Consider the following 144,179-nt stretch of genomic DNA (forward strand, 5'->3'; position numbering starts at 1 on the left):
GTGTTTGGGGTCGTTATGTTGGAATACTGCCCTGCGGCTCAGTCTCTGAAGGGAGGGGATCATGCTCGACTTCAGTATGTGACAGTACATTTTGGCATTCATGGTTCCCTCAATGAACTGTAGCTCCCCAGTGCTGGCAGTACTCATGCAGCCCCAGATCATGACACTCCCACCACCATGCTTGACTGTAGGCAAAAAACACTTGTCTTTGTACTCCCCACCTGGTACCGCCACACAGGCTTGACACCATCTGAACCAAGTAAGTTTATTTTGGTCTCATCCCCAAAAATGGGGATATTTATTACAGCAAAAAGTACAAAATATTGTTTTTTTTTCAAAATTGTCGCTCTTTTTTTGTTTATAGCGCAAAAAATAAAAACCGCAGAGGTGATCAAATACCACCAAAAGAAAGCTCTATTTGTGGGGAAAAAAGGACGTCAATTTTGTTTGGGTGCAACGTCGCACGACCGCGCAATTGTCAATTAAAATGACGCAGTGCCGAATCGCAAAAAATGGCCTGGTCATTCAGCAGCCAAATCTTCCAGGGCTGAAGTGGTTAACCACTTGTTTACTGGGCACTTAAACCCCCCTCCAGACCAATTTTCAGCTTTCAGCGCTGTCGCACTTTGAATGACCATTGCGCGGTCATACAACACTGTACCCAAATTAAATTTTTATCATTTTTTCCCACAAATAGAGGTTTCTTTTGGTGGCATTCGATCACCTCTGCGGTTTTTATTTTTTGTTAAAAAAATTTAAAAAGACTGAATTTAAAAAAATATATATATTTTTTTTATATTTTGTTATAAAATGTTGCAAACAGGTCATTTTTCTCCTTCATTGATGTACGCTGATGAGGCTGCACTGATGGTCACCAATAGGCTGCACTGATAGGCACCGATGGGCTGCACTGATGGGCACCGATAGGGCGGCACTGGTGGGCACTGAGAGTTGACACTGAGAGGTGGCACTGAAGGGCATTGATAGGTGGCATTGGTGGGCACTGAGAAGTGGCACTGATAGGTGGCACTGATAACTGGCAGTGATGGGCACTGATAGGTTACACTGAAAGGCAGCACTGCTAGGTGGCACTGATTGGCACCACTGGTGGGCATTGATAGGTGGCACTTGTGGGAATTGACAGGTGGCACTGGCAGGTGGCACTGGCAAGCACAGAGGAGGAGGCAGATGTGCCTCCTTCCTCTTCGGGACCGATGTCCCTTGAACATAAGCCGGTGATCAGCTTTTTTTTCTCCTCACACTGTCAGCGTGAGGAGAAAAAAAAACAATTACCGAGCTTTTGTTTACACACGTGATCAGATGTCATTGGCTGACAGCTGATTACGTGGTAAGGGGCCGCGATCGGCCCCTTACTCAGATCGGTGATCACCCGAGTCTCGGTTAATCACGCCGCGCGTGCCCTGCAGGGGGAGCGCTGGGAGCGCGCAAAGGGGAGGACGTCCTATGATGGCCTCCCGGAAATTCAGGTCCACGCTGGGGCCATCATTCGGCTACAGCACGGACTTCAAGTGGTTAAAGTATAACTAAAGGCAAAACTTTTGTTTTTTGTTTTTTTTTTTTTAGATAGAGGGCAGAGAGATTAGAACACCTGTCAATTTTGATTGCTGTCTCTGCCCCCATTATGGAGATTCTCCCTCTGTTTGTCCTGTTTACCATTATCATTGAAAAGGAAAAAAAAAAGGAGATCCCACATTTTTGGATTGTCCCCTGAAAAGTAATAGAGGGGGAAATCTTCCAATGGGGCATGAGTTCTGGTGACCTGGGGGTCCCCAAGGGATTCCCCTCATTTTCTGGTATTTCCTCTCACTTCCTTTTTTGGCTATGGGACAGGAAGTGAAGGGAAGTCTCCCTGCATTGGGACACAAATGGTGAAAAAAAAAAAAATCTGACAGGGGTTATCATAGTTGCCAAGATTGTAAAAAAAAAAAGAAAAGTGGAACACTTTTGTGGCTGTAGGCGGAGCCGTACAATAATTAGGGGGAGAGGGGGAAAGGGGAAGAGGGAAATGACGCGACAGCAGCCCCAGATCCTACACAATAAAAATATGTGTATTCTAGAAAGTTTAACAATCAGCAGATAAAGTCACTCCAAAGACATGCTGGTAGGTTAATTGGATCCTGTCTAAAATTGTCCCTAGTATGTATGAATGTGAGTTAGGGACCTTAGATTGTAAGCTCCTTGAGGGTAGGGACTGATGTGAATGTACAATGTATATGTAAAGCGCTGCGTAAATTGACGGCGCTATATAAGTACCTGAAATAAAATAAATAAATAAATAAATAAAGTTACTCCAAACACCTGGTGTTAGCACTTCAATCATCCCGGCACCATGGTTGTTATGGTGTCAGGATGATTAAAGAGCCCCCCCCTCACACCAGGAGTCCCCAGCGGAGCCCCCCCTCACACCAGAAGTCCCCGGCGGAGCCCCCCCTCACACCAGGAGTCCCCGGCGGAGCCCCCCCTCACACCAGAAGTCCCCGGCGGAGCCCCCCCTCACACCAGGAGTCCACGGTGGAGCTCCCCCTCGCATCAGGAGTCCTCGGCGGAGCCCCCCCTCGCATCAGGAGTCCCCGGCGGAGCTCCCCCTCGCATCAGGAGTCCCCAGGGAAGCCCCCCCTCGCATCAGGAGTCCCCGGCGGAGCTCCCCCTCGCATCAGGAGTCCCCGGTGGAGGCCCCCCCTCGCATCAGGAGTCCCCGGCGGAGCCCCCCCTCGCATCAGGAGTCCCCGGCGGAGCTCCACCTCACATCAGGAGTCCCCGGCGAAGCCCCCCCTCGCATCAGGAGTCCCCGGCGGAGCCCCCCTCGCATCAGGAGTCCCCGGCGGAGCCACCCCTCGCATCAGAAATCTCCGGCGGAGCCCCCCCTCGCATCAGGAGTCCCCGGCGGAGCCCCCCCTCGCATCAGGAGTCCCCGGCGGAGCCCCCCCTCGCATCAGAAGTCTCCGGCGGAGCCCCCCCTCGCATCAGGAGTCCCCGGCGGAGCCCCCCCTCGCATCAGGAGTCCCTGGCGGAGCCCCCCCTCGCATCAGGAGTCCCCGGCGGAGCTCCCCCTCGCATCAGGAGTCCCCAGGGAAGCCCCCCCTCGCATCAGGAGTCCCCGGCGGAGCTCCCCCTCGCATCAGGAGTCCCCGGCGGAGGCCCCCCTCGCATCAGGAGTCCCCGGCGGAGCCCCCCCTCGCATCAGGAGTCCCCGGCGGAGCCCCCCTCGCATCAGGAGTCCCCGGCGGAGCCCCCCCTCGCATCAGGAGTCCCCGGCGGAGCCCCCCTCGCATCAGGAGTCCCCGGCGGAGGCCCCCCCTCGCATCAGGAGTCCCCGGCGGAGCCCCCCCTCGCATCAGGAGTCCCCGGCGGAGCCCCCCTCGCATCAGGAGTCCCTGGCGGAGCCCCCCCTCGCATCAGAAGTCTCCGGCGGAGCCCCCCTCGCATCAGGAGTCCCCGGCGGAGCCCCCCCTCGCATCAGGAGTCCCCGGCGGAGCCCCCCCTCGCATCAGGAGTCCCCGGCGGAGCCCCCGCTCGCATCAGGTGTCCCCAGTGGAGCCCCCCTTACGATTCCCAGAGCTTTTCTTCCAATAATAATAATCCAAAAAGTGACAAAAAAAAACAAACGAAACTCCATATTAAGTGTAACTAATGAATTCATAGAACCACTGTGCAAATAGAATATAAAAAAGCAATAAATACGGCACTCTAAAATAAGTAATGGTAGTGCAACTATGTGATCTGTGCAATAATAATATAGAATAAATATATATAAATAATGACAGATAAAAATCCACACAAGTGCAATAAATAATAATTAAGTCCAATGGTATCAAAAAGGTGCTTAGATCAGTGAAGAAACGTGCCCTTGGTAAAAAGGTCCCATAGACGATACAATCAAAATTGATAAAACAGCTCCACGATCCTCCTCAAAATGACTCTCCTAGGGATCTCTCGTCCTAACACCGCATAGGATTTTCCCTATAGAACCTCCATTCACGTGGTTGTTTTACATTTCTATTATATTCATTTTTTTGAGCAATATTTATTATACTTTTTTGAGCGTCACTTAATCATCAGTTTTTTACACCATTTATATTTTAATTTGATTGAGCGCTACATTCATTTAATATTTTGTTACCTACATTTACTAGCGCCTGGGTTGTCCACTATTTGCACCTGAATTATGCCTACTCTACATGAATGGGTGCCCGGATTGCGCCTACTTGACCCCTATTAGCGGCTCAGTTGCTGCTGCTCTGTACCAGCCGATTTAGATAGCTACAGCTTGTGCGCAAGTGTGGTAGAGCAGAGAGCGCCCCTTCAAGCCCAGCAGCGTGCGGGTGTGATTTCCAATGCTGCCTATCAGTGCCGGGACAAGGTCACCCAGTGCCCAGGGCGAACATACCAGATTGCGCCCCCCCCCCCCATTTACAGTGCAAGGGTTCAGTAGCAAGTGATGCAGAGCTCAGGAATGGAAAAAAAAAACATATTAAGGATTGTGGAAATAGGGTTCGGAAGACTGGTATAAAACCCAATATGTTATATATTGCAGTTTAACAATCATTAGATGTGGTGGCTGCATTAGTTTTATTTTAGGCTTTTCCCCTCTGTTTTCACCTGGCGATCTGGCCAGTGGCATATGTCCTGTATTAGAGTGCCCCCAATCTGGATAAAGGAGCACAGAAGGCACAGCTGATAGCAGCATAGTCAGTCTGGGAAGGAGGGTAGTGTTAGATGTACTAGCAGATTTAGCCAAACTCAATAGCCTATGAAAAACAGGATCACACATTCTCCACACTTCAGCACACTGGACTCCTCTACTTTCTGCTCTGCTGTCTAAAGTCAACATGGGAAAGAGAATGAGGAGGACACGCTCTGACACACAGGGGGGCTCTGACACACAGGGGGCTCTGACACACAGGGGGGCTCTGACACACAGGGGGCTCTGACACACAGGGGGGCTCTGACACACAGGGGGGCTCTGACACACAGGGGGCTCTGACACACAGGGGGCTCTGACACACAGGGGGGCTCTGACACACAGGGGGGCTCTGACACACAGGGGGCTCTGACACACAGGGGGGCTCTGACACACAGGGGGGCTCTGACACACAGGGGGGCTCTGACACACAGGGGGCTCTGACACACAGGGGGGCTCTGACACACAGGGGGGCTCTGACACACAGGGGGCTCTGACACACAGGGGGGCTCTGACACACAGGGGGGCTCTAACACACAGGGGGCTCTGACACACAGGGGGGCTCTGACACACAGGGGGGCTCTGACACACAGGGGGCTCTGACACACAGGGGGCTCTGACACACAGGGGGGCTCTGACACACAGGGGGCTCTGACACACAGGGGGGCTCTGACACACAGGGGGGCTCTGACACACAGGGGGCTCTTACACACAGGGGGGCTCTGACACACAGGGGGGCTCTGACACACAGGGGGGCTCTGACACACAGGGGGCTCTGACACACAGGGGGCTCTAACACACAGGGGGGCTCTGACACACAGGGGGGCTCTGACACACAGGGGGCTCTAACACACAGGGGGGCTCTGACACACAGGGGGCTCTGACACACAGGGGGGCTCTGACACACAGGGGGGCTCTGACACACAGGGGGCTCTGACACACAGGGGGGCTCTGACACACAGGGGGGCTCTGACACACAGGGGGCTCTGACACACAGGGGGCTCTGACACACAGGGGGGCTCTGACACACAGGGGGGCTCTGACACACAGGGGGCTCTGATTCCCAACAACATCGATGGCATTTGCAGCTTGCTGAAATAATGTTTCCCCAGCCTTTATCCCCAGTCTGCACATGTACAGAGCTCTATGCTAACACCTCAGCTCTTTTCTGGGAATGTGGGGCTGACAGAGCAGGGGAGGGCTCAATAGACTGACAGGAGACTGAGCTAATAGGGACAGGTATTTATTTTTTCATTGCACCCAGCTTATATCAGGCAAATAATATAGTAAGTACACATAGTTGCCAACATTGTAAAAAAAAAAATGTGGGACACTTTTGTGGCTGTAGGCGGAGCCGCACAATAATTCGTTTGTAGGCGTGGCTTAGAAAAATATACAAGTGCGGCGCAGCGAAAAATGGGCGTGGTTTACGCGGCATTGTGGGTGTGGCTTAAATGGGCGTGGCTCAAGAGGGTGTGGTTAGAGTCTGAGATGAATGAGGGATGGAGAGGGAAAGGGGGAGAGGGGGAGAGGGAAACGACGGGACAGCAGCCCCAGATCCTACACAATAAAAATATGTGTATTCTAGAAAGTTTAACAATCAGCAGATAAAGATACTCCAAACACCTGGTGTTAGCACTTCAATAATCCCGGCACCATGGTTGTTATGGTGTCAGGATGATTGAAGTGCATTATTTCTATTATTACATTGTAATATAAAATGAAATCATTCAACTCACCATAATGCAGAATTAGTGGGAGCCCCGAGTGTGTCACCTGCCACGTCGCCTGCCACCAGCTGTCCGTCCTTGCATCAGGTGCCCCCAGCAGAGTCCGTCCTTGCATCAGGTGTCCCCAGCAGAGCCCCCCCTCACACCAGGTGCCACCAGCGGAGCCCCCACTCACACCAGGTGGCCCCAGCGGAGCCCCCCCTCACACCAGGTGCCCCCAGCGGAGCCCCCCCTCACACCAGGTGCCCCCAGCGGAGCCCCCCCTTACATCAGGTGTCCCCGACAGAGCCCCCCCTTACATCAGGTGTCCCCAGCGGAGCCTCCCCTCACACCAGGTGCCCCCCCTTACATCAGGTGCCCCCAGCGGAGCCCCCCCTCACATCAGGTGTCCCCGGCAGAGCCCCCTCTCACATCAGGTGTCCCGGCAGAGCCCCCCTCACATCAGGTGTCCCCGGCAGAGCCCCCCCTCACATCAGGTGTCCCTGGCAGAGCCCCCCCTCGCATCAGGTGTCCCTGGCAGAGCCCCCCCTCACATCAGGTGTCCCTGGCAGAGCCCCCCCTCACATCAGGTGTCCCTGACAGAGCCCCCCTCACATCAGGTGTCCCTGGCAGAGCCCCCCTCACATCAGGTGTCCCTGGCAGAGCCCCCCCTCACATCAGGTGTCCCTGGCAGAGCCCCCCCCCACATCAGGTGTCCCTGGCAGAGCCCCCCTCACATCAGGTATCCCTGGCAGAGCCCCCCTCACATCAGGTGTCCCTGGCAGAGCCCCCCTCACATCAGGTGTCCCTGGCAGAGCCCCCCTCACATCAGGTGTCCCCAGTGGAGCTCCCCTTACATCAGGTGTGTCCCCAGTGGAGCCCCCATTACAAATTCCCACAGCGGTGCGCCCCCCTCCCCTACCTCAGAGGTGTCCGCCAGTGTCTTCTCGAATACCGCATGGCAAAATCCCCGCCCCTTTCCATAACAGACTGTCAGCGGGGCGGGGGTAGGCGGAGTGAGGCGGGGCGGAGCGGAGGGTGGGCGGCGACGGAGGAGCTCCGTCTAGCCCCCCCCCCAGCCGTCTTCCTGAGCTTCTTCAAGATGGCTGACCTCTAGCGGCAGCGGGCGGCGGCGGGGAAAATCAAAAACCGGATTTTTCTGGACATTTCCCGGGACACAAAAAATTTGGGAATGGAGTGTAAGTCCCGGGAATGTCCCGAGAAATCCGGGACAGTTGGCAACTATGTTAATGTAATGCACCTTAACACATTAAAAAACACTTTGCTATTGTGTGACCCTATTGAAGTGTCTTGAAGGCCATTCTTGACTCCCTCTATAAATTTCAAGTTGACCACCACTGGTTTTGGAGGTTTAGCATGTGAAGTGTATCTGAACTCTGCAGGCCGCACTATTTGTGAATCCTAAAACATTAAAACGTTGCTTGATTAGGTATGTATGTATTGGGTGTTCAGAGCTGTGAGAAAAACACGCACAGCATGCCCCAAGCGCTTCCTCTCCTGTGTATTCTGGTCCAAATGCAGTGAAACCAGGCCCGGACTGGGACAAAAAATAGGCCCAGGCCTGGGCATTCTAAGCTGAGCAGGCCAATTTTTTTTTTAAACCAAATTACAAATAATGACAACCTGTTTCTCGATGTAATTTAGCTATATTTAGCCTGCTTCAGTCACTGTAATTTGCATATATTTACGTCAGACGATATCTGTGCAGTGGTTTTTCAAATCCAAATTTTTTGGGAAAAAATACACTTTAATGGTTTTTAGTGCACAAAGACACAATATAATACCCAATTGTTTGGTAAATTATAAAAGATGATGTTACGCTGAGTAAATAGATACCAAACATGTCACACTTTAAAATTGCGTCCGCCCATGGAACAGGGCCAAATTACATTACATAAAAACACCCATGGGCATTGCTTTAAAAGTCTTTACAAGTTATCAGTTTAGAGTTACCCAGGAGGTCTGGTATTAGAATGATTGCTCTCACTCTGATGTTTGCGGCGATACCTCACATGTGTGCGATCGCCGTTTACATATGTATGAGGGACCTACATGTGCATTTAAACGTGAGCATGGGGGAACTTTAAATTCTTTTTTTTTTTTTTTTTTCATTTTGTAATTTTTTTTTATTTAAAACACACAGAGGTCGGCGGCGGGTGAGCAGGGCTGGTCTAAGCAGCTGCCTATGGAGTCAGAGCCGGGACACAAAATGAAATGCGATCTGGCAGCCCAGGACCATCGGGCATATGGCCAATCCGGGCCTGAGTGAAACCATTCCATGTGCCAAGGCTTGCTGAGATTTGTAGTTCCATTGCCTCTATGGGGCTTCAACGTTGCCTAAGCATTTCTCAGGAGCTATCCCGTGACTATGTACAAATCCTGTGAAATTTGTAGAAAATAATAGTTTGGAGAAGTGAATGATTTTGGGCACGTTGCAGATATTGGATTGTTTCTATGGTGGCCTGAGTTAACCTGTCACGGTTGGGAGGTCACCCACCTATTTACACAGCCACCAGCTGGTGTCTTCCCGTGCCCTTCTGTCCTGGGAGTTTCCAGCTGCTGGACAACCCCTCCTTCCTACTCCTGTCTGTCTCATTGTCAGGTGTAGGACAGGATCTGCTCTCACCATGTGGACTCTTGGCCGGTCTCTGCATCTCAGGTCTTCCCTGGTCCCCCTTCCATCCTGGACTCTGTCATTGACCTGTATAGGAAGGTCTTGTCACAAAGCGCCAGCTCAAGGGGCGAGCTCCACGCTGAATTTTTCTGATGGAAGGGTCTTCAGACTGAAGAGCCGCTGGGAAGTGATGAGGGGGCTTCTTATATTTCGGATGTGCTCCTTCCCCAGCCTGGTGAAGAATTCTGAGAAGGTAGGTCACTTTTTGTGGAAGAACTACAGACACCATGAAGAAATGAAGCTCCTATATCACTGCGGTAACTTTCATTTGAATCTGCAAAATTCATTCTGTTTAGCTACGCTCTACAGAGAAAGGGAAGCAAGCCAAGCAAGTTTGTAAAGAGGCTTCAATATGGAACTCTCAGTGGTATAGATACAAAATGTATTAATTGAGAAAAGGCAAAACAAATAACATATGGCTAATAGCCAAAAAACTGTTAAAACCTTCACCTACATTGTTAAAATATCATGACAATGTTGTCCCAATAAAAGAATGGAGATAAAACAACCCGGGCTAACTTTTATACACACAAACACTCTTCACACATACTGGGGGAGGGGTGGATGTTAGACTTGATGTTGAAACAAATATGAAGTTCTTACATTGGTGATCAGTGGGAATAATGTCCCTTACTTTAGTGATCAGTGGGAAGAATGTCCTTACATTGGTGGTCAGTGGAACAAATGCTCCTTACATTGGTGGTCAGTGTAAAGAATGATCCTTACATTGGTGGTCAGTGTAAAGAATGATCCTTATATTCTTTCCCTGGAAGTGGGAAAAATGTCCCTTACATTGGTGGTCAGTGGGAAGGAGGAGGAGGAGGACACACCCAAGGAGCTCTTTGTGAGAACCAGCCTTTTTCAAGCCTGGGCCTTGCCTGCTAGCTTGGCCCAGGAATAATGCCTGATCCTGGGGGAGGCCCTTGGAGGGATTCCCCTGATGATACAGGGCCTAGTGAGGAGAAGGAGGTGGAGGATTGGCTGTGGGTCCAGGCCCTGGTGAGAATGTGGATAGTTACAGACAGAAGATCATTGACCATTTTCGGGCAACTGGAAGGGCTGAGGAGAAACTTAAATGTTTAAAAGATGAACATAAAAACTTCAGGGCCAAGTATTTCCAGGCCTGGAGTAAGAATCGTTTGGCCATGAAGCCAGAGTTACAGCAGATGGAGGAGAAGGTAAAGAAACCATCTTTATTTTTGGAGAAATTGAAAGATAAAAGTGGAGCTTTTGCAGAAAAGTTTAAAAATGACAGAAGATTTGCCAGCCAGACATTGGTGAGTTCTGTGGATCAGCAGCTGCAGGTAACAGACATCCCGGCTTCATCTGCCTCTGCACCTCTCCCCCCATGTCAGGCTGGGGAATCGCCAGCGGCAACCAGCCAGGGGGTTGAGAGTTAACATGGCACCCTAAAGTTCATCCAACAGATGGAGTCACCCCTAAGGGCAGACAGGTCTGTTGGTGAACCATCGGAAGTCCCTGAGGATGAGCAGAGGGGTTACAGATCAGCAGAGCCAGCACTGGTGGAAAAATCCCAGTGCGCTGTGCTGCCTTCTTCCCACATGTCTGCCCCACTGGCTGTGGTGGATGGTGTCCCGGCTGAGGAACAGAAAGAGAAGGAGCTCTGCAAACAGCTGCCTGTTGGAGTCTCTGCTGTGGAGAAACCTTCTGCAGACATAGAGGGAAAACCCCTGACAGAGGTGTCATCAGACCAACAGAGTAATGTGGATGGATCTGCATTATGCACCCCGGACATGGATTTTGCTGCTCCTGCTGAGACCTGTAGTTCTACAAGCAAGATGGCTGCCAGCTCCAAAGAGCCTATTTCACCTTCACCTGGGCTGATTGATGCAGGTGGGGGAGGGGAGCAGCGCGTGGAGACAGCCATGGAAGTCTCCTGCAATGATTCACCTGTTGCTGTATTAGAACCTTCACTCTGCTCATCTAAAAGTCCTGTCCTGATGGAGGAGAAAAGTCTGCCTGGAGGTGATGTGTGTATGGGGACAGCAGTAGGGTGCTCATGTGTCCCGGATTGCCCGGGATTGTCCCTTAATGCATATTTGTGTCCCGGGCACCTTCATTCCGGCACAATACAGTGTCCCGGAATGGAAAAAAAAAAAAAACATTCCGCCACCCTGATAAACATTGCCTCGCTCAGCTGAACTAACTGATTGCTAGGGCCGCCCCGCCTCACGTCTAGCAACCAGTGACGTCTGCAGAGCGAGGCTTACCCAGTGCTGCCCTGCGCTGAGCAGCGCGCCTCCACCGCGCTTTTGCCGATCCTCGGTCCACCTCAGCCCCGCCCCCTAATTCTGGCTCCCTCAGTTCCTCTCTCTGCATGCAGAGCAAAGCAGCGGCCGCCCTGAACCCCTCGCACCTGTCAATGCAGCGCTCTTGCAGGAGCCCAGCAGAAGGAGCAGCCAGTTTACAGGGAGCAAGTGCAACCCACAGAGTATAGAACGGGACAGCAGGAGAGAGGTATGTACAGTCCATTACTGTCCCCCTGTCCATGCCTCCGTCCCCCTGTCCATTTCACTGTCCCCCTGTCCATCCCACTGTCCGTCCATCTCTGTCCGTCCCCCTGTCCATCCATCTCTGTCCGTTCCACTGTCCCTCTGTCCGTTCCACTGTCCCCCTGTCCATGCCACTGTCCCCCTGTCCATGCCACTGTCCCCCTGTCCATGCCACTGTCCCCCTGTCCATGCCACTGTCCCCCTGTCCATGCCACTGTCCCCCTGTCCATGCCACTGTCCCCCTGTCCATGCCACTGTCCCCCTGTCCGTTCATCTCTGTCTGTCCCCCTGTCCGTTCATCTCTGTCTGTCCCCCTGTCCGTTCATCTCTGTCTGTCCCCCTGTCCGTTCATCTCTGTCTGTCCCCCTGTCCGTTCATCTCTGTCTGTCCCCCTGTCCGTTCATCTCTGTCTGTCCCCCTGTCCGTTCATCTCTGTCTGTCCCCCTGTCCGTTCATCTCTGTCTGTCCCCCTGTCCGTTCATCTCTGTCTGTCCCCCTGTCCGTTCATCTCTGTCTGTCCCCCTGTCCGTTCATCTCTGTCTGTCCCCCTGTCCGTTCATCTCTGTCTGTCCCCCTGTCCGTTCATCTCTGTCTGTCCCCCTGTCCGTTCATCTCTGTCTGTCCCCCTGTCCGTCCATCTCTGTCTGTCCCCCTGTCCGTCCATCTCTGTCTGTCCCCCTGTCCGTCCATCTCTGTCTGTCCCCCTGTCCGTCCATCTCTGTCTGTCCCCCTGTCCGTCCATCTCTGTCTGTCCCCCTGTCCGTCCATCTCTGTCTGTCCCCCTGTCCGTCCATCTCTGTCTGTCCCCCTGTCCGTCCATCTCTGTCTGTCCCCCTGTCCGTCCATCTCTGTCTGTCCCCCTGTCCGTCCATCTCTGTCTGTCCCCCTGTCCGTCCATCTCTGTCTGTCCCCCTGTCCGTCCATCTCTGTCTGTCCCCCTGTCCGTCCATCTCTGTCTGTCCCCCTGTCCGTCCATCTCTGTCTGTCCCCCTGTCCGTCCATCTCTGTCTGTCCCCCTGTCCGTCCATCTCTGTCTGTCCCCCTGTCCGTCCATCTCTGTCTGTCCCCCTGTCCGTCCATCTCTGTCTGTCCCCCTGTCCGTCCATCTCTGTCCGTCCATCTCTGTCTGTCCCCCTGTCCGTCCATCTCTGTCTGTCCCCCTGTCCGTCCATCTCTGTCTGTCCCCCTGTCCGTCCATCTCTGTCCGTCCCCCTGTCCGTCCATCTCTGTCCGTCCCCCTGTCCGTCCATCTCTGTCCGTCCCCCTGTCCGTCCATCTCTGTCCGTCCCCCTGTCCGTCCATCTCTGTCCGTCCCCCTGTCCGTCCATCTCTGTCCGTCCCCCTGTCCGTCCATCTCTGTCCGTCCCCCTGTCCGTCCATCTCTGTCCGTCCCCCTGTCCGTCCATCTCTGTCCGTCCCCCTGTCCGTCCATCTCTGTCCGTCCCCCTGTCCGTCCATCTCTGTCCGTCCCCCTGTCCGTCCATCTCTGTCCGTCCCCCTGTCCGTCCATCTCTGTCCGTCCCCCTGTCCGTCCATCTCTGTCCGTCCCCCTGTCCGTCCATCTCTGTCCGTCCCCCCTGTCCGTCCATCTCTGTCCGTCCCCCCTGTCCGTCCATCTCTGTCCGTCCCCCCTGTCCGTCCATCTCTGTCCGTCCCCCCTGTCCGTCCATCTCTGTCCGTCCCCCCTGTCCGTCCATCTCTGTCCGTCCCCCCTGTCCGTCCATCTCTGTCCGTCCCCCCTGTCCGTCCATCTCTGTCCGTCCCCCCTGTCCGTCCATCTCTGTCTGTCCCCCCTGTCCGCCCCCCTGTCCATTCCACTATCCCCCTGTCCATCCATCTCTGTCCGTCCCCCTGTCCATCCCACTGTCATCCTGTCCCCCTGTCCGTCCCACTGTACCCCTGTCCGTCCCACTGTCCATTCCACTATCCCCCTGTCCATCCCACTGTCATCCTGTCACACCCCCGTCCCTCCCACTGTCCGTCCCCCTGTCCCCTCGTCCGTCCCCCCCGTCCGTCCCGCTGTCGTTCACCCCCCCGTCCGTCCCGCTGTCGTTCACCCCCCCCCGTCCGTCCCGCTGTCCTCCCCCCATCCGTCCCACTGTTCCCCCGTCCGTCCATCCCACAGTCCCCCTGTCCATCCCACAGTCCCCCTGTCCGTCCATCTCTGTCTGTCCCCCTGTCCATTCCACCGTCCGTCCCACAGTCATCCCGTCCCCCTGTCCGTCCCACAGTCATCCCGTCCCCCTGTCCGTCCCACAGTCATCCCGTCCCCCTGTCCGTCCCACAGTCATCCCGTCCCCCTGTCCGTCCCACAGTCATCCCGTCCCCCTGTCCGTCCCACAGTCATCCCGTCCCCCTGTCCGTCCCACAGTCATCCCGTCCCCCTGTCCGTCCCACAGTCATCCCGTCCCCCTGTCCGTCCCACAGTCCCCCCCGTCCGTCCGTCCCCCTGTCCATTCCGACGTCCCCCTGTCCGTCCCACCGCCCCCCGTCCATCCCACCGCCCCCCGTCCATCCCACCGTCATCCTGTCCCCCTGTCCATCCCACAGTCCCCCTGTCCGTCCATCTCTGTCTGTCCCCCTGTCCATTCCACCGTCCATCCCACATCTATCCTGTCCCCCTGTCCATCCCACAGTCATTCCGTCCCCCTGTCCATCCCACTGTCCCCCTGTCCGTCCCCCTGTCCATCTCACTGTCATCCTGTCCCCCTGTCTGTCCCCCTGTCCATCTCACTGTCATCCTGTCCCACTGTCCGTCCCACTGTGCCCCCGTCCGTCCCACTGTGCCCCCGTCCGTCCCACTGTGCCCCCCGTCCGTCCGTCCCACTGTGCCCCCCGTCCGTCCGTCCCACTGTGCCCCCCGTCCGTCCGTCCCACTGTGCCCCCCGTCCGTCCGTCCCACTGTGCCCCCGTCCGTCCGTCCCACTGTGCCCCCGTCCGTCCATCCCACAGTCCGTCCGTCCCCCTGTCCATCCCACCGTTCACCGCCCCCCCTGTCCATCCCACTGCCCCCCCTGTCCATCCCACTGCCCCCCCTGTCCATCCCACCGCCCCCCCTGTCCATCCCACCGCCCCCCCTGTCCATCCCACCGCCCCCCTGTCCGTCCATCTCTGTCTGTCCCCCTGTCCATTCCACCGTCCGTCCCACAGTCATCCTGTCCCCCTGTCCGTCCCACAGTCATCCTGTCCCCCTGTCCGTCCCACAGTCATCCTGTCCCCCTGTCCGTCCCACAGTCATCCTGTCCCCCTGTCCGTCCCACAGTCATCCTGTCCCCCTGTCCGTCCCACAGTCATCCTGTCCCCCTGTCCGTCCCACAGTCATCCTGTCCCCCTGTCCGTCCCACAGTCATCCTGTCCCCCTGTCCGTCCCACAGTCATCCTGTCCCCCTGTCCGTCCCACAGTCATCCTGTCCCCCTGTCCGTCCCACAGTCATCCTGTCCCCCTGTCCGTCCCACAGTCATCCTGTCCCCCTGTCCGTCCCACAGTCATCCTGTCCCCCTGTCCGTCCCACAGTCATCCTGTCCCCCTGTCCGTCCCACAGTCATCCTGTCCCCCTGTCCGTCCCACAGTCATCCTGTCCCCCTGTCCGTCCCACAGTCATCCTGTCCCCCTGTCCGTCCCACAGTCATCCTGTCCCCCTGTCCGTCCCACAGTCATCCTGTCCCCCTGTCCGTCCCACAGTCATCCTGTCCCCCTGTCCGTCCCACAGTCATCCTGTTTCCCTGTCCGTCCCACAGTCATCCTGTTTCCCTGTCCGTCCCACAGTCATCCTGTCCCCCCGTCCGTCCGTCCCACTGTCCCCCCGTCCGTCCGTCCCACTGTCCCCCCGTCCGTCCGTCCGTCCCACTGTCCCCCCGTCCGTCCGTCCGTCCCACTGTCCCCCCGTCCGTCCGTCCCACTGTCCCCCCGTCCGTCCGTCCATCCCACTGTCCCCCCGTCCGTCCGTCCATCCCACTGTCCCCCCGTCCGTCCGTCCATCCCACTGTCGTCCCCCCGTCCGTCCGTCCATCCCACGGTCGTCCCCCCGTCCGTCCGTCCATCCCACGGTCGTCCCCCCGTCCGTCCGTCCATCCCACGGTCGTCCCCCCGTCCGTCCGTCCATCCCACGGTCGTCCCCCCGTCCGTCCGTCCATCCCACGGTCGTCCCCCCGTCCGTCCGTCCATCCCACGGTCCCCCCCCCGTCCGTCCGTCCATCCCACGGTCGTCCCCCCGTCCGTCCGTCCATCCCACGGTCGTCCCCCCGTCCGTCCGTCCATCCCACGGTCGTCCCCCCGTCCGTCCGTCCATCCCACGGTCGTCCCCCCGTCCGTCCGTCCATCCATCCCACGGTCGTCCCCCCGTCCGTCCGTCCATCCCACGGTCGTCCCCCCGTCCGTCCCTCCATCCCACGGTCGTCCCCCCGTCCGTCCCTCCATCCCACGGTCGTCCCCCCGTCCGTCCCTCCATCCCACGGTCGTCCCCCCGTCCGTCCCTCCATCCCACGGTCCCCCCCCCCCCGTCCGTCCATCCCACGGTCCCCTCCCGTCCGTCCGTCCCCCTGTCCATCCCACCGTCCCCCGTCCATTCCACAGTCATCCTGTCCATTCCACTGTCTTCCTGTCCCCCTGTCCGTCCATCCCACAGTCCCACTGTCATCCTGTCATCCTGTCCCCCTGTCCGTCCATCCCACTGTCATCCTGTCCCCCTGTCCATCCCACTGTCATTCCGTCCCACTGTCCATCCCACTGTCATCCTGTCCCACTGTCCGTCCCCCTGTCCATCCCACTGTCCCCCTGTCCATCTCACTGTCATCCTGTCCCACTGTCCCCCCGTCCGTCCCACTGTCCCCCGTCCGTCCCACTGTCCCCCCGTCCGTCCCACTGTCCCCCCGTCCGTCCCACTGTCCCCCCGTCCGTCCCACTGTCCCCCCGTCCGTCCCACTGTCCCCCCGTCCGTCCGTCCGTCCCACTGTCCCCCCGTCCGTCCGTCCGTCCCACTGTCCCCCCGTCCGTCCCCCCGTCCCCCCGTCCGTCCCCCCGTCCGTCCCCCCGTCCGTCCCCCCGTCCGTCCCCCCGTCCGTCCCCCCGTCCCCCCGTCCGTCCCCCCGTCCCCCCGTCCGTCCCCCCGTCCCCCCGTCCGTCCCCCCGTCCCCCCGTCCGTCCGTCCGTCCCACTGTCCCCCCCGTCCGTCCGTCCCCCCGTCCGTCCCCCCGTCCGTCCCCCCGTCCGTCCGTCCGTCTGTCCGTCTGTCCCACTGTCCCCCCGTCCGTCCGTCCCACTGTCCCCCCGTCCGTCCGTCCGTCCCACTGTCCCCCCGTCCGTCCGTCCCACTGTCCCCCCGTCCGTCCGTCCGTCCGTCCCACTGTCCCCCCGTCCGTCCGTCCGTCCGTCCGTCCGTCCCACTGTCCCCCCGTCCGTCCCCCCGTCCGTCCGTCCGTCCCCCCGTCCGTCCGTCCCACTGTCCCCCCGTCCGTCCGTCCCACTGTCCCCCCGTCCATCCGTCCCACTGTCCCCCGTCCGTCCGTCCGTCCCACTGTCCCCCCGTCCGTCCGTCCGTCCCACTGTCCCCCCGTCCGTCCGTCCGTCCCACTGTCCCCCCGTCCGTCCGTCCGTCCCACTGTCCCCCCGTCCGTCCGTCCGTCCCACTGTCCCCCCGTCCGTCCGTCCCACTGTCCCCCCGTCCGTCCGTCCGTCCCACTGTCCCCCCGTCCGTCCGTCCGTCCCACTGTCCCCCCGTCCGTCCGTCCCACTGTCCCCCCGTCCGTCCGTCCGTCCGTCCCACTGTCCCCCCGTCCGTCCGTCCGTCCGTCCCACTGTCCCCCCGTCCGTCCGTCCGTCCCACTGTCCCCCCGTCCGTCCCACTGTCCCCCCGTCCGTCCCACTGTCCCCCCGTCCGTCCCACTGTCCCCCCGTCCGTCCCACTGTCCCCCCGTCCGTCCCACTGTCCCCCCGTCCGTCCCACTGTCCCCCCGTCCGTCCCACTGTCCCCCCGTCCGTCCCACTGTCCCCCCGTCCGTCCGTCCGTCCCACTGTCCGTCCGTCCGTCCCACTGTCCGTCCGTCCGTCCCACTGTCCCCCCGTCCGTCCGTCCGTCCCACTGTCCCCCCGTCCGTCCGTCCGTCCCACTGTCCCCCCGTCCGTCCGTCCGTCCCACTGTCCCCCCGTCCGTCCGTCCGTCCCACTGTCCCCCCGTCCGTCCGTCCGTCCCACTGTCCCCCCGTCCGTCCGTCCGTCCCACTGTCCCCCCGTCCGTCCGTCCCACTGTCCCCCCGTCCGTCCGTCCCACTGTCCCCCCGTCCGTCCGTCCCACTGTCCCCCCGTCCGTCCGTCCCACTGTCCCCCCGTCCGTCCGTCCGTCCCACTGTCCCCCCGTCCGTCCGTCCGTCCCACTGTCCCCCCGTCCGTCCGTCCGTCCCACTGTCCCCCCGTCCGTCCGTCCGTCCCACTGTCCCCCCGTCCGTCCGTCCGTCCCACTGTCCCCCCGTCCGTCCGTCCGTCCCACTGTCCCCCCGTCCGTCCGTCCGTCCCACTGTCCCCCCGTCCGTCCGTCCGTCCCACTGTCCCCCCGTCCGTCCGTCCGTCCCACTGTCCCCCCGTCCGTCCGTCCGTCCCACTGTCCCCCCGTCCGTCCGTCCGTCCCACTGTCCCCCCGTCCGTCCGTCCGTCCCACTGTCCCCCCGTCCGTCCGTCCGTCCCACTGTCCCCCCGTCCGTCCGTCCGTCCCACTGTCCCCCCGTCCGTCCGTCCGTCCCACTGTCCCCCCGTCCGTCCGTCCGTCCCACTGTCCCCCCGTCCGTCCGTCCGTCCCACTGTCCCCCCGTCCGTCCGTCCGTCCCACTGTCCCCCCGTCCGTCCGTCCGTCCCACTGTCCCCCCGTCCGTCCGTCCGTCCCACTGTCCCCCCGTCCGTCCGTCCGTCCCACTGTCCCCCCGTCCGTCCGTCCGTCCCACTGTCCCCCCCGTCCGTCCGTCCGTCCCACTGTCCCCCCGTCCGTCCGTCCGTCCCACTGTCCCCCCGTCCGTCCGTCCGTCCCACTGTCCCCCCGTCCGTCCGTCCCACTGTCCCCCCGTCCGTTCGTCCGTCCGTCCCACTGTCCCCCCGTCCGTCCCACTGTCCCCCCGTCCGTCCCACTGTCCCCCCGTCCGTCCCACTGTCCCACTGTCCCCCCGTCCGTCCCACTGTCCCACTGTCCCCCCGTCCGTCCCACTGTCCCCCCGTCCGTCCGTCCGTCCGTCCCACTGTCCCCCCGTCCGTCCCACTGTCCCCCCGTCCGTCCGTCCGTCCGTCCCACTGTCCCCCCGTCCGTCCGTCCGTCCCACTGTCCCCCCGTCCGTCCGTCCATCCCACTGTCCCCCCGTCCGTCCGTCCGTCCCACTGTCCCCCCGTCCGTCCGTCCGTCCCACTGTCCCCCCGTCCGTCCGTCCGTCCCACTGTCCGTCCGTCCGTCCCACTGTCCCCCCGTCCGTCCCACTGTCCCCCCGTCCGTCCGTCCGTCCCACTGTCCCCCCGTCCGTCCGTCCCACTGTCCCCCGCGTCCGTCCGTCCGTCCCACAGTCCCCCATGTCCGTCCGTCCGTCCCACTGTCCCCCCGTCCGTCCGTCCCACTGTCCCCCCGTCCGTCCCACTGTCCCCCCGTCCGTCCCACTGTCCCCCCGTCCGTCCGTCCGTCCGTCCCACTGTCCGTCCGTCCGTCCCACTGTCCCCCCGTCCGTCCCACTGTCCCCCCGTCCGTCCGTCCGTCCCACTGTCCCCCGCGTCCGTCCGTCCGTCCCACAGTCCCCCGCGTCCATCCGTCCGTCCCACAGTCCCCCATGTCCGTCCGTCCGTCCCACTGTCCCCCCGTCCGTCCGTCCCACTGTCCCCCCGTCCGTCCCACTGTCCCCCCGTCCGTCCCACTGTCCCCCCGTCCGTCCGTCCGTCCGTCCCACTGTCCGTCCGTCCGTCCCACTGTCCCCCCGTCTGTCCGTCCGTCCCACTGTCCCCCCGTCCCCCCGTCCGTCCGTCCCACTGTCCCCCCGTCTGTCCCACTGTCCCCCCGTCCGTCCCACTGTCCCCCCGTCCGTCCGTCCCACTGTCCCCCCGTCCGTCCGTCCGTCCGTCCCACTGTCCCCCCGTCCGTCCGTCCGTCCGTCCCACTGTCCCCCCGTCCGTCCGTCCGTCCCACTGTCCCCCCGTCCGTCCGTCCGTCCCACTGTCCCCCCGTCCGTCCGTCCGTCCCACTGTCCCCCCGTCCGTCCGTCCGTCCCACTGTCCCCCCGTCCGTCCGTCCGTCCCACTGTCCCCCCGTCCGTCCGTCCGTCCCACTGTCCCCCCGTCCGTCCGTCCGTCCCACTGTCCCCCCGTCCGTCCGTCCGTCCCACTGTCCCCCCGTCCGTCCGTCCGTCCCACTGTCCCCCATGTCCGTCCGTCCGTCCCACAGTCCCCCATGTCCGTCCGTCCGTCCCACAGTCCCCCATGTCCGTCCGTCCGTCCCACAGTCCCCCATGTCCGTCCGTCCCACAGTCCCCCATGTCCGTCCGTCCGTCCCACAGTCCCCCTGTCCATCCCACTCTCATCCTGTCCCCCTGTCCATCCCAGGAGGAAAGATTTATCAGGTGTGCAATCCAATCTCAAATCTGTGCAATCATCTGCCAAAGTTGTTTTTGATGTTTCTAATCGCACAGATGGATCCTCTGCAAGGAGGAATATGGGGAGTTATGCGTCTGTTCTGGGGAGTCGCACCAAGGAGGGTGGAGGGAATTTTGTAAATACTAGTCACAATTTGGGGAGGTTTGGTGGTGGGATGGTTGGTGGGTACAGGAGGAGGAATGTGGTTCAGTTGAAGTGGGAGGGGACCCCACCAGTAAGGGGGAGGGTGGCTGAGTTGGTTTTAGAAATGGGGTTTAAAGCCTTGGATATATTTGCTTAGATTTGCCCAGTGGGGAGTTATGAGTATGATTTGTCCTTTTGTAAAGCCTGAGGGTCTGGATTTATTTTGGGAGAGGTATAGTAGGTGCAAGGGCCTTCCTCAGTGGAGTGGTTTGGTGCCAAAGGTGATTTTGAGGCAGCCTCTGATAAAATCGGTGACGATCCTGATGTGTAATGAATCCATACCAGAGGCTGATTTGATAGTATGGCTACGCCGATATGGCGAGGTCCTCGCTGCACTGCAGAAGGTCCTTGATCAGCATGGGATATGGACAGGGGCCTCGACAGTGTCAATAAAATTGGGGGTGCTGGGCAATGTAGTTCAACACCTGCCCTGTTCAGCTTTTCTGGGGAGGGATAGGCTGACCATTTTTTACCAGGGTCAGCCTAAGGTCTGTAATAAATGTGGTGACAAAGGCCATTTTGCATCTACCTGTACTCGCAAGAAATGCTCACTATGCCAGGATTTGGGCCATTTTGGCCAAAGATTGTACAGAGATTCAATGTAATTTGTGCCAGAAGCTTGGTCATGCTTATAGTCAGTGCCCGGAGGCATTACATACCTCGCCAGGATTGGCAGCTGAGCTGCAGAGGCTCGATAAAGAGGATGAGGCCGCTAAAGTTAGGGAGGAAACTGTTATTGCCCCTCCTGTGTCTGTTACATCTGTTCCAGATTCTGTTTGCCCCAGTGATGTGGTCCCTGAGTCTGTCCCTCTTGTGTCTGTTACATCTGTTGTTTCGGATTCTGTTTCCCCTAGTAATGTGGTCCCTGAGTCTGTCCCCCATGTGGTGGTCCCTAATCCTTCTGTATGTAGATCCTCCAGACTAGCAGAAGCTGCTGGGGGGGGCAGGTTTAGCGAATCTTCCCTCTCAGCCTCCAGTCCCTGTCCCTCAACAGCGCAAACATGGTCAGGGGAGTGTGGGGGTGTTGGATGGGGGAGGGGTTGAGGGAAAGGTGTCCATATCCCATGTCTCACCCTCTGTTGAGGGGGATTCGGATGATGAGGGGTGGGAGACGTTTAGGAGGAAGAAAAAGAAGAAGAGGAAGACAAGTAAAGTGGTAATTTCTTCCTCAGAGTCGGACCCAGGAGGGGTTCCTCTTGGTAATACTTTTCAAGTGTTGTCGGATGATGAGATGTCTGATCTATCTTTCTCTTTATCATCCATGGATGACGGGGAGTCAAGTAGTCTAAAGAGAGCTGTTTCTGGTGATGAGAGTGTGGTAAAGGTTAAGAAACGACTACCCCAATTATCCTGATGGCAGTTCCCACGCTGATAAAGGTGGCGACCATTAATGTCGCCAGCATTAAATCTGTAAGAGCTCGTGATATTACCTAAATTTTTGCTCAGCGAGTTTGATGCTGAGATTTTATTTTTGCAAGAGACCTGGCTCAATACTTTGGCCAATGTCCATCTAGCAAAAAGGAAGTGGAGATGCGGTCCCTCCTTTTGGTCTCTTGCGGCTGAGCCCTGCAGCGGAGTTGCAGTCCTTTTTAAAACCGATATGGTAACATGCCGGCGGGTAATTGAGGTAGAAATGGGGAGATGCATGGTTTTAGACGTCTCTGTTAGGGGGCAGGACCTGCGCCTGATCAATATCTATGGACCGCAGTCAAAATGGGGCAGGAAATGCCTCCTCACAGAGGTCAAGCCCTTCCTTTTTATGTCCCAGCAGGTTGTCTTTGGAGGTGATTTTAACACCATAATTAGGCCTGAAGACAGGAGAGGCTCTGTAGACAGGCTGGGTTACGATAGCGTTTTTCTTAGAGATATGGTTAGACAAGCAGGCCTGGTAGATGTGCATTTCAGAGAGGGAATAGTCAGGGTAGGATAGATAGGTTTTTTTTTTTAAAGGAGAACTCTGCTTTCCTGAGTTGAGGGCGGTGGAGTTCTCTGACCACTGTATGCTGTCTGTGACTCTGAATGCCTCAGACACTCCACCCAGGGGAAGGGTTACCTGGAAACTGAATTCAGCTCTCCTGGAAGGGAAGATGTAGAGGTAAGACAATCCTTTGAGGATTTTTTTCAGGCACAGGTTTCTATTCTGGACTTTTGGTTCAGTACATGAGCAGCGCCCACATATGAAAACGGTGAAAACCAGACATGTGAGGTATTGCCGCAATCAGAAGAGCGAGAGCAATAATTCTAACCCTAGACCTCCTCTGTAACTCAAAACATGCAACTTGTAAACATTTTTAAACATCGCCTATGGAGATTTGTCGCCATTCCACGAGCGGGCGCAATTTTGAAGCGTGACATGTTGGGTATCAATTTACTCGGCGTAACATTATCTTTCACAATATAAAAAAAAAATTGGGCTAACTTTACTGCTGTCTTATTTTTTAATTCAAAAAAGTGTATTTTTACCAAAAAAAGTGCGCTTGTAAAACCGCTGTGCAAATACGGTGTGACATAAAGTATTGCAACGACCATTTTATTCTCTAGGGTGTTAGAAAAAAAATGTGTAATGTTTGGGGGTTCTAAGTAATTTTCTAGCAAAAAAACTTGTTTTTAACTTGTGAACAACACATCTCAGAAAGAGGCTCGGCCCTTAAGTGGTTAACTGATATGACATGTCACAGGAAGCACCCTCATGGCTAACAGAGGACAGAATTAGAAATAGACTTGAAAAACTTAACATTAATAAGTCACCGGGACCAGATGGCTTGCTCCCAAGGGTCCTTAAGGAACTCAGTCAAGTAATTGCCAGACCATTTGTTCCTATTTTTTTTTTAGTCTACTGACTGGAATGGTACCAGCTGATTGGAGAAAAGCCAATGAAGCACCAATATTTAAAAAAGGGTCAAAATACATCCCTGGGAATTACAGACCAGTTAGCCTAACATCAATAGTATGCAAGCTCTTGGAGGGGATGATAAGGGACTATATACAAGATTTTAGCAATAAGAACGATATCATTAGTAGTAATCAGCATGGATTCATGAAGAATCGTTCTTGCCAAACCAATCTATTAACCTTCTATGAGGAGGTGAGTTGCCATCTAGATAAAGGAAGGCCCGTAGACGTGGTGTATCTGGATTTTGCAAAAGCATTTGACACAGTTCCCCATAAATGTTTACTGTACAAAATAAGGTCCGTTGGCATGGACCATACAGTACATGATGAGTACATGGATTGAAAACTGGCTACAACGGCGAGTTCAGAGGGTGGTGAAAAATGGGGAGTACTCGGAATGGTCAGGGGTGGGTAGTGGGGTCCCCCAGGGTTCTGTGCTGGAACCCATACTATTTAATTTGTTCATAAACTACCTGGAGGATGGGGTAAACAGTTCAATCTCTGTATTTGCAGACAATACTAAGCTAAGCAGGGCAATAACTTCTCCGCAGGATGTGGAAACCTTGCAAGAAGATCTGAACAAATTAATGGTGTGGGCAACTACATGGCAAATGAGGTTTAATCTAAAAAAAAATTAAAATAATGCATTTGGGTGGCAAAAATATGAATGCAATCTATACACTGGGGGGAGAACCTCTGGGGGAATCTAGGATGGAAAAACACCTGGGGGTCCTAGTAGATATAGGCTCAGCAATGGCATGCAATGCCAGGCTGCTGCAAACAAAGCAAACAGAATATTGGCATGCATTAAAAAGGGAATCAACTCCAGAGATAAAACGATAATTCTCCTGCTCTACAAGACTCTGGTCCGGCCGCACCTAGAGTATGCTGTCCAGTTCTGGGCAACAAAGCTAATAAAGGGTCTGGAGGATCTTAGTTATGAGGAAGGATTACAAGCACTGAACTTGTTCTCTCTGGAGAAGAGACACTTGAGAGGGGATATGATTTCAATGTACAAATACCGTACTGGTGACCCCACAATAGGGATAAAACTTTTCCCACAAAAGGGATTTTAATAAGACATGCGGCCATTTACTAAAATTAGAAGAAAAGCGGTTTAACCTTAAACTGCGTAGAGGGTTCTTCACTGTAAAAGCGGTAAGGATGTGGAATTCTCTTCCGTAGGCGGTGGTCTCAGCGGGGAGCATCGATAATTAAAAAAAAAAAAAAAAGATAAGCACCTGAACGACCTCAACACGCAGGAATATACAATGTAATACTGACATAAAATCACACACATAGGTTGGACTTGATGGACTTGTGTCTTTTTTTCAACCTCGCCTAACTATGTAAATATATTGGTGACCAGTGGGAAGACTGCCCCTTACATTGGTGATCAGTGGGAAGAATACCATTGCTATCAGTGGTTACTTATCTAAGAGGCAGAAATTGCAATGGGTCTCTAGCAACCTCTGGAGGTACCATAGATGAAAAAGTCTGATGTTAACATATTTTACATGAAAAACTTTTGAAACTTATGTAATTTTTAAGGTTTTACTTTTTGCTCTTCATATATATTATGTCGTAATGTAAGACTTAACTGTCATTTAAAAAGCTGTATGTTGGAATGTGTACTGTATAACTGACCCATTTTACTATCTCTCCAGCTCATGACAGTCTCCCGCAGGCTTATGGGTCGCCGCGTCTTCGAATGGGGTATGAGAGGCACCGTGTACGGACAGTTGTTTGCTGGGGAGAACCTTACGGAAATTCAGGCGTGTATGGAAAGGTTGAGAAAATTAGGTATTCGGCCCATGTTGGCTGTGCCCATTGAGGAAGACCTGGGAGAGGGCAAAACTGGGTAAGCAGCAATTTTCAAGCTGATAGCCAAGTAGACAACTAAATACACTATTGAAATGCAGATACAGTAACTGTTGTGCCTGCCAAAAGTTGGAATTCTTGTGATCAAGGCCCATTGGCCCCGCTCGGGACCAGGCCAATGTCATGGCAGAAAATCTGGTCACCTTGGGTGCTTCAGCAGGACTTGCAACCAAGACGTTCATAGTTCATGGCGGAAGGGGAACATTTGGTCCTTTTTTGCCTTGGGTCCTTGTCCCAGCACTGGCCATACTACATTATTATTATTATTATTATTATTATTATTATTATTATTATTATAATACAGGATTTATATTGGGTCAACAGTTTGTGCAGCACTTTACAACATGAGGGGAGACAGTACAGTTAAAATTCAATTTAAAACAGAAGGATTTAGAGGTCCCTGTTCGTTAGAGCTTACAATCTAGGATAATTTGCAGTTCCCACTTTTCTTTACTGCAGTTTGCTGGTCATCACCCTGTCCTCAAGCTGTTATTGACAAATGTAAGAGAAGCAGCACACTCATAAGGTCAACATTCTACTCTTTCCCCTAGATTAGTTTGGAGTGCTGCCTATAGAATCCTAATATAAAGGCCAGACTGAAGCCAAACTTTTTTTTTTTTTTTCCAGTTTCATAAAGAGTACACAAGTATTAGAAGCTCTGCCAAGTTTTCATTGCTGTCATTGGAGATATTACCCCCTTATTTTCTGTCTTGGTGACCACACAGGAAGAGAGGGTAATCAGATCAATGGGGGAGGTTCTACTTATCCTCACTGTACTGAACAAATGTATTTTGTTTAAGGCAATTGAGGATAGGTAGAACTTCAACTGTATAGAAAGTAGGGATGCACCGATACCATTTTTTTTTTTCCAATGAATACGAGTACCACCGATACATATTTTTTTTTTTTTTGTACTCGCCGATACCTACCGCACCTGTTTTGTTTTCACTTCAGCTGTCAGCAATGGTACAAAGCATTGAAAGTTATTTACAAATGAAATAAATAGATTTTTTTTTTTTTTTTATTTTACGCTTTTTCAATGTGAAATGTGTAAATATATGTTAATATATATGTGTAAAATATTCACTAACAAAGCAAACAAAATAAAGTTGTAACTGTTTATCGTTTATAAAATAGATGTGAAAAAAAAAAAAAAAGCAGGAAACAAATTAAATGGAGGAGAATAGGGAGTTAATTAAGGCTAATTAGAGAAAATTAAGGTTTAATAAGGGGTTAAACAGAGGAACATTTGTTCATCCCTTTGATCTGCAGATGAAGAAACAGATTCAAAAAGAAACATGGTTTCTTTTTTATTTTAATGTTTCAGCAGCTGAGCAATGTTGTTAATAAACATTCCTGGCTGCTTTTTTTTTTTTTTTTTTTTTTTTTTTTGACAGCTCCAATTACCAGACTTCTTTAACACTTCAGCTGTCAACAGGGGAGACCCACTGACAGCTCAAAGAACCAAGCCTGAAAGTATTGGTTTCAGGTATTGGTGCATTTTGCAGGCGTACCGATACTTGCGCAAATACTCGGTATTGGCACCGATACTAGTATCGGCGCAACCCTAAAAGAAAGTAAATGAATCGGCCGTAGCAAATAAATCCCTTTCTCCAAGTGCACACAAAGTACAAACATATGCAATTATACTATTCAAGAGAAAAAAGAGTTAATTGCACAATCAGCGGCTGCTATAAATCATTCATAATATATGCTTCAAAATTGAAAATCACAGCATTAGCAGTGCTCCTCAGGTATAGTTCACCCTATGAGTCTTTAAAAGTCCAAAATAAAACCATAAAATGTCCTAAAATAGTTCATAGGGATTAAACACCAGATTCCATCCAAGAGTCCCATCACTGCACCTCGTGAGAACCTCTCCCTTTGGATATTGAGCTCACCAGATCTCTGTATATAATGAGCCGGAAAAGTAGTTCCTTTCTGCCTTTGGGGTCCTCTATGTGCGAGATGTTCCTCCCATCTAGATGTCTCCATTATCAAAGAAAACATGCTCATAGCGTAATTCCATCTTAAAATTACTTTAATTGTTGTTTGTGACTCCATTCAGAGAGATCCCTCCCACTTCCTGTCCAGCCCCAGTGGGGGTCACAGGTGCCAATAAAAATCTGATATAGGTTCTAACCTTTTCGCACACTATCGGAAACTTAAAAATGAAAGGAAAAACTTTTTAGCCAGGAGTTGGCTTTTAAGACTCATATTCTAGTGCTAAGAAAAAATCAATTCTTTTAATTTTTAATGAGTACATAAGTGGGTTAAGAAATGTTTATATATCTGCTGGGTGTTCCTCTTAAATGTCTTCGAAAAATGATAACATTTCTTATTAGATTTTGTGTAACATTATAACTTTGTATATTTTCCAATGTTATATAATACAAAGAGAATTATAAAGTAAAACTTAATTTGTTGCACTCTCCTGTAGAGGTCGCTGTTGCTGGCAGACTCCATTGCCACCTCTTGGTGATAAGGAGTACTGCACTCTATTTATAGTGCCTAAAACAAATAGACGTTCACTATGATATGCCAAAGTCTTCAGCTTGCTTAATATGTATATTGGTACATTTTATCCATATCTTTTCTGACTGGCAGGGAGCACTGGTACAAGCAGAATGAAGATGTCATGCTGAACTGCGTGGATCTCTCGTCCTTGGGTGGTGATCGCCCCATGATGCAGTTGAAGATCACGGCGCTCATGAGTGCTGATCTGTGTGTGAGTGAGAGACTGATGATGGGCAGTAGGAGGATAAGTGGGAGGAAATAGATGGAGAGCCTAAAGTGAGAGCACGATGGCAGAGGCGGGACAGGATCTTCTAGCACCCAAGGTGAAAAGTGCGCCTCCTCCCTTCATGAGCTGATAACTACATCAGCAGTACGGATTGCAGGCCTTGCCCTTTTTGCGCCAACCTCATACGGAAGTGTTCAAGGCTGTCACTTATACAGCCTACCCCTAGGGCCCAACCCTGCATAAGAGCCAGTGGTGGGTTACAATAATGGGCTACAATAAGGGCAAAATGGGCTGCTGCCCAGGACTCCAGACTCCAAATCAACCCTTAGGTTGAAGACTGTTTTAGTACGTAAGATTTTTATTCAGAAGGAGGTCAGCAATCACAGACTTAGCACCTAGTAACAGGGTCCTATTCAAAATGAATGATTCCAGTAAACCCATGAACTGAGTGCAGCCCGGGGACCGAAGGACAAGTAATCCACAGCTGATAAAGGCTCCCTTTCTGTCTAAAGTTGATGTAAACTCAAACAACTTAAAACTCCTATAATCTTTATAGTTATAAAAAAAAAAAAAAAAAAAGTTACAAAAACTTAGTCTAAAGTTAAAAACATTTTTAACACATTTAATTTGATCTGCTTAAGTTATAATATTGAGCCTTCGTTCACACTGAACAAGACTTTAGGTCCATGCGACTTCGGGTGCCACCTCCCAACTATGTCAAAGAATACCAAGTATAAATCAATGGACTTTAAAAGGTACACAGGGACTACGTCTGAAAAAAAGTAAAACTTTTTATTATTTCTATATCATATAAAATCAACATATATACTTATTCCAATGCATAACAAAAACCCTTCTTCATGATGGATCCCCTTCAAGTATATATGTAGCACCCTCTCAGTTAGGCCACTAGACAAATTTAGTTTTTGCCCATTTCTGTAATCAGGGGAGCAGTGGTTTGGTCTGGTCTGTTTAGGGCTTCACAGGCTGAGAGTTTGATTGTTCCCCCCTGATTCTACAAGGAGATTCTGGAGCTTTGGGAAGGAGAATTCAGACAACCAGCCTGAATATTGAGCAGGGTCCATCCCGAGATGGAGGGGGGTGCCCATATGGTGGCTGGTACAAATATAGTCTGGAGCCCTGGAGAGATTGTCTTTTTTTTCCCTCCTGAGCGAATTTATTGGTGACCTGAGAAGGGGGGGGGGGGGGGTGCTGCTTGCTCCTGGAGCCCTTTGGATGTTGGAATACTTCACAAAAGGCTGTACCTATGGACTGATTTTGTGCCAGGATCCTGTGAGTAGAGTCTCATACTTGTGCTCAAGCCACTGTACTTCATGGTCCCCAGCCATGACCCGTAGACCTTTCCAGTCTGCCTTTACCTGTGCTAAAACTACTTAGTGGTCCCCAGCTATGAACTGTAGACTGTTCTAATCTGACTTTACCTGTAAAGCTACTTCGTGGTGCCCAGCCATGAATCATAGACTGTTCTAGTCTGCCTTTACCTGTGCTCAAGCTACTTCACCGTTCCCAGCCGTGAACCGTAAGACTGCTCCAGTCTGCCTTTACCTGTGCTATAGCTACTTCATGGTTCCCAGCCATGATCTGTGGACTGTTCCAGTCTGACTTTATCTGTGCTAAAGCTACTTCATGGTCCCCAGCCGTGATCCATTCATTGTTGCAGTCTGTCTTTACCTGTACTCAAGCTACTTCATGGTCCCCAGACATGAATCGTAGACTGTTTTAGTGTGCCCTCACCTGTGCTCAAGCTACTTCATGGTCCCCACCATGAACCGTAGATTGTTCCAGTCTGCCTTTACCTATGCTAAGAAGACTTCGTGGTCCCCAGCCATGAACCATAGACTGTTCCAGTCTGCCTTTACCTGTGCTCAGGCTACTTCATGGTCCCCAGCCATGAATCGTAGACTGTTTTAGTCTGCCTTTACCTGTGCTCAAGCTACTTCACGGTCCCCAGCTGTGATTGATAGACTGTTTCAGTGTGCCTATACATGTGCACAAGCTACTTCATGGTCCCCAGCCATGAACTATGGACTGTCCCAGTCTGCCTTTACCTGTGCTCAAGCTACTTCATGGTCCTCAGCTGTAAACCTGTAGACAGTTCCAAATATACCTGTACTTGTGCTACTGTTACTGAGTGAGAAGTGTCCTCTGCCAGGTATACCTCATGTTTTGAAGTATCACATACCACCCTAAACCTCCTCCTGTTACCAGTTCTACAAGTAAATAAACTTTAAAAAGGCAACCCCTAGACTGTTTACTGAATTAGATGATTGGACTGTTGCTGTGTGCCTGGCTGCCTCTGCACTGCTTGGGAAAGAACCTGTTTAATCCACAGCGGCCCCTACAGGGAGTAGTACTACATATATATGTTGATTTTATGTGATATACGTAAAAAAAAAAAAAAAGCTTTGTAAAAAAAAAAAAAACAATGTTTAGGTGTAACCCCTGGTTACCTTAAAAGTCCATTGATTTAAACTTGGTATTTTGATCTGCAGTTTTCATTTAATGAAAACTTGGTGATCTTGCTATGAAGGTCCCTGTGCTGGCACTTCTTGTTTAGAAGATGGGTTATGTACCAAAGGGTTCTAGGCTTTTGGCCCATCTGGATGGGAAAATGCAGCTTGCTCCCAAAGTATTCCATTCCATAATTGCATTTGCATCAGTTTGAGATGCAGATGTGATGATCCATTGACAGGTGCATTTTAACTGCTTCTAAGTCTCATCAATCTGCTTCAAGCTGCTTTTGTATTCCCGTTGATTTATATGGGAAAAGCAACAGTTCTGATGCAAATAAGAAGCAGCACATTCCTTTCAATCAATATAGCGCTTTCCTTTGGTGGTATTTAATCACCACTGGGTTTTTTATTTTTTGCTAAACAAACGAAAAAAGACCAAAAATTTTGATTAAAAAAAAACAAAACATTTTTCATAGTTTGTTATAAAATTTTGAAAACGGGTCATTTTTCTCCTTCACTGATGGGTGCTGATGAGGCAGCACTGATGGACACTGATAAGCTGCACTGATGATGAGGCACTGATGAGAGTGCACTGATAGGTGGCACTGATAGTCAGCACCGATGGGCACTGGTAAGTGGCACGGATAGGTGACACTGATGGTGGTGTTGGACTCTTCCACTGTTCCATCTGGTGCTCCTCTCGTCCTTCACGCACTACTTGGTGTAGGACAGGTTCACTTGAATAGATACATACTGGATGAGAAAATGCCACTGATTATGATATTTTCCATTCATTTAGAAAGTTCTGTCTGTGTGTTTGTCTGATCCATCTCGGAGGAAGGAGCTTAGTCCACACAGGATATTGTCCATCATGGAGGGCGAGGTGAGTGTCTATGACCCGGAGAGAATAGCACACTTGTACATCGGTGGTCAGTAGCTCTGATACAACCAAACACTTCCACACCTTTCCCATCTTTGCTGCAGGACTCCACTTTCTCCTTTCTGTCGGAGCAACAGAACCGCCACCTACAGAACTCCGTTCGCAGGCTCAGCCGGGTTGGAAAGGTAGATACAATACTATGTTATTATTATTATTTATTATAAGTGTAATAGTAGGGATTTGCTTTAAAGTCCAGAGACAATCTACAAAGTCACTTTGTCAGAGCAGCAATGCACAATTCATCTTCCACTGCTTGGCATAACTGGGAACTTGACCTTTTTTTGCTTCTATTGCTGGCTTGTTACTGGCCTGACTCCACAATTCTCCACATAAAAGAATACATTCTAAACTTGTGTCACCACTGCTGCCTAGAAAATTACTAGCAAATGATCAATGACAATGTAAACATAATAAGTGCTGCAAGGTAGCAATGGTGGTGTGCATGGCCACCATGGTGGACTTCATACACTCCGCCTCTACAGTGGTGGACTCCATACACTCCGCCTCTACAGTGGTGGACTCCAACACCACCCCCCCCCCCACAGTGCCACAGTTGTGGACTCCCTACACCCCTCCAACAGTGAGTGGTGGATTCCAACATTCACCCCACAGTTCCACTATGGTGGACTCCATACACCCCCCACCCGCCCTACAGTAATGGACTCCAACACCCCCGACAGAGCCACAGTGGTGGACTCCTTACATCCTCACACCCTGTCCTATGGTAGTGGACTCTAAAACCCTCCCCAACAGCGCCACAGTGGTGGAATCCATACACCTCAATCCTAAAGTAGTGGACTCCAACATTTCCAACAACAGTACCATGGTGATGGACCTTATACACCTCCCCCTACAGTGGTGGACTCCAACCGCCCTGCCCCCCCCCCCCCAACCTCCCAGAGTGGCCAACTTCCACAGCCTAGGCAGGCTGCTTTTGGCCTGCCAACGTTCCTAGGTAACACCCATATGCGATGATGAGCCTCTATGATTGAAAATGAGATTCAGTCAACGAAAGAGGCAGGGCAGGGAAAATCAGGCTGGGGAGTGCCACATGATGCTGTTCTCCAGCCAGGAAATTAGGTGGGTTCTATCCGACTTGCTGGAGCTTCTAACTGTTTAGTAATAGGGGAGGTATAACACAGCCCCAAATCATCTCCTGTTTTCTTTCCCAGCATGCCAAGCAGAAACAAGTGCGTGTCTTGGTGGACGCGGAGTATACGTACATCAACCCCGCTCTCAGTCTGATCACCATGGCCATGATGGCTCAGTGCAACCGCCAGGAGCCGTGGATCTGGAACACCTACCAATGCTATTTGAAGGTACTTCCTGTGAATTATAGCCTAGACATGTATAAACTGAGGTTGCCTCGTGCAAATTTAGATAAAAATTAAAAAAGTTATCAAGCTTGATAAGTAAGGATACATTTTTGGGCTTCTTTGGTAATAAGCCATTAAAGAGAACCAGCCTCTAATCGGTATTCATACTTATCTCCACTCATGTATTTTTATATACAAAATAAACAATCTGTGTTAGGCTATCAAAATAAATATTAATTCATATCAAGTGCTCATCACAAACAAAATAAATACTTAAAAATAATGTGCATATATAAACACATAAATAATGAAAGAATAGCAAGTGAAAGTATTCTACTCACTTATCGTAAAAAGCGTGATCATCTCTGTGGCCCCCGTCACGATGTCCGTTCAGACGAAACGCATAGAGCGGAGCTACATCCTCTTTTATATGGTATATGTGTGTTGATCGATGGAATGGTGGTCAGACACTATAGCTGGCTACTGTGTTCTTCTCCTATAGCAGCCCCCCTCCCCATAAGGGAAGCAGGCCTACAGGTACTTGTTTGCCCCCAGGTCTTATACACAATGCTGTAGTGCCTGGCCACCATGCCAGGGCAAGCACGAACTGAGCAAAGCAAACAGGTACTTGCGGTTGGCAGATAGGCAAAGTGGTTCTATGACAGTCCAGGTAAAAGACAGGCTGAGTTTAGGGAATAGTCCAATATCCGGTCCAAGGTCATACACAGGGAAATCCAAACTAACAGAGCAGGGCAGACAGACAGGGGGGGCTTGATCACTAATTACACACGTATCACTCTCTATCGCAAGCATGCGAGTGAGTGTTTGGCTGGCTTATAGTTTTGGTTTCCACCCAGAGACTGACCACATCAATCACCTTGCAGGTGAATAAAGACAGGGAGAATGCCATAGCCAAAAGCAGGATGCTGGAACGAGGAGCAGGAGCGCTAGACGCTCCTGACACATACGTGTTTCGTCTGAACGGACGTAGCCACAGGGGCCACGGAGATCATCTTGCTTTTTCCTGATATGTGAGTAGGATACTTGCACTTGATGCTTTTTCATTATTCATGTTCATATATGCACATTATTTTTAAGTATTCATTTAGTTTGTGATATGCACTAAAAAACTGGTCAGCCTTCATTGGGTCCTTACAGCTCAACACTGGGTTGGCATTGCTGACAAGGAGAGAATGTAGGTGAATAAAAGAACACACAGCTGTCCCTAAGAGGTAACAAACACAGTCCACAAAAAAGCATGCTCTACCGTGGATTACCTGGGTCACTGGGAACCGGTACTCTGGCCCAAATGCCTTTGGAATCTAGCAACAATCCTAAATACAATGAAGCCGGTTACTCAGTAACATCCATTTGAACAATTCCTTATTGGTTACATAGCAGGGTGTAGCAGTAATATGCTAACGCATTTTGGCCAAAGCCTTAGTCATAGGGGGAACTGCAGCTTAACCACTGCCGGACAGTCCACCGTCGTTATACGTCGGTACTTTGAATAGGGGTATCATTGTTATGGCAGCAGCTAGCTGCCATAACCCCGGTATTCTCTTCTTCAGCGGGCTGTCCGCTTCAAGATAAGTGGTCTCTGCGGCGGATTCGCTGTGCGATCACTTTTATCAGTGGCAGGGGAGGTAGGGCCCCCCCTTCTGCGCGCTCCGGTGAGGGAGGGTCCCCCTTCTGCGCGCTCCGGTGCCCTCCACCACTTACCGGAGCCGTCGGCAGCGGCGGAGGCGATCGGATCCTTCTCCTGACATGGGAACGAGTGACGGGAAGATGGCCCCCACCCGTCTCCATATCATTGCAGGGCGGAAGGGACTTTTTTTTTTTTTCTTTTTTTTTTTAAATGACATTTTTTTTTTTTTTTATTGCATTTTAGTGTAAATATCAGATCTGAGGTCTTTTTGGCCCCAGATCTCATATTTAAGAGGTCCTGTCATGCTTTTTTTCTGTTACAAGGGATGTTTATATTCCTTGTAATAGGAATAAAAGTGACAATTTTTTTTAAAATAACAGTGTAAAAAAAAATTATTTTTTTAAAAGCGCCCCGTCCCGCCGAGCTTGCATGCAAAAGCGAATGCATACGTGAGTAGCGCCCGCATATAAAAACGGTGTTCAAACCACACATGTGAGGTATCGCCGCAATTGGTAGAGTGAGAGCAATAATTCTAGCACTAGACCTTCTCTGTAACTCAAAACATGCAACCTGTAGAATTTTTTAAACGTCGCCCATGGAGATTTTTAAGGGTAAAAGTTTGTCGCCATTCCACAAGCGGGCGCAATTTTGAAGCGTGACATGTTGGGTATCAATTTACTCGGCGTAACATTATCTTTCACAATCTAAAAAAAAAATTGGGCTAACTTTACTGTTGTCTTATTTGTTAATTCAAAAAAGTGTATTATTTCCCAAAAAAGTGCGCTTGTAAGACCGCTGCACAAATACGGTGTGACAGAAAGTATTGGAACGACCGCCATTTTATTCTCTAGGGCAGTGATGGTGAACCTTGGCACCCCAGATGTTTTGGAACTACATTTCCCATGATGCTCATGCACTCTGCAGTGTAGTAGAGCATCATGGGAAATGTAGTTCCAAAACATCTGGAGTGCCAAGGTTCGCCATCGCTGCTCTAGGGTGTTAGAAAAAATATATATATAATGTTTGAGGGCGCTAAGTAATTTTGTAGCAAAAAAAAAAAACTGTTAACTTGTAAACAACAAATCTCAGAAAGAGGCTTGGTCCTTAAAGAGGAGGGCCCATTAAAAAAAAAAAAAAATTAAAAGTCAGCAGCTACAAATACTGCAGCTGCTGACTTTTAATTGGACACTTACCTGTCCCAGAGTCCAGCGATGCGGGGGATCGAAGCCCCGCTCATCTCCCTCCTCCGTTTGGCGGTGCCGGCATTGCAACTGTGGGCGCCGGGCTGTGGTTTCACAGCCGGGCACCCACAGCGCATGCGCGAGCGGCGCCGTGATTGGCCGCTCAGTCACCTGGGTCCTGTAATGGGTCCCAGATGATTGACAGGAGGGAGGGAGCAGAGCTGAGCCCTTCCTGTGCCGAGGGGGAAGTGATGTCACCAGCCCAGGCACTGAAAAAGGCAGACTACGAGGGACCTCCTAGCAACAGGCATTTAGAGGTGAGTAAAAAAAAAAAAATTCCAAATATTTTTTTTTTTTAGGAATTTTTTTTTTCTTTTGGGTGGAACACCACTTTAAGTGGTTAAGCTGAATTTTTGTAAGCTGCAGGCGGTGCCATTTTTGATTAAAAAAAGAGCCCGGGGTTAAGATCTAATGACTCAGTACAAGCTTTGCCCCTGTAGGATTCAATACGGAACCTGTCCCAGGATTTGGACACGGCGGTGGGTTTGGGACTGTGTTTCGGGGTGAAGTTGGTGCGTGGGGCGTACATGGACAAGGAGAGGAAGTTGGCTAAAGTAAAGGGGTACCCCGACCCCATACAGCCAGACTGGGAAGCCACTAACAGAAGGTATGCTTACTTCATATTCTCTGTCTTCTATGGCAATGCCTCTTTTCCATAATCCATTTTCTCGTGACTTTTAACCTTTTTATATTTTTTAGTTACAACGGCTCCCTGGATAAGTTGCTGGATCTGATTGGACGGGAGGGGCAGCGTTATAATCTCATCATCGCCAGTCACAACGAGGAGTCCGTTCTTCACGCAGTACGCAGGTAAGTACAAGCGGCAAAATTCTGACAATTCTTCACTGACAGTGATTCTTCCACTCTGGACTACAGAACTGCTCCGCCTCATGTTATGGAGAACAGTGGATGGGAGGGGGGTGGGGGTTCTGTAGTCCAGCAGAGGAGAACTCAGGCAGGGCTGAAAACACTGTTTGAGATTTCAGTGTTGTCGGCTCAAACAAGAAGTTAGGAACTCATTGGCTTTCTGGCAAATCAACAAATATTTTTGGTTTTATGTGTCAGATTGTTTGGTAGAGCTGCACGATTAATCGTTTAGAATCGTTATCGTGGATTTTTTTTTCCCCGTTGCGATCTTGAAAAAAGTATTTCCCGATTCTTTCTATGCAAAGAATTCTCTCTGCTCTGCTAAAGCCGTCATAAGAAAGGAAAAAAAAAAAACGGGCAGTCTGCCAAGAATCACAACATTCTTTAGCAGTGGAACTTAAGTATAAACATTGTAACAATTTGTCCTTTAGAACAAAGGAATACACTTTGGTGTGAAAATGAGGGAAGTTTAACCACTTAAACACTAAACCTTTTTCTGACATTTGTTGGTTTCATTTCATTGGATTGGATTTTTTTTTTTGCTAGAAAATTATAAAACCCCCAAACATTATATATATATATATTTTAGTAGAGACCCTAGAGAATAAAATGGTGGTTGTTGCAACATTTTATGTCACACTGTATTTGCGCAGCGGTCATTCAAATGCAATTTTTTGGGAGAAAATTACACTTTAACCACTTGAGCCCCGGACCATTATGCTGCCTAAGGACCAGAGGTCTTTTTCCAATTTGGCACTGCGTCGCTTTAACTGCTAATTGCGCGGTCATGCAATGCTGTACCCAAACAAAATTTGCGTCCTTTTCTTCCCACAAATAGAGCTTTCTTTTGATGGTATTTGATCACCTCTGCGGTTTTTATTTTTTGCGCTATAAACGGAAAAAGACCGAAAATTTTGAAAAAAAATGATATTTTCTACTTTTTGTTATAAAAAAAATCCAATAAACTCAATTTTAGTCATACATTTAGGCCAAAATGTATTCGGCCACATGTCTTTGGTAAAAAAAATGTCAATAAGCGTATATTTATTGGTTTACGCAAAAGTTATAGCATCTACAAACTAGGGTACATTTTCTGTAATTTACACAGCTTTTAGTTTATGACTGCCTATGTCATTTCTTGAGGTGCTAAAATGGCAGGGCAGTACAAAACCCCCCCAAGTGACCCCATTTTGGAAAGTAGACACCCCAAGGAAATTGCTGAGAGGCATGTTGAACACATTGAATATTTATTTTTTTTGTCCCAAGTGATTAAATAATGACAAAAAAAAAAAAATATTTACAAAAAGTTGTCACTAAATGATATATTGCTCACACAGGCCATGGGCCTATGTGGAATTGCACCCCAAAATACATTCAGCTACTTCTCCTGAGTATGGGGATACCACATGTGTGGGACTTTTTGGGAGCCTAGCCGCGTACGGGGCCCCGAAAACCAATCACCACCTTTAGGATTTCTAAGGGTGTAAATTTTTGATTTTACTCCTCACTACCTATCACAGTTTCGGAGGCCATGGAATGCCCAGGTGGCACAAAACCCCCCAAAATGACCCCATTTTGGAAAGTAGACACCCCAAGCTATTTGCTGAGAGGCATATTGAGTCCATGGAATATTTTATATTTTGACACAAGTTGTGGGAAAGTGACACTTTTTTTTTTTTTTTTTTTGCATAAAGTTGTCACTAAATGATATATTGCTCACACAGGCCATGGGCATATGTGGAATTGCACCCCAAAATACATTTAGCTACTTCTCCTGAGTATGGGGATACCACATGTGTGGGACTTTTTGGGAGCCTAGCCGCGTACGGGACCCCGAAAACCAATCACCGCCTTCAGGATTTCTAAGGGTGAAAATTTTTGATTTCACTCTTCACTGCCTATCACAGTTTCGGAGGCCATGGAATGCCCAGGTGGCACAAAACCCCCCCAAATGACCCCATTTTGGAAAGTAGACACCCCAAGCTATTTGCTGAGAGGCATGGTGAGTATTTTGCAGCTCTCATTTGTTTTTGAAAATGAAGAAAGACAAGAAAAAACATTTTTTTTTTCTTTTTTCAATTTTCAAAACTTTGTGACAAAAAGTGAGGTCTGCAAAATACTCACTATACCTCTCAGCAAATAGCTTGGGGTGTCTACTTTCCAAAATGGGGTCATTTGGGGGGGTTTGTGCCACCTGGGCTTTCCATGGCCTCCGAAACTGTGATAGGCAGTGAAGAGTGAAATCAAAAATTCACGCCCTTAGAAAGCCTGAAGGCGGTGCTTGGTTTTCGGGGTCCCGTACGTGGCTAGGCTCCCAAAAAGTCTCACACATGTGGTATCCCCGTACTCAGGAGAAGCAGCAGAATGTATTTTGGGGTGTAATTTCACATATTCCCATGGCATGTTTGAGCAATATAACATTTAGTGACAACTTTGTGCAAAAAAAAAAAAATGTGTCTCTTTCCCGCAACTTGTGTCACAATATAAAATATTCCATGGACTCGACATGCCTCTCAGCAAATAGCTTGGGGTGTCTACTTTCCAAAATGGGGTCATTTGGGGGGGTTTTGAACTGTCCTGGCATTTTATGCACAACATTTAGAAGCTTATGTCACACATCACCCACTCTTCTAACCACTTGAAGACAAAGCCCTTTCTGACACTTATTGTTTACATGAAAAAGTTTTTTTTTTTTTTGCAAAAAAATTACTTTGAACCCCCAAACATTATATATTTTTTTAAAGCAAATGCCCTACAGATTAAAATGGTGGGTGTTTCATTTTTTTTTTTCACACAGTATTTGCGCAGCGATTTTTCAAACGCATTTTTTGGGGAAAAAACACACTTTTTTAAATTTAAATTAAACTAAAACACACTATATTGCCCAAATGTTTGATGAAATAAAAAAGATGATCTTAGGCCGAGTACATGGATACCAAACATGACATGCTTTAAAATTGCGCACAAACGTGCAGTGGCAACAAAATAAATACATTTTTAAAAGCCTTTACAGGTTACCACTTTAGATCTACAGAGGAGGTCTACTGCAAAAATTACTGCCCTCGATCTGACCTTCGCGGTGATACCTCACATGCATGGTGCAATTGCTGTTTACGTTTGACGACAGACCGCCGATTGCGTTCGCCTTAGCGCGAGAGCAGGGGGCGACAGGGGTGCTTTTTTTTTTTTTTTTTTTTTTTCTTTATTATTTTTCTGCTTTTTTTATCTTATTTTTAAACTGTTCCTTTCATATTTTTTTTTTTTAATCATTTTTATTGTTATCTCGGGGAATGTAAATATCCCCTATGATAGCAATAGGTAGTGACAGGTACTCTTTTTTGAAAAAATTGGGGTCTATTAGACCCTAGATCTCTCCTCTGCCCTCAAAGCATCTGACCACACCAAGATCGGTGTGATAAAATGCTTCCCCAATTTCCCAATGGCGCTATTTACATCCGGCGAAATCTAAGTCATAAAATGCTCGTAGCTTCCGGTTTCTTAGGCCATAGAGATGTTTGGAGCCACTCTGGTCTCTGATCAGCTCTATGGTCAGCTGGCTGAATCACCGGCTGCATTCTCAGGTTCCCTGTTGAGACAGGAGAGCCAGAGAAAAACACGGAAGACGGTGGGGGGGGGGGGCATTCCCTCCCACGGCTTGTAAAAGCAGTCTAGAGGCTAATTAGCCGCTAGGATTGCTTTTACATGAAAGCCGACCGCTGGCTGAAAAGAATGATACCAAGATGATACCTAAACCTGCAGGCATCATTCTGGTATAACCACTCAAAGTCGTGAATAGCGTACCTGAAGACAAAAAAATGGTTAACAATAAAGCACAGTAAACGGTAAAGTATAAAAAATTGCATATCTGAAAAGCAAACATGATAAAACATAACAACAATAAAACATTGCAGAATAGAATACAGTAAAAAAGAGCAGAACAATAGAGAGAATAGAGAGAGAGAGATCAATAAAACGACAGCTATTTTTTTTAATTTTATATATATATTTTTTTTTTGACACTTTTTTTGTAACTAACTTTTGTAACTGTAACCGGTTCCAGGTTCGGGTCTCTCAAAATGCGATGGCATCTTGGGAGACCCTGTGAAAGTGTGCCTAGTCTGTGCAATGCTGTACCCTACGCTAATACTTAACTAGTGAATGGTAGCGTTCAAAACATTCACCAATGCAAAGACCAGGATTGTCAGGACAGGAGGGACAATAATAGCGGGTGTCACGCCTATATCCGCGCTTCCTGCAGACACAACATCTTTTTTGGGGGCGTTCGTTGGGTAGGGGTACTCGGGAGGACATAAAGAAAATGCCTCTCATGCAGCCGACTGCATTTGATTGGGGATGTGAATGGGGGAAGTACGGGCGCTGCAGAAGCGGTGGGTTCCCAATTAGGATTGGCGAATGCAGCAGGAAGGGCATTATGGGCACGACGGGCCTGTGTTTGTCTTCTTGGTGGCAGCGGACACTACTTGTGCTTGCCACCTCACCAGCTTGAACTGCACTTATGGGACTGGCCACGTCACCAAGTGTTGCTGCAGTGCTGGTTTGACTATGACCGGGGTGTACTAGGGCGCTGGTGCTTGCCAGTTCACCAAAACGCTACCAAAAAAACTGTTAGCGATCGCAGGGATCAGGCCTGACTCTGCGAACGCTGCAGTTATGTGTTTAGTGTTTTGTAAGTGTCAGTGATCGATCGATACTGCACTTGGGTGGGCTGGGCTGGGCCGGGCGGAGGGGCAAAACGCAGGTGCTAGCAGGTATCTGGGCTGATCCCGCTAACACTGCGTTTTTGGGAACCCTAAACTGCTGGGGACGCTAGTATAGATCTGATCGGATCAGATATTGATCAGTTCAGATACTATACCACTAAGGGAGGCGTATGGTGCGTGCGTGGGTGTTAGCGGTACTGGCGCTAACCTGACGCTGCCTGGGGCTGGTGCTTGCCAGTTCACCAAAACGCTACCAAAAAAACTGTTAGCGATCGCAGGGATCAGGCCTGACTCTGCGAACGCTGCAGTTATGCGTTTAGTGTTTTGTAAGGGACAGTGATCGATCGATACTGCACTTGGGTGGGCCGGGCCGGGCGGAGGGGCAAAACGCAGGTGCTAGCAGGTATCTGGGCTGATCCCGCTAACACTGCGTTTTTGGGAACCCTAAACTGCTGGGGACGCTAGTATAGATCTGATCGGATCACATATTGATCCGATCAGATACTATACCACTAAGGGAGGTGTACGGTGCGTGCGTGGGTGTTAGCGGTACTGGCGCTAACCTGACGCTGCCTGGTGCTTGCTTGCCAGTTCACCAAAATGCTACCAAAAAAACTGTTAGCGATCGCAGGGATCAGGCCTGACTCTGCGAACGCTGCAGTTATGCGTTTAGTGTTTTGTAAGTGACAGCGATCGATCGATACTGCACTTGGGTGGGCTGGGCTGGGCCGGGCGGAGGGGCAAAACGCAGGTGCTAGCGGGTATCTGGGCTGATCCCGCTAACACTGCGTTTTTGGGAACCCTAAACTGCTGGGGACGCTAGTATAGATCTGATCAGATCAGATATTGATCCGTTCAGATACTATACCACTAAGGGAGGCGCATGCTGCGTGCGTGGGTGTTAGCGGTACTGGCGCTAATCTGACGCTGCCTGGGGCGACGCATATCACCGCCGGGCGATCAGGGGGCTAAACCTTTATTCGGTAATAAACGGCGGGTGCCCTGACACTATAAAAAATAAACGAACTAACCAGCGTCAACCGTAACGTTTATACGGTGATCAGTGGTGAAAGGGTTAACTAGGGGGCAATCAAGGGGTTAAAACATTTATTAGATAGTATATGGGGGTCCCTGACGCTATAAAACGCTGACGGCGAACCTAAATATTTACGTCCCTAACTAGCGTCACCAGCGACACTAATACAGCGATCAGAAAAATGATCGCTTAGCAACACTGGTGACAGGGGGTGATCAAGGGGTTAAAACTTTATTAGGGGGGGTTAGGGGGGTACCCTAGACCTAAAGGGGGGTAATACTAACTGTCCCAACACTGTAACTGTCACAAACTGACACCATGCAGTAATCAGAAAAAAAAAAAAAAAAAAAACCTGCTGGTGTCAGTTTGTGACGGGGGGGGGGGGGTGATTGGGGGGGGATCGGGGGGCGGATCGGGGTGTTTTGTATGCCTGGCATGTTCTACTGTGTGTGTAGTGTGTTGTGCACTTACATTGATGTCTTCTCCCCTCGGCGCTGGAACGGAATACCGAGCTGAGGGGAGATGACATCATTTCCTTTGCTGCTGTTTAGCATACAGCAGCAAAGGAATGTTCCCATTGGCCGGCGGCGATCGCGAGGGGGGACCACGAACGGATGGCCTCCCCCTCATCTCGGATCGCCGGGGAACAGAACGGGACCGCCTCGGGTGGCGGGGGGGGGTCCGATCGGACCCCCCACCCGCGGAAGGCAAATCACGTACATGTACGTGATTTTGCCTGCCCGTGCCGCTTTGCCGACGTAAATCGGCGTTAGGCGGTCCTTAAGTGGTTAATTAAAAAAACAAAAAAAACTAACCAGTAAAGTTAGCCCAATTTTTTTTTGTATAAAGTGAAAGATTTTACGCCGCGAGAATCGTGGTCTTTTTATTCCAAGCAAAAAAAAAATCGTGATTCTCATTTTGGCCAGAATCGTGCAGCTCTATTATTTAGTGGAAGATATATTTGTGTATTTGGCAGTTGTGTTACAAATCAGTAAGATGTGATTTTTTTTTTTCCGATTACAGGATGACGGAACTCGCCATTGACAAGCACAGCGGTGCGGTGTGTTTCGGACAGTTGCTGGGCATGTGTGACCACGTCTCACTCACACTGGGTATGTTTCCTGTTAGGACACTCCATATCTAGATATTAGAGGCTTACAAATATCTAAAAGGATCCCTGCTCTCTGTGTGGAAGCAGCGGTCTGTCTGAGGAGGTCCAATGCACCCCTTGATGTGTCAATGTTAGAGCTTCCCAATCAGCATTAACTTTACGGCTTGGAAGAGATATTGGCAGATTGCGTGTCAGACTTCTGCAGAGAGAGACCACTGCTTCCACAAAGAGAGCAAATGTCCTTCTCTGCAGCATGCGGGCGGAGGGACAGGCTTATCTACTCAGGCTGTGGCTGCTTTCGAGTGAAAAAAAAAAAATGCAAGGCTTTGGACACCTTTTTATTTTGGTGCACCTGGAATGTATTTAGATAAATTTAACCTGAAAGTTAACTTAGACTTTAAACCGATCAATGTAACAATAAGGGCACTTTCACACTGGGGCGTTGGCGGTAAAGCGCCGCTATTTTTTACCGACGTTTTAGCGGTGCCTTTCAGCCGCTAGTGGGGCGCCTTTAACCCCCGCTAGCGGCCGAAAAAGGGTTAAAAGCGCCGCTATTGATTTCAATGGGCAGGGGGCGCTGTGAGAGCGGTGTATACATACCGCTCCTAAAGCGCCTCAAAGATGCGGCTTGCAGGACTTTTTTGACGTCCTGCCAGCGCACCGCCCCAGTGTGAGAGCACTCGGGCTTTCACATTGGAGTGAGAGGAGAGGCGCTTTACAGGCGCTATTTGTAGCGCTAAAGCACCTGTAAAGCACCTCAGTGTGAAAGGGGTCTAATGGATAAAAAAAAATCTTAAATGGCCAGTCCACCCGGATTTGATGTTTTAGTTATAAGTGAAAGAAGTTCCCCTAGCGGACTTTAAAGGCACATTTTTTAAGCAAATATTTTAAAAAAAGGTATGTAAAGTAGATAACAGTTTATTAGTTACAAAAAATAATCTTCTTCCCCCCCCCCCTCCTTTCCGAACTGCCCCCCCCCCCCCCCCTCCCCCTCTTCTACTTTCTGTTCCTTGCCTTCCTTCCTTTTCCTTTCCTTTCTCTTTCTCCCCCTCCCCCTCCTCTTTCCCCCCCCCCCCCCCCTCCCCTTTTCTCTTTCCCCCCCCCCCCCTTCCCCTTCCCCCCGCCCCCCCCTCCCCCCCCCCCCCCCCTTTTTCTCTTTCCCCCCCTTCCCCCCTCCCCCCCTCCCTCTCACCAACCAGGGTTTTAATATACTTCCCATTTCTATGTTGATTCTCCAGCTTTCTGAACTACATCTGATCCATATTTACCACCAGTTACTGCCCCCCATTATTGTAGGCGGACCAGGTAGGATACAGCTTTTGGATTCTCCATGTACTACTTTAATTATTCATATGTATGCACATCCTTACATATATATATATCTTCATGATTTACAGGATACACATTTGGCCCCAGTGTGACCTCAGATCTAAACCGTCATATGCCCGCTAACCTTGGGCCTTTCTTCCTACTGGTAGGAAGAATAAAACCACCCTATATATTTATACGTCTCTACTTCCACCTTGACAGTAGCTATGTGAATACTCCTGTTATACTTCACTAAAGTTCTACACACCACGACCAGGGAGCGTGTCCGATGGGCAGTACGTCAACATATCTATGTTTCTTTTAATTCGTCCTGGAATGCACAACCTATATCCGTAGATACCAATGTAAGTGTAAACAGAGAAATGAATGTGTATGTATACAGACTTATACAACTATAGATTTTGTATTTACGTTCCTTTATTGTGCACTCATCATGTCTATGTTATACATATTATTTCCCATATAGAAAATTCTTGTTGCAAACCCTACAATCACCCCTGAAGAAGGAGGCATAAGTAACTCCGAAACGCGTCGGGTGCACATGTATTGGTATCAACTTCTATATTTATGGAAATGCATTCCTTGTTTTTAACTTTATAACTATGTGATTCACTTGATTATTTTTTGTAACTAATAAACTGTTATCTACTTTACATACCTTTTTTTAAAATATTTGCTTAAAAAATGTGCCTTTAAAGTCCGCTAGGGGAACTTCTTTTGCTCTAAACTCGAATTTAGGATGTGGCACAACAAGTAGATAATTGATCGATCAAATATTTTGTTTTTAGTTATAAGTGAAACCTAGTGGGCTGAGGTAACCCAGACCTTTTTACTTACCCTAACAGTAAGGCTGCATTCACACCTGAGCGTTTTCAGCTCGTAAAACGCCCGAAAAACGCCCAACAAACAAAATCCCATTCATTTCAATGGCACCTGTTCACATCTGAGCGTTTTGTTACCTGAAGCAAAACACCTGAAAAACGCCCTAAGCGCAAGAAAGAACATGAGCTTCTTTGGGGCAGATTACAGGTGTTTTTCTGCCTTTTACATTGGTGACCTGAACAAAATCGCGGCAAAAACGCGCGACTTTGATCCCAAATCTGCTCCTATTCTCCTGGGAATTTTGGGTGTTCCATCTTCTGTTACATTTTAAATAAATAAAAAATACAGCAGAGATGATGGAACCCGTCATAATGGGCACAGCAGGTATACAGACCCGGCAACTCAGCACAGGGATGGAAGGTACCCTCACAATGGGCATGTTAGGTGTGCAGGCCCAGTACCCAGCACAGGGGTGGTGAGAACATCTCATAATGGGCACAGCAGGTGTACAGACCTGAGAACTGAGCATAGGGATGGTAGGTACCCTCACAATGGGTACAGCAGGTGTACAGGCCCAGTACCCAGCATAGGATTGGTGGGAACCTCTCATAATGGGCACAGCAGGTGTACAGACCCAGAACTCAGCACAGGGATGGTGGGAACCCCTCATAATGGGCACAGCAGGAGTACAGACCTGGGAACTCCACACAGGGATGATGGGAACCCCTCATAATGGGCACCGCAGATGTACATTGCTGGGAACTCAGCAGAGGGATGGTAGGTACCCTCACAATGGGCACATCAGGTGTGCAGGCCCAGTACCAATGATGTATCCTGGTGTAGGCCGACAAGTCCCAGGCCTAGGGCAGCACTTTGCAGGGGGGCAGCACGGAAAGAGTCCCTGCCGGCTTGCACTGTTAGTGTAGTGCCAGTCTTATGGGCCAGACTGGGCTGAGAGGCAAGCAAGTCTAGTGCCCCCATAAAGCGGCCGTACTGCTTCCGGTATGCAGGCGGCCGGCATTCCGCAACTCTGGGGGGTGGGGGCGCCACTTCTAATTTTGACTGTCCCATCATCCTGGACCACAAACCTCCCTCACTGTGCTATATGTTTTCTGCTGCACCATTGGCATGGTTTTATCTTCTTAGTCCTCTCCATAAAATTATCAGAAATTTGTGCTTAATGTAGAACAATTTTTTGTTTCATTTGGGAAAGAGTAAGGGAGGGTTATAGCCCGTCAGTTTATTTTTTATCATCCTTGTCCCATTGCAGAGATTTCCCTTCACTTCCTGCTCCATAGCCAAACAGGAAGTGAGAGGAAATCTATGCAAATTAAGGGAATCCATTGCCCCCCTCCACCCCACCCCCCAGGCCCTTAGAACTAGTGTACCCACTCGAAAATTTAGAGGTGGGTCTTAAACAGCAAGGGGTGTGGCCTTGACATGAAGGGGTGGATCATATTTAAATTAGGGGGTGCACGAGTCTAGTCAGGCCTAGGGCAGCACAAAACCTAAATACACTACTGCCCAGTACCCAGCATAGGGTTGGTGGGAACCCCTCATAATGGGCACATCAGGTGTACAACAATGGGAACTCCCAAACAAGCAGACGAAACTGTCAGCATCTACCAACAAGTTTGCGTGAACTGGATCTTTGAAAGGTATGATCCAAAGAGCATGGGCTCCTGGCCTTTTTCTCTATGTACCTTATTTGATTTAATAGATATACTATATATTATTCTATTCTCCATTTTTTGCACTCTTTATTTTACTTATTTCTATCCCTCCTCCAGGTCAGGCAGGCTATTTGGTGTATAAGTCTATTCCATATGGATCAGTGGATTCTGTGCTGCCCTATTTGATCCGGAGGGCCCAAGAGAACCAGAGTGTCCTACAAGGGATCCGAAAGGAGAGAGACCTCCTACATAAAGAGTGGAGGAGACGTCTGTTTGGCCGAAACTAGAACCATCCAACAAGGGGACCCGAGACCCCCCCCCAGACAGGAGGAGGATATTACAGGGGACTTTGTACATACATGGCCCATCCTGAGGGTTCCCCTGGAAGGATTCTCATCACCCCGAGCACAGTCTAGAGTTCTGCTCACTGATGTGTTACACTCAGAAATGTATTTAGTATCCATGCTGCCGTATATGATGATACCATTTTCTACAAGCTCTGCCCCAATGTGTCATGTGACTATTTCAATAAAACTTTTTCTAGAATGGGGTCTACTTTATGTTACTTACACACTTGAGGACCACCCACTACCTTTTTATTGCAGCAGGGTGGCCCAGCTGCGCTGGATTGTATGTGAGCCAACATTTCTGGCCAGGGGTCGCTGTCATTTACTACAGCACAAGTCGGTTAGCAGGTCCTGGCCAATGATGTATAGTTTGGGCCTGCTGAGCGGCTTAGCGAATGACAGTACAGAGTCCTGTGTTTATTAACAACACAGAGCTCTGTACACAGAGCAGAAATGGGATTGTGTTTTCTCCCTGCTTTGCACAGCCACATCTATTAGTAAAAGCAGCGCACATTACACACTGTTAGGCACACAGTTAACCCCTTCCCAACAAATGTCATTAGTACAGTGACAGTGTATAGTATTATCACTGTATTAGTGTCACTGGAGATGTCAGTGTCTTAATTCCCACTCAGTGTTAGTTAATGTCAGATTGTCCGCCACACCACTCTAAGTTGCTGATCACCGCCATTACATAGTAGGTGAGGTTGAAAAAAGACACAAGTCCATCAAGTCCAACCTATGTGTGTGATTATGTGTCGGTATTACATTGTATATCCCTGTATGTTGTGGTCATCCAGGTGCTTATCTAATAGTTTCTATCTAAGTTTTATGAAAATATTGATGCCCCCTGCTAAGACCACCCCCTGTGGAAGGGAATTCCACATCCTTGCCGCTCTTACAGTAAAGAACCCTCTACGTAGTTTAAGGTTAAACCTCTTTTCTTCTAATTTTAATGAGTGGCCACGAGTCTTGTTAAACTCCCTTCCTCGAAAAAGTTTTATCCCTATTGTGGGGTCACCAGTACGGTATTTGTCTTCTCCAGAGAGAATAAGTTCAGTGCTCGCAACCTTTCCTCATAACTAATATCCTCCAGACCCTTTATTAGCTTTGTTGCCCTTCTTTGTACTCGCTCCATTTCCAGTACATCCTTCCTGAGGACTGGTGCCCAGAGCTGGACAGCATACTCCAGGTGCGGCCGGACCAGAGTCTTGTACAGCGGGAGAATTATCGTTTTATCTCTGGAGTTGATCCCCTTTTTAATGCCAATATTCTGTTTGCTTTGTTAGCAGCAGCTTGGCATTGCATGCCATTGCTGAGCCTATCATCTACTAGGACCCCCAGGTCCTTTTCCATCCTAGATTCCCCCGGAGGTTCTCCCCCCAGTGTATAGATTGCATTCAGATTTTTGACACCCAAATGCATTATTTTACATTTTTCTACATTGAACCTCATTTGCCATGTAGTCGCCCACCCCATTAATTTGTTCAGATCTTTTTGCAAGGTTTCCACATCCTGCGGAGAAGTTATTGCCCTGCTTAGCTTAGTATCATCCGCAAATACTGAGATTGAACTGATTATCCCATCCTCCAGGTAGTTTATGAACAAATTAAATAGAATTGGTCCCAGCACAGAACCCTGGGGAACCCCACTACTAGCATAAAAAAAAAAAATAAAAAAATAAAAAAATTCCCGTATATATACCATAGTTTGTAGATGCTATAACTTTCATGCAAACCAATCAATTATTGTGATTTTTTTTTTACCAAAGACATGAAGCAGAATACATTTTGACCTACATTTATAAAGAAATTAGATTTTTTTTTTTTTTTTTTTTATTGGATATGTTTTATAGCTGAAAGTAAAAAAAAAAATTCTAAATTTTTGGCCTTTTTTTGTTTATATAATAATTAAAAAAGCAGTGGTGATCAAATACCACCAAAAGAAAGCTCTATTTGTGTGAAAAAAATGATATAAATTTATTTAGATTTTAAATTTCTATAAATTTCATTTGTGTAGTGTTGCATGACCGCGCAATCGACAGTTAAAGTTGCGCATTGTTGAATAGCAAGAAATAGTCTGGTCATGAATGGGGTAAAACCTTCCGGAGCTTAAGTGGTTACTGTATGGAGCACCAGGCAAACCGTAAGAAGAGAAAAAAAAAATCATAGCAAAGATCTCCTCTACCAGTGTTGCCAACTTACCAGATTGAAATTTACTGACAAAACATCCAAAATTTACTGGCACAGTCAAGTTTTTACCGGCATTTCCAAAAGTTACAAAATGACAGTTTTACGTGCAAATTTCAGTATTTAGACAACAAGTACAATATGCAGTCAGCAATGTGATTGAAGGTAGATAAAAACGTATTTCTTATTTTATTTTCGATATAAGGCCTCTTGCACACTGTAGCTTTTTTTACTGAGCTAAAATACAGCCCATTACTTGTAATGTGCCTATGCATACAAGTATCGTGCATTCTTCAGTAGAAAAAAAAAAAATTTTTTGAAAAATCTGCATTTTTGGTCAATAATTTACTCCTCATGCGTGCAAATGCCCATTCACATATTGAGCAGAACAAAACCGTGAGAATAAGTTTTCACGCATGCACGTGAATTTGCGGAAATTGCGCAAACACATACGCGTGAAAATGCACGCAAATATAGAGAAAAAAAAAAAACTTCTGAAAAAGTAGATGCTCAAACAGGAGTATCGTGTGCAAGAGGACTAATAAGTAAGTAGCTCTGGGACAGGACTAAGGAGGGCAAATAATTAGAATGGACAGGCACATTTGGCGCCCTTGAACCATGACATTATACAACACGCTAAAAACACCCTGGGCTCTGCCAGAGGCAAACACCCCGGGGTCTTCTGGAAGCAAAAACACCCCGGGGTCTTCCAGAGGCAAAAACACCCAGTGTCTTCTGGAGGCAAAAACACCCTGGGGTCAGTGGGAGACAAAAACATCACAGGGTCTGCAGGAGGCAAAAATATCACGGAGACTTCCGGAGGCAAAAACACCCCGGGGTCTTCTGCAGGCAAAAACACCCCGGGGTCTTCCGCAGGCAAAAACACCCCGGGGTCTTCCGCAGGCAAAAACACCCCGGGGTCTTCCGCAGGCAAAAACACCCCGGGGTCTTCCGCAGGCAAAAACACCCCGGGGTCTTCCGCAGGCAAAAACAGCCCGGGGTCTTCCGCAGGCAAAAACAGCCCGGGGTCTTCCGCAGGCAAAAACACCCCGGGGTCTTCCGCAGGCAAAAACATCATGAGGTCAGCAGGAGGCAAAAATACCCTGGCATCAGCAGTAGGAAAAACTGCTCTCGGGTCAGCAGAAGGCAAAAAGATTACAGGGTCAGCAGGAGGCAAAAAACACCCTGGGGTTGGCCGGAGGCAAAAACACATCACAGGGTCTGCCAGAGGCAAAAACACCCTGGGGTCAGCAGGAGGCAAAAACATCACAGGGTCTAATGGAGGCAAAAACACCCTAGGGTTAGCCAGGGGCAAAAACGCCCTGGGGTCAGCAGGAGGCAAAAACATCATGGGCTTTGATGGAGCCAAAAACTCCCCAGGGTGAGCAGAAAGCTAAATGCTCCAGCTGGAGGCAAGAGTGCCCCAGGGTCAGCAGGTAGCAAAAATGCCCCAGCATCAGTGTAAGGCAAAAGCAACCCAACATCAGTGGAAGTCAAAAATGCCCCAGGGTCAGCAGGGAGCAAAAACTCCCTGGGGTCAGCATGAGGCAAAAAAAAAAAAACGCCATGGCGTCAGTGGAAGGGGAATGGGTGCAGCACTGGACAGAGGTCTGGCTTTTTACAGATACTAGTAAAATGGTGGAGACATGGGTAGGGTTGCCACCTCATCCCTTTAAACCCGAACACAAATTAATTACACAGGTTCTGTGGCTGATTAAGGTGGTAATTAAACTCACTTGGTGCCTTATCTGCATTAAATCAGCCTCAGAACCTGTGTAATTCATATGTGTTTGGGTTTAAAGGCATTCGGTGTCAAGCCTAGACATGGGATGGGTCATCAGGCCCCTGGATTTTTTTCACATCCCGGGACAATCCCGCAGACAGTGGGATGAATGAGAAGCGGTGGCGGCTGGTGCTCAAAATTTTTGAGGGGGCGCCAACAAACTGAAAAATTCTGAAAAATACTTTAAAAAAAAAACATCAATTGCAGCCTCACTGTGCCCATCAAATGCAGCCACTGTGCCAGCAAATGCAGCCCCTGTGTCCATCATTTGCAGCCACTGTGACCACCAAATACAGTCACTGTGCCCATCATGTGCAACCATTGTGCCCACCAAATACAGTCACTGTGCCCATCATGTGCAGCCATTGTGCCCACCAAATACAGTCATTGTGCCCATCATATGCAGCCACTGTGCCCACCGACCCCCCCCACTCTCGGGGGGCTCGCGGCTCTGGTAGCACCCTCAACCCCCTTGTGCAGCAGCTCCAAGTGCACCAGAGCGGCAGCCACTTCCGCTCCAGCATGTGTCTCCTGGCCTGACGCTTAGGCCAATCAGGAAACAGGTCTGACGCCCTGCCTCCTGATTGGCGGGGAGGAAGGTTAGTGTGAAAAATAGCGAAAATTAATTTGCTTATTGTCACACAATTGGGTGGGATCAGGGCGCACTCTCTGCGCCCCGAGCCCACCCTAATTTGAAGCCTATTAGAGCCTCTGGCTCTAATCAGGTGCTTCAAAAAGTACCAACCCCTGCCGCCCCCCGCCATAGGAATCCATGCATCCGGCTTTCTAAAGGGGCGGGGCGCATGGATGGGAGGGGGAGCAGCGCCCGTGCAACCACGATTTACACGGGCCGCCACGGATGAGAAGTATGTACAGTGTAAAGTCACACCCTTCACACAACATTTGCAGAAAATCAGGGATCCTGGCTTTGCAGATATTACAATATGCATAGGTCTAAGTTGGCGAATTGCATCAAAACAATCAAATGTCGCATAATATGCGATGCGAACCACGGATTCCTGTTTGATGCAAACCATTGCTAGAAATATATCATATAAAGAGTTCATTCAGAATCTATAGGGCAGGGATATGCAGTTAGCGGACCTCCAGCTGTTGCAAAACTACAAGTCCCATCATGTCTCTGCCTCTGGGAGTCTCGCTATGCCTCATGGGACTTGTAGTTCTGCAACAGCTGGAGGTCCGCTAATTGCATATCCCTGCTATAGGGTTACCATGTGGTCACACCCCTGCAGCGTCCCATATGTTATATGTGAAGTATCTGGATCTGAGCACAGACCTATCTTCATTATTATTATTATTATATTCTTTTATTTATAAATACAAAGTATCTTTTCATTCCTCGGCCCCGGACTCTGCATTGAGTATAACAATGGCTCATGTTGGTGAATGGATTAGACTCAGCAGCTCTTGTGTGTTCTCTGATTGGTGAACTTTGATCCCTGGCGGTGGTTGTTTGCTGGCTGGGGGCCCAGATTGGCTCCTGATATAGAAACTCCCAGTGCTGACCTTATAGAGAGGAGACCCCGGAACCAAATCCCACAGGAGGGGGAGGGGAGAGGAGGACTATCATTTAGAGAGGAAATCATGGAGTAGAGGGAAGTTTACAGAGAAGAAAACGACAGAACTGTTCTTCATTCCTCCATCCAGAAAACCCGCCATGGACGCCAAGTAAGTGAGAACCATATGATATATATATATAGATAGCGCTGAGCTGGACGCACGGGTTAAAGTGTAACTAAAGGCAAAACTTTTTTTGTAGACGAGATCGGGTGCTTTCAGGGTAATGTGGCCGTAGGCAAAAATATAAAAAAAAAACAAAAAAAAGTTTTTTTTTAATACCATAAATATCTCTCTGCAAGAAAAGCGGCTTGCTAAAAGAATGGTATAAGTAGTTCTACTTGAATCACAATGTAGATTGCAGCACTAGGAAAAAAGATATGTGACTCCTTCTATGTGATATTGCAGCCGGGGCTCACAGAGTCCTTGTGAAGAAAGAACCACCACCGGGAGCTCCAGGTGACAACTCACCAGTGGGGACCAGTTCAGGAATGTCTGTGAAAGCTGTCAAAGCCAACAGCCAATCCTAGGAGGAGGAGGCCTTCTTCGCTCCATAGCCGAACGTATGCAAGGCTGCCTATGATTGGCTGTCGGCTTTGACAGCTTTCCCTGGCGGCATAGGTCAGGCGGGTGCGGACTTGTATCCAAACATGCTTGAGGTTATCCCTACTCCCCAGTAGTGATGAGTGCAGACATGTATAGATCCTAGTCTGAACCTGCCTGAGCTTTACTGCTGGGAAGCTGTCACTGCAGACCAGGGCTGGGACAAGAGGTGGGCAGGAGGGGGCGGCCTCCCTGGGCACTTTGGGTGAGCAGGAGGGGCGGCCGCCCTGGGCATTGTGGGTGAGCAGGAGGGCCGGCCGCCCTGGGAACTGTGGGTGAGCAGAAGGGGCGGCCGTCCTGAGCACTGTGGGTGGGCAGGAGGGGCAGCCGCCCTGGGCAATGTGGGTGAGCAGAAGGGGTGGCCGTCCTGAGCACTGTGGGTGGGCAGGAGGGGCGGCCGCCCTGGGCAATGTGGGTGAGCAGAAGGGGTGGCCGTCCTGAGCACTGTGGGTGGGCAGGAGGGGCGGCTGCCCTGGGCAATGTGGGTGAGCAGAAGGGGTGGCCGTCCTGAGCACTGTGGGTGGGCAGGAGGGGCGGCCGCCCTGGGCAATGTGGGTGAGCAGAAGGGGTGGCCGTCCTGAGCACTGTGGGTGGGCAGGAGGGGTGGCCACCCTGGACATTGTGGGTGAGCAAGAGGGGCGGTCGTCCTGGGCACTGTGGGTGAGCAGGAGGGGTGGCCGCCCTGGGCACTGTGGGTGGGCAGCCGCCCTGGGCAATGTGGGTGGGCAGGAGGGGCGGCGGCCCTGGGCACTGTGGTATCATGTGAGATTTGAGGTGCCACAAGGAGATGGGGGGGGGATTTGTATTCAAAGGGGAAATTTGAGGGGCTGCAGGGGCTATGTTCTAGGAGGGAAACCGAGCACATATTAATTACACGGGTTCTGTGGCTGATTAAGGTGGTAATTAAACTTGGTGTCTTATCTGCATTAAAGGGGTTGTAAACCTTTGTGTTTGCATCCTATGCATTAAGGTGAAAGAACACCTGGCAGTGTGTTGTTGTTTTTGGAGGGGGGGGGCATTTAAGCTGGGGGGGAGATTTGGATTTGGGGGATGGGGTGGTGCAATCATTTGTGCTGAGAGGGGGGATTTCAGCAGGGGGGCGGATTTATACTGGGAGGAGGGAGATTTATGCTTAGAGTGCAAGCATGCAGATTAGTGCTCAGTGTTTTTTGTGGGGGGAATTTTGCTGACACATATTGGTCATAAATCTTGAGGGGGGGGGCACCGTTTGGCATGTTTGCCCCGGGCTCTAGATGACCTTGTCCCGGCACTGCTGCAGACCGCCAATTAACAGCGGCCAAGGAATTCCCGATCACTGTTGCCCGTTACTCTAGCAATTAGAGTTCTAGCTACAAATCATTGGTAATCATTGATTGATCTATCTGATATCAGCTCAGCGAATGAGTTTGAAGAACATTTCATTTCAGAAACCCTCATTCTGCATTCACTCACCTGGCTTAGCTACATAATCACTGCAATCTTTGCTTCTGTATACAGGGTGCTGTGATGTTATCAGGAAGCTATGTACAGCACTCTTTTCCGGTCCCTCCCACCAGCCATAATCTGCTAGACACGTGCAATTCGCTTAGTTCTCAATTCGTTTTTTAACGAATTTTGACAAATTTGTTAATTTCGAATTTTGGAATTCTGAAATTCGGAAATTCAAAGTTCAAAATTCAAAGTTCAAAATTCAAAGTTCAAGATTCAAGATTCAGAATTCAAAATTCAAAATTCAAGATTCAAGATTCAAAATTCAGAATTCGGAAATTCGAAAAAATTCGAAATTTGGAAATTCGAAAATACGCATTTTCCCAATTTCTGAATTCCAAATTTTCAAATTTTCCGAAAAAAAACAAAAAAATGAATAAAACAAAAACGAACAAATTTTTTGTCAGTGCACATGTCTATTATCTGCCTGCATTGTGTAGAGAAGCACAGAGACCTCGTCTCTGATATCACTCGTCAGTCAGTTGACATCACTGGATGAAATGAGGTATGCAAATTTTCGAATTTTTCGAATTTCCGAATTCGGAAATTCTGAATTTGAAAATTCGGAAATTCGGAAATTTGAAAATCCGAATTTTCGGTTTTCCGAATTTCTGAAAAAAGCAAAAAAAAACGAATGAAACAAAAAACGAAAACAACAATTTTTTTTGTCAGTGCACATGTCTATTATCTGCCTGCATTGCGTAGAGAAGCACAGAGACCTCGTCTCTGATATCATTCGTCAGTCAGATGACATCACTGGGTCTGAAATGAGGTATGCAATAAAAATGGAAAGGTTACTTTTCATTTTAATTTCTATTTAAATAAAAAAATTCATTAGCATGTTGATTGGTGGGGAGTGGGTCAGGGAAGGCGACATATGAGCAGATTAAACTTTAACCACTTCCCACCCAAGGTACATCACATGACCTCCTGGACTTTGACATGTTGAGTATCTATTTACTCGGCGTAACATCATCTTTCACATTAAACAAAAAAATTTGGCTAACTTTATCGTCTTTTTTTTCTGTTGTTTTTTTTTCATGAAAGTTTAAAAAAAACGTGTTTGAAAAATCGCTGCGCAAATACCGTGTTACGTAAAAAGTTGCAACGATCGCCATTTTATTCCCTAGAGTCTCTGCTAAAAAAAAAAACCTATATAATGTTTGGGGGTTCTGAGTAATTTTCTAGAAAAAAAAAATGATGATTTTTACATGTAGGAGCGAAGTGCCAGAATTGGCCCGGATGGGAAGTGGTTAATTCTTCCTCTATAAATGAGAACACCGGCCTATGTGCAGCTTTTATTGGCAGGTTTTCCTTGAAAGCCCAAATTTTATGGCCCAGCCCTCCCAAAGTTGTATAATTCTAAACCTGACGTGCTTTGTGTGTTCCAGCGCACCGTCCTGCGACTTGTACGTGTCGGCCATGCTGCTGAGTGCCGCAGGGGACGCTCTGGGCTACAGGAACCAGCTGTGGGAATACTGCAAATCCGGAGCCCAAATCCACAGGGAGCTGACAGAACTGGGGGGCTTCCGAAAATAACCGCGTCTCTACCGGACTGGCCGGTCAGCGATGACACCGTGCTCCACCTAGCAACCGCCGAGAGCCTGGCCACAGGTGGGGGAAGGATTGTATTATTCAGATACATGCTGAGCCGCTGAAAAGGGGGTTGCCCCTGTCCTCCTGCACAGGGCCCTGGCCAGCAGGGGGGCCCCAGGAGGAATCAGATGTGGGCAGGAGTGGGGGGGCATTGGTTCAGTAGGGAGCAAATTCAGGAACCAATCACCTGTATGTCTCTTCCTACAACTGCTGACATCCGGCTTCTTCTCCACTCCCTCCCGCCAGCTTTTAGCTGCTGAAAAGAAAGACGCACAGGATATTGATTCCTTTAATTGATCCCCCCTGCACTGATTATCCTCTCTGTGCACCATCCTCGCCCCCCTGTGCGCACCCCACCCTCCCCCCTGCACAGATCACCCTCTCTGTGCACCATCCTTGCCCCCCTGTGTGCACCCCACCCTCCCCCCTGCACCGATCATCCTCTCGGTGCACGATCCTCGCCCCCCTGTGTGCACCCCAACCCCTCCCCTGCACCGATCACCCTCTCTGTGCACCATCCTCACCCCCCTGTGTGCACCCCACCCTCCCCTACACCGATCACCCTCTCTGTGCACCATCCTCTTCCCCCCCTGTGTGCACCCCACCCTCCCCCCTGCACCGATCACCCTCTCTGTGCACCATCCTTTTCCCCCCTGTGTGCACCCCACCCTCCCCCCTGCACCGATCACCCTCTCTGTGCACCATCCTTTTCCCCCCTGTGTGCACCCCACCCTCCCCCTACACTGATCACCCTCTCTGTGCACCATTCTCTTCCCCCTGTGTGCACCCCACCCTCCCCCCTACACCGATCACCCACTCTGTGCACCATTCTCTTCCCCCTGTGTGCACCCCACCCTCCCCCCCTACACCGATTACCCTCTCTGTGCACCATTCTTTTGCCCCTGTGTGACCCCGCCTTCCCCCCTGCACCGATTACCCTCTCTGTGCACCATTCTCTTCCCCCTGTGTGCACCCCACCCTCTCCCCCTGCACCGATCACCCTCTCTGTGTACCATTCTCTTCCCCCTGTGTGCACCCCACCCTCCCCCTACACTGATCACCCTCTCTTTGCACCTTTCTCTTCCCCCTGAGTGCACCCCATCTTCCCCCCCTGCACCGATTACCCTCTCTGTGCACCATTCTCTTCCCCCTGTGTGCACCCCACCCTCCCCCTACACTGATCACCCTCTCTTTGCACCTTTCTCTTCCCCCTGTGTGCACCCCATCTTCCCCCCCCTGCACCGATTACCCTCTCTGTGCACCATTCTCTTCCCCCTGTGTGCACCCCACCCTCTCCACCTGCACTGATCACCCTCTCTGTGCACCATTCTCTTCCCCCTGTCTGCACCCCACCCTCTCCCCCTGCACCGATCACCCTCTCTCTGCACCATCCTCACCCCCCTGTGTGCACCCCACCCTCCCCCTTACACCGATCACCCTCTCTGTGCACCATTCTCTTCCCACTGTGTGCACCCTACCCTCCCACCTGCACTGATCACCCTCTCTGTACACCATCCTCGCCTCCCTGTGTGCAGCCCACCCTCCCCCCTGCACCGATCACCCTCTCTGTGCACCATTCTCTTCCCCCTGTGTGCACCCCACCCTCCCCCCTACACCGATCACCCTCTCTGTGCACCATTCTCTTCCCCCTGTGTGCACCCCACCCTCTCCCCCTGCACCGATCACCCTCTCTGTGCACCATTCTTTTCCCCCTGTGTGCACCCCACCCTCCCCCCTGCACCGATCACCCTCTCTGTGCACCATTCTCTTCCCCCTGTGTGCACCCCACCTTCCCCCCCTGCACCAATTACCCTCTCTGTGCACCATTCTCTTCCCCCTGTGTGCACCCCACCCTCTCTCTGCACCATCCTCACCCCCCTGTGTGCACCCCACCCTCCCCCCTGCACCGATCACCCTCTCTGTGCACCATTCTTTTCCCCCTGTGTGCACCCCACCCTCCCCCCTGCACCGATCACCCTCTCTGTGCATCATTCTCTTCCCCCTGTGTGCACCCCACCTTCCCCCCCTGCACCGATCACCCTCTCTGTGCACCATTCTCTTCCCACTGTGTGCACCCTACCCTCCCACCTGCACTGATCACCCTCTCTGTACACCATCCTCGCCTCCCTGTGTGCAGCCCACCCTCCCCCCTGCACCGATCACCCTCTCTGTGCACCATTCTCTTCCCCCTGTGTGCACCCCACCCTCCCCCCTGCACCGATCACCCTCTCTGTGCACCATTCTCTTCCCCCTGTGTGCTCCCCACCCTCCCCCCTGCACCGATCACCCTCTCTGTGCACCATCATTTTCCTCCCTGTGTGCACCCCACCGTCCCCCCTACACCGATCACCCTCTCTGTGCACCATCCTCGCCCCCCTGTGTGCACCCCGCATTACAGCAAGTGTGAAACAACACTAAAAATAGAAGGGAGAGATACAACAGGGTGTTTGGTTAGAGTAGTTGTAGAACAGAAGCAGTAGAAGATAGGATATCCTATGGTGGGATGAGTATTTGTTGATAAAATAACAAAGAGTGTGATGGTCCGTTTAACTTGGAAGGTGGGGAGTGGTGGTGTTATGGGGAAAGGAGTTCCAGAGTAGAAAGCAGCACAGGAGAAGTTCTCAAGGCTTTTTTTTTTTTAGCTTTAGATAGATTGGGAAAGGGTTAGGTTTTTTTATTGCTGTGTCCCTGCTGGGGAGGTTTGGTTGGTTTTTGGCTGGAGCTGGGCACTAGATGGCATGCTGTGAGTAGTAATTCCAGGCTGCAGGTTGAGCAGAACGAATCCACCACTAGAGACCGTATTCATGTATGAATGATGCTGCGATTCACAGTCTCCTTTTTTCAAAAATGCTTATTGCAGGGAAGCTGGATGAGGACTTGTATCATGAGCTCGCTAAGAGATACGTGTCTGCCATGTCCGATATGGAGGGGAGGAAGCCTGGACCCACCAGTATTCTGGGTAAGTTGTCACCTCCCGGCCGAGCCTCCGACTCCCAGAAAACCTCCATCTGGTCCTGTAGATTGAAGCCTTACGCAAAATGCAACATGTCCCGCACTGGCAAATCATGCATAAGGTGCCAAATATCCCTGATCTACGGCACAGGATCTCAGCGTTGTATTATATTGGAACCCAAATTTTTTATTTATTTATTTTTTTTAACCCCTAGCAAAGTACAACTTTCACCAGATCATATAATCATCAGGCTGGGTTCACCCCTTTTAGCTCGATGCATTTTCTATTGAAATCGATTGAAACTCTTTGACGTGCGTCAACGAGCGCCATGCTACACGATGTTGCGTCATAAGGCATGTAAGCGCATAACGCATGGTATAATGTGTGTTCACAATCAATACAATTGGCATTGCAGCACACATTGTGATACATCTATTCATTTCAGTAGGCAGGAATCCAATATTAGAATTTGAGGACTCTAAAGTAGTGATAAATATTTGATCAGAGCTAGTATGACTAGAAAAAGTTCAAATTTTCTTTATACTAGAGAAAAAGCCAGTTTCTTCAAAATACAAAACTTGTAAAAAAAATATACATGTTGGCTGACGTTCGGACAGTGCCACCATGGCCATACCAGATCTAGCCTCCATCATCTTAAATTATACAACTCACTAAAAAGGAAGTGATGAATACTACAAAGAAGAAAACCATCTGTATGAAACTTCTCACATGGGTGAAAAGGGATGTCTCTATTAACAAAAAACAAAAAAAAATAGCTACATAATAAAATTCTTAAAACCGAACCAGCCCCTTGAAAACGTCTTGTATGACTAAACGCATTAGGGTGGAGCCTGTGCTATTAGGTTTTGTTTGTTCACTCACAGACTATTTTTTTTTTTTAGCAAGCTTTTGTTTTGTATTGCTTAAAATGGACAGTGGCACAACAAATATGTGTGGTGTGTGTGTGTATGTGTATGTGTGTATATATATATATATATATATATATATATATATATATATATATATATATATATATATATATATATATATATGGAGTGAAGTTGGAAGATGCGGACAATTTTAATATATTATTATATATATATATATATATATATATATATATATATATATATATATATATATATATATATATATATATATATATATATATATATATAAAAATTATCTGCATCTTCCAACTTCACTCCATTGTCTTAAGGGGTTAGTGATGGAGCATAAATGAAGCCAGGGGCCGATTAAGCCCAACAGTGAGCTCTGCCGGTCATATTTTACAATTTCACTCCTGTCCTCCTGTAAGTTTTGGGATGTTCTGGGTCACTTTGTGTTCCAGTTCCTCCTCATTCTCAATATAAAATTTTAGAAAATCCAGCAGGGATGGTGGGAGCCCTTCATTATGGGCACAGCAGGTGTACAGGCCCAGGAACTCAGCACAAGGATGGTGGGAACTCCTCATAAAGGGTACACCAGGTGTACAGACCGAGGAACTCAGCACAGGGATGGTGAGAACACCTCATTATGGGCACAGCAGGTGTACAGACCCAGGAACTCGGCACAAGGATGGTGGGAACTCCTCATAAAGGGTGTACAGACCTGGGAACTCAGCACAGGGATGGTGGGAACCCCTAATAATTGGCATAGCTGGTGTATAGACCTAGGAACTCAGCACAGAGATGGTGGGAACACCTCATAATGGGCACAGCAGGTGTACAGACCCGGGAACTCAGCACAGGGATGGTGGGAACCCCTAATAATTGGCATAGCTGGTGTATAGACCTAGGAACTCAGCACAGGGATGGTGGGAACACCTCATAATGGGCACAGCGGGTGTACAGACCCGGGAACTCGGCACAGGGATGGTGGGAACCCCTCATAATTGGCGCAGCAGGTGTACAGACCTGGGAACTCAGCACAAGGATGGTGGGAACACCTCATTATGGGCACAGCAGGTATGCAGACTTGGGAGAACTCAACACAGGGACCTCACCAAGAGTCCCTCAGGATAGAAGAGACTTTCATGTGGTTTAACTCTCCAGTATCTTTGAAACAATAAAAAAAAACATTTTTGGGGGACTGATCCTTTTAACACTTGTATACTTTTTCAGGGACCTCTCAGTTGCGTCCCGGGGAACCTGGAGGATACCGCATTCCATTTAACCCTTCCGCGACCGGATGTGGAGCAGCGATGAGAGCCATGTGTATAGGACTCAGGTAGTATTAATACTGTGTTACGTGATGTTAATGGTAACAAACTCTTATAAATGGTCACAAATGACCATATCTTGATTTGTCTGTATATCTCAAAGCACCGGTGGCGGTCATAGGTAATATCCGCAAGTCAAGCAGCTTTGAAATGACGAAGGTCATTGGCCGAAGCACGTAAGCTGCTTTTATCTGTCATCACCTTAGCGTAGCGAATAAAGATTTGAACGCGTATGTTTCAAGTTGCCAGCTACTTACATTTATCAGCTTTTGGTACAAGTGATCGGAGAACACTTGGATCCTGAACACCGATACGTTCACACTCCTTATTAGTATTTATTGGGACACTGAATTGAGCACTATCTTCTCCTACTACAAGCAGCTTTGAAATACATACAGTGTTATACCAGCCAAAGGATTTGGAATTCTGTGCAGCCTGTTTTGTCATCCATTCACCCCTGCCACACAGCACAGCCAGTACGAAGTCAGGAACACACCCGCTGCCTGCTAATTGGACACTAAGGGAACAATATCACACTGATGAGGCCATCACTCTGCTCATCCTTCTGTCCCCCCTTGTGAGAATATGTGCATGCAAAAGAGCCTGATTGACTCCTAGTGCAGATTCATGCTCCTATTCTAGTTACATTTGAAATACAATTTTTATTATTGAACACATAGCTGCACTAGTTAATATTGAAAGCTCCACTTTAATTTTATTCTATAGCTGTGTAGCACCCCCTACCCCTGGGCAGTGCAGGATGACCCCCGAGCAGCATGGTAGGATAGCATTCTGGGAATCTCAGGGTGGATCTTTGGCTTGAAGTGGAGAAAAGAAATAGTTGGGCATCAGCTACTTCAGTCTTTTCTATCGTTTAGTTTAGTGGCCTCCAAACTATGGCCCAGGGGCCCTTGAGGCAATATATCATCCACTGACACCAATGATGGGGCACAATTCCTCCCACTGACACCAATGATGGGGCACAATTTCTCCCAATGACACCAACAATGGTGTCATTGGTGTCCTGTCCCTTCTGTATTGTACTGTAAAGTGCTGCCTAAACTGTTGGCACTATATAAATCATGAATAATAATAATAATAACAATGGGACGCAATTTCTCCCAATGACACCAACGATGGGACACAATTTCTCCCAATGACACCAACAATGGGACACAATTTCTCCCAATGACACCAACAATGGGACAAAATTTCTTCCAATAACACCAACAATGGGACACAATTTCTCCCAATGACACCAACAATGGGACACAATTTCTCCCAATGATACCAACCATGGCGTCCAATAACACCAATGATGGGGCACAATTCCTCCCAGTGACAACAAAGTTGGGGCATTAGTTTTTTCCCATAGATGTTAGGACCTTTTCTACTTCCAATGGCCACAGTCTGAAGGACAGTCTGAGGGACAGTAAACTAGCCCTTTGTTTTTTGAAAGTTTGGAGACCCCTGATTTAGTTGATCAATAAACTTGTGAAGGAAAGTTTGGACGCAGAATATCCAAATATAGCAAAAATATATCCCGGACCTTTTTAGCAACAGCTAAATTTATAGTGGCTCTAATTTCTTTAGTAGCAGCCTCCCATTAGTAATTGTCTCTTTTGAGCAGAAGCAAACAGTTTGGTTGCAGTGAGCCCATACAAGACAGCAGTCGCTGTATTAAATGTTGAGTGATGAGGTCCCCATGCCAAGTCTATCTGGCAGAAGCTTCTCCTAAACTTTCCTGGACACACTCCAGCAAAGCAGACTCTTCTGAAGATGGTCCCTCTGAGTAGCCACTTTCCCTCTTCTTCTAGAGATTCTCCCTCAGGGTAGCCACCTTCCCTCTTCTTCTAGAGCTGCTCCCTCGGGGTAGCCACCTTCCCTCTTCTCGAGATGCTCCCTCTGGGTAGCCACTTTCCCTCTTCTAGAAATGCTCCCTCAGGGTATCCACCTTTCCTCATCTTCTACAGAAGGTCCCTATGAATAGTCACCTTCTTTTTCTAGAAATGCTCCCTCTGGGTAGCCACCTCCTCTCTTCTTCATGGTCCCTATGAATAGCCACCTTCCGTATTCTTCTGGAGATGCTCCCTCTGGGATTCGACCTTACTGTTTCTTGTAGCAAATGCTCCCTATGGATGGACATCTCCCATCAAAGCAACTTGAGTTCCTTAGGCCTCAGCACAGACCAGCATTTATTCCTTGAGTCTTGGCAAAGGCCCTTGGCTGTGGCCAAGCCCCCCTCAGAAGAGACCCTCAAACTAGAATCCTCACTACACAAAAGGCCAGGAGGGAAGGACCCTCCTCCCCAGGCAGAAGCCCAACAGGCAAGACAAACCTTAACAGAAGGTTGCTCCAAATATCTATCCTCCTACGTTCAGCTCACATCACTTAAAAAAACTCCTAAGTGATTGGCTGAGATAAATAAATACTAAATTTAGTTAGGGGTGCTCCAGTGTAAGGTAGGGTCACTACAGCCACAACAGAAATGTTTAGATCTCTATTTCCAACCTACTAAAATATTGTTTGGAGCAAGGGGCTCCATTTTCGAGGTGGAGGAGGGTTGCATTGCAGTGCAACCCCTTGGTTTCCTTTACCTAAACAACCAATCAGCAGCATGTCCTGCACACAAATCCCACCCTTCGGCACACCTGGGCACTGGGTCCAAAGTAGGCTGGGAATCTCTGTAAGGTAGGTGTAAGGGGGGTGGTTTTGCAGATTAGGTTACACATGGTGGGATAATATTCTAGGATCTTGATTTAGCTTAGCTCTGCTTTCATACAGAGCAGCTATGATTCAGTTACTATAGACATGCAACACTTTCCACCAATTTTTATATGACCCTCAATGTACTTTGCAGAATTTTTCCAGGGCAATAAGTTTGTGTAGGAGTGATGTATGCAGTATAAAATGTTAAAAATGTTCTTTAGCAACATTGCACAGAAAGTTAACGCATTTTGGTGGCCCCAAAATCGCCCCCTTATCAGGGCTTAAAGGTTTAGGAAGTTGCATGAACAAGCTTGACCAACAAAGTCTTTACTGTATTTAGATGCATTCTAATTCTGTTCAGGGCTGTTAACGCTGGAGGGTTCCTGGTTTGGATCAGGACATTATCTGCATAGGGTGTGCACTTTCTCCCTGTGCTTGCATAGATTTCCTCCGGGTACTTTGATTTCCTCCCACACTCCTAAAGGCATGCTGGTAGGGTAAATGGCTCCTGTCCAAGTCGGCCCCAGTATTATGCCCCGTACACACGATTGGACTTTCGGACAACAAAACAGTGGAATTTTTTTTGATGGTTGTTGGCTCCAACTTGTCTGGCATACACACGGTCACACAAATGTCGGCCAACAATTACGAACGTGGGAACATGGTGACGTACAAGACGTACGACGAGCCGAGAAAAAGGAAGTTCAATAGCCAGTGCAGCTCCTTCTGCTTGATTCCGAGCATGCCTGAACTTTTGTGCGTCTGACTTGTGTAAGTTTTGTTGGCGGAAAATTTGAGAACCTGCTAGCCAACATTTGTTGGTGGAAAGTCCGACAACAAATGTTCGATGGAGCATACACACGGTCAGACTTTCAGCCAACAAGCTCACATCCAACATTTGTTGTCGGAAAATCCGATCGCGTGTACAGGGCATTAGAATATAGGCATGTGAGATAGGAACCTTAAGAGGGTAGAGAATGATGTAGATGTAATAAATAGTTTTCCTAAATCCATGAAAGTTTTCAAAACCTTTAATTTTTGTGACTGCCGGGACAGGTTGGCTGTCCTTGTGAAGTTGCTAAAGAACTATTAAAGCATTTTTGGACTCTCCCTTTGGCTTGGTGCTCATGTTGTATTTTTACACTGGAGGGGGATCCTTGTATTATGTGAGCAGTCAAACTGGAGCGATGATTGAATTTGTGTATCTCCATCACTCCTAACAAATAAGTACTGGAAGTCCCAGCACCACTTGAAAATGTTTCTCTGATGTTACACCAATGCTATATATATATATATATATATATATATATATATATATATATATATATACCGGTATACATTTTTATTTGGAGTATATTCTTTTCCCAGATTTCCCCGACCATCAGAGCTGCCTCTCCTGGTTGCTATCAGTGTGGAGAGCGGACAAATGACTCACAACCACCCCACAGGTTGGTCATGTTTCAAGATCAAGATGGCTGCAGTTGGGTCTTCAGTTATCATGTACCATAAAATATAACAGTCTATCACTATACAAAATATAAATTGTATTTATACTTTCTGCACTTGTACAGATTTTGTATTTATAATACACTTTCGGTGATGTCACATGGTCAATTTTGGTGGATTTCCTACATTTTAGATGTGGCCTATAAGGGGGTAAATTTTAGGGCACTGCACTCAAACACCTCTAGAGAGAATATGGATATTTTGCAATGGCCACCCAGTTCATTCACCCCATCCACAGATAGATACTCTGGTATATTCATATATATTGATCCTTGTCTCTCTATTTTCTCTTGCAGGGTACCTTGGATCTCTGGCATCGGCCCTCTTTACAGCTCTGGCGGTACAGAGGGTCCCCCTGGAATTATGGGGGTTGCGTTTGTTAGAGGCTCTTCCCGTGGCTCTGGAGTATATCCGCTCCACAGGGAAGGATTTTGAGTGCCACGTGGAAGTGTGGGATTACTTCCGAGAAAGCTGGGAGAGGTAAGGGAGTGTACATGATGCTTGTGGTAGTCAGCTGGGAGAGGTAAGGGAATGCAGATAATGCTAGAAGTGAGGGAGTGTGCATGATGCTGGTGGTGTTCAGATGGGAGAGATAAGGGAGTGTGGATCATGTGCTGTCTGGGTCTTGGTGTATGGCGCCCATATCCTGACCTTCCTGCATTTGAAGCCCCTTGTGCATTCTACGCTTCCTTGCCCATGGCAATTTGTGAGTATGTTATTGGCACTCTTTTTTTATTCTATTAAAATGGTCATTGGGTAAAGCATTAGATCTGCACGCATTTTATTTATTTAATTGATGATGTCATTGTAGTGCGGTTATCACACTTGTGTTTCCTCATTAGGTACCTGTCAGAGAGAGGTCTATCTCAGGGTACTGGACCAGCTGTGTTTCCACCTCTGTATGGTCCTGAAGAGAGGGACAAGGAGTATGCTCGCTGGTGTTTGGATGACTGGGCGGGGAGGAGTGGCCATGATGCTCCAATGATCGCATACGATGCTCTGCTGGGGGCAGGGGACTCATGGGAGGAGCTATGTAGCTGCTCTATGTTCCATGGAGGTGAGCCAATTCAATCCTATTATCAAAAATACATAAGCAGCCTCTGCTTCCTACTTAGTAATGATAATTACTGGTACGTTTTTGAAGACTTTGGTTTTCGGTGTATGAGTTTGTGGTCACATGATCGCCGATCCCTCACGACCCTGAGCCCTTTTTAAAGGGATCCCGGGGCGGATGGGAAAGCATTCATAGTTATTTGTGGACACACTATTCGGTGTACTCTCGTGTTTTGACGTTGTCTTTTTCATTTCTTGCACTTTCAGGTGACAGTGACTCCACAGGTGTGATTGCCGGCTGTTGCTGGGGGGCTCTGTATGGACTGCCTGGGGTACCGAAGGGGAATTACAGTGAGTTGGAGTACAGAGAACGACTGGAAAACGCAGCTAGATCACTGCACAAGCTGGCCTGGCCTGGACACTGAGCGTGGAGGAGCCGCTCATCTCTCAAGATAGCCCATTGATGCCTATCCTGATAGAGGCCTGACCTCAGCCTTACGATGGCCTAGATCAATGTCAATCCAATTAAACACCCATTTATAGACTAATCTGTTATTAAATCATCAGCCCACCCAAATGGGACACTCCAGTGATGGCTGAAGTCTAGTAGGTTGGGTCACCCACAGGGTTCGTCTATCTTGTGGAGACTGCCCATTATAATTTAATCTTCTGTTTCTACTCATTGTGAAGTTTTGGGTGTTCTGAATCTTGTCCCATGTCTCCATAATATAAAATCCAACAGGAAGGACAAGACTACTCATAATGACCATGGATAATGCAAAGCAACACATATTCATCTTCTTTTCCCGGAATGTGAAAACTCTGAGTTGATCTAGTTGAAGCTTACACAGGCCTAAGTATGGTCTGTTCCCCCAAATGTGACAATATCGGGCCAATCACAAGCACTCTCCCATGAGTGGAAAGTGATTGAGTCCAATGCTTCCCAGATGTAGAAGTATTTTCTTACCTCTTATCAGGTGAAAAGAATGGTGAGGGACTGAATGATAGGTGAGTTTGTGCCACTAAGAGGGAGGCATTAAAGTGTTTCTCCAGACAAAAGCAAATATTCACTTTCTTTTATATCCCTTTGATGAACATTAATTACAGCAATGGCCACGTTTCACCTCCTTTCATATCCCTTTGAAATTACCTGTTGATCCTGCCAAATTCCAGTTGTGCTTTAGACTTTTGGTGAAGGGCCAACAATGCAGAGACCATTTCAGTGGCAGCCAGAAAGTGTTGTCGGCCCTTCACCAAAAGTCTAAAGCACAACTGGAAACTGGCAGGATCAACAGGTAATTTAAAAGGGATAAGAAAGGAGGTGAAACATGGCCATTGCTGTAATTAATGTTCATTAAAAGTAATATACTACCCTGGTAGTCTCCAAACCGTGGCCCTTTGCTTGCCCTTATCTGGCCCTTTGGGCATTATATCACTGACACCAGTGATGGAGCATTCTTCCTTCCACAGATACCAACGATGGGATTATTTCTCCCACTGACAATGGCGATTTGGCACCCTTCCTCCCACAACCACCAGCGAAGGGGCCCTATTCCTCCCATTGATACCAATGATGGGGCGTTGGTTACATCCACTCCCACTAGACAAAGTCTGGCCCTCCTAAAGTCTGAAGGACAATAAACTGGCCCTTTGTTTGGAAAGATTAGAGACTCCTTCGTTGTGTGCTGCCCATTCATGTCTGTTTCTTTTGATGCACATGTGCACAAGCTCCGACAGTAAAGGCCAACCCCTACAGCCGAGGGACGCAAGTCTATTGCAATACTGTTCCTGCAGTAGATCACTTCCTTCCTCAACATTAGCCCCTGAAAGTCCAAAACCACCACCCAGAGAGAAAGAAAGATTAGCCAAAGGGTCAGCAGTCATGCAACCATAGATAAAAGGTATCTACATAGCAATTTTTATATATTGACTCAAGAGACTGACAAATCAGTGCAGGAGGTCCCATTGGGCTGATTGTCATATGTGGCCTTTGTGACTAATTGAAAGAGAACCTGTTGCTTTGCCCTGGATTGGTTTGTTCAGGTTTGCTATACATTTCTAGGCATAACTGTACAGATGTCAATTGTCAAGGAGTATTTGAGGATCAGAGAGCCACAGCAGGAGATAATTAGTAAACCCAAGGCTCTGTATAGGGGTGCAATACATTATTTAAGATGAGAAGGAACAGATTATAACACACATTGTAGCTATGCACAGTATTACTTTTATTCTGTAAAATCTCCTGATTTATTTTCCTTTGTAGAAATAAAAGGAACTTTACAACCTTTTAGATGTCCAGGTCATAGCGATGATGCACAGATGACAGATCTTCTCACTGGAATCAGAGGACGGGTTTTGGTTTCCAAATAGAACATGAATTGCTACAAAACGGTTTATTAGTGGCACACACACAATGCAAGTCGGGAAGAGCATTCCGTGAGTTGTACACTATAAGGCTCGATTCACATCTATGCATGTTGCTTTTGAGCGTTTTTGGAGTTTTTTTTGTGATGCTTGCCACGTTTTTGAGCAGCGTTTTTGTAGCATTTTTACAGCGTTTTTGCGGCATTTTGCGTTTTTTTTTCTTTACAGTTTTTTTTAGACTGTATACAGTTAAAAAAAAAAAAAAAAACACCAAAAATGCATCAACAAGGCTGTAAAAATGCTGCAAAAACGCTGCACTTGCGTTTTTGATGCTGGTCCATTGAATTCTATTACATGCAAAACGCTGCATTTTGCATGAAAAAAAGTCCCCGACCCTTTCCAAAAATGCAGAGGTACAAAAAGGCATTGATGTGAACATGTTCCATAGGAACCCATGTTAAAAAATTCCCATGCATTTCTGCAAAATGCAAAATGCATCAAAAAACGCACTAGTGTGAATGGAGCCTTAGTCAGATTTATAGAAGTTGTACAATGGGGTGATTGGCCCATGCTGACCAGATTTAGCAGCTGAGAGCCACAGATTTTTAGGCTGGATTCACACCTATGCATTTTTATTGCTTTTTGCATTTTGAATCCAGCCTTAGGCTCTATTCACACTAATGCGTTTTTTGATGCATTTTGCAGAAATGCATGGGAATTTTTTAACATGCGTTCCTATGGAACATGTTCACATCAATGCATTTTTGTGCCTCTGCGTTTTTGGAAAGGGTCGGGGACTTTTTTTCATGCAAAATGCAGCATTTTTCATGTAATAGAATTCAATGGACTCTCATCCAAAACGCAAGTACCGCGTTTTTACTGCGTTTTTGGTATGTTTTTACCGTGTTTTGCGTTTTTTTTTTTTTTCTTTCTTTTTTTTAAACACTATATTAAATGGATTTTTGTGCCTCTGCGTTTTTGGAAAGGGTCGGGGACTTTTTTTCATGCAAAATGCAGCGTTTTGCATGTAATAGAATTCAATGGACTCTCATCCAAAACGCAAGTACCGCGTTTTTACTGCGTTTTTGGTGTGTTTTTACCGTGTTTTGCGTTTTTTTCCTTTCTTTTTTTTTAACACTATATTATATACAGTATAAAAAAAACACTGTAAAAAAAAAAACGCAAAACGCGGAAAAAACGCATTTTCACAAACACGGCAAGCACCGCAAAGAGCACTGCAGAAACGCTCAAAAGCAACATGCATAGATGTGAATCAAGCCTAACAGTGCAAATGACAAAAAAAAAAAAAATTCACATTAGAACAAAGCTGATTGGCTGCTAAGGGTCAATACACTGTCTGCGCTGTTCTTTGACTTATTAGGGATGAGCTTGATGTTCGGGTCGAACGTGTTCACCGAAGAGCGAAAATTATGGGGCGTTTGCAGCAAATTCGAGCGCCGCGGAACGCTCCATAATGCACTGCGAGATAGCAGAGCATTGCTGTGTGATGATTGGCCAAAGCATGCACCCGACCTGAGGTTCCCCCCATCCAATTCACATGACAGGTAAGTGTGAGCGGCTCTGAATGAAGCCAGTTCACGCAGGTCAAAATTCGGACCTGAATCGCACCTGAACCGATGAACAGACACGCAGCGGTCCCCAGGCACAAACCCGCGGCAGCACATATGTGAACCCGGCCTAAAAGAAAGCTCTATTTGTTCGAAGAAAAAAATAATATAAATGTAATTTGGGTACAGTGTTGCATGACCGCGCTTTTACCAGTTAAAGTAGCGCAGTGCTGAATATCGCTGTGGGGATCATGAAAAGGGGTTAAACGTTCCAGAGGTCAAGCGGTTAATGCATTGAATAAAAGGCATAGCAAAACGCCTCCCCTACAAGATTGTTATTACCCCCGCCCAAAGGAAAAAACAAAGTAAATCTGAGAAGAATAACAGACATCCTGATAAATATCACATTCATTACAGACAACCTTAAAGCGGAGCTCCACCCATAACGGGAAGCTCTGCTTATTTGCCTCCTCAAATGGTCCCCAGTCATCTCTATGACCTTCGGAGGCCCGGGCGCGACGTTATGACGTCACATAGGTTGGACTTGATGGACTTGTGTCTTTTTTCAACCTCACCTACTATGTAACTATGTGACTATGACATCACGTCCGGGCCAGCGGACGTAAACATTGCTGGGGACTCGGCTGGAAAGGCCGCGATCGTTTATTTATTTATTATTGATCTCAGTCTTTCCAGCCTGGAGGAGAGATGTGGGGTCTTATAGATCCCACATCTCTCCATAAAGAGGACCTGTCATGCACTATTCCTATTACAAGGGGTGTTTCCATTCTTTGTAATGGGAATAAAAGTGATCAAAAAAAAAAAAAAAAATTTAAAGAAAAAGTGTAAAAATAAAAAAATAAGAGTAAAATAAGCAATAAGAAAAAATTATTCAAAGCGCCCCCGTTCCCACGTGCTCAAAAAGAAACAAACGCATACGTAAGTCGCTCATACACATATGTAAACGGCGTTCAAACCACACATGTGAGGTATCACCGCGAGCGTTAAAGCGAGAGCAATAATTCTAGCATTAGACCTTCCTTTGTAACTCTTTTTTTTTTTTTTGTTTAACATAGTAGGTGAGGTTGAAAAAAGACGCAAGTCCATCAAGTCCAACCTATGTGTGTGATTATATGTCAGTATTACAAAACTCTAAACATGTAACCTGTAAAAAATGTTAAAGCGTCGCCTTTGGAGATTTTCTAAGTACCGAAGTTTGGCGCCATTCCACAAAAGTGCGCAATTTTAAAGCGTGACATGTTAGGTATCTATTTACTCAGTGTAACATCGTCTTTCACATTATACCAAAAAATCGGGCTAACTTTACTGTTTTGTTTATTTTTTAATTCAGGAAGCTGTTTTTTTTTCCCCCAAAAAACTTTGCTGCACAAATACCATGTGACATAAAAAGTTGCATCGATCGCCATTTTATTTCCTAGGGTCTCTGATTAAAAAAAAAAAACATGTTTGGGGGTTCTGAGTAAATTTTCTAGCAGAAAATTATGATTTTTTACAGAGGAGTGCCAGAATAGGGGTGGTATGGAAGTGGTTAAAAAAAAAAAAAAAAAGCACAATGATGACCCCCAAAAAGTGAAATCTTATTTGGTGGACGGACCCCGCTGTAACGGACACAATTTTACATCTACATTTTACAAATGTCTCCCCAACACTGAGGATCTAAATTATTCTCATTGTTCTTTGACTAACCTTCCCTCACCTGGAACAGAGAAATGAGAAGCATGTGGCCAGTTAGACCCCCTGTATCTCCCAGAAATCCCTATTCTTAGGTGTCTGCTGGGACTTATAGTTCTTCCACCAACTTGATCTGTTACATCGCTGCCCCTCCTCCTCCTGTATTTTCTGCCTGTCTCACCTGCACGTTCTCCTCTTTCCTCCATGTGCCTTCTTTTCCCATAGCTTCCTAGATCCCCAGCATGCTTTGCGGCTTCCCGCATGTCCATGTCTAAGGACTACATATCCCATGGTCCCTTGCTGCCTGCAGGCTGTGACTTCCTGTCCTGACTCCTCCCCCTCCCAGCTCCTGTGTAGTACAAAAGGCAGGCTCTGGGAAAGGTGTGACACAGCAGTGCTATCACAGGACACACAAGGCGAGTGTACAGAGGGGGAGGAGGACAGCAGAGGCGGCTCTCCAATTAGGCAAATTAGGCGATCGCCTCAGGCCTCGCCATCATAGGGGCCTCGCCATCGCCGAATTTGCCTGATATATGCCGCCGGCAAATGACAGGAGCGGGTCCGAGGAGATCTCCTTCACCCCCCTGCTCGAGCCGCCGCTAAAAAAATGGAGGGCATTCCCTCTCTCTCTGCTTCCTGCCCATCCCTCCTCCTTCCTCCTGTCAGAGTTGAGCAGAGCAGCAGAAAAACAGAGCAGCTGTCTGTGTCTGTGTGGAGAGAGAGAAGCTGCTGAGGGCTCTTCTCCCCCCCCCTCTCCTCCTCTCACCACGGTACTGTGTTTCTTCCCCCTCCTTCTTATTGGACAAGGGGGAAAAAACACTAAAATGAAACAGAGGAGGATTGTGGGTAATGTAGTCTCGAGTGGTGGACATTGCAAAACTAAGGGAAGAAACTGCAGCCCCCAGCATGCCCAGCTGAAGAGGAGGGAGAGAGATCCAGAATCCCGGGGGAATTTTGGGGAAGTGCACCCAGAACTCCATCAGAGAGAGAGAGAATCCCACTGCACCATCAGAGAGAGAGAATCCCACTGCACTGCACCATCAGAGAGAGAGAATCCCACTGCACCATCAGAGAGAGAGAATCCCACTGCACCATCAGAGAGAGAGAATGCCACTGCACCATCAGAGAGAGAGAGAATCCCACTGCACCATCAGAGAGAGAGAATGCCACTGCACCATCAGAGAGAGAGAATCCCACTGCACCATCAGAGAGAGAGAATGCCACTGCACCATCAGAGAGAGAGAATCCCACTGCACCATCAGAGAGAGAGAGAATCCCACTGCACCATCAGAGAGAGAGAGAATCCCACTGCACCATCAGAGAGAGAGAGAATCCCACTGCACCATCAGAGAGAGAGAGAATCCCACTGCACCATCAGAGAGAGAGAATCCCACTGCACCATCAGAGAGAGAGAATGCCACTGCACCATCAGAGAGAGAGAATCCCACTGCACCATCAGAGAGAGAGAGAATCCCACTGCACCATCAGAGAGAGAGAGAATGCCACTGCACCATCAGAGAGAGAGAGAATCCCACTGCACCATCAGAGAGAGAGAATGCCACTGCACCATCAGAGAGAGAGAATCCCACTGCACCATCAGAGAGAGAGAGAATGCCACTGCACCATCAGAGAGAGAGAATCCCACTGCACCATCAGAGAGAGAAAATCCCACTGCACCATCAGAGAGAGAGAGAATCCCACTGCACCATCAGAGAGAGAGAGAATCCCACTGCACCATCAGAGAGAGAGAATCCCACTGCACTGCACCACCACAGAGAAATCCACACTGCCTATCACCATCACTTCTGAAGAAAGGCATGAAGTTATTTCCAGAATACAGATCTGGGCACCACCCAGCGGAGTCGCCACAGGCAACCCAGAATGAGCTAACTCCTGATCAGAGGAACCATTGTTGCTGTATCCCCAGGTCAGGTAAAAAGGCCAGTCGGCCATTATCTTCTGCCATCTATAGGAACTGCCCACCCTGGTATTCTTTGGCCCTAATAGTGCCGCAGGCCCTATTCACAGCTGCTAGAGATGAAGATTTAGGACTTAGTGCTAGTTCACACTGCAGCAATGTTCAGCATCGGATGTGATTTGTACCACACTGCAGTGCAAATCACATGCGACTTCTGTGCGATTTCAGCTATACACATTGTATGGCTGGATTTTGTATCGCATTCGGACCAAACTCGCACAGGACCTCTTTTCTGATCTGCAGCAGAATCGGAACGCATGGGTGTTCACATCCATGTGATCTGATTCCTGTCCGAATTTGCAGTTTACACTGCGATATGCAAACTGATTTGGGGGGTGTCATTAACTTTGTATTGACCCTCCAAGCAGTTTACATAAGGCAGTGTGAACTGCCACCGGGAGACATACGATGCGGGAACCCGCAGCGGATTCGCAGGGTTCCCACATCGCTGCAGTGTGAACCAACACTTAGGCTCGGTTCACACTGGTGCGATGCGAGAACCCTGTGAATCCACTGCCGGTTCCTGCATCGCACCTGACTCGGTTCACACTGCCTTATGCGAACCGCTGAAAGTGTCAATACAAAGTTAATGACACCCCCAGATCGGTTCACATATTGCTGTGTAAACTGTCAATTTAGACGTGAATCGGATCGCATGGGTGGGAACACCCATGCGATCCGATTCTGGTGTGGACCAAAAAAGGGTCCTGCATGACCTTGGTCCAAATGCGATGCAAATTCAGCAATACTATCTGTATGGCAGAAATCGCATAGCACAGACTTCACATGTGATTTGCACTGCAGTGTGGTGCGAATCACATGTGAACCGAGCCTAAAGACTGCCCTATAACTGTAGTGGCCCTAGGGCTATGGCCAGCACTACCATATGGTGGCTTAAGCAGCCACCTCAGGGCACCAGGATAGGGGGGCAGTAAAATCCTAATCCCCAGCCCCTATAGCAGCTCGAAGTGTGTGTACTATAGTAAAGCTGACTGTCGCCTTTCATCTGGAAGTGTTACAAGTGGCTGGGAAGCCGCCTATCACTTCCACCACTGACACAATGTGCAACCCCCTTCACCATGTTTACCGGGCACCACTGTCCCACCTGCGGGCCCGGTGCTGTCATGATGGGTGGCACTGGGAAGGGCGGCCGTAGCTCAGCAGACCTTCATCCACTCAGCCACCCTCCTGTACACAGACCGTGAAGTGTCATGTATGACGTCAGGGACAGGCTGGGCCGGGAGGGGGGCAGAGTGCCCCCTAGGCCACTCTAATCTATGTTGAAAACAGCTGGCAGCTGCTGCCCGCTGCCTTTTTTTTTTTCTTCTGTAGGAAATTGGGCCGGCGGCCCATCCGGCTGCTGTTGCATTCCGGGAGTTGTAGTCCGCGCTCAAGCTCCCGAGCAGGGCAGAGGAAACTACAACTCTGGTGAGTCTGCATTGATGGGCACTGATAAGGCTGCATTGATGGGCACTGATAAGGCTGCATTGATGGGCACTGATGAGGTGGCACAGGGTGAGGCTGCATTGATGGGCACTGATGAGTCTGCATTGATGGGCACTGATGAGGCAGCACTGGTGAGGCTGCATTGAAAAACCAGGTGGGCATGGATGAGCTGATTTGGTGGTTCAATGGGCCACTTGACTGGACAGGCTGCCAGCCCTCCCCTGTATGACGTCACTTCTTGGACCAGGGATAAGTAAACAAAAATCCTTGCACTGGCCCTGCACAGTTTGTTGTTGCCATTTAAAGGGGGACCCCACCTTCTCTCATTTTTTCGAGTGCACTCGAAAACAATTAGGAAACTTCTATTTCTTTAAACATGTTTAGATTACAGTTGTGTTGCTAAATATTGATTTACCTTTTCTCGCATTGATTTTTTTGCTATTGATGTAGAGCTGCTTTTATAGATATATTTGTTTACCTTTATTACCTGAGGGCAGTTCTACTCTGCTTTGTGAACTGGATTTTTTATCATTTATGCAAGTTCCTAATTCTAGACAAATAGTGTCTACCACTAAACACGTGTGTAATTGTTTATTGCCTATATCCTACAGTAAGGTGAAAGGTACTATACGCTATGTGTGTCTGTAGTGATTCAATCAACCAGGTGTGTCAGAGGGGCTGAAGGTGTTCTTGGAGTGGAGGCGCAGAACAGGGAACCCAAAATTACCAAGCGGCTCCTTCAGGGGTAGTGCAACACACATTACCCCAGTTTTGATTGACAGGGGACCTTAACACTGCTGTGCTCAGGCAGCGTTAAGAGCCCTGTCTCACTTAAGCGTGCCGAACATCTGATCTGCAGCCCTTTATTTTAGAGATGACAGGACATCTTAATGCCTCTGTATGCAGGCAACGTTAAAAGCCCTGTTACACTCACTTCTCGCGTAACCTAAGACTCCTGATGTTCTGCCTACCAGCCAATGAGGAGTGATGTTGCGTCTGCGCACGTCACTTTTCCCATCCACCGCACCAGCATCTCAATCTGGGAAGGCCTGCTGCATAGTTCAAGGGCATCAGTGGGACCTCATGTCGAAGTTTTGCCTAAGGCCTCACAAAGCCTAGAGCCGCCTCTGGAGGACAGTATGGACTCTGTACAGAACACATCCCTGATATATGGGGCCCCATTCACATCAACTCATATCCATTATTATATAATGACATCCCTTACACTGCACCTATATAACCACATCCAATTTTTGCTGCAGCGCACAACATGTGCCGCATGTCTCTTGCGTGTCCCTTTTTGTTAAGTTCAGCAGTTGGGTGGTTTCCGTTCACCGTCCAATCACAGGCTGGGGGGGTCAGGTCTAAGATGACCTGGGCTCAGATGAAGTTGCCGGAATGGGCGAAAGGTGAACATTGCAACAAAAACTGGTTTTCCTTTTTTTACACTTAGGCTTGAAGATTATTTAACCACTTCCTGTCTGTCCACAGTACATAAACATTATTGGTCCTGTACCTTGTGATCGCTGTGTCCAATCACAGTGCTCACATAGTAAACGATTAAAGTGAAAGTAAACATTGGTTCTCTCTCCTCTCAAAGAGATCGCCTGTGAGAGCAGACAGAACCATTAGTGCAGCCTGTGAGTAAAACACAGCCTGTTACCCTGTCTGTAAGAACACCAGTGTCAGCCTGACCCAGTGTCTCTGAGCAATCCAGCCAGTCACCAGCCCCAGTGTCACCAGTGCTGCCTGTAATACTGCCATACCCCATACCAGTGTCCTGATCACCGCCATACCCATACCAGTGTCCTGATCACCGCCATACCCATACCAGTGTCCTGATCACCGCCATACCCATACCAGTGTCCTGATCACCGCCATACCCCATACCAGTGTCCTGATCACCGCCATAACCCATACCAGCATTCTGATCACCACCATAACCCATACCATCGTTCTGATCACTGCCATAACCCATACCAGCGTCCTGATCACCACCACAACCCATACCAGCATCCTGATCACTGCCATAACCCATACCAGCATCCTGATCACCGCCATAACCCATACCAGCGTTCTTGTCACCGCCATAACCCATACCAGCATTCTAATCACTGCCACAACCCATACCAGCATCCTGATCACTGCCATAACCCATACCAGCATTTTGATCACCACCACAACCCATACCAGCATCCTGATCACCGCCATAACCCATATTGGCATCCTGATCATCGCCATAACCCATACCAGCATTCTGATCACTGCCATAACCTACACCAGCGTTCGGATCACTGCCACAACCCATATCAGTGTCCTGATCACCACTATAACCCATACCAATATTCTGATCACCGCCATGACCCATACCAACATCCTGATCAACACCATACCCCATACCAGTGTCCTGATCACCGCCATAACCCATACCAGCATTCTGATCACCACCATAACCCATACCATCGTTCTGATCACTGCCATAACCCATACCAGCGTCCTGATCACCGCCATGACCCATACCGGCATTCTGATCACCGCCATAACCCATACCAGCATCCTGATCACCACTACAACCCATACCAGCATCCTGATCACTGCCATAACCCATACCAGTGTTCTGATCACCACCACAACCCATACCAGCATCCTGATCACTACCATAACCCATACTAGTGTCCTGATCGCTGCCATAACCCATACCAGCATTTTGTTCACCACCACAACCCATACCAGCATCCTGATCACCGCCATAACCCATACCAGAATCCTGATCGCTGCCATAACCCATACCAGCATTCTGATCACCACCACAACCCATACCAGCATCCTGATCACCGCCATAACCCATACCAGCGTTCTTGTCACCGCCATAACCCATACCAGCATTGTAATCACTGCCACAACCCATACCAGCATCCTGACCACTGCCATACCCCATACCAGTGCCCTGATCACCGCCATAACCCATACCTGTTTCCTGATCACCTCCGTACCAGCATTCTGATCACTACCATACCCCATACCAGTGTCCTGATCACCGCTGTACACCATACCAGTGTCTTGATCATCACCATACCTCTTACCAGCGTTCTGTTTACCGCCATAACCCATACCAGCATCTTGATCACTGCCATAACCCATACCAGTGTTCTGATCACCACCATACCCCATACCAGCGTCCTGATCACCGCTACAGTCCATACCAGCGTTCTGATCACTGCCATATACCATACCAGCATTCTGATCACTGCCATAACTCATACTTGTAGTCAGAGTCTTCGAGTGAGAAAGTGATAGTCCTAAGCACCAAGGCCTGAGGTATGCCTTGGCCTGACTGGTCAGTATGCCTGAAAAGAGGGCATACCCTGAATGTAAGAAAAAGTAAAAGTAATATGAGTATGAGTATGTATGAAGATTGGGGGAAACGGGTGGGTGGGAACCCAGCCGACGAGCCCTGGCCTGAAGGAGGAGGAGGCTTAAGTAGCCCTCTCAGCCTCCTCCCACAAATACAGGCTAGCCTCCAGCTAGCCTTTACACTTGTAGTCAGAGTCTTCGAGTGAGAAAGTGATAGTCCTAAGCACCAAGGCCTGAGGTATGCCTGAAAAGAGGGCAAAAGACACAAATTTAGGTGAAGAAGGGAAGGTAACAATCGATCAAGAGTAGTAGCGTTCACCCGGATGGCAACAGTATGTATCCGAAAAGTGTCCCCTATGACCGGAAAAACATTCCCCCCCCCCCGACTTGGTGATGAGACAGAACCCCCTACAGACCTGTGAAGCTACCAAGAACCCAACTAAACATCCCGTGAATGATTGGACAGGGCCTGAAGTCCGAGACGACCCAGAAATGAGAATGAACTGCTTGTAAATGAGGATGCGTGGGGGAAGGGGAGCAATGGCTGCCCCGAGTAGCCCCTGCAAAATGAATGGCCGAGAAGATCGAAACTACGAACGGACACCAGTGAAGTGCTCAGTGAAACCCCTCCCAAGCCCTGGCCTGGCCATACTGGTATGGGGAAGTGCGAGGGTGAGTGCCAAAGAACAACTGGTAGGAGTTCAAAATGCTAAATACCTGAAGGATGTGATGGAGTAGGTGGATGAGGCCCATGCACTATGGCAATAAGTATTGACAACATGGAGAAACCATGCCAGACACAGAATACTGGTCCCACCTGATGCGATCGGGTCGTGCTTCAGCCTGTGACCTGACAACCGAGCCTAAAACAGAACCGAGGAAGGAGGGCCAGACTCCACCCCAGGGAAATAAGTCCCATGGCATGAAAACAGTCATACCCAAAGTGACTGAAAACCCCCCTACCTGGAACCGGCTGGGGAACAGAAAAGATGACCAGACTGACGTCCCTGAGCAGTCTTCAAGGCCACATCCTAGACAAGATCCGAGCCGAGAGTGGAATCCAGAATCATGATGACGTTTGCCCAAACCTACCACTTAAGGACCAATAAGGGGATAACGAATGCCAATACAGCCCAACCTGAGAACATGCACAAGAGAAATAACAGACAAGACAAGAGAACAACAACGCCCCTCTGTGTCTACCCAAGTATGAGCGGAAATGCCAAGACCACTGCGCATGAATAAACCTGATGATGGACCCCCCCTCGAGTGAGTAAAGAGTGAGCCCGAGTAACCTGCCGCGCAGAGACAGGTAATTAACTGAAAACTCAGGGCTGGTGCACCCACAGACCGTGGTGGGTAATCATACAGGTGTGGTGAATGAACGTGCATCGTATGACGTATGTTATACGGGCGAGAAGATTGTGGTCAACAATCATTAACAAACGAAACCTCAGCCCGTATGGATCTGTAGACGTGACAGATCCTGACATGTGAGCCCTAGCTACCTGACGCAGGTACAACCATGAACAAAAACTGAGACATGACAAACAACGAAGATGAAACAGCTACCGGAGTATGTGCTGTGACTGAACAACGATGCCCCTCTGAGAGATGCTGAGGCTGAACACTGAAACAGAAACGTTAGGGCAGAAACATGAGCACAATAACGCTATGACAGAAATGCTGAACTAAATGCTGAGACAGAAACGTGATGACAGTAAAACCCTGGGGCATGAATGTAATGACAGAAAATACCTGGGGCAGAAATGTAATGACAGAAAATACCTGGGGCAGAAATGTAATGACAGAAAATACCTGGGGCAGAAATGTAATGACAGAAAATACCTGGGGCAGAAGTGTAATGACAGAAACCCAGGGGCAGAAATGTAACGACAGAAACCCAGGAGCAGAAATGTAACGACAGAAACCCAGGGGCAGAAATGTAACGACAGAAACCCAGGGGCAGAAATGTAACGACAGAAATCCAGGGGCAGAAATGTAACGACAGAAACCCAGGGGTAGACATGTAACGACAGAAACCCTGGGGCAGAAATGTAATGACAGAAACCCTGGGGCAGAAATGTAATGACAGAAACCCTGGGGCAGAAATTTAATGACAGAAACCCTGGGGCAGAAATGTAATTACAAAAACCCTGAGGCAGAAATGTAATTACAAAAACAATGGGGCAGAAATGTAATGACAGAAACCCTGGGGCAGAAATGTAACGACAGAAACCCAGGGGCAGAAATGCCATGACAGAAACCCAGGGGCAGAAATGCCATGACAGAAACCCAGGGGCAGAAATGCCATGACAGAAAATGCTGGGGTAGAAAACGCTCAGACAGAACGCAGAGGCAGAAACACGATGACAGAAATCCTGGGGCAGAAACACTGAGGCAGAAATGCCATGACCGAAACGCAATGACAGAAACGCTGAGACTGAAATACTGATGGCAGAAATGCAAAGACAGAACCCTGGGGCAGAAACGCTATGACGGAAATGCCGAGACAGAAAAATTGAGCCTGAACGCTGAGCCAGAAATGCTGGGGCAGAACACTATGACAGAAAACGCCAGGACCGAATAAAGAAAAAATGCCATGACAGAAATCCTGGGTCAGAGATGCCATGACAGAAATCCTGAGCCAGAAACGCTATACAGAAATCCTACGGCAGAACCGCTATGACAGAAATGCCGAGACTGTACGCCGAGACAGAAATGCCGGGGCAGAAAGCTATGACAGAAAAGCTAGGTCAGAACGCTGAGATGGAAATGCTGAACGCTTATGACAGCAAGCTAGGGCAAAACTCTAAGAGAGAAATGCTGAATGCTATGACAGAAATGCTGGACAGAACGTTGAGCCAGAAATGCTGAATGCTATGACAGAAATGCTGAACCCCTGCGACAGAAATGCTGAACCCCTGCGACAGAAATGCTGAACGCTATGACAGAAATGCTGTGGGGAAAAATACAGAAATAGTCTTAGATCAAAATACAATTCATGTTTAAAGGTTATCATGGACCTTTGCAGGAATCAGCAGGATGTTCTGACTTGTAGTCAGAGGGGCAGAACATTTGAGACAGAAATGCTGAGGCAGGAAACGCCATGACAGGAAAACAAGCGATGAGACTAAACGCCTAAACAGAAATGCTATGACAGAAAACCTGTGCCGAAACGCTATGACAGAAGTCCTGGGACCGAAATGCTGCGATATGAACACTTATGACTACAGCGGTGGGTGCCCGGGAGGCATGCGGGCCCCCCCCCCACATGATGCCCCACGTGAATACCGGGAGGTGAGCGGTCGTGTGAGCGCCACCCCCGGCTATGAAAAACTGGGAGACGTGCGGGCGTCCCCTCCACGGTGCATGGCGTGGTACCAGGGAGGTGTATTGGCGGGCGAGTGGCAAGTGGGTGGGTGGAGAATGGACGGACGTGCCCCCCCTTCCCCCGGCATGAGAGCCGGGAGACGTGGGCGGGCAGCACCCCCCCGGACAGATGGGGCTGTGGGGAAAGTGGGTGGTTGGAGGATGGATGACCGGACAGACGGCACAACCCCCCCTCCTCCCCCCAGTGTGAGTGGCGGGAGAAGCGGGCGGGCAGCCCCCCCCAGCACTGTCAGGAACAGAGGGACAGCGGTGGCCCCCCCCAACTATGCAGGATTGTGCCCAGCTGGATGGATAGACGCCCCCCCTTTTGGGCGCCGGGAGAAGCCGGTGGGCAGACAGCACGCTAACCAAATGGAGCCGTAGGTGATGGCTGGATGCCCCCCCCCCGCCGTGAGAAGTGGGCGGCTCCCCACAGCTCTGGCAGGCACCTGGATGAAAGGGAAAAGAAGCAGGCGGCAGCTGCTATACAAGACGAACGCCCCCTCCCACGAGCGCCGGGAGAAGCGGGCGGACCGCACCTGATTTAGCTGCTGCCGAAGGGAAGAAGGGTGGGTGGAGGATGGATGGACGGCCCCCCCCCCTCCCCCGGCATGATCGCCGAGAGAAGCGGGCGGGCGGCCCCGTGGCGCCGTGCAGAGAGGAACAGACGGCTGGCTGGACTTTCTCCCCCCCCAACACCCAGAAAAACGGGCTGGCGGCTCCCCCCTGCAGCAAGCTGGTAAGGGGAGAGAATGCTGGCCAGCGAGTGGCTCCCTCATGGAGCTGTTTTTTGAATGGGGAGAGGAGTGGCTGGTGGCAGCGGCGGCCGAGCACCCCCCCCCCCGAAATACCGGGAGAAACAGGGACCCGTGAATATGGGTGCAGGAGGGTAGACAGGCGAACTCCCCAGCGAAGCACCGACAGAGGTACCGCCGCCATGTTGCAGCCGACCCGGAAGTGACGTGTAGGCCCCACCCCCTATTGAACCCAGAGACGCCGACGAGCCCTGGCCTGAAGGAGGAGGAGGCTTAAGTAGCCCTCTCAGCCTCCTCCCACAAATACAGGCTAGCCTCCAGCTAGCCTTTACACCAGCGTCCTGATCACCGCTACAATCCACACCAGCGTTCTGATCACTGCCATATGCCATACCAGCTTTCTGAACACTGCCATACCCCATACCAGTGTCCTGATCACCGCCATAACCCATACCAGCATTCTGATCACCGCCATAACCCATACTATCGTTCTGATCACTGCCATAACCCATATCAGCGTCCTAATCACCGCCATGACCCATACCGGCATTCTGATCACCGCCATAACCCATACCAGCATCCTGATCACCACTACAACCCATACCAGCATCCTGATCACTGCCATAACCCATACCAGTGCTCTGATCACCGCCATAACCCATACCAGCATAAAAGTCCAGTTCTTTAGGTGGGGGCAGGATAGGTTTTCTTGAATAGGTGAGTTTTCAGGTATCATCTAAAGGCAGATAGAGAAGGTGATAGTCAAAGAGATTGCAGTAGGGAGTACCAGAGGATGGGAGAGGCTCCTATGGGTGAGCATGGGAGGAGGAGACAAGGGATCTAGAGAGCAGGAGGTTCTGGGAGCAGCAATCAGGACAGTTTGGGTGATATTTTGAGACCAGACTGGTGCTGTAGCTTGGGGCAGTGTTGTGGATGGCTTTCTTATGTTCTTACTAGGACTTAGAATTATATTTGTTGAGCAAGATAAAGCCAGTGGAGATATTGGCAGAAGGGGTGGGGACTGAACTGTTGGTAAAGTGGATAAGTCTGGCCACAGCATTCATGATAGACTGAAAGAGTGACAGCCTTGGCCAACAAGGAGGAAATTGATAGGCCAACAAGGAGGAAATTACAATAGTTGTGATGAGCGATAGCAAGGGAGTGACTTAGTATCTTGATGGTGTCATTGGTTAACAAAGGGTGTATTTGAAAAAAAAAGAAGTTACAGAGATGAAGGCAGCAAAACTTAGTGATTGGATGTGGGACCCAAAAGAGATGTTGGAGTCCAGGAATACACTTAGCAGCCTGGCATAAAGTAAGGGACTGATTAGTTTTGCTATTGATTTAATTCTAAAAGTTGGGGGCTATTTTATTTCCTTCTAAGACTCCATTCTACTTATACAAAGTGATTATTAGTTTTGTTCTTTCTTTGTTGTTTCGAGAATTGCGTCTGCTGCACTTGGAGAAGAGCTGAGCTGCTCCATCTGCCTGAACCTTCATATGGAACTGGCGACACTGAGATGTGGACACAGGTTCTGCTGGAACTGTTTTGTGACTGCTCTGAATACACAGCAGGTATCTGGAGTTTTTCCCTGTCCGGGGTGCAGAGAGGAGTATGCAGAGTGTCCTGTGCCAGAGAAGAAAGTTAGGTTGAGTAACACTGTGGAAGACTCCCTATCTATGGAACAGGAGAAAAGTGAGCTCTTCTGTACATATTGTGTGCATTTTAGGGTGGCAGCTATCAAGACTTGTCTGCTATGTGAGACTTCTATGTGTGAGAAACACCTGACAGCCCACAACAAGGCAGTGGACCATGTGTTCAGAAGTAAAAAGTGCTCCATCCACAAGAAGCTTCTGGAGTATTACTGCTCCGAGGACGCCGTCTGTCTATGTGTGTCCTGCTGTCTGGTGGGGAAACATAAAGGACATGAAGTGGAACTTCTATGAAAGGTTTCAGAAAAGAAGAAGGAAAAACTGAGAAATATTTGTGAAAAAGTGACTACAGCAAGAGGAGCGATTGAAGGACAAATCCAGAATCTACAGGACCACAAGAGAAAAACGCAGGAAAAAGCTGATAATGAGAAGAAAAGAGTCACTGCCCTGTATGAGGATATGAGGAGACAGTTGGAGGTCCAGGAACAGAGAGTCCTGAGTGAGATCTCCAGACAGGAAGAGAAGGTCTCTTTGTCGGTTTCCACTCTGATGCAGCAACTGGAGACCCAGAAAGGCACCCTATCCAGAAAGATCCGTCACATTGAGGGGCTGTGTAACATAACTGACCCCATAACTGTCCTAGAAGAACAGGATATGGAGGAACCTGAGGTCTGTGACCTGGATGATTTCTTGATCTCACTTACATTGCACAGATCCCTAACTGATCTAATAGTCATTCTAAAATCTAAAAACAAATTCCATGTGACAAATTTGTTACTGGATAAATAAAACTGCACACAAATCATTGGCTTTATCCTTAGACTTGAAAATGGTATCAGAGTCTTATACAAAACAGGATAAACCGTACAGTTTAGCCATGATTCTGAATGTGTTTGCAGATGAACATGACTTGGAGGCCATGACAATAGACCAGGAGTCTCCGTTGCAGAAAGTCGGGGTCTATTTGGATTGTGAAGATGGCCGTCTGTCCTTTTACCAGCTATGTGACCCCATCAGACACCTCCACACTGACACTTTCCCCAAACCCCACCATGCTGTCTTCTACCTAAAAAATGGCTGGTTGAAGCTCTCAAGTTAAATAATATAAGCTTTGTATACCAAAGAGAGAATTAAAATGTTATTTTGGTTATAAAGGAATTCGTTTGATATTAAAAAAAAAAAAAAACAACACTGTTGAGTGGTTAAAAATTATTTATTTTATTATAATTAATCATTTTTTAACCCCCCCCCCCCCCCCCCAGCCGATTGTCAATTGACAGCCAGGAGGGACATTCGTTCATACAGGCGGACGGCATATGACGTTCTCCCAGATCGGGGGGGGGGGGGGTTTGCGATCTGAAAGGCAGCACTGATTGGCATCACTGTTGGGGCTGCACTGGTAATCAGTGCAGCACCTGAGGAAATGCCACTGACTGGCTCTCCTCTCCTCACATTCTGTCAGTGTGAGGAGAGGAAAGCCGATAACCGGCATTTCGTTGTTTACATGTGATCAGCTGTGATTGGACATTTGTTCTTTACCGAGATCAGGGATGCGCCATGTCCTGGCGACACGGTGCGCCATCAATCGCCGCAATGCGTTCCCACCACTGGCGCACATGTGTGGAGAGAGTGGGGCGACGTCATATGACGTCATCCCAGAACAATAGAACCACCCCGCCGCCACCATTTCCCTAATACTGGAGGTGGTTAAAGGGGCACACTCAGCACTGCATAATGCAAAGTGGGTGTGGCCTAACAAAAGCAGGGGCGGACTTAATGGGCTCAAGACCAGCTTCAAAGTCTTCATAAACCACTTAGTAGTGACATTATCAACACAAGGTCAAGAAGTGCACCTCTTTGTCAAGTCCGTCCTTCTAGATAGAATATCTCATAGGAGTCATCAAACCTTCTGCGGCCGAAGTGATCCACATCAAAATGAGACCAGTGAGAGCATTTCTGTGCAATTCCACCTATCAGAGGAGTACGCCTTAGGAATATTCCAACAACAGTTTTTTTGCTGGACAAGTGACTTTGTGTGTTTCCCCTCTGCCAAAAACTAACTTACCCGTCTGCAAGAAAATTGTTGATTGTACGCTGACTGCAGCACATGTACAGCACTGTGTACACTTCTGGCTCAGGCCAGGCATCTGCAATGAGCTGAGAATAGAGTCGGCTTCCGAGATAATGTAACTGCAGAACACCTACGCAGAAGTTACAGAACCAGCGGTTGCCCACTGGAAGAGCAGAAGAAGATGGCAGCAGGGAGCGTGGACCTCACAGACCCACCAGAATAGACCATAGTGTGAAGACTTGCTCGTTGTGGAAAATGCTGCTGTCCACTAAACTTCTGCTTTAACCACTTAAGCCCCGGACCATTTGGCTGCCCAAAGACCAGAGCACTTTTTTGCAATTCTGGACTGCGTCATTTTAACTGACTATTGCGCGGTCGTGCAAAGTTGCTCCCAAACAAAATCAACGTCCTTTTTTCCCCCACAAATAGACCTTTCTTTTGGTGGTATTTGATCACCTCTGTGGTTTTTATTTTTTGCACTATAAACAAAAAAATTTATTTTATTTCTTTTATTTATTTCAGGTACTTATATAGCGCTGTCAATTTACGCAGCGCTTTACATATATATATTATACATTCACATCAGTCCCTATACCCTCAAGGAGCTTACAATCTAAGGTCCCTAACTCACATTCATACATATACTAGGGCCAATTTAGACAGGATCCAATTAACCTACCAGCATGTCTTTGGAGTGTGGGAGGAAACCGGAGTACCCGGAGGAAACCCACGCAGACACAGGGAGAACATGCAGACTCCAGGCAGGTAGTGTCGTGGTTGGGATTCGAACCAGCGACCATTCTTACTGCTCGACAATTTCGAAAAAAAACGCATTATTTTTTACTTTTTGCTATAATAAATATCCCCCAAAAAATATATTAAAAAAACATTTTTTTTCCTCGGTTTGGGCCGATACGTATTCTTCTACATATTTTTGGTAAAAACGTTTATTGATTGGTTTGCGCAAAAGTTATAGCGTCTACAATATAGGGGATAGTTTTATGGCATTTTTATTAATATTTTTTTTTTACTAGTAATGGCGGCGATCAGCGATTTTTTATCGTGACTGCGACATTATGGCGGACAGATTGGATACTTTTGGCGCGATTTTGCGACCATTCACATTTATACAGCGATCAGTGCAATTAAAAATGCATTGATTACTGTGTAAATGTGACTGGCATTGAAGGGGTTAACCACTAGGTGGCGATGTAGGGGTTAAATGTGTGACACGACACTGATCACCGCTCCCGATTACAGGGAGCTGTGATCAGTGTCCTGTCACTAGGCAGAACGGGGAAATGCTTGTTTAACCACTTGCTGCCCGCCCGCCGTCATATGACGGCGGGACGGTGCAGCTGTTGTTCTGGGCTGCCGTCATACGACGGCGCAGCCTTCCAGGCAGCCCAGGGGGCGCGCGCGCGCCGCCGGCTCCCGGTGCCCGACGGCCGCGATGTCCGCCGGGCACCCGCGATTGCCCGGTAACCGAGCAGGACCGTGGATCTGAGTTTGTAAACACACAGATCCACGTCCTGTCAGATGGGAGGAGACCGATGGTGTGTTCCTTGTACAGAGGAACACCGGTCTCTTCCCCTTGTGAATCCACTCCCCCCACAGTTAGAATCACTCCCTAGCAACACATTAACCCCTACAGTGCCCCCTCCTGGTTAACCCCTTAATTGCCAGTCACGTTTATACAGTAATCAATGCATTTTTATAGCACGGATCGCTGTATAAATGTGAATGGTCCCAAAAATGTGTCAAAATTGTCCAATGTGTCCGCCGCAATATCGCAGTCAGGATAAAAATCGCAGATCACCGCCATTACTAGTAAAAAAAATAATAATAAAAATGCTATAAATCTATCCCTTTATTTTGTAGACGCTATAACTTTTGCGCAAACCAATAAATATATGCTTATTGCGATATTTTTTACCAAAAATATGTAGAAGAATACGAATCGGCCTAAAATGAGGAAAAAATTTGTTTAAAAAAAAAAAAATTTGGATATTTATTATAGCAAAAAGTAAAAAATATTGTTTCAAACTTGTCACTTTTTTTTGTTTATAGCACAAGAAATAAAAAATGCAGGGGTGATCAAATACCACCAAAAGAAAGCTCTATTAGTGGGGAAAAAATGAAAAAAAATTTCATTTGGGTACAGTGTAGCATGACCGCGCAATTGTTATTCAAAATGCGACAGCGCTGAAAGCTGAAAATTGGCTTGGGCAGGAAGGGGGTGAAAATGCCCTGTATGGAAGTAGTTAAATCAGCATTTCCCCGTTCTTCCTCTCCGTGAGACGATCAAGGGTATCCCGCGGGACATCGAGTCTGCGGGACCCGCGATCACACTCACGGTGGTCGCCGCGCGCGCGCCCCCAAACCGCTTCTTAAAGGGCAACGTAGAGGTACGTTAATCTGCCTCTACGTGCCCTTCTGCCGACGTATATCGGCGTGAGCCCGTCGGCAAGCGGTTAATAAAGGATCCACTCAAAAAAAGAAAAACCAGTAGAGAATGGCTGCCAAAGATCTATAGGATGAAAAGTGCTATACAGAGTAGACAACATCAGAAGCCACTTGAGAACCATGAGTGGTCACCTGTCTTGTGCTTACAGGTCATTGACATGCCTAAGAAATGAGAAAACTAATGCAGCCACCAAGTAGACAGGTGCCTAATAAAATAAATGGATATTGCCAGTAAAGGATTCTGTATGGTGATGTGTCTTCCCCTACATGACTCGCTTTCTGCTGCTGAGATGATTTATGCAGAAGGAGACCAGACCTGGTGGTTCTGTCTGTGCATGGTAGGGGAACAGTAAGAGCAATCTGTGTCAAGATATGAGCCGGAGTAGTGGAGGAGTTCCCATTTGTGGGACCCTGGGATGGGTTCTGATTACCAGACTATGGGGGGGAGATTTACTAAAACTAGAGAGTGCAAAATCTGGTTTTGGCTGTGCATGGTAGCCGATCAGCTTCTAACTTCAGCTTGTTCAATTAAGCTTTGACAATCAAACATGGAAGCCTATTGCATACCATTTTGCGGAAATAACCGTAACCACTTGCCGACCGCTGCACGCCGGTGTACGTCAGCACAATGGCAGCGGTGGGCAAAAGGGCGTACCTGTACGTCCCCTTTAATTGGCAGGGCTAACAGCACACGTGCGCCTGCTGCGTACAGTGTGACCGTGCCAGCAGGACCCACGGACTCGATGTCCGCCGGTCTCCCGGTGATCGTGTCACGGAGCGGATGAACGGGGAGATTCCTATGTAAACAAGGCATTTCCCCGTTCTGTCTTGTGACATGACAGAGATCACTGCTCCCTGTCATCGGGAGCAGTGATTGCTGTCATGTCCTAGGTAGCCCATCCCCCCCACAGTTAGAATCACACCCTAGGACACACTTAACCCCTTCATCGCCCCCCTGTTTAACCCCTTCCCTGCCAGTGTCATTTACACAGTAATCAGTGCATTTTTTTAGCACTGATCGCTAGAGGTCGACCGATATATCGGCCGATATTTGGTGTCTTTTACTTAATCGGCATCGGCCGATTGTGCTGTTAAAAAAGGCCGATATAACTTCAGCACTACTTGTAAATGACTTCTGTAATAGAAGTCAATACAAGTTGCCTGAAATCTTCTGTGAATTGACTTCTCCCCTCTCTGGGCAGACTGCCAAATCTGATAAAAAGAACCTGAAGAGATACAATGTTTACACTTATGAATGAACTCCTTGTGTAGAAGCTCTCAGTTTAACCATTTAAAGACTAAATCTTTTCTGACACTTGTTGCTTACAAGTAAAAATCCTGTATTTTCTGCTAGAAAATCACTTAGAACCCCCAAACATTATATATATATTTTTTCTAGCAGAGACCCTAGGGAATAAAATAGTTGCAATATTTTATGTCACACGGTATTTGCGCAGCGGTCTTTCAAACGCAATTTTTTAAAAAAAAATACACTAATAAATTTAAAAAAAGACTAAGCAGTAAAGTTAGTCCATTTTTTTTCGTCCAAAAGTTTTGATTACCTGTTTTTGTGTATTTTAATATTTAAGATATAGTTTTTTTTGTTTTTTTTTTTAATCTAAATTCTACATACAAGTGAACTGATTGGAGGTTTGTTTTGTTTAATAAATGTTGAAATGTAAAAAATTTTCTGTATCACTTAAGGTTGCTTTCAGACTGGAGCGGGCATGCGTTGACGGTAAAATGCTGCTAGTTTTAGCGGCGCTTTACCGTAATTTTAGCGGCGCTATTCGGCTGCTAGCGGGGCGCTTTTAACCCAGCTAGCAGCCGAGGAAGGGGTTAAATGCGCCCCTGAATCGCCAATGCCGAAATGCTTTGCAGGCGCTTCGGCAGCCGAGCAGACCGCTCCAAAGATGCTGCTTGCAGGATTTTTTTTTAACATCCTGCCATCGCATCGCCTCAGTGTGAAAGCACTCGGGATATCACACTGAGACTGCAGGGGAGCCGTTTTACAGGCACTTTACAGGTGCTATTTTTAGCCCAAAAGTGCATGAAAAACGCCCCAGTGTGAAAGGGGTGTAACTGTTAGATTTTATGAGATGAAGGGAGAAAAAAAAAAAAATCGGCCTAATATATCGGCTCAAAAAAATAGGCATCACATATCGGCCATCGACCACCGCGATTTCTAAATATCGGCATCGGCCACAGAAAAACCCATATTGGTCGACCTCTACTGATCGCTGTATAAATGACAATGGTCCCAAAATAGTGTGCAATGTGTCCGCCATAATGTCACAGTCACGATAAAAATCGCAGATCGCCACCATTACTAATAAAAAAAAAATAATAATAAAAATGCCATAAAACTATCCGCTATTTTGTAGACGCTATAACTTTTGTGCAAACCAATCAATATAAACCTATTGTGATTTTTTTTTACCAAAAATATGTAGAAGAATACGTATCGGCCTAAACTGAGGAAAAAATCTGTTTTTTTTTATATATTTTTGGGGAATATTTATTATAGCAAAAAGTAAAAAATACAGATTTTTTTTTTTTCAAAATTGTCTCTCTTTTTTTGTTTATAGCACAAAAAATAAAAACCGCAGAGGTGATCAAATACCACCAAAAGAAAGCTCTATTTGTAGGAAAAAAAGGACCTCAATTTTGTTTGGGTGCAACGTCGCACAACCGCGCAATTGTCAGTTTAAGTGACGCAGTGCCGAATCGCAAAAAGTGCTCTGGTCAGGAAGGAGGTAAAATCTTCTGGGGCTGAAGCGGTTGTAAAGGCTGAAGGTTTTTTACTGCATGAGGGTAAAAAATCTTATTTGTGCTGCTCCCCCTAATACTCATTTGAGCCACTCTCGATCCAGCAATGTGCATGGGAGCCTCAGCTTTCCGGGTCTTTCTCTCCTTATTGGCTGAGACACAGCAGTGGGAGCCATTGGCTTCCACTGCTGTCAATTGCAGCCAGTGAGCAAATGAGGAGGGGGGGGGGGGGGGCGAGGCCGAGCCATGGCTCTATGATGCATAGAGCGGGGCTCGGGAGCAAGCATGCACCAGTGCCCCATAGCAAGCGGCTTGCTATTGGGGATACTGGTCAAGGGGGAGGAGCCAGGGCCGCCGGCGGGGGACCCAATAAGAAGAAGAAGATGGGGCTGCTCTGTGCAAAACCCTTGCACAGAGCAGGCAAGTATGACATGTTTGTTATTTAAAAAATGAAGCTTTAATATCACTTTAAGCCAAAAGGTATGAACAGCACAATACAGCACAGCCTAGCCCAAGCTCAGTACGGTGTTTGAAGGAAGGGTGGTCATATACTTATGATTCTGATGTTGCATTGAATGCATTACCCATAGCTCCCAACTGTCCCTGAAAGTCCCTCTGTCCCTCTTTCCTCTTCATTTGTTCCTCATTTTGATTGTTTCACACAGAGGCAGAACCGGGATCTTCCAGTGTAAACACGGCAGATCCCCGTCTGTTCCTAGTGATTAGGAACAGCGATCTCTCTCCACCAGTCAGCCCAGCCCCCCATACAGTTAGAAACACCTCCCTAGGGAACACGTTTAACCCTTTGATCGCCCCCTAGTGTTAACCCCTTCCCTGCCAGTGACATTTATACAGTAATCATTGCATTTTTAGAGCACTGATCGCCCCAAAAAAGTGTCAAAAGTGTCCGATCTGTCCGCTGCAATGTCGCAGTCCTGCTAAAAATCGCAAATCCCAGATCGCCACCATTACTAATAAAAAAAAAAGAGGCCATAAATCTATCCCCTATTTTGTAGGCTTTATAACTTTTGCACAAACCAATCAGTATACGCTTATTGCGATTTTTTTTTTTACCAAAAATATGTAGAAGAATACATATCGGCCTAAACTGTTTTTTTTTTATTTTTTTGGGGGGGATATTATAGCAAAAAGTAAAAAATATCGTTTTTTTCTTTTTTTGTTTAAAGCACAAAAAATAACAACCACAGAGGCGATCAAATGCCACCAAAAGAAAGCTCTATTTGTGGGGAAAAAAGACATCAATTGTGTTTTGGTACAACGTCGCACGACCGCGCAATTGTGAGTTAAAGCGACGCAGTGCCGTATCGCAAAAAAATGGCCTGGTCATTAAGGGGGTAAATCCTTCCGGTCCTTAAGTGGTTAAGGGGGGGGGGGGGCGTGGTGGGGGTGTGTCCTATGCCTACATACTTTTGTTAATAGGTGTCCCTCATTCCCATCTCAGAAAGTTGGGAGGTATGGCATTACCATTGAAATGCCCAAGAACTGTAAATATACTCTTGTTCAGTAAATGAAGTTATTGGGTGGCAGGGTGCCCGATTTAGAGCCCGCTGCAGAACAGAACCCGCCTAGGGACCAAGCCTGGAGCTGCAGGTATGCAAGGCCCTGGGAACTAAGTGCAGTGGCTCCAGTCTTTGCCTTTTGGTTGGACGTGATCAAGTTCACCGTGTTGTGAAGTGTTGTGAAGAGCTGGTGGAAGAGGATCAGTGTACAGCGCCGTCTCCCTCATAATGTCTTAGTAGTCAGAGGAAGGACAGGTGTCACTGGCACTGACGTGATCCTTCAGTGTGTGGGGCCTGGTAAAATAATTATGAGTATAATAAACGTTTATTTGCATCAATTCTCTCATGCAGCCTAAGGCTGGCCACACATGGTCGAATTTCGAAAGAATTTTCTTTTGAAAATTGCGTTTTGTGATCTGATGGTGCCACCATTGATTTCGAAATTCGGCCAACCCGACAGCGTGTTCCAGTTCCTGCCAATATCCAGCAACTTCGCACAGCTATTGAAGAGGAATGGACCAACAACAACCTGATCAACTCTATGCAAAGGAGATGTGCTGCACTACGTGGGGCAAATGGTGGTCACACCAGGTACTGACTGGTTTTCAGACCCCCCCCCTCTGACCCTCCAATACAGTAAAACTGCACATTTTAGAGTGGCCTTTTATTGTGGCCAGCCTAAGGCACACCTGTGCAATAATCATGCTGTCTAATGGCCACTCATTGAAATTATAAGAAAATAGGTTTAAGCTTAAACTACATAGAGGGTTCTTTACTTTAAGAGTGTCAAAGATGTGGAATCCCCTTCCACAGGCGGTGGTCTCAGCGAGGGTCATCGATAGTTTCAAGAAACTATTAGACAAGCACCTGAATGACCGCAACATACAGGGATATACAATGTAATACTGACATATAATCACACATAGGTTGGACTTGATGGACTTGAGTCTTTTTTCGATCTCACCTACTATGTAACTATGTAATCAGCATCTTGATATGCCACACCTGTGAGGTGGATGGATTATCTCGGCAAAGGAGGAGTGCTCACCAACACAGATTTAGACAGATTTTTGAACAATATTTGAGAGAAATAGGCCTTTTTTGTACATAGAAAAAGTCATAGATCTTTGAGTTCAGCTCATGATAAATAGGGGCCAACACAAAAGTGTTGTGTTTATAATTTTGCTCAGTGTACATAGATATTCACAAATTAATACAAGCTTGTTAGACATCCGATTCAAAACCATGGCCATTAATATGGAGTTGGCCTCCCTTTGCGGCTATAACGGCCTCCACTCTTTTGGGAATACTTTCCACAAGTTGGAGGATGTCTGTGGATATTTTTGCCCATTTTGAGATCAGGTACTGATGTTGGATAAGAAGATCACAATCCAATTCATTCCAGTAGAGTTGAGGTCAGGGCTCTGTGCAGGACACTCAGGTTTCTCCACGCCAAACTTATCAGACCATGCCTCGATGGAGCTGGATTTGTACACAGGAGTACAGTCATGCCGGAACAGAAAGGGGTCTTCAAACTTACCAGTTACAAGGTTGGAAGTACGCAAATGTCCATACACACCACTGCCAACCATTGGACCATCACACACCTCTGCCACCAATGTCCCCCTGCACACCTCTGTACCCCTCTAACACACTTCTGGTACCACTGTACCTCCCAGCACACCACTGTACCCTAATGCCCATCCAAACTGCACACCTCTGTACCCCCTAACACACCTCTGCCACCACTGTAGCCCAATGTCCTAACCAACCTGCACAGCTCTGTACCCCCTAACACACCTCTGCCACCACTGTACCCTAATGCCCCATCCAACCTGCACACCTCTGCCACCACTATACTTATCCATACTTCTGTACCCCCTAACTCACTTCTGCCACCCAAGCACACCTCTGCCACCACTGTACCCCCGCACCCCAATGTAAACCAATGCCCCATCCAACCTGCACACCTCTGTGCCCCCTAACACACCTCTGCTACCACTATACCTGTGCATACTTCTGTACCCCCCAACACACTTCTGCCACCACTGTACCCCAATGCTACCAAGGCCCCATCCCCCTGTACACTTCTGCTACCACTTTACCTATCCATACTTCTGTACCGCCCAACACACTTCTGCCACCCAAGCACACCTCTGCTACCACTGTACCCCAATGCCACTAATGCCTCATCCAACCTGCACCCCCTAACTCACTTCTGCCACCACTATACTTCTGTACCTCCTAACAGTTCTGCCACCCAAGCACACCACTGTACCCCCGCACCCCAATGTCACCATCCATCCATCCTGCACACCTCTGTACCCCCTAACACACTTCTGCCACTTTACCGTCCATACTTCTGTACCCCACAACACACTTCTGCCACCACTGTACCCCAATGCACATCCAACCTGCACACCTCTGTACCCCCTAACACACCTCTGCCACTAATATACCTATCCATACTTCTGTACCCCCTAACACACTTTTGCCACCCAAGCACATCATTGCATAATGTACCTCTTATTCAAAAAAAAAAAAAAAAAAATTTGAACGAGCCAATAAACCAGATTAAATGAAAAAACAAAATTTTTTAAAATCCATATATTAGTTTGTGGGTCTCACCCCCTGTGTAAACTCTGCCCTACTTATTTCCCTGTCTGTTGCAATTCAATGGAACATGTGGGGATGTTAGCATGTCAGGAGGCTCCACCCCCCCCCAGCACAATGCATGACAAAATGCAGTACTTACTACTGACCCCTGAACTCTGTTATTCCTAAATCCTGCACTGTGCATTACATACTACTGACCCCTGAATTATTCTTGAATCCTGACCTCTATGTTACTCCTGACCCCTGCATTACATACTACTGACCCCTGAACTCTGTGCTACTCCTGACCCCTGCACGGTGCATTAGATACTACTAACCCCTGAACTATGTGTTACTTCTAAGCCCTGTTTTCAGCTTGCAACCTTCTGTCTTCTTCCCATGATGCAGTGCTTGGGCCTGAGCAGCCAATAACCTGGCCCCAACATTGTCATGGAGGGGGGGGGGGGGGGGGGGGGAATAAAGGGTATCAGAGGATAAGCTGTCGATAGAACCTGTTACTTTGCCCTGAATGAGGAATGTGACCTATCCTGTTAGGATCATTGCCCTTATTCTTGATAAATATAACAAAGTTGGAGAGCCGACACTTTAAACATTAAGTAATGTGATTGGGCAGATATCCAGACATTTGTGTAACAAAAAAAACTTTATTGACTAATGTCTACACAACAACTTCCTCTGCAGCCATGAAATGGGGTATTTGCAATGTCCATTCACTGACAGTGGAAGTCGCCTCCTCCTCCCGCCTCCTCCCCCCTCCCAGCGCGATGCTCTGCAGCATGTTCCAGTGCTGGGAGGATGGCGGGTGAAACAGTCAGCAGCTCTCAGGCCGCTCTCTTTCAGGAGTGATGTTCTGCTGCTCACGGTGGGTGTTAGGAGCGATGCTCTGCAGCAGACTTGCAACCATCCTCCTCATTTTCTGCTCTGCATCTTCCCTGTGAGCGGGAGGCCGGTGCGTCAGCCCACTCTGACTCTCCAAGATCTCTGTGTCTGTACCTTGCCATCGGTCTGTGCGCCCTGGTGCCGTCCGGAGATGTATACTGTGGGCAGAAGATCAACATGATAATAAACTTTTTCTTATTAAAACCATTCTGTTTTCATTACATGCATCATCATTGGGTCTCTGTGCTTCTCTATGCAATGCAGGCAGATCATGGCTGGTGGGAGGGGCCAGCGGGGAGCTTTATAAAGCCTTCTGAAAACATCTCAGCACCTGCCCTCAGTACTCCTCTTAACTCTAAACGCAGGTAGTGGGCTGGCTCTTGGGAGAAGTCATGTTAATATGGAGACACTTTGATGGGTGGGTGCGTCAGCCTGGAGAAGTGGGGGGTCCTAGGCAAGTGACATTTACATAGGTAAGGCCCACATGTGATGCTGAGCCAACCGTGATTGGAGGAACTGAAATCCAATGAATGAAAGGCAAGGGCCAGGGACAGTTAGATTATGCTGGATATCCTGCAGGCAGGAAATGAGGCAGGCTCTATCTTCTAACCATAGGTGTGCGCACAGGGTGTGCTGGACGTGCCCGGGCACACCCTAATCACCCCATGTGCATTAGCATGATCCCCGACACTCACCGGAGTCTCACTCTTTGCCTCCTTTGCCCTTTTTCTTGGCTTCAGTGCGCTGCAGTTTGTCGGTGATCTTCCTCTCGTGGCCGCCGGGACTGTCCCGGTTGGTGTTCTCTCTGGCCTCTTTTTTCGTACGACCTTTCCTGGCGGCGGTGGGCACTGGAGGGGGAACAACGAACAGATGTTGGCTCAGGGTTAAGGAAAACAAATAATTACCATATATGGGAAACTCTACAATGTATCCAAACCAAGAGGACACCCATGTGATACGTTGTAGCCTTCCAGTCCTTAGAAAGGGCGGAGCTACTTTTACATAGATGGGGTTTATGGTTTTTTTTTTTAAGGGAAATTTCCTTTAAAAGGTTCTAAAGACACTAACCACCATGAAATTCTGTCCTTTGGGGAGGGCATTTTAAGCCAATGGGACTACATTGGTATTTAGGCAGTACTAGAAGTCCCACGTGTGGCCTGGCAGAGCAGATTAATAATAATAATAATAATAATAATAATAATAAAAAGGGATCTGTGTTTAGTTTTTTTTTTTTTTTTTGGAGGGAGGGAATCAACAAGTTTGAACCTGGAAGGAATGAGTCTATTATAAAGGAGGATGAACATTTGGAGGTGATGGTGTCTTATCTATGTAAGAGGAGAACCCCCTGAGCTCCCCGCTCATTCAACTAATTCTATTAATGGTCCAAATCATCATTTCATGCAGTTTACAATTGTCATGCGCCCCCCCCCCCCCCCAAAAAAAAAAATATATATAACTTTTTTGGGGGGGGGGGGGGGGCGCATGACAATTGTAAACTGCATGAAATGATGATTTGGACCATTTAATAGAATATAGAATTAGTTGAATGAGTGGGGAGCTCGGGGGGGTTCTCCTCCTACATAGATAAGACATTTATATCACAACAACAACAAATTTCATACTCCCTTCCCTCAAAAAAAATCTATTTATTATTTTGTAAACATTTTAATTATATCCATTTCTGGTGTGAATTATTCTTTATTTTCTATTTCATTCACTTAATTTCCCTTTGGAAATAAAGTATTCTGAATCTGAAAAATAAAATGATACTTCTGCAACTTTTTTTTTCCCCCAGTTGAAACTAACACTACTAATTTTATTTCTGGTTTATATTGTTCAATTTACAATTTTTATGCACCCCCTCCCCAGAAAAAAAAAAAAAAAAAAAAAAAAAAAAAAAAAAAAAGGGAGGAGGGGGGAATATTCCCCATTTCATGAAATTACTACATTTAAACTTTACTGCTATTTACAATTTTCATACCCCCCCCCAAAAAAAAAAAAAAAAAAAAAAAAAAATTTATAATATAATATAATATAATATAATATAATATAATATAATATATATATATATATATAAATGTGCCTGCCCCTCTATTTCAAAAATATACTTTTTACAGATTCAATTAATTTTTTCAATACTATTTCTTGCTCAAATGACTTATTTTTATGCAATTTACATATTTTCATGGCCCCTCTTCTCCAAAAGTTTAAATTGGAAATAAAATGTGAACTACTTGGAAAAAATATATAACAATAATAATATAGTATATGTGATTTTTATTTCCAATGTAATAAATATTTGTTACTTACAGGCGTAGCGGTCGGTCAGGTTGTAGTAGTCGTAGTTGTCGAAGTAGCGCACCTCGAAGTCGGTGGGCTGAAGTTTCTCAGCTTCTACGTAGGAGCTGCTCATGTTGGCGATATGTGGGGGGTCTCCTGGGGGTGTCTTGGTAGTCGATCGGTGTGCTGGAATCGCAGTCGATGGGTCTGTCTGTGCTCTTCACTGAGTTGTTATGATATGAAGTCTTTGTTCTGATTCTTTATAGTCAGCGTGGCTCCACCTTGACTCCTCCCAGCAGGGTGCTGCTCCACCTTGACTCCTCCCAGCAGGGGTGCTGCTCCACCTTGACTCCTCCCAGCAGGGGTGCTGCTCCACCTTGACTCCTCCCAGCAGGGGTGCTGCTCCACCTTGACTCCTCCCAGCAGGGGTGCTGCTCCACCTTGACTCCTGCTGCTCCACCTTGACATTGCATCAGACTATATTGTTTGTGTACATTAGATTACGCCATCCCTCCATCACCACCCCACCCGGGCACCCTGCAGAGCATTGCTCTCCATTATTACCATTGTGCAGGAGATCCTTGCAGAGCATTGCATCTTTTTGAGACCAGCAGAGCATTGCACCTTTACCAGTGACCAGTACTACCTGGGGCTCTGCAGAACATTGCACCTTCACGTGTGCCTTGTATTATGATGAACACTCCAGTGCATTACACCTGGAAGTCCAGCAGAACATTGCATCCTTGTATATGACCTATGTATTATAGTGAGTGCTGCAGAGCATTGCACCATTTTCTGTAACCAATGTGGGAAAATTAGCAGTGTTGCATTCTTTTATGTGACCTATAATATTGTGAGCTCTGCAGAGTATTGCACCTCAGACCAATGTTATACAGAATCCTGCAGAGCATCGCATCCTTTATATCATTGTAAGCGCTGCAGAGCATTGCACCTTCACTTGTGTGACCAGTGTTAATGCAGGCCAGCCAGAACATTGCACTTGAGTATGTGATCTATATGCTACTGTGGGCTCTGCAGAGTATTGCACCTTTACCTGGGAGCCAGAGAGAACATTGCACCCTTGTATGCGATAATGTGATCTATATGCTAATGTGAGCTCTGCAGAGTATTGCACCTTTATCTGAGATCAATATTATACAAGGATGCAATGCTCTGCTGCATTCCGTGTGCACTCTATATATTAAAGTGAGTGCTGCAGAGTATTGCACCTTTATCTGTAAACAGTGTCACTGGGAGTCCAACGCCACTCTGCAGCCTTATATATGATCCATATGTTATTGTGAGCCCTGAAGAGCATTGCAGATTTATCCAACAGAACAATCCACCTATATGGTATTCGGTCACCTTGATGTACTGTATTTCACTATATGTAAGCTGAGTTTAATGTTAAAATAAGTGTGACATTCAAGATTTGCGTGGGTGTAACAAGATGGCTGCTGCCGCCTTTGTGTTCTGTCAGAATAGGAAACCTATTGGAACGCATAGCGGCCTTTGTAGTGTCACATATGGCGACCCATCACATTTGGCTACGGAAGTGATGTTCCGCTGATAAATTTCGCACTGCACATGCGTAACTTGCCGATATGCGTTCCAAAAGCTCACGGAAGTGACGTTACAGACAAGCTTTTCTTCTGTATAATTATTGATTGTATGACACCACTTTGCAACATGGCCCCTCGCGGGCTCACTTCGCTCGCCACGCTTCGGGCACGGCCTTGCCTCGCTCGGCATAATTATAATCTAACTCTATGTCCACTTGGATGGTGGGGCTTGAACCTGGACTTAGGGGTGGAGCCACATAATAACTGTTGTAAAAGTGTTGGAACGCATATGGCGGCGTCGCGCTTGCGCACTCCAGCAGGTAGCGAAATGTGATGGGTCGCCATATATGTGATGCTACAGCGGCCTTGCTTGAATGCATGGCACATGCGCAGTACGCAATTTTTGTTAGTAACCTAATTTCAGGACCGTTAGCAAATCTGACGGGTCGCCTAATCGGACGGAACACTGGCGCTGTTCGCCACGCTTCGCTCGCCACGCTTCAGGCACGGCCTCGCTTCGCTCAGCATAATTGTAATCTAACTCTATGTCCACTTGGATGGTGGGGCTTGAACCTGGACTTAGGGGTGGAGCCACATAATAACTGTCGTAAAAGTGTTGGAACGCATATGGCAGCGTAGAGCATGCGCACTCCAGCGGGTAGCGAAATGTGATGGGTCGCCATATGTGATGCTACAGCGGCCTTGCTTGAACGCATGGCACATGCGCAGTAAGCAATTTTTGTTGGTAACCTAATTTCAGGACCGTTAGCAAATCTGACGGGTCGCCTAATCGGACGGAACACTGGCGCTGTTTTCTTTTCTTATTCTTCAAAGACCATGGAATGCTGGTGCTAAGGGTGATTTATAACAGTTATAGGTCTTCCACCTATTTGTACCAGTAAAGACTGATAGTTTTCTTCTTTCTCTAGATCAAATCAAATGCTAACAGCTTTTCAAAGCATATCATAACAGAAATCCTTTAGGCTGCCCTTAATAAACATGGCCACCTTGGGATTTGACGCAAAGCAATACGCTTGCGGACGTTCACTTCCGCTTCCCCGCTACACGCTTTCATTTATTACACCCACCCTTCTTTCCCGCCCCAACTTCCAGCTCCTCCCCCAGGATTCTGAATGCCCTCTCCTCTTGCATGTAGTTACGAAACCCCGCCTCCTCAAAAAAAAAGTTTCTTTTTCTCCCGCCCCTAAAGCCTCACAACCCCGCCCTTTCTTTGCATACCAGTTGCTGATTGGGCTGAAGCAGTTCGCGCCAGCTCGCGGTCCAATGAGAAGTTTAGTAAGGTAGTCGGTTTGGCGGGAAAGCTGGAGTTTTCGCGCCAGTGAAGGTGTTGGAAGAAGGACGTGGTTGGTATTGTCCGCACAGAGCTCCAGAGTCACAGGAAGACATGGCCGCCCCGGGGATCGCAGAGATGGAGGATCAGGAGCTCAGGGAGGCTCAGAGGGAGTATCTGGACTTCCTGGACGATGAGGTGATGTATGGGACAGGGAGGACTTGTACCGCATTGGGGTTCATCTGGGCCAAACTCTTGAAGTTGTTCACGTGTTGTGATTTCAAAATGACCATACACTGTGCAATCTGATTGTACGATCTGCCAACATCTCTGTACTACAAGAGCCTGCCTGATTAAAGGCAATGTGAATGGTTTAGGTCTGTCCTCCTTCATTATTAGTGCCGGTAAAGCTAAAACGGTGTACAATCCGATTGTATAGTGTATGGCTGGCTTAGGGTAAAACATTGGCTGTAGATCCAAGGCCGATCACACACTGTACAATCTGATTGTAGATCCAAGGCCGATCACACACTGTACAATCTGATTGTAGATCCAAGGCTGATCACACACTGTACAATCTGATTGTAGATCCAAGGCTGATCACACACTGTACAGTCTGATTGTGGATCTAAAGGCTGATCTCTCACATTATACAATCTTGTAGATCCAAGGCTGATCACACACACATTATACAATCAGATTGTAGACCAAAGGCCGATCACACACACTGTACAATCAGATTGTATAGTGTGTGTGATCAGCCTTGGATCTACGAGATTGTATAATGTGAGAGATCAGCCTTTAGATCCACAATCTGAATGTACAGTGTGTGATCAGATTCTAGATCCAAGGCTGATCACACACACTATACAATCTGATTGTAGATATAAAGCTGATCACACACACTGTGCATTCTGATTGTAGATCCAAGGCTGATCACACACACTATACAATCTGATTGTAGATATAAAGCTGATCACACACTGTGCATTCTGATTGTAGATCCAAGGCTGATCACACACTGTGCATTCTGATTGTAGATCCAAGGCTGATCACACACTGTACAATCTGATTGTAGATCCAAGGCTGATCACACACACACTATGCATTCTGATTGTAGATCCAAGGCCATGCACATTATACAATCTGATTGCAGTTCCATGGTTGATCACACGCACTATAAAATCAGATTTCAAACATAAAGGAGATTTTACAGTCTGCTACCTGATTGTCTAGTGCATTGTTTAGGTTTGTCCCTACTTTACATAGTTTTCATATATCTAAAAGGAAGCAGATTGCTTGATCAGATTGTATAGTGTATGGCTGCTCTAAAGAGGCGATTAATCAGATTGTATAGTGTGTAGGTGTCTTAAAGCGGAGTTCCAGTCAAAAGTAAAAGTTGCGCTTTAACCACTTGCCTACCAGGCCAATTCTGACATTTCTCTCCTACATGTAAAAATCATTTTTTTTTTTTTTTGCTACAAAATTACTCAGAACCCTCAAACATGTTTTTTAGCCGAGTTCCTAGTCCAGTGATGGTGAACCTTGGCACCCCAGATGTTTTGGAACTACATTTCCCATGATGCCCCACTACACTGCAGAGTGCATGAGCATCATGGGAAATGTGGTTCCAATACATCTGGGGTGCCAAGGTTCACCAATCACTGCCCTAGGGAATAAAATATTGGTGGTTGCAACTTTTTATCTTGCATGGTATTTGCAGCGCAATTTTTCAAGAGCTTTTTTCTTTTTGTTTGTTTTTGGTGGGAAAAAAAAGTTTCATATGTTTAAAAAAACATACTAGCACATTATAAAAATACTCACCTTAGAACAAAGCTCCTGCAGCAGAGCCCAATCACCGCTGGGGGGGTGACCTGTTTCTTCCAGGTTCATTGGCTCTGAGTGGCTGGAGGCGCGATGATATCTCCCCGCGTGTGCGTTTTACCTACAGAGAAGCCTTATATAGTCCAGTGATGGAGGAACCTTGGCACCTCAGATGTTTTGGAACTACATTTCCCATGATGCTCCACTACACTGCAGAGTGCATGAGCATCATGGGAAATGTAGTTCCAAAACATCTGGGGTGCCAAGGTTCTCTATCACTGTTATAGTCTTACCTGTAGGTAAAAAATAAAAAAGCGGGCTCTACTACTGCTCCAACTCACCACACACATTACAATCTCCTTTCGACCTTCCAACAGCTACGTAGTGCAGGGACCTGTCTGGGAACAGCTTGATTGGATAGTTTACGTAGCTTCTTGTATTACATCGTTTTGGTAAATCCGAAGTTCATTGTACAAAGATTGTATGGTAAGATTGTAATGTGTATAGGAGCCTTATGGGCCCGTACACACGATCCGAAAATCTGATGAAAAATACCTCTTTCGACCTGATATCGTACGATAATCGGGACCGTTAGTACACAGCTTTCGAGAGCCAATCACGACAGTTCATCCGATTATTTATTTATTTTTTTTTTTTCTTTCTTTCTTCCCCCAGACGTGCATGAAAACTTTTCTCATTTGATAGCAAATTGTACAATTTTCACTTAATCAGTACATTTGTCCGAAAATACTAATACAACACATGACATCACCAATTTTTTTTTTTGTGTCATACAGAATTTTCATAACTATAGTAAACTCTTCAGGTCTGATAAGACTAGCATGCAAAAAAAAACGGGACAATCCATCGTCTGATTTTTGTATTGTGTGTGTATGGGGCATTAGAGGACCTTGCTCTTGTGTCTTGATGGCACATTTACACCACAATCTCCATGGTTGGTGTGCAGCTCTGCTTGCATTTGCAGTATGCTGCACGTGTTTTTTTTTGTTTTTTGTTGCATTTGCATGTGTTTGTGGTGTTTACATGTGAAAATGCAGTATTGTGTACTTTCTTTGAAATGCACATGAATTCCCCACAATGGTTTTCCTTGTATGTGTTTTTGCACATCGCCTGCTGTAAACGAGCCCCTGGGGTTGTTGAAGTCAGATTGTGAGGATACGTTCATACAGGTCGTCTGGCACGTTATGAATTGCAACAGGAAATTGAGTTTTTGTACAATATGCATTAATTACTAAGGTTGTACCAATACCAGTATTGGTGCTGATCATTAGCACACGTACTCGTGCAAATGCTCCGATACCTTAAATACCTTGGTGGTGCGATTTGAGCCCACACAAAATGAAGGGGCTCAAATTGCACTGCAAAGAATCCAACTTGATTTGAACAGGAATTTGGTGTGATTCCTGTCCAAATCGCATGCTGTTTCCTCCACTGCTCCTTGTCATAGCGACTTCAGCCTGGTTTCACACAGGAGCGGTGGGGGAAACTCCCAGGTGCGATTTGGACAGGAATCGCACCACCTTCCTGTTCAAATTCGCATGCGATTGTTTGCAGTGCCATATGAGCCCATTCATTTTGTGTGGACTCAAATCGCACCACCAAGGTATTGGTACTCGGTGTCGGCGAGTACTTGACTAAAAGTGTCCGTAGAGAAAGAAAGATATCGCCGCTTCTAGGAGGGGCGATTGGAAACGAACGTCTCCACCATGCTGGAAGCAACAGGTGCTGGCAATGCTTGTACAATGAAGTAATTGGAAAAAGTCCTGGATAGCCGAGCTCAAAATGATATATTGCCTTTATTGAATAAAAGTCATCAAAGATACATGCCACAGCAGGAAAGCTGACGCGTTTCACACTAGTCAGTGCTTAATCATGTGATTAAGCACTGACTACAGTGTGAAACGCGTCAGCTTTCCTACATTTTTCTGCTGTGGCACGTATCTTTGACTTTTATTCAATAAAGGCAATATATCATTTTGAGTGCGGCTATGCAGGACTTTTTCCAATTACTTAAGTGTCAGTACTCGTAGTCGCTGGTAAAAAAAAAAAAAAAACTGCATTGGTGCAACCTTATTCATTACCATCAGATTGCAGGATGTATGCAGATTATATGAGATTGTGGTTAGCTTAAAGCAGGGGTCTCAAACTGGCGGCCCTCCAGCTGTTGCAGAACTACAAGTCCCATGAGGCGGCATGGCAAGGATGACCGTTACAAGTATGACTCCCCACAGACAGAGGCATGATGGGACTTGTAGTTTCACAACAGCTGAAGGGCCACCAGTTTGAGACCCCTGGCTTAAAGTGTTACTAAATCCACAACAGTAAAATCAGTCTGTATATGCAGCATAGCTTGCTTGTTATACTCACTGTGGAACTTAAGGGGTTAATCCTCTGCATTGTGTAAAAAGGCTGTTTGACCCTGTCTGCACAGATCTTCCCCCTCCCTGCAATGTGTATCTGGGGAAGGCCAGCTAATGCAGGCAGGGTAGCCAACCTGCACATGCTCAGTTGTGTCTTTTATGCTGGAGAGAACATTTCCTTCTTCTCAGAGATAGCCAGGTCACATGATATTGACATCACACATGTGGGCGTGTATACAGGCTGTAGTGAAAATCTCCTATCTGAACTCTCAGCACTGTAGAAACAGTGCAGTTTATCATGTAACCGTGGTATACAGATCATCCAAAAAGGTATATAGTGGCAGTATCTTATTGTAATAAGATTTATAAGCTGTGGGCACTGTCTGGGAGATTATTTTCATATTAGTAACACTTTAATACCAGCTATCAAGGCAACAATGTATCTGGAAGAATGATCATTGTGAGGAATATAAGGTGTAATGTGTATGACTACATTGAGTAATGGAAGGATATTTAATGTTCCAATGTATTTCCCTCCTATTCAGGAAGATCAGGGGATTTATCAGAGCAAAGTCCGAGACATGATCAGCGATAACCAGTGTCGGCTCATTGTCAATATTAACGATCTCCGGCGGAAGAATGAGAAGAGAGCCAGTCAGTGAGTACAGCCTGGAAATTGGGGACCTCTCTGGTAAATATGGGGGGGGGGGGGGGGGGTTGCTCTGACATGCTGGGACATGTGATCTATAGATTGTCATCGATCATCGTGCAGAGCTGATTTCTATCTACGCTTGGAAGGATCATCGGGTATCTCATGCACTTCTCAAACAGATGCGACTTAAATGCAAAGGCTGGAGTTGGGCCTTGTTATGGACCATCCCACGCATATATGCTGTAGCAGGGTGGCCCTCCTGCACAAAATCTGTTTCCCCCCCAGTCAAACCATCCCCCCACACAGTTAGAAAGCACTCCCTAGGACGGTGATGGTGAACCTTGGCACCCCAGATGTTTTGGAACTACATTTCCCATGATGCTCTTGCACTCTGCAGTGTAGATGAGCATCATGGGAAATGTAGTTCCAAAACATCTGGGGTGCCAAGGTTCACCATCACTGACCTAGGAGCACATTTAGCCCTTTGCCCTTGTTAACCTCTTCCCTGCCAGTGCCATTAGTACAGCGGTCCCCAAAAAGTGTCGCTTGGTGTCAGATTTGTCCACCACAATGGCGCAGTTCTGCTAAAAATCGCTAATCACTGCCATTACTAGTGTAAAAAAAAAAAAAATAGAAATTCAATAATTATATCCCATAGTTTGTAGACGCTATAACTTTTGTGCAAACCAATCGATATACGCTTATTGCGATTTGTTACGGCCTTATTCCAAAATGATTGAATTAATTTATTATTTTCCTCAAAATTCTACAAACAATACCCCATAATGATAACATGGAAGAAGTTTGTAATCTTTTTCAAATTTATAAAAAAAAAAAAAAAAAAATCCCATGTTCATGTGTATTCACAGCCTTTACCATGACACTCAAAATTGCATCCTGTTTCCACTGATCGTCCTTGAGATGTTTCAACAACTTGATTGGAGTCCATCTGTGGTAAATTCAGTTGATTGGACATGATTTGGAAGAGCACACACCTGTCTATATAAGGTCCCACAGTTAACAGTGCATGTCAGAGCACAAACCAAGTCCAAGGAATTGTCTGTAGACCTCCGAGACAGGATTGTATCGAGGTACAGATCTGGGGAAGGGTACAGAAAAATATCTGCAGCGTTGAAGGTCCCAATGAGCACAGTGGCCTCCATCATCCGTACATGGAAAAAGTTTGGAACCACCAGGACTCTTCCTAGAGCGGCTACCTGAACAAATTGAGCAATTGGGGGAGAAGGGTCTTAGTCAGGGAGGTGACCAAGAACCTGAACCTGATGGTCACTCTGACAGAGAGGCGAACCTTCCAGAAGAACCACCAGATGGCGGTTCTTCTGGAAGGGCCAGCTCTCCACCAATGAGGCCTGTATGGTAGACTGGCCAGACAGAAGCCACTACTCAGTAAAAGGCACATGACAGCCGCCTGGAGTTTGCCAAAAGGCACCTGAAGGACTCTGACCATGAGAAACAATATTCTCTGGTCTGATGTAACGAAGATTGAGCTCTTAGGCCTGAATGACTAACGTCATGTCTGGAGGAAACCAGGTATCACTCATCACCTGGCCAATACCATCCCTACAGTAAAACATGGTGGCAGCATCATGCTGTGAGGTTGTTTTTCAGAGGCAGGAACTGGGAGACTAGTCAGGATTGAGGGAAAGATGAATGCAGCAATGTACAGACCTCCTTGATGAAAATCTTCTTCAGAGCGCTCTGGACCTCAGACTGGGGTGAAGGTTCATCTTCCAACAGGACAACGACCCTAAGCACACAGCCAAGATAACAAGAGTAGCTAGGGGACAACTCTGAATGTCCTTGAGTGACCCATCCAGAGCCAAGACTTGAACACGATTGAACGTCCCTGGAGAGATCTGAAAATGGCTGTACACTGACGCTCCCCATCCAACCTGATGAAGCTTGGGAGTTCCTGCAAAGAAGACTGGGAGAAACTTCCCAGAAATAGGTGTGCCAAGATTGTAGCATCATATTCAAAAAGACTTGAGGCTGTAATTGGTGCCAAAGGTGCTTCAACAAAGTATTGAGCAAAGGCTGTGAATACTTATGTACATGGGATATTTGTTATTTTTAATAAATTTGCAAGGATTTCAAACAAACTTCTTTCAGATTGTCATTATGGGGTTTTGTAGAATGTGGAGGGAAATAATGTATTTAAGATGTGTGTGAAAAAAAAAAAAAATATATTGCAACACACAAATTGATCTTCATTAAGTTACCCTAGAATTTTAACCAGTTAGGAACATAACATTAGCATATAAGCACTAAGTAGTACTTTTTTTTTTTTTTTTTTTTTTTTCATAACTACACGTGACATTAAATGTCTCTACATGTTCTGACTTCTCCCCCAGGCTTATGAATCAGGCCTTTGAGGGGCTGATTGCCTTCCAGAGGGCTCTGAAGGATTTTGTTGCTTCTATTGATGCGACGTACGCCAAGCAGTATGAAGACTTCTACATCGGTCTGGAAGGAAGCTTTGGTTCAAAACACGTTACTCCACGCACCCTCACCTCACGATTTCTGGGCTCTGTTGTCTGTGTGGAGGGTATCGTTACCAAGTGTGAGTATATTGCTTTATAGTTGTACAGAATATTTATATACTTGTAACTGTTTTAAAAAGCTGGACTCCATGAAATGGCTAAATTCCCACACAGGAGCGTTTTTACCTGTCAAGGAATTTTGTATTTTTTATTCTTGCCTTTCTGAGATTGAGTGTTGACAGACTGCAAAGTCACCCCAGAGTCCTTTTTGTCTGCTGCCCTTTAGTAACAGAATAGTTGCCCCAGCCTGTGATTGCAGAAGAAGTTGAAGACTGATAGGCTCATCTGTCACTCTGCTCTCTCTTATCAGAATGTTGCTCCTTAGCACATGAGCTGTGGTGCCATTGATTGGCACTTTATGGTGTGTTTTTCCTTCTCCCAGTCAGAGCTCAGTTCTGTATAGGAAGTTGATGCCAAGTCTGATTCAGTTATTTGCCACCTAGTGGCAGAATTATGTCACTGCAGCCTGAAAACCATTCTCAAAAATAGATATTTCCATAGCTTGTCCAGGACAGCACATGTGAGCATGAATCCACCCCCTTCATAGGCAGGGGACTTTAAAATTTGATCCTAGAGAACACCTTGCCTGTATTTTTCATGTAGCGCATGTCTGTATTATGCTGGAACTCTGAGGGAGGGAAGCTCGTATGCTGTCCCCCCTTCATCTCCATATTTCAGCTTGCCTCCATGCTTTTTTGGATGGGAGCAGACTCTTCTTTAAGACCCCCCCTCCGTTGGATGAAGTTCAGGTCTGGATCTGCTCCTCGGCTTCATAATCTGAGATCCAGGATCTTCCCAGGTTCAGCCCCCTTGAGAGAAGTGGTTGGGTGGATTTTGGGGAGTTTCTACGTCTCTCAGGGGCTCTGGTGGAGAAATCTCTGCATACTTTCTACAGTCAACTCAGGCCGGCCCCACTGTGCGGTTGTTTTCTCAGTGCACTAACACGTATCAGCATAGTCTGTATAATCACAAATGTCTGACAAAAAAATTCTAACATTTTGTCTATATTTAGGTTCTTTGGTACGCCCTAAAGTGGTCCGCAGTGTTCACTACTGTCCGGCCACAAAGAAGACCATCGAACGCAAGTATACAGACATGACCAGCCTGGATGCCTTTCCCTCTACTGCTGTATATCCCACTAAGGTAAGTTGTCAAGAACTGAAGCCTGGCTGTGTCTGTTACAATCATTTATATAGTGCCGACAGCATTGTGCAGGGATTTATGTACTGTACACTTACATTATTTCCTACTCTCAAGGAGCTTGCAGTCTAAGGGCCCTAATTCATGTGTGGGATAAAGATACACACACCTTAAATTTTGCAAGAGGAAAATGAGGGCTGGCGAGTGGCTGCCTGGGAGTAGGGGGGCGAGCATCGCCGGCAGGCAGGGTTGAATGGGAGCTCTCCCCCGAGAGATCGCCCAGAGGAAGAGCGAGCCAGTCAGATCATCAGAGCGCAGAACATCGCTGTAGCAGCTTTCATTTCAATTGCCGCGTTCCCTGCACTCACTGTCACATACAGCCCCGCCTCCTGGCCCAGGTACTTTGAAAGACAGAACACCCGTCATATCCCGAGACGTGTGACATACAGCCCCGTCCCCTAGCCCGGGGACTTTGATATATGTGACAGTAAGTGCGGGGAACGCAGCAATTGAAATGAAAGCTGTTAGAGTGATGTTCCTTGGCGCTCTGATGATCTGGCCGGTAATCCTCTTCCTCGCCTTTTTTCCTCTGCACAGGGTAGGCGGCATTGTTGGGATTTGAACCAAAAATCCCCTGTGCTCCCCTGGCTAGTGAAATGTATTACATGTATTCAAAGCCTGATTTCTATCGTTTGTTTACTAAAGGAGGCTCCTAGCTTGTGAAGCAGATCAGCATAATGGCATATATAGCAGGCATCTGGAGACCTATATAAACGTGTTTTTGTTTTTTTAAGTGCAGTAGTTTTCTGATGTCTTGCTGCTTTTGATTGCAGGATGAGGAAAACAACCCGCTGGAGACCGAGTTTGGGCTCTCCCTGTACAAAGATCATCAAACAATCACCATCCAGGAGATGCCAGAAAAGGCCCCCGCTGGTCAGTTGCCACGATCTGTGGACATTATTTTAGATGATGACCTTGTCGACAAGGTGAAGCCTGGGGACCGGGTGCAGATTATTGGAACCTATCGCTGTCTGCCTTCCAAACAAAATGGCTACACTTCCGGCTCTTTTAGGTAATGGAATGTCTTTATGCTTTAGTTTCCTTTTTGGGTTTGATATGTTGAATTCTTGTGCTTTGCAGGATTATTTTTATTACAGGTACTTGTATAGCGCTGTCAATTTTTGCAGCACTTTGCACATTCATAGTACATTCACATCAGTCCCTGCTGTCGCCAAGCTTACAATCTAAGGTCACTAATTCACATTCATACACATACTAGGGTCAGTTTAGATGGGAGCCAATTAACCTACCAGCATGTCTTTGGAGCATGGGATAATACCCATGCAGGTAGCGCCGTGGTTTGGTTTCGAACCGATGACCCTAGTGCTGCCAGGAGGAAGTGCTAAACACTCTCATTGTTTAAATGAAGTAGTGGTGATTTTTGTGGATACACGTTTCTGTTTTTAATTGTCTGTTTTTTTTTTCTTCGTAGAACAATTTTGATTGCTTGCAATGTGGCTCAGATGAGTAAGGAAGTGTCGCCGGTCTTTTCAGCAGATGACTTGGCTAAAATCAAGAAGTTCAGTAAAACTCACTCTAAGGTACTTGTAAAAACATAGCTTTGTAACATTGCTTCATATGGTATGTTCTGTGGAAACTGAGTAGTTATCTTTAGTACATGTGATTTTGAACATCAATATAGGCTTAGTCAGACATTGGTACCCCTTTTTGTTAGTCCTAGAGAACAGAACTGTGGAAGCTGTCATTTAATTTCATGTAAACTGAATAAAGCCACCCAGCCCTTTAACAGGATGTAAATGCCGGGGGGGGGGGGTGGGGGGCAGGGGTGGCATTCCGATCATGTGACCGCTGTTCGCCAGTCTCAGCTGTCATGATTGTAAAGCTCCTAATCTCTGGTATGCATCGGGAGCTTTCCAGGACCCTCTCGTTGCTGTGCTGGGAGCGAGCGCTCAGCACAGTAAAATATTTGCCTAGCAGTGCATATATGCTGCCGCTGTGCATTAAAGCCCACCTGCCGAGAGGCCACATATATGTGCCAGGTTGGCAGGAAGTGGTTAAAGCATTCCATCTTGAGCTTTAGGGAGGGAAAAGTCTGATCCGGTTGTCCATTGGTTGCATGTCTTTGGATATCCAGTTAAACTCATTTCTACCCACCTGGATGTCAACAGTACCCCAATGCTATTTTTATGATGTTTAAAAAGTGGGGAGGAGAGCCCCTTGTATTGGTCAAGTTGACATCCTGGCTGCCATGGTTTAACAATAGCACCTGCTATTTATGAAATCGGTTTGACAGTGACCTGTCCTTTTCTAAAGCCTGCGTTCAAGAGCAACTCATAGGGGTTGATTTGCTAAAACTTCCAGGTTTTATTAAGTAGATGTGTAGAGAAAATCGACTTTAATGGCATGACTCTTAAATAGTTGAAATGCAAAAAGTTTTATTATGTGTACAAAACATGATTAACCGCTTCCCAGCCTATAGCAGAATGATGGCTGGGCGGTGGTTCAGTTATCCTGACGTCTTTCCGGATAACAGCCAGCGCACTCACGTGGGGGCGTGCGGTGCGGCATCAGTCTGAAACACTGCAATGCTGATCTCTGTAAAGAGCCTCTGCCGGAGGCTCTTTATCACGTGATCAGCTGTGTCCAATCACGGCTGATTAGTGTAAAAAGGTAAAAGCCGTTAATTGGCTTTTCCTCACTCGCATCTTGACAGACGCAATGAGAGGAGAGCCAATTGGCTGCTCTCCTGACGCGGTGGTCTGCGCTGATTATCGGCGCAAACCCCCTGAGGATGCCTGCACTGGCCCACAATGGGTGGCCACCAGGGATGACAGTGCCCAGACAGATGCCAATCAGTGCCCATCAGCAATGCCTGCTAGTGCCATCAGTGCCGCCTACCAGTGCCCATTGGTTCCACCTATGAGTGCTGCCTCATCAGCGCCCGTCTTTGAAGGAGAAAACTTACTTATTTACAAAAATTTATAACGTTTTATTTTCAAAATTTTCGGGCTTTTTTTTATTTAGCAAAAAAAAGTCATCAAATGTCACCAAAAGAAAGCTGTGTTTGTGGGAACAAAATGATAATGTTTGGGTACAGTGTAGCATGACCGCTCAATTGTCATTTAAAAAGTGACAGCGCTGAAAATTGGCCTGGGCAGGAAGGGGGGGAAGTGCCCGGTATTGAAGTAATTTAAAAATGGTTTCAACAATATTTTACGATGTACAAAAAAAAAACCTATAATTCCAGGTTTTATTGTCAGCTTAACTGAACAAGCTGAACCCGATTGGCTACCATGCAGAGCTGCACCAGGTTTTGCACACACCAGTTTTAGTAAACTGCCCCGCCACAGTGTATACCCCATAATGTTCAGAAATATGCATGGAAACTCACACAGGAGGTGTGTTTTGTGTAGCTCTTGCTCTGCAGGTTGCTGTACAAATTTGTAAAATTCTAGCTAAAAGGCAACAACGAGTTGGTCATTTTTATATTCAGTTAGGCTGGTGATCTTGATGAATTAATTTTAGGATTATTATAAAATGGCTATATGACTCTTAACAAGCCATGCAAATGATTGGTCTTGTTACATTTTATAATCTTGTGCCTTCTCTCTGCAGGATGTGTTTGAGCAACTGTCCAGGTCTCTTGCTCCGAGCATACACGGGCACCACTACATTAAGAAGGCCATCCTCTGCATGCTGCTCGGTGGTGTGGAGAAGGTGCTAGATAATGGAACTCGTATCAGAGGAGATATCAACGTTCTGCTAATAGGTTTGTTGTTTGCATTTTTCATGTTCTTTAGGGTTGATATGCAGTATACAGATTAACCTACACCTTGACTAGCAAGTTTTGGTGGGGGGCAGGTATTGAGCTTACAAACTAGGTCCTTCACACTAGGAATTCCAGCAAACGTGTACCCCACTAACTGCATTGTAAGGAGAGTTGGTTTCCCATAACCAGATTTCCTGTTCCTTCTCTCTTGTAGCATAGGGCCAAACAGTGTTTATTTGCTATTTGTAATTAAAGTAGAAATTCATTAGAACCTCTCAAGCATTCAGTAATGATGGTACTGATAATCGCACATTCATTTTTTTTTTTTTTTTTTTTTATTTGAATCATATGTGCAGTATATATGTAAAATCATTTTTTGTTTTCCTAGGTGATCCCTCTGTAGCCAAGTCTCAGCTTCTACGATATGTGCTTTCTACGGCACCCCGTGCCATCACGACCACAGGCCGAGGCTCCTCTGGGGTGGGTTTGACTGCTGCTGTCACAACTGATCAAGAGACTGGTAAGTTCGGCATAGGAGGCTCAGATGACTCTTAGAAGCCTGTACCCGCCAGCTGTGTGTAAATATGTATACATGAAGATAGCCAAGAGTTAGGCCTCATGCACACTGGACGTTTTTTGATGGTTTTTACTGCAGCTGTTTTTGGCTGTAGACATCTTTTTTTTTTTTTTTTTTTTTTTTTTTTTTTTTACAATCATTAAGCTCTCATCATGTTATCCTATGTGTCCATGCACACACACATAGGCTGTTATCAGCAGTTTTGGGCAGTGGCGTTTTTGAGCAGTAAAAAAACCCAAAACTAGTTGGTTCTGAGAGACGCTTTTTCAGCTGTAAAAACACTCTAATGCTGATGAACGTTGATAAACGCTCAAAAACGTCGCTCACCAGCGTTTAACGTTTTTGATCCATTGAAAATAAAATGGTTTTTCTTCCACAAAAAAAACACTAAAAACCGCTATTGCAAAAAAGCTGAAAAACTCACTTGAAAGCTACTGACGTTTTTTATAACATTATTTTTTTTAACATCCAGTGTGCATGAGGCATAAGGGTTAAAGTGGATGTAAACCCTCACATATACCCAGTGAAGTGACTGGCCTCAGATGATACATAGAGCTAAAAGAAATCATCCTACATAAGTTGTACTTGTTTATCTGCAATATTCCCATCTACACCCTATTAAAAGCGCAAATCATGTTAATCTTCATCTGTCTGCAGCACCGAGAAGAGGCGGCAGTTACTGTGTGAGAGCTGATTGGAGGAAAGGGACACACCCCCTCCCTCCACATAGGCAGAGGAAGGATAGAACATGCAGGGCTGTACTGTGAACAAGCCCTGTGCTTATATCCTTCCCTGACACAAATTTTAGCTCGTGTCAAAAAACTTCTCAGAAGTGACTCTTGCTAATAAGAGGAACGAAGCACTGGAGAGAAACCACACTTAAAGTGTTTGTAAAGTCACTAAAGTGACTTTACATGTACACCATGCAGATATGCTGCCAATAAAGAAAGTGTAAGTGTTTGCTAGAAATGAACAGGGGAAATGGCTTTGCTGACACTGCAGCTGTACGGTCACATGATCCCCCTGTGCTAGCCACACTATCGCACTACCCACACTATCACATTCCCACTACGAGTTGCTGATTGCTACCCTTACTAGTGTAAAAAAAAAAAAAAAAAAAAATCCAATGTATACCAAGTGATAATTAAATACCCCTGATAGCTCTGTGTGGAAAAAAAAAAAGATATAAAAATGTAATTTGGATACAGTATTGCTTGACCGTGCAATTGCCAGTTAAAGTAGTGCTGTGCTAAATAGCAAAAAATTACCTGGTCCTGAGGGTCCAAAGGGCAAGTGGTTGTTAGAAAATGTGACAACTCCAGAAGTCATTTCTATTGCGCAGCTCCCTTCACCTTCCTATGTAACCTTTTTATGTAGCTTCAGGAGGGAGTAGTAGGGAATACTGTGGAGTTACAGCTCTGACGTCACATCCAAGATGGTGGTGCCCAGCAGCCATCTTTGGGCTTTTGCATGTGCACACAAGGGAGGCTTTGTACAGGTAAATAACAGGATAAAATATGTAAAATGCACATGTAGTCTGATGGGAAAATTGCTGAAATGAGTGGTCTGGCAACAGGTCTCTTCAAAGTACTAAAAAGGAGCTCTACGCTTCCGTTCTTTGTAGAACCTGACCATTTCTACTCTCAAGGTTACCTGTCATGTGATAAATCCCAGTATTTATATTTACTTCTGGCAATGCAAGTTGTATGGCTTTTAAACTGATCAGTCACTAGATTACCAGGTGTTGTGATTTGCATTCTTGGTCCAAGTTGGTTACACAGAAAATCTTAGTCTGCTTGCTCATTTTGGGTTTTCTACAAATGGTATATCATTTTGACGGAATATTCTTTTTCTAGGAGAGAGAAGACTGGAGGCTGGTGCCATGGTGCTGGCTGACCGCGGTGTGGTCTGCATTGATGAGTTTGACAAAATGTCTGACATGGACCGCACAGCCATCCATGAGGTCATGGAGCAAGGTCGTGTCACCATCGCCAAAGCCGGTATTCATGCCAGACTGAACGCCCGCTGCAGTGTGTTGGCTGCAGCCAATCCAGTCTATGGAAGGGTGAGTGATTCTATCATTCTAAAGTGCTGTGTGTACAAAATAAGGTGACCTGTGCTGTAACTTTGCCCATCACGCTGGCTTTTCCCAGTCATTTACAGTCTACTTTCTATACTGCAGATTTTCCTTTACTTTGCACAGCTGCTTTAAATCAATAGCAGTGACATGGTATTGATAAGAGCTATTTTATCTAAGAGAAGTTCCCAAAACATGGGGGTACTTGAGGACTGAGGTTGAGAACCACTGGTCTAAAGGTATACATTTTTTGAGGAATTTCTCTTTATTGCACAATCATTTTATAATGTACTGGGGCTTCTTGGATTTTTTATGAAGTTACAACAAAGGTGAATTTAACACTTGGAACATTGGTTGCTTCTGAGCCCTTGAGAGATGGTGTATGATTAGGTGTACCAATCGCTATGTCAAAAGTGAAATGGATTTTAGGTGGAGTAGGGCTTGTAGAGCAAACAATGGTTTGATCTTATTTTAATGTTCCTCTTTTTTTTTTTTTTTTTTTGTTTTTCAGTATGACCAGTACAAAACTCCTATGGAAAACATTGGCCTCCAAGACTCCTTGTTGTCACGTTTCGATCTGCTGTTCATCATGCTGGATCAGATGGACCCAGAACAGGACCGGGAAATCTCTGATCATGTGCTGCGCATGCACCGCTACAGGGGTGCAGGAGAACAGGATGGCGATGGTGAGTTTCATTGTTTATTTTTTTTTTTTTTTTTATTGTATAAATGATTAACAAACCCTGGTTGGTGAATTAAGGCTGGATAAAACAGACCACTTCATTCAGTTGAAATTCCTCCACAGAGTTTACTATACCCCTCAAAGATTAGCAGTGATCTATCCACAGGCTAGTCCTACCTGCACCCGTTGTCTCTCCTCTAATGGAACCTTTTACCATATGGTATGGCAGTGCCCGGATATCCGCCCTTACTGGGAATCAGTCCTGGAGGCTCTGAACGACCTGGGAGACTGGTCTCTCCAGCCTGATCTGCGCATGCTGCTTCTGGCTATCATGGATGATGTTGTGGCCTCTAAGCATATGAAGTTACTTTTGTTCTATATTATTATTATGCACGGAGAGAGATCCTTCTTGGATGGAAACTGTCTACTCCGCCCACGCGGGTGACCTGGATTTCTGTGGTTAACGCGATTTTGCCACTGTATAAATTAACCTATGTAAGTAAAAATTGTCCCCATAAATTTGACAAAGTATGGTCCACTTGGATTGATGCCCATGCTCCTGTGGAATTGTAGAATGAATACTCCTTGTTACTGTGCTCCCCCCCCCCCCCACCCCCCCCCCACCCCCCCCCGTGTCCTAACCCTGACTGCCTGGCTTCCTGATCTTGCATGTCCTATCCCTGTAGTTTGTGCAGTATAGTAGTGTTCTTATGTCTTCATGTGCATCATTTGAATAAACTATTATCTGTTAAAAAAAAAAAAACTGGATAAGACATGGGTTACTGCTGATTTATGGTGCAGGCTTCAAGCCTGTTTGCTTTCTCACTGACCTGGAACAAAGCTGTTCGAGTGGGTGTCTGATTAGATAATGAATGTCTACCTTTTTACAGACGGCCTGTTTTCCTGCAGGTGTAACGACATATTCGGCGACCCATCGCAGTTTGCTACCGAAGTGACGTTCCGTCGCCGCCATCTTGCTGCACTCCACAGTAGGGATACACTAAGAAGGGGGAAAGCGGACATGTTACACCCACCGGAGTTTTGCATTTTTATAACCTATTATTTTTATTATGTTATTATAATATATATATTTATAACAGTAAAGTGTGTTTATTTAGTCAAATACAGTAACAACTCCATCTGACTACTATCTTGAATTTTAAAAGCAGTGGCAACCCTGCTCATCTCTCAGGTTTTGATAATCTGACAGAAGTTCGCTGCTTTTAAAGTTCAACATCTAACCCGTCAGATGGAGTTCTAAGTCCTGTATTTCACTATAGAAACTGACTTTACCGTTATAAACACATGTAAAATGCAAAACTCCAGTGGGTGTAACAACATGTCCGCTTCTCCCTTCTTGGTGTATCCTTGCTGTGGACGAGTGTGGGGTGTAGCAAGATGGCGGCGACAGAACGTCACTTCCGTAGCAAACTGCTAAGGGGTCGCCGAATATGTCGGTACACCGGCCTTGGTAATACTGGAAGATCAAAATCTATAGTAATAGAGTCAGCCTTTCTCAACTAGGTTTCCTCCAGGGGTTTCTTAGGGGTGTCTTAAACGGCGAGTAATTTCTGCCTTTCAGATAAGTAATTGACATGAGTGAACGTTTATAGCTATATGTAAGGGGGGCATTATTCCCTCAGGTCTCTAGTGGCTCCTAAAGACCTGAAGTTTGTAGGGTTCCCCCATGTAACTTGTGTTGGCGAATAGAGGTGCACCGAATGGAAATTTTACAATATTCGGTGGTATTAGCAAAGTGCAAGAAAATCATTCAATAAAGACTTAAGGCCAGATGTGATAAGTATCTTACTGGAAACACTAAAATCAATATACAATCACTAAAAACCTCAATGGACCGTGCAAGTAGGCAAAAAACAAAACAGCAATTAATAAATTAAATGTGCAACATGCGATCAATATGTGCAAAAATCGCAAATGCAGTTTATAATAAACATATAACCAAAATAAGTCCAGTGTAGAACTTGTGAAAATTCAAACAAAGGCAAACATGTGCAAAATATATAATGGGACTGGGAATGTAGTCCAATGCGATTAAATCCTCTTAATGTGGCTAATCAGAAAATGTGCAATAAAGTGCTGATAGCATGGGGGGATCTCCTCTTCGTGCACAGGACACACAGTGGTGTGAAGTGGCCTCTTACCTTGTGGTAAAGAGGTAACCGCATAAAGTTGCTGGTAATGGCTGCTTCTCCCTTGTACTCCTAACTGCCTCTCACTTAGATTCCTGGACTGGATGGAGCTGTTAGTGGGTCTTTGTGTCTCAGTGGAGGGAGATTAAAGGAAAGAAGGGGCCAAATAGTGTAGTATTTTAATCAGAGGTTGGTTTATATTAAAACAATGGTGAGGGTACTCGCTTCACTTACGAGGAAAAAAACACACAAAACTTATCTCCTACGAGCGGCAAGCTTGTTTGGATATATCCGTCTTGGATGCCTATCCCGTCCCTACGCGTGGCGCCACGGTCACTCAGCACTCACAAAGCACTCGGCTCCATTATTAACAAGAACTTAAAGAGATTTCAAATGTGGGCTATCTGGATGACTTGCTCCTACAAGCCAAGTGTGCTTTGGACCTGGAACGTGATGTTGCAATCATTATTCAAACACTAAGGTCTCGTTCTAATGACCTGGCTGTGTTGTTCAATGACCTCCAGACAAAAAAATTTTACGGTGTGTATAAAAACCCTGATTTCAGTCCCATCTGTCTGGTGCTCCAAAATAGCTCTGAATGGTGTCTGACCTCACCTGTAAGACAGGGATATTGATTGTATTATGTAAGGTTCTGTACCTAAATGTTAATCTGAAATCTGTCACACTCTAGCCATGCCGCTGGGCAGCTCTGTTGATATTCTGGCCACTGAAGACCCCAATGTTACCCATGAGGAGCAGCAAGAACTGCAAGTGTACGAGAAACACGACCACCTTCTGCATGGAACCAAGAAAAGGAGGTAAGTGTTCTCTCTTAGGTTGTTTTTTTTTGTTTTTTTTTTTTTTTGAAGGCCTAAAATAAAAAAGGTCCTAAAATAAACCTTGTCCTTTTTCAAACTGAATGCGAGACCTAAACGTGCACATTTCAGTACAACTGCACATAAACACGATTAATAGAGCTGAGATTTTAGCAGCTGAAGTTTTGGGCAGATCAACTTATAAGGCTAGCGTGTGGCCTTTCCTATTCTCTGACCTCTGTTGGTACTCTATGCAGTTCATGGACTCGCAGGCCAGTAGGCTCATGTAGTGGTTGGTCGGTTTATCTGGAAGATTTGAAACTTTTTTTTTTCCTTGTCTGAGTTTACTGATGGTTTTAATAGGTGCTTTTTCACTGAAGAACGCTTCCTGTCCAGTGCTTTGTCTTATACTTAGATTTTTGACAGGCTTGAACAAATCAAGTTGGCTTCTGAGGCCTGGAATATTGTTTAGCAGATTAGCTGATATATAAAGCCTGTGTAAAAACACAAACTGTACAACTCTGACTTAAGACAAATACCTTTTGCTATAGGTGTAGGCCTTTTACATTCCTTATGAATCCTGACTGGAATAATCCGAAGGACGTTGCTAAGTGAGGCCTAGTCATCACTGCTCACCTCCACCATCACAAGAGTGAGCTCTCCTGATACAAACCCCCTCACATACTCTTTTCCTCCCCCCGATGCAGTAACTCTGAGCTCAGCATTTGAGAGCTCTCTTTGTTGATGGTGGAGGTGAGCGCTGACGACTAGGCCTCATTTAGCAAAGTCCTGGGAGTATTCCAGTCAGGATTCATAAGATGTAGGCCATTTACATACTTTATGAAAACCTGACTGGATTACTCCCAGGACTTTGCTAAGTGAGGCCTAGTCGTCACTGCTCACCTCCACCATCAACAAGGTGAGCTCTCAAATGCTGAGCTCAGAGCTACTGCATCGGGGGGGAAGAAGGGAAATGTGAGGGGGGGTTTGAATCCGGGAAAGAGCTCGCTCCTGTGATGGAGGTGAACAGTGATGACTAGGCCTCATTTAGCAACGTCCTTCGGATTATTCCAGTCAGGATTCATAAGGAATGTAAAAGGCCTACACCTATAGCAAAAGGTATTAGTCTTAAGTCCGAGTTGAAAGACAAAAACAGAACATTCCATAGCTCAACTCGCCAACCAGTCTGCCAACTGACCAAATTAACATGTCCTACAGTCTGCGTTAAAAACAGGGGTTTAGTTGGCACACATTTGCAAATGCATGCATAAGCTGCAAAGCCTCTTCACGGCACCCTGTGTATGTATAAATCAGAGTTGTACAGTTTGTTTTTACACAGGCTTTATATATCAGCTAATCTTAACTGAATCAGGGAAAGAGCTTACTCTTGTGATGGTGGAGGTGAGCAGGACGTTGCTAAGTGAGGTCATCACGACTAGGCCTCACTTGGCAACGTCCTGGAAGTATTTAATTTCAGTCGCAGCTGCACAGTTTATCTAGATGCCCCCCTTATCTGCATAGAAAGTTTTTTTTGTGGTAAAGGTGTGAACTATCACTGTAAAGAAACTGTTGCAAACCTTCCCTGTCCCACTGTCGCATGTTTCCGGGTGTGTCAGGCGCTTGATCCTCAGCTGCCTGCTGTGGTTCCATCTGTTGGGTGTAACATAAATATGGGGACAGTGTCAGATGCTGTTGACTCCAGCTAGCATAGCTCTACCAGTGACCTGAGGCACGGTCAGTGGGATAGGCAAGGTTAAAGTGCGCGCGCTGAAGTTTCTTTTAAACAACCCAGCCATCTTAATCTGCCACCAATTGTAAACCCTCCACCAGCTCTTTAGACTGCTGAGAACTGATTTAGTTGTAGCTTGCACTTTAGGACAATACTGCAGTTAAATCAGGTCCACTTTAATACCAATAACATGTCAGGAGTCATACTGCCAGCACGAAATTGCTGGTGCTTGCACAAAACTGGAAAAACGATTTTGGCCTTTTTTGTAATTTCAGGTATATTTTGATGTTGAAAACACTAAAACCAGTCACAATTTAATTTCTATTGTCACTACAATAAAGTGATTGTAAAGCTTTAAACTTTTTTTTTTTTTTTTTTTTTTATTATTTAAATAAAAAACATGTTATACTTACCTGCTCTGTGCATTGGTTTTGCACAGAGCAGCCCAGATCCTCCTATTTAGGGGTCCCCCTGCCAGAGCTCCTGGCTCCACCCACGTGGAGTGCCCCCATTTTAAGCTGCTTGCTATGGGAGCACTCGTGCATGCTTATTCCTGAGCCTATCTGTGTCTATTCAGACACACAGCCTGGCTTTTCCCTGCTCAGTTTTTTCACAGCAGCAGGAGCCAGTGGCTCCTGCTGCTCTCAGCTAAGCCTGTGAGAATGGGGCGAAGTGAGAAGAGCTGCTGCAGGTGTACCCAGCGCTGGATCAAGATCGGAAATGGGTGAGTACTTAAGAGGTTCTGAGGGGGAGCTACTATTTAATAAAAAAAAAAAAAAGTTCACGTTAAGGCCCCTTTCACACTGGGGCGGTGGGGGCGTCGGTGGTACAACAGCGCTATTTTTAGCGCTGCTGTACCGTCGTTCTTGCAGCGGTATTCGGCCGCTAGCGGTGCGGTTTTTAACCCCCGCTGGCGGCCAAAAAAAGGGTTAAAATCCCTCGTACAGCGCGGCTATAGCCGCGGCGTCCCATTGATTTCAATGAGCAGGAGCAGTGAATTACACCGCTCCAAAAAAACGGTTTGCAGGACTTTTTTCACCGTCCTGCCTGCGCACCCTCGGGCTTTCGCACTGAACAAACAGCGGAGGCTGTTTAGGGGCGGTTTGCAGGCGGTATTTTTAGCGCAATACCGCCTGCAAACCGCCCCAGTGTGAAAGGGGTCTAATGCAGAGACTGCATTAAGGTAAAAAACCTTTTACCTTTATAACCACTTGAAGGATATGAAGCTGGGTTTTGGGGGAATCTTAAAACTGCAGCATTTCATAAGACCTGCTGTGTCTCTTAAGCAAAGAAACAAACTTGCCTGGCTGTTTGCAATCTTTTGTAAGTATACTTAACTGTGCATGCACAGCTCAGTGTATCTTAACAGACTTTAACCCATGCACTTACATGGGAGTTGTCGTTGTGGCCCAGTTAATGAATATGGCCAAAGAACCAGCAAAGGCTGGGGTTGGATGCTGGCACAGGTGAGGGGAGGCAAGTAAAGTTTAGCTACCCGTAATTTCTCTTAAAGTCCTAATGTTGATTTTGTCCCATGCAGAGAGAAGACTGTTAGCAAGGAATTCATGCGGAAATACATCCATGTGGCAAAGCTTTTCAAACCCCTGCTCACATCAGAGGCTGCCAATTACATAGCCGAAGAGTATTCCCGTCTAAGGAGCCAGGATCAGATGAGCACTGATGTGGCCCGGGTGAGTTCCAGTATTATCGCTGCTTGTTTGAAAGCATTTGCCTTGCAATGAGCGTATTCTAGCTGCGGGTCTGTTCTACTGGTAGTGTGACAAGTGCAAACTAACCATTCTGCTTATTGCTCCCAGACATCTCCCGTAACAGCGCGTAGTCTGGAGACTCTGATCCGTCTGTCCACAGCTCATGCCAAAGTGAGGATGAGCAAGACCGTACAGCTGCAGGATGCGGAAGCTGCCGTGGAGCTTGTCCAGTATGCCTATTTTAAAAAGGTGAGGGTGCTGAATACGTTAAAGTGCACCTGTTGTGACATACATGTAGGCTGCCATTGCGGAGTTCAACTTCTGAGAGTGAATTTCTTTACTTTCAGCTTTTTTTTTTTTCCCCCATCTAACCCAGAGCGATTAATCGTTACATTGTGATCTCTATTAAACCACCCTCACGATCCTAATACAGCATTTCCCTGATTCAGTGCAGAGAGTTCTCTTCTGATAGCTGTCAAAACAAAAAACAGGCAGTCTGCCAAGTTTATCACAACATTATTAGCTGGGAGATAACTATAAACAAAGTATCATTTAGTTCTTTTAGATCAAAGGGATGAACGTTGGTCTGTAAATGAGGTCAGTTTAACCACTCATGTACAGTACACGGCTGCTGGAAAATGGATGTTTAGGAGCAGTTGGTGTTTTTTTTTTTTTTTTTTCAGCTGCCCCTAAACTCTCCTCTGTTATCTTATCAGTACATGTACACAGGGTCGTTTTTAGGCCGTTGAGTTTAGAAGCATTTTTTGGAAAACAAAGTGTTCAGAATGGGTGTTCAGAGGCATTTGAATTGCCAAATACCTGTAACAGCTTGTAAACTCAGTAACTCGTTTAGCCGCGTTTCGTTTACAGGCGTTTTTCAAATTTATTATTTTTAAACGATCCATGTGAACGTGTCAAAACGGACATTTTTAAACTTACTACTATCTGTCAAGTTAAATCGTTCAGGCGAGGTTTTAAAATGTCCCGTGTACATCAAGCCCTAAAGACTAAACCTTTTTCTGACAAGTTAAAATATGTATTTTTTGCTAGAAATTTACTTGGAACCCCAGAACAATATATATAATTTTTTAGGAGAGACCCTAGAGCAGGGGTAGGCATCCTCGGCCCTCCAACTGTTTTGAAACCAAGTCTCATGAGACATTGCAAGACCCTGACAATCACAGACATGACTCCTAGAGGCAGAGGAATGATGGGATTTGTAGTTTCACCACAGCTTGGAGGGCCGCGGTTGCCTACACCTGCCCTAGAGCAGTGATTGTGACCCTTGGCACCCCAGATGTTTTGGAACAACCTTTCTCATGATGCTCAACTACATTGCACAGTGCACGAGCATCATGGGAAATGTGGTTCCAAAACATCTGGGGTGCCAAGGTTCACCATCACCTAGAGAATAAAATGGCTGTTGCAATATTTTGTCACACGGTATTTGCGCAGCTGTCTTTTTAAACGCAATTTTTTTTGTAAAAAATACACTTTAATGGATTAAAAAAAAAGAAAAAATGTAAATGGTAAAGTGTGCCCTATTTTTTTGTATAATGTGAAAGATGTTACTCCGCGAGAATCGTGATCTTTATTCTAAGCAAAAAATCGCGATTCTCGTTTCAGCCAGAATCGTGCAGCTCTAATCTAATCTCTTTTTTAAAAGATTTTATCAACTGCAGTAAAGGGAGTTTGTCAATCCTTCTAGTGAAGTAGTTGACAGGGCAAAAAAAAAAAAGCAGTATCTCTTCAATGCATGCACAATTGTCCACCGTATTATTCCTATTGCTGAACTCTGGGGAACAGAAACTACTCCTGTTGTCACCAAAACGGGACGTAATGGCAATTTTCCTTAGCATGGCCATAAACAAAAGGTTGAAGCACACTCAGCTCCATTACAGCTGAATTCATAGTTATGCATTAATACACAGAAGTGTCATAAAATGTCTACACACACACTAATCGCAGGGGTCCTCAAACTACAGCCCTCCAGCTGTTGCGAAACTACACATCCCATGAGGCATTGTAAAACTCAGACCTGACTAGGCATGATGGGAATTGTAGTTCTGAACAACTGGAAGGCCATAGTTTGAAGACCCCTGCACTAATGCATGTCAGTGCATGTAAGCAAGCGTGTCAACATGTAGTGCAATGCACTTTATAAAAAATGCATTCATTCGTGAATCTAGCTCCAGAAAGAGAGCCTGAAAAGAAACTAGCCACCATTGTGTTCTGGAAAGCATCCCAGAATTCTTTTCAATGTGGAGATGGAAGGTGGTGAAATTCTTATGCTCTGCCACTGTGTGTTGTGCAGCAGCTGTCAGCACTCAGTTGTGAATTTCAGCATACTGAGTGTTTGGGTTCTTTTACTCTAGTGTGCTGATGAGGTGCTCCTATGCATTTTCAGGAAGCTATGCTTTCTGCTTGATGGGGTATAGTGTGCTTAAAGCGGAGTTACACCCAAAAGTGGAACTTCCGCTCATTTGTTTCCTTTCCGCCATCCGGTGCCACAATTGGCACCTTTCGGGGTGCGCGCGGCAGGATACCTGTCGGGCCAGTAGGAGAGGGGAGCGGGGCCTCGTGCATGTGCAGTAGGGTTCCCGTAGTGAAGCCGTAAGAATACACTGCCAGGTACCCTTACCCGCAATGGCAGCACCCGACAGCGGATGGAAACATCAGCTTTGATGCTGACGTCGCTGGACTCCAGGACAGGTAAGTGTCCTTGTTAAAAGCCAGCAGCTGCAGTATGTGTAGCTGCTGGCTTTGCCCCCCCCCCCCTTTTTTTTTTTTTTTTTGGCGGAACACCGCTTTAAAGGCAACCAGTCAGTCATTTTTATTTAACCTCTTCCTGACCACCCTATAGCAGATTTAATGATACAGGGCGGCCGCACTGCGCATCATCACGTGTGTGTGTGTGTGTGTGTGTGTGTGTATATATATATATATATATATATATATATATATATATATATATATATAATTTATTTTCATGTGTTTCTGCGCCTCTGGGTTTTCGAGCGCAGGCAATTTCCGCCCCCCCCCCCCACACAGGAGCCTATCAACGGGTCCCACGGTCCCGATGTCCATCGGGACCCACCGATTGGTACTCCGGCAGAATGACAGTCTGCCTATGTAAATCATTCTGCAAGTACAGAAGCAGAAACACGCAGGTCCATGTCTTTAAGCAGCCAAAGCACCTCCCTCACGGCTTGCCACTTCACAACCGGGTGCCCACTGCGCATGTGCAAGTTGGGCTGTGTATGGTGAATGGTGCCGCAGTCTTCTGGAACCTGTAATATGTCCCGGGGGGGGGGGGGGGGGGGTAGGGAGAGGAGAACTTTTGCTCTGATCGACTAAGCAGTGGGAGCAGGTACCCACTCTGCCCCTCGCCCCTCCCCAAAAGTGCCATTCTTGAAGGGGGGGAGTCAGGGTGGAGACCTTAAAGTGGAACTTCCCTTTTAGGTGGAGTTCCACTTTAAGTCCAAAACATAAACTTCACTTTTGGACCTCGTGCTCTTCCTCAGGCCAAATAACAGATCTGAATAGATTTTACTAACGTATACAGAACAACATAAGTATTAGTATAACTCAAGACAAAACTTTTTTTTTTTTTTTTTTTCCAGTTTTGAATAGAGTGGCGATGGATGAGAACACCTACTATAGTTTTATTGATGTCTATGCTCCCGTTTAGAGACTCTCCCTCTTTGTACTGTTTTTACCGTGATCATTGCAAGAGTGAAAAAAAAAAAAGCAGAAAGCTATGATGGGAAATTTTCCTAGGGGGGGGGGACCTAGGGGGACGCAATAGATTTCTTTCATTTGGAGGGATTTCCTCTTCCTGTTTTTGGCTATGGAACAGGAAGTGGAGGTAAATCTCCCCATTGGGACACAGGTGGCAACAAAACTGTCAGGAGTTATAACCTTCCTGTACTGTATCAAAATTGAAAAAGTGTTTTGCCCAAGTCTGAAAATGGCGTAATACAAATGTGAAGCATTTCATTGATACAAAGTGACAAACATTGCTAACAAGTGAAATGTATTCTGACACCTATGAAACGTCTTATAGCCATAATTTACTGAGCAAAGTTGCCCAATACAACTTCTGAAATACAGGTAAGCTGTTCGATGAGCAATCTATTTGTGATGCAATCATCAAAAATAAGGCATGCATCAAAATGTTAATGTTCTTTTGCAAACATTTCTATAAAATCCACACTAGTGAAACTCGTAGAACATGGGTTACTTCGAGATGTTTAGGTATATTCTAGGGTGGGAGGTGAACAGTCACTAGGATTACAATGATGTTGGTAGCTTAACCTTGCCGTCTCATTTTAGGTTCTGGAGAAGGAGAAGAAGCGGAAGAAGAAAGATGAGGGTTCGGATACTGAGGAAGAAGAGGTGCAGACCGAAAGGAAGACCAAGAAGAAAAGGTCAGTAACCTTCTACCATCTGTAGTGAGTGCTTGTATATACCTTGTTCCTCAAAGTGACATTGTAGGTGGACAGCTAAGTACAGTATTACAGCCGAGGCCAGAAGTTTTGAGAATGGCACAAATGTTAATTTTCACAAAGTCTGCTGCTTCAGTGCTTTTAGATCCTTTTTGTCAGATGTTACTATGGTATACTGAAGTATAATTATAAGCATTTCGTAAGCGCCAAAGACTTTTATTGAAAATTTAAGTTTATGCAAAGAGTCAATATTTGCAGTGTTGACCCTTCTTTTTCAAGACCTCTGCAATTCTCCCTGGCATACTGTCAATCAACTTCTGGGCCACATCCTGACTGATGGCAGCCTATTTATTTATTTCAGTTACTTGTATAGCGCCGTCAATTTTGCGCAGAGCTTTACATATACATTGTACATTCACATCAGTCCCTACCCTCAAGGAGCTTACAATCTAAGGTCCCTAACTAACATTCATACATACTAGGGACAATTTAAACATGATCCAATTAACCTACCAGCATGTCTTTGGAGTCTTGCATAATCAATGCTTGCAGTTTGTCAGAATTTGTGGGGTTTTTTTTTTTTTGTTCATTCGCTTCCTGAGGATTGACCCCAAGTTCTCAATGGAATTAAGGTCTGGGGAGTTTCCTGGCCATGGACCCAAAATTTCAAAGTTTTGTTCCCCGAGCCACTTATCACTTTTGCCTTATAGCAAGGTGCTCCATCATGCTATGAATGGCATTGTTCCTCGCCAAACTGTTCTTGGATGGTTGGGAGAAGTTGCTCTCGGAGGATGTTTTTGTACCATTCTTTATTAATGGCTGTGTTCTTAGGCAAAATTGTGAGTGAGCCCACTCCCTTGGCTGAGAATCAACCCCACACATGAATGGTCTCAGGATGCTTTACTGTTGGCATAACACAGGACTGATGGTAGTGCTCACCTTTTCTTTTCAGAGCAAAGTTTTTTTCTGCATGCCCCCAAGGGGATTCATCAGAGAAAATTGCTTTAGCCCAGTCCTTAGCAGTCCAATCCCTGTACCTTTTCCAGAATATCAGTCTATCTCTGTTTTTCCTGGAGGGAAGTGGCTTTGCTGCCCTTCTTGACACCATGCCATCCTCCAAAAGTCTTCTCCTCATGGCGTGTGCAGATGCCCTTCACACCTGACTGCTGTCATTCACTGGTGGTGCCCCATTCCGGCAGCTCAGTTAACTGTAGGAGACGGTCCTGGCACTTGCTGGACTTTCTTGGGCGCCCTGAAGCCTTCTTCACAAATGCAGTGGAAATGTTATTTTATGGGATTAAGTTATTTTCATGGCAAAGGGGGACTTTGCAATTGCAATTCATCTGATCACTCTTCAGAACATTCTGGAGTATATGCAAACGTCATCATAAAAATGGAGGCAGCAGACTTTGTGAAAATTAATATTTGTGTCATTCTCGAAACTCTAAACTTTTGTGTCTTGTGTGCTGATCAGCCTTGTGGTTAAGTAAGGGCCACAGCTGAAGTAGGGCATAGTGGAGCATCTTGGCAGTACAGGGCGGTAACTGAATCGCATGACTGGCCTAGCAAAGTTACAAACCTTTGCCTACAATATTTAGCCTGAGTCTGCCATGCCCTAATCCTTTTTGCTTCTAATGCATTGGACCTTCATGTTCAAACACAAGTTTCTGGTTGTGTGTCAAAAGCAAATGGATTACTTGTGCTTTATCTGCTTTATTTTGTATTTCAGAAAAGCCAGCCCTGCTGAGGGAGAGACACATGACCCCTATGACTTCAGTGATACAGAAGAGGAGACCCCTGATGGTTAGTACTGTTTAATTTTGATTTAAAGTGATTGTAAAATCTCACCTTTTTTTTTTTTTTTGTTTTTTTTTTTTTTTTTTAATTTGTATTAAAATAACAAACTGGTTTTGCACAGAGCCGCCCCGATCCTCTTCTTGGATCCCTCGCTGAGTGCCCACATAGTGAGCCGCATGTTATGGGGGGCACTCATGCGTACTCGCTCCTGAGCCCCGCTGTGTCCATAAAACAGAGCGGTGCTCAGCCAATGGCTCTCACTGCTGTAACTAAGCCAATGAGGAGGGAGAGAACCCCAGCTCTCTTGCACATTGCTGGATCGGGCTCTGGTAAATATTTAGAGGGGGGGGGGGGCTGGGGAGGAGCTGCATGCAGGTGGTTTTATTTTACCTAAAAATACAGTAAGGTTACAAAAACTTTCTGACTTTACAACCACTTTAACGTTGCTTGTTAATTGTAACACTTTTTTTTTTTTTTTTTCCTACTACAGTTCAGTCACATGCACCAGAGACCCCAGCAGAGAAAGAGAAGGAGAAAGAGACCGGGCTTTCCGGAGACAGGTGAGTCTGGTGGTTGGTACTCCCGATTACTTTCCAGACTTTAGCTGAAGGGTCACTCTAACCACAAGTGGTATTTCGGCCTCAAGTCAGGTGTTTGTCCTCCTTGGAGGCTTCAATCTCTTGGATAGTCCTTCAGTCTGAGTTGTGGGAGGTTGGAGTACTCCAGGTGTCTGTGTCCTCTGGTTGTTAATAGGAATTCATTTCTGTAAGCAGTGGATTCCTATTGATTGCCATGACTGGTGATGACATAAAAAGTCAACTTTCCAGAGACCAATAAAAAGCAATTTAAAGTGAACCCTGTCCCTGTTCACTTTTGAAAGCTTGCCATATGTGGAAAGTGTATTTACCTGCTGCTGCAGCTACCAGAACACTGATCCGATCTTTAGAAATCTTCTCTTGAAGTTAGAAGCGAAACCCAATAGTTTGGGATTGTCAGAGTTCATTGGTTCCTTCTTCTGACCTCCATGTCTTCACTATCTTTTATAATGAATGGAGGCCAGAAGGAAGATCCAGGAGATGGATTCAACTGTCTGTTTTTCTTCAGACTTTAGGATTAATGTATAACTAAAGGCAAAACTTTATTTTTAGTTCAGCGGTTCTCAAACTCTGTGCCGCGTGAGGTTTACAAGTGTGCCGTGGGAGTTTTGAACTTTTGCTAGCATTTTGAAAACTTGAACATATCGAAAATGTAATGGTAAATCAATTTTGCAAAAGTAACCTATATAAAAACGCAATCTGATGGTCTGTCATTCATTGGTTCCTTTAGTAACGCGAGACTTGTGCGAGATCTCGGGAGAACTCGATTGCTCTAATTATAATATAATAGGGACCGTTCCATTCCAACTTTGATGCTTTTAAATAGTTTGTTCATTGTTTAGCGATGGAGAAATACTTAGTGTGGACATGTGCTTATGTTTGTTCACTTTGAAGCCTCGGTTCAATCTGATTTGCTCTCGAAAGCAGATACATCCTTCACAATAAATTTAAAAATAAATAAGTTCTTCACCACAAAAATTGTTATCTTTTTAGGTGTGCGTGAAAATTTTTTGATCTTTCTGGTGCGCCGCAAGATGATACACACACACTGGTTTAGAGTGAAGAGAAGAGGGAACACCTTTTAGGTTTTATTGCTGTCTGTGCCCCATTAAGGAGATTCTCCCTCTCCTATTTGTCCGGTTTACTATTGAAAGTAAAAAAAATTACAAATTTTGGGTTGTCCCCAGAAAAGTAATAAGGGGACGTCTTCCAGAGGGAGACACTAGTTCTGGTGACCTGGGGGGCCCCAAGGGATACCCTTAATATGCAAGGATTTCCTCTCACTTCCTGTTTGCCTATAGGACAGGAAGTGTAGGGAAATTTCCCCAATGGGACACAGATGGTGAAAAAAGATCTGATGGGTTATAATCCTCCCTTACTCTATCCAAAATATGCGACTCAAGTCCTAAAAAATATATTTGGTTTTCAATCTGCAGTGGTGGTGTTTTCTGTAAAATGCAATATGGCTGCCTGGAGACCTTCTGTACACAGATGGTGTAGAGAACGCCCCCCAGAAATGTAATTTCCTGCTTGTGTGATTGGCTTATTGATTTTTCCAGAAGTCTGCACTAAGATACATGTAAGATTTTTGGCATCCCCTGCAACGAAAATCTAATTTTTGTTAAGCTACTCCCAATGGGAATCTGCACCCTAAAGGATGCAGATCCTGCCACGTTCCTCATTAGAGCCCTGCAGGAGCAGCAACTGAGTGATAATTCTAAAACCACTCCCATACACATTAACGTTGCACATGGACACAGAAAAACATACAGCTATTTCTTCTGAATAACAAAAGGTAGGAATCTGCAACAAAGTTTGTTAAAATCTCTGCAATGTACATAGATCACCCAGAGGGGAATGGGTTTTTTTTTTTTTTTTTTGCTAAAAGTTAAGTAAAGCTGACCATACACGGTAAGAAAACTGTTTGAAAAATCATTCGATGCGCTCGATGGTTTAACTTTCAAAATGTTAATGGGTTATTTCAATTATGGAAATGTAAAGTTTTAGGCTGAGTTGTGTTTTTAACCGCATCCAATTCGCAGAACATGTGAACATGACCAGCTTTCAAATGAAGTCGGTTCACATTTGCTGGGCGGCCGCGGTTTTGGAAAGGGTCCGGTTCAGGTGCGAATTCGTGGAAAAATTCACACCTGAACCAGTGAACAGAAACGCTCTGGACTGCAAGCTGCAGCCGCATATCTGTGAACCCAGCTTTATGCTGGGTTCACATGTTTACTACTAAGGTAAGTAAAAAAAAAAAAGTCTATCCAAAAATGAGGAGTGGTCTTTCGTTTAAGACCAAGTTGTAAAGTTGGGTGGAACTTCGCTTTAAAATGTAATTACGGATTATGTAATTGATCGAAAAATGTACCGTTGGATAATATGTTGATTAGGAGACATATCGATACAATAATGGTGTTATCGGATGCACATTTGACAGATCTTTAGAAATCCAACTGTTTTTTTTTTTTTTCGAACTATTTTCTAACCGTGTATGGCCAGCACTTTAAGGGGGGCAGGAAAGGGTTTAGTATTGCACTCTTCATTTATGACATGATCTACAAATTCTGTAGCAACGTTCTTCTCCCCACCCAATCCTGATTGTTGATAAAATTCTACTGCTTTGTTCACAGGCTGAAGACTTTCAAGGCTGGCCTTTTGGATGCCTTTAAATCTGCCCACGCTCAATCCATCGCTATGCCAGCCCTCATGGATGCCCTCAACAAGAACAATGACTCTCCATTCTCACCGGGTGAGGTGAAGGCTGCTTTGGAGTTTATGGAGGAAGCAAACCATATAATGGTTTCAGAAAACATTGTATTCTTGATCTAATGGACTATGGTGGACTTTAACTTGTGAAAGACCTGAATATGGATGTCTCTGGCTAAAATGACTTTACATCTTCCCTTCATGGGGGGGGAAAGCTTCCAAGTAGTGTCTCTCCTACATTTCTGCAAGCGTTTTATACTTCTCATCAGGGCTTTTTAATGTACAATTTTAGAAACTCCTGCAACTTCAAAGATTTGTAGCTCGATTTTTATGCCAGACTGTAAATATACATCAAGATTGTATCATGCTTTGTCTTGGGGAAAAGACTTTTAAAGTGTTTTATAGAGGTATGTTACCCCATCGGACTGCTTTGTTGCAATGTTTTATTTGTATAGCTATGTACCCTGTTCATAGGGTACTTTCAATGTAAAGTTTACTTTGTTTTAAATATGTTGAATATTGCTTCCTAGTTTTATGTTGATAAACAAACATCTTATGCCTATATGTAATATTGGAAATTAATGTTTTATTCATTGTAGTTTTTATCTAATACTGCTATTGCAATTGAGGTGTTCGGACATGTGAAAGCAGAACTCCAGGCAAGCAAATACAAAGGCATGCACAGTCTTAGCTTTTTGTGTGTTCATTTCTTCAAGACCTGTGCTGTAATCCAGTGTGAGACTTTACCTCCTGCGGGAGCTTCCTGTAATAAAGTCTTATCTATATTCCTATCACACACGTTCCTGGCAAATACGCCTCATACAATGGTGGGTGCTGCAGTGATTACCAGCCTAGTCCTGGAACCATCGAGCAAGTGTACATATTCGCCAGCACACCATGGATCAACAATCACTGTCCAAAGGTTTTTTTTTATTGCAGAGAGATCACATCACAGATAAGTGCAACATTTTGGAGCCACACAGGACCCCTTTGTCTGGCATGTAATCACATGCCTGACGAAGACCTCCTGCACAGCTCCGAAACGCTGCACTTGTCTCTGTGACGTGATCTCTGCAATAATAATAAAAAAAAAAAACTGGACAATGATTGTTCCACGATTTGCTGGCAAATATGTACAATTCCTGTAATGAAGACCGTTCATTGGTGCTCTCTCCTTGTGCAGGTTAACTGATTTCATATCTGTTCTTTTATGAAGTTTTCTGTCGGCAATCAGTAGTGGATGTGGCCTACTGGGTCCCTCCCATGCACAGCACAGTGATGTCACCACTATATTTTCAGGGTAATATCTGGGTTTTTCATCTGGGGCACAGTGTGGATATATACACTCACTGGCCATTTTATTAGGGTACGCCTTGCTAGTACCGGGTTGGACCCCCTTTTGCCATCAGAACTGCCCTCCATTCTTCGTGCCATAGATTCAACAAGGTGTTTGAAAACTTTCCTCAGATTTTGGTCCATATTGAACATGATAGTATCACGCAGTTGCTGTAGATTTGTCGGCTGCACATCCATGATGCGAATTTCTTGTTCCACCACATCCCAAAGGTGCTCTATTGCAGGGATATGCAATTAGCGGACCTCCAGCTGTTGCAAAACAAGTCCATTCATGTCTCTGGGTGTCATGCTTGTGGCTGTCAGTCTTACTAGACTGACAGCCACAAGCATGACACCCAGAGGCATGATGGGATTTGTAGTTTTGCAACAGCTGGAGGTCTGCTTATTGCATATCCCTGCTTTATTGGGTTGAGATCTGGTGAGTGGAGGCCATTGGAGTACAGTGACCTCATTGTCATGTTCAAGAAACCAGTGGTGAGTTGATTTGAGCTTTGTGACATGGTGCATTATCCTTCTACTGGAAGAAGCCATCAGAAGATGTGTACACTGTAGTCATAAAGGAATGGACATGGTCGGCAACAATACTCAGGTAGGCAGTGGCGTTTTAAACAATGCTCAATTGGTACTAAGGGGCCCCAAAAATGTGCCAAGAAAATATCCCCCACACCATTACACTCCTGCCAGCCTTCACTGATGTTACAAGGCAGGATGGATCCGTGCTTTCATGTTTACACCAAATTCTGACCCTACCATCTAAGGCCCCTTTCACACGGGACGGATCCGTGTTGATCCGCCCCGTGTTTATCCGCTGCTCAGCGGGGATCGCTCCGCTTTCCCCAGCTGAGCAGGCAGATGACAGGGCGGGACCCGCACACTGTGCAGGGACCGCCCTGTCAGATCTCCGCTCTCCCCTATGGGGGATCGGAGGAACACGGACCGTCTGTCCGTGTTCCTCCGATCCGCTCTGCAGACGGATAGAAAAATAGGATTTTCTTCCGTCCGCAGAATCGGACGAGAACGGAGGCGGACGACATCGGGTGTTAGCAGATGTACATCCGCTGACACCCGCTATCCCATAGGGATGCATGTATGTCCGTATTTCATCCGAAAACGGATGGATGAAATACGGACATACGGTCCGCATGTGTGAAAGGGGCCTTAATGTTGCAGCTGAAATTGAGATTCATCAGACCAGGCAATGTTTTTCCAATTTTGGTGAGCCTGTGTGAATTGTAGCCTCAGTTTCCTGTTCTTAGCTGACAGGAGTGGCAGCTGAGGTGCTGCCTGCTACTTCAAGGTGTTCAGAGATGGTATTCTGCATACCTTGGATGTAACAATTGGTTATTTGAGTTACTGTTGCCTTTGAATACAAAAAAGAAACAGCACTCAAAATGCCTCATCTGTAAATTTGTGAAGAAATAAAGGAAAACCTGTGGTCAGACTTTAAAGGCACAACAAACAGTAGAAATATACAAAAATATTAGCATTTATTGGAAAAAAAAAAATTACAAACACACACACACAAACACCCCTAATGTGCCTTCGTGTTTCGTTGTACACTTCTTCAGGACACATTTGGGGTTCAGTAGTTGGATAGTGAGACCCCTTTCTCTTCTTTGCAAGGATAAAAACACACAGACTACAATAAACATAAAAGAAAAACACTGTTTATGTCGAGACAGAGGACCATGGCACATGTATACAAAGAATCATTGCAGGGATAAGCTGATTGTTACCTTGCAGAAGGAATCATATTAATCAATCAGTGATCGACAGTAATTTCCAACAAAGGGAAAAAGCAAGGTGGCGCAATGAGGTCAGAGCCGAATCACCAGGCAAACACCCAGGAACCACCTAAAAACCAATAAAACATCCTAACTAAAATCAAATACAAGATATGCAACAGAAAAAAAAAAATTACCTGTGAATCAATGGTCATGAGTGTCTAGATATACTTTCAAACGGGATGCCGTATCAAAGTGAATATTCATAGAAGACCGGATATACTCATAGATTGTTCATATCAGAGAATATAGGAATCCTTTAGTCAGAGGTAGCCACAGACTAAGAAATTTGGTCATATATCAAAAGTAATGAATCCAGATCTGGGCTGTTATCATCCAAGATAGACTACAAAACAAACAAATATGCATGTATGTCACAAATGTTCAGATGGAACCTCCAAATAAACAGAGACACATCATGACCTATCATTATGGATAAAAGAGAACTTACTATAGATACAGCAATATAACAAAAATCCCCTTTGAGAGAGCAGGACACTCTTCAGATTATGGTGAACAAATGAGACAATTTCAAGCCCAAGTTTGGGGCCAAAAAGATTCCCACCATGCACAGCGCGCCGAGAACAGTCAGCAAGGGAAGTGCTGACTGCATCATAAGGCAGCGACCAAAAAAAATAACAATGGCCACCGCCATAGCTTGGCATCGGAGACATAGTGATGTCAGAACACGGATGTCAATACCGGAAATGTGTCACCACATATACATGCAGTGCGTATACAAAAAAAAAATATTAAATTGTTGAAAAGTGCCTGTGAATTAATGATCATGAGTGTCAAAATATGATATTCTCAGGAAGGGGATGCCGTATCAGAATAAGTCCTCATACCAAATATAGCCCTAGATTGTTAATATCAAAAAATATAAGGATCCCTCAGTCAGAGACAGCCACAAAATAGGAGATTTAGCTATATGTCAAATGTAATGAATCCAGGTCTAAGCTCTTGTAGTCCAAAATAGACTACAAAAACAAGCAAATATGCATATATGTAGCAAATGTTAAAGTGGGACCTTCAAGTGAACAGAAACAGAAAACAGCCTATCATTATAAAAAAAAGGAACTTACTAACGATACGGCAATGTAACAAAAATCCCCTAGGAGAGAGCAGGACACTCTTCAGCTTGTGATCAACAGGTGAGGCAATTTATAGCCCAAGTTTGGTGCCAGAAAGATTCCCATCATGCATAGCGCACCAAAAACAGTCAGTCCCTTGCTGATTACATCATAAGGCAGCGACCAAAGGATAACAATAGCCGAAAAAAAAAATTGTTTATAATATGCAGCTATATAGAAGCAAAGCCAATACAGCTTATATTAGATTGTCCTCCTGCCAGGAAGAATATTGCTAGTATGCTATGTGCCAGTAAACATCTGAAACAACAAACAGTGTTAATCAAACTAACATATCCCAATATATCATATTACAAAAGATATGATTACACATTAGTCACTGTTTGCTATAGGGTACTAAAGATAAGGTATATTAACGTGTATACATGAATGCAAGTTGAATGATTACATTATTATATTAAACAACATTATCAAATTATGTATATATATATATAGGAAAAAAAAAAAACATTATTTTTCAATAAAGGGGGGGGGGGGGGGGGGGTTGAGCCTGAAATTGTTTTATAAAAAGGGTCTAAAGCTCAACATATCGTTGAGACCGGGATAAGAAGTAGCTTGTAAGTTGTATATCCATTGGGTTTCCCTTTGTAACACCTTTTGATCAAAATTTCACCCCCTGGGGGTCCTCATAGATTTTAAAGGTACAGTATGTGCCTCATATTTGTGTTTTGATGCTACATGATAACCAATGGCCGTACTGAGTATGCCATTGGTGGCATAGTAGACATGGTCTTTTACCCTTTTCCAAAGGGGTCTGATCGTTTTGCCGCGTAGAACGCTCCACATCGACAGACGATCATGTATATGATCCCCTTAGTTAAGCAAGAAACATAATGTCGCAAAAAATGAGTCTGTCCATTAGGAAGAGCAACCGAGGGTCCTTCCAAGAGTAGATGACAGAAGTCACACTCACCACACTGAAATAGACCATGTTGGTCATGTTGTTTATTTTGTGACTTCCGGTGTTGGCTTCGTACAAGGTGATCCCCGATAGATCCAGGTACAGTAAGGCCATCCAGATGTTTCAGAAGATTTTCTGAAACATCTGGATGGCCTTACTGTTCCTGCGGGTTGTCTCCTTGTCGCGATCGACATCGAGGCCCTATACTCATCAATTCCACACAACCTAGGCATAGACTGTCTCCAGATTTCTTGGAGAAAGAGGCCCTAAATCGTCAAGTGTGAACCAATTTGTATTACAACTTTTGTCCCATATCCTCACTAGAAATATATTTTCTTTTGATGAGTCCCACTTCCTCCAGATACAGGGTGTCGCTATGGGCACGTGCTGTGCTCCTTCCTATGCGAACCTGTACCGGGGGGGTAGGAACAAGATCTTTTTTCCAGTGAAGAACATGAATATCTTCTTTCCAACATCATACAATGGCATCGTTACATTGATGATGTTTTGATGCTATGGGGCGGATCCAAAGAAACGTTACAACTCTTTATGCAGGTAATAAGTAGGAATAATTATAACCTAAAGTTCACCATGCAGGCTGACGAGAGCAAGATATGACCATTAGTATTGAAAATGATGGTACGATCAATACTACGCTGTATCGGAATGCTGGGAGTACGATACTGCACGCTTCCAGTGCACATCCACGTGCACTGATCCACAGTATCCCCTATAGCCAGTACCTACACCTTAGAAGAAATTGTTCAAATGATACCAGCTTCAAACTTGAAGCTGATTTGCTATATGGACGCTTGCTGACCAGGGGATACAGTAGAACTTGTCTCAAAAAAGCCTATAAAAAAGCCTTGAATCGATCGAGACATGCGATCTTGTTCTCTGACACCAATAAAAAGGAATCTAATGTGGTGAGACTTATTACTACATATTCTGAACAACACCAAGCCATACGATCCATCATTCACAAGCATTGGCCTATTCTGATAGCTGATTCCACCCTTTCTAAATATTTAGGATCTAAACCGGAAATCACATACAGGCGCCCTGGATCAGGGATCGCCTTGTACGAAGCCAACACTGGAAGTCACAAAATAAACAACATGACCAACATGGTCTCTTTCGGTGTGGTGAGTGTGACTTCTGTCATCTACTCTTGGAAGGACCCTCGGTTGCTCTTCCCAATGGACAGACTCATTTTTTGCGACATTATGTTTCTTGCTTAACTAAGGGGATCATACACATGATCGTCTGCCGATGTGGAGCGTTCTACATCGACAAAACGATCAGATCCCTTTTTAAAAGAGTAAAAGACCATGTCTACTATGCCACCAATGGCATACTCAATACGGCCATTGGTTATCATGTGGCATCAAAACACAAATATGATCCACATTCCTTTAAAATTGCTGCTCTTGATCGCATCTATGAGGACCCCAGGGGGTAAAATTTTGATCAAAAGGTGTTACAAAGGGAAACCCAATGGATATACAACTTACAAGCTACTTCTTATCCCGGTCTCAACGATATGTTGAGTTTTAGACCCTTTTTTATAAAACAATTTCAGGCTTTTTTCCTCCCCACCTCTTTATTTAAAAATAACAATTATTTTTTTTCCCTCTATATATATAGAATTTGTATTTGTAAGTTAATAATGTTTAATATAATAATGTAATCATGCAACTTGCATTCATGTATACACATGTTAATATACCTTATCTTTAGTACCCTATAGCAAACAGTGACTAATGTGTAATCATATCTTTTGTAATATATATTGGGATATGTTAGTTTGATTAACACTGTTTGTTGTTTCAGATGTTTACCGGCACATAGCATACTCACAATATTCTTCCTGGCAGGAAGGACAATCTAATATAAGCTGTATTGGCTTTGTTTCTGCATATTATAAACATTTTTTTTTTTTTCGGCCATTGTTATCCTTTGGTCGCTGCCTTATGATGCAATCAGCAAGGGATTACTTACCTTGCTGACTGTTTTTGGTGTGCTATGCATGATGGGAATCTTTCTGGCACCAAACTTAGGCTATAAATTGCCTCACCTGTTGATCACAAGCTGAAGAGTGTCCTGCTCCCTCCTAGGGGATTTTTGTTACATTGCCGTATCGTTAGTAAGTTCCTTTTTTTTTTTTTTTTTTTTTTTTATAATGATAGGCTATTTTCTGTTTCTGTTCACTTGGAGGTCCCACTTTAACATTTGCTACATATATGCATATTTACTTGTTTTTGTAGTCTATTTTGGACTACAACAGCTAAGGCCCCTTTCACACTGGGGCGGTAGGGGGCGTCGGCGGTAAAACAGCGCTATTTTTAGCGCTGTTTTACCGCGGTATTCGGCCGCTAGCGGTGCGGTTTTAACCCCCCGCTGGCGGACGAAAAAGGGTTAAAACCACTCGTACAGCGCGGCTATAGCTGCGGTATTGCCACGGTATAGCCGCGCTGTCCCATTGATTTCAATGGGAAGGAGCGGTGAATACACCGCTCCAAAGATGCGGCTCGCAGGAATTTTTTTACCGTCCTGCCAGCGCACCGCTTCAGTGTGAAAGCCCTCGGGCTTTCACACTGAACAAACAGCGGAGGCTGTTTAGGGGCGGTTTGCAGGCGCAAAAACGCCTGCAAACCGCCCCAGTGTGAAAAGGGCCTTAGACCTGGATTCATTACATTTGACATATAGCTATAATCTATGATTATATCCAGTCTTCTGTGAATATTCACTTTGATACGGCATCCACTGTTTGAAAGTATCATACCTAGACACTCGTGATCTTCGATTCACAGGTAATTTTTTTTTTTTTTTCTGTTGCATATCTTGTATTTGATTTCAGTTATGATTTTTTATTGGCTTTTAGGTGGTTCTTGGGTGTTGTTTGCCCGAAGATTCGCTCTGACCTCATTGCACCACCTTGCTTTTTCCCTTTGTTGGAAATTACTCTGTCGATCACTGATTGATTAATATGTGGTTCCTTTTGCAAGGTATCATCTTATCCCTGCCATGGTTCTGCTTTGTATACATGTGCCGTGGTCCTCTGTCTCGATAAACAGTGTTTTTCTTTTTATTGTATGTTTATTGTAATCTGTGTGTTTTTATCCTTAGATAGTGAGACCCCTTTCTCTTTTTTGCAACTACTGAACCCCAAATGTGTCCTGAAGAAGTGTACAACAAAACGCGTAGACGCATTAGGGCTCATATCATATATAGATTGTTTTTTGTATATATGATTTTTATCAATGTTTCTTTCATGTCCCTGTTTGTAATATATATTTCAATAAATGCTAATATTTTTGTATATTTCTACTGTTTGTTGTGCCTTTAAAGTCCGACCACAGGTTTTCCTTTTTTGAAATTCTTTTTCTTTATTTCTTACTGTTTCCTTTCTATCATCTGGAACTAGTCTGCCCATTCTTTTCTGACATCAACAAGGTGTTTTCATCCACACAACTGCCATCTCACCTGATATTTTCTCTTTTTTGGACCATTCTCTGTAAACCCGAGAGATGGTTGTGCATGAAAATCCCAGTAATACTCAGACCAGCCTGTCTGGCACCAACAATCATGCCACATTCAAAGTCAATTAAATACTTTCTTCCTCATTCTGATGCTTGGTTTGAACTCCAGCAAGTCTTCTTCACCACGTCTAGATGCCTGAATGCATTGAGTTGTTGCCATGTGATTGGCTGAATAGCAATTTGTGTTACCAAGCAATTGAACAGGTGTACCTAATAAAGTGGCCGGTGAGTGTATATCCTATGTGATTTTTCAGGAGTATATTTAAATGAGTTTTGAGCCCAGAGCTTTAAAGCGATATTAAACCCAAAATCAAGCATTTTATAGCTTACCCATTCTTAGATGTGATGGTTGAGTTAAATTCTTTTTTTATTATAGCTTTTTTTTACCCCCATTATTTTCATCTGGTGATCCTGCCAGTAAGTTTGTTTTTCAATAGAACAAGCGCTCTCGCAGATGAAGTAGGTTAGAGCAGTGGTTCTCAACCCTGTCCTCAAGTACCCCCAACAGGCCATGTTTGCAGATTTTCCTTTTATCTTGCCCAGGTGCTTTAAATCATAGTCAATGGCTTGGTATTTTGGACAGCTATTTTATCTAGGAGAAATAAACATCGCCTGTCGGGGGTACTTGAGGACAGGGTTGAGAACCACTGCGTTAGAGGAATGAGTTAAGCCACTTACCTTGTATGTAATACCTTTACCGCAAGGGGCAAAATCTATTGTAACTGCGTATAAAGTGTGAGTTGGAGTTTTGCTTCAATTTGTTAGATGGACTAGCAGATTTAGATACACTAACACCCCCCCGATTATCAAAGCCGCTCCTTGTGTTCTTTTATCCAGAGTGGGGGGCACTCTAATACAGTTTACAGGCTAGATCCCCGAATAACATGGAGAAAAAAAAGCTAATTAATGCAGCCACCACATTTAACAATTGGTAAGCTGCAATATATTTATTTTTTTTTGCTTTTTTTACCTCTTTAATTTAGTAATTTTTTACCTTCGTCCTACCGTACATACTCTCCTTGCGTCACTACCAGCAACTGCC

At 46.6% G+C, this 144,179-nt stretch overlaps 3 protein-coding genes and 2 pseudogenes across 3 annotated transcripts; 4 read left to right on the plus strand and 1 right to left on the minus strand.

Moving 5' to 3' along the window:
• Positions 1–8,989: 8,989 nt before the first annotated feature.
• LOC141139227 (hydroxyproline dehydrogenase-like) lies at positions 8,990–47,650 on the plus strand. The gene is made up of 10 exons (XM_073625159.1): positions 8,990–9,299; positions 24,970–25,163; positions 27,791–27,911; positions 31,200–31,283; positions 31,385–31,465; positions 32,513–32,659; positions 35,986–36,152; positions 36,245–36,355; positions 43,193–43,281; positions 47,222–47,650. Exons 1-10 carry the CDS (start codon positions 9,060–9,062, stop codon positions 47,389–47,391), a joined length of 1,404 nt encoding a protein of 467 aa, XP_073481260.1. The 5' UTR covers positions 8,990–9,059; the 3' UTR covers positions 47,392–47,650.
• Positions 47,651–52,956: 5,306 nt separating this feature from the next.
• Positions 52,957–67,678, plus strand: LOC141139228 (ADP-ribosylhydrolase ARH1-like; annotated as a pseudogene).
• Positions 67,679–82,253: 14,575 nt separating this feature from the next.
• LOC141141154 (E3 ubiquitin/ISG15 ligase TRIM25-like) lies at positions 82,254–86,411 on the plus strand (annotated as a pseudogene).
• A 10,977-nt stretch (positions 86,412–97,388) lies between these two features.
• LOC141139229 (nuclear protein 1-like) lies at positions 97,389–100,157 on the minus strand. Its single transcript, XM_073625160.1, has 3 exons — positions 99,944–100,157; positions 98,329–98,481; positions 97,389–97,791 (listed from the first exon to the last, which is right to left on the minus strand). The coding sequence occupies exons 1-2, from the start codon at positions 100,044–100,046 to the stop codon at positions 98,336–98,338; spliced, it is 249 nt and encodes an 82-aa protein (XP_073481261.1). The 5' UTR covers positions 100,047–100,157; the 3' UTR covers positions 97,389–97,791; positions 98,329–98,335.
• A 2,590-nt stretch (positions 100,158–102,747) lies between these two features.
• MCM3 (minichromosome maintenance complex component 3) lies at positions 102,748–135,093 on the plus strand. Its single transcript, XM_073625161.1, has 17 exons — positions 102,748–102,964; positions 107,517–107,629; positions 109,996–110,204; positions 111,197–111,327; positions 112,158–112,396; positions 112,817–112,925; positions 114,961–115,114; positions 115,503–115,634; positions 117,548–117,756; positions 118,280–118,454; positions 121,292–121,418; positions 124,685–124,835; positions 124,962–125,102; positions 129,189–129,283; positions 131,031–131,104; positions 131,589–131,658; positions 134,328–135,093. The coding sequence occupies exons 1-17, from the start codon at positions 102,881–102,883 to the stop codon at positions 134,524–134,526; spliced, it is 2,412 nt and encodes an 803-aa protein (XP_073481262.1). The 5' UTR covers positions 102,748–102,880; the 3' UTR covers positions 134,527–135,093.
• The last annotated feature ends 9,086 nt before the right edge of the window (positions 135,094–144,179 follow it).

Source organism: Aquarana catesbeiana, linkage group LG04 (genome assembly GCF_042186555.1).
Source record: "Aquarana catesbeiana isolate 2022-GZ linkage group LG04, ASM4218655v1, whole genome shotgun sequence".
Lineage (NCBI taxonomy): Eukaryota > Metazoa > Chordata > Amphibia > Anura > Ranidae > Aquarana > Aquarana catesbeiana.

What these genes read in the sequence shown, in the direction of transcription:
- LOC141139227 (XM_073625159.1), top strand. Translation starts at nt 9,060, where the DNA reads ATGTGGACTCTTGGCCGGTCTCTGCATCTCAGGTCTTCCCTGGTCCCC. An exon ending in TGGTGAAGAATTCTGAGAAG is followed by an intron (nt 9,300 to 24,969) that starts GTAGGTCACTTT and finishes CTATCTCTCCAG; the next exon opens with CTCATGACAGTCTCCCGCAG. An exon ending in TCATGAGTGCTGATCTGTGT is followed by an intron (nt 27,912 to 31,199) that starts GTGAGTGAGAGA and finishes CCATTCATTTAG; the next exon opens with AAAGTTCTGTCTGTGTGTTT.
- LOC141139229 (XM_073625160.1), bottom strand. Translation starts at nt 100,046, where the DNA reads ATGAGCAGCTCCTACGTAGAAGCTGAGAAACTTCAGCCCACCGACTTC. An exon ending in CCTGACCGACCGCTACGCCT is followed by an intron (nt 98,482 to 99,943) that starts GTAAGTAACAAA and finishes TTCCCCCTCCAG; the next exon opens with TGCCCACCGCCGCCAGGAAA.
- MCM3 (XM_073625161.1), top strand. Translation starts at nt 102,881, where the DNA reads ATGGCCGCCCCGGGGATCGCAGAGATGGAGGATCAGGAGCTCAGGGAG. An exon ending in GGAGGGTATCGTTACCAAGT is followed by an intron (nt 110,205 to 111,196) that starts GTGAGTATATTG and finishes GTCTATATTTAG; the next exon opens with GTTCTTTGGTACGCCCTAAA. An exon ending in AGTATGCCTATTTTAAAAAG is followed by an intron (nt 125,103 to 129,188) that starts GTGAGGGTGCTG and finishes GTCTCATTTTAG; the next exon opens with GTTCTGGAGAAGGAGAAGAA.